Source organism: Globicephala melas, chromosome 21, assembly GCF_963455315.2.
Source record: "Globicephala melas chromosome 21, mGloMel1.2, whole genome shotgun sequence".
Taxonomy (NCBI): domain Eukaryota; kingdom Metazoa; phylum Chordata; class Mammalia; order Artiodactyla; family Delphinidae; genus Globicephala; species Globicephala melas.
This window is the reverse complement of record NC_083334.1, coordinates 6,292,168-6,436,346: the sequence shown is the minus strand read 5'-3', so window position 1 is coordinate 6,436,346 and position 144,179 is coordinate 6,292,168. Positions and strand designations below refer to the sequence as shown.

General features: G+C 43.6%; 1 protein-coding gene and 1 pseudogene across 3 annotated transcripts; one reads left to right on the top strand and one right to left on the bottom strand.

Annotated features, from left to right (window-relative positions):
* The first annotated feature begins 40,867 nt into the window (after positions 1-40,867).
* Positions 40,868-103,424, top strand: AGPAT5 (1-acylglycerol-3-phosphate O-acyltransferase 5). Of its 3 annotated transcripts, XM_030830140.2 has the most exons (8): positions 40,868-41,448; positions 58,777-58,846; positions 64,244-64,359; positions 67,530-67,619; positions 77,759-77,849; positions 91,953-92,114; positions 98,370-98,493; positions 100,890-103,424. In XM_030830140.2, the coding sequence occupies exons 1-8, from the start codon at positions 41,230-41,232 to the stop codon at positions 101,113-101,115; spliced, it is 1,098 nt and encodes a 365-aa protein (XP_030686000.1). In that variant the 5' UTR covers positions 40,868-41,229; the 3' UTR covers positions 101,116-103,424. The 3 variants fall into 3 exon arrangements, with proteins under 3 accessions (XP_030686000.1, XP_060147510.1, XP_060147511.1); XM_060291527.1 differs by lacking the exon at positions 67,530-67,619; XM_060291528.1 differs by lacking the exon at positions 91,953-92,114.
* Positions 73,172-75,272, bottom strand: LOC115841162 (protein SEC13 homolog pseudogene; annotated as a pseudogene).
* Positions 103,425-144,179: the final 40,755 nt, after the last annotated feature.

Here is a 144,179-nt window from a genome sequence, read left to right as displayed (position 1 = left end):
CTAAACTATATTACAAGGCTACAGTAGTTAAAAGAGTAGGTATTAGTAGTCATATAGTTATATAGTAGTTATATATAGTAGTAGTAGGTATTAGTAGTTATATAGTAGTTAAAAGAGTAGCCCAGAAATCAACTCACACATATATGGTCAATTAATTTATGACAAAGGAGCCAGGAATACACAACAGGAAAAGAACAGTCTCTTCAGAAAATGACGTTGAGAAAACTGGTCAGCCACATGCAAAAGAATGAACTTTAACCACTATCTTACATTAGACACAAAAATGAACTCAAAATTGATAAAAGACTGAATGTAAGACCTAAAACCATAAAACTCCTAGAAGAAAACATGGATGATAAGCTCCTTGCCATAGATCTTGGTTATGATTTTTCAAATCTGGCAACAAAAGCAAGTAAACAACTGAGACTACATTTTTCAATTTAAAAAGCTTCTGCACAGAAATGAAAACCATTAACAAAATGAAATGGCAACCTACTTAATTGGATAAAATATTTGCAAATCATATATCTGACTAGGGGCTAAGATACAAAATATATAAAGAACTGATAGAACTTAATAGCAAAAAACAGACAATGATTTAAAAATGAGCAGAGGATCTGAATAGACATTTTTCCAAAGAAGATCTAAAGATGGCCAACAGGTACATGAAAAGATGCTCAATAGGGCTTCCCTGGTGGCACAGTGGTTGAGAGTCCGCCTGCCGATGCAGGGGACGTGGGTTCGTGCCCCGGTCTGGGAAGATCCCACATGCCACGGAGCGGCTGGGCCCGTGAGCCATGGACGCTGAGCCTGCGTGTCCAGAGCCTATGCTCTGCAACAGGAGAGGCCACAACAGTGAGAGGCACGCGTACCACAAAAAAAAAAAAAAAAAGTAAAGATGCTCAATATCACTAATTATCAAGGAAATACAAATTAAAACCACAATGAGGTATCATCTCACACCTCTCAGAATGCCCATTATGAAAAAGACAAAAATAACAAGTGTTGGTGAGGGTGTGGAGGAAAGGGAGCCCTTGCGCCCTCTACTGGTGGGCGTGTATATTGGTGCAGCCACTATGGAAAACAGTATGGAAGGGCCTCAAAAAATTAAAATTAAAACTACCGTATGATCCAGCCATTTACTTCTGGATATTTATCCAAAGAAAATGAAAATACTAACTCAAAAATATATATGGACCCCCATGTTCACTGCAGCATTATTTACAATAGCCAGATCTGGAAACAAAGTGTCCATCAACAGATAGATGGATAAAAGAGATGTGGTATACATACACACAATGGAATATTGTTCAGCCATAAAAAAGAATGAAATCTTGCCATTTGCAACAATATGGATAGACCTCGAGGGCATTATGCTAAGTGATATAGACTCAGGGAAAGGCAAATACAGAAAGAGCTCTCTCACATGTGAAGTCTTAAAAAATAAAATAAAATAAAGCTCACAGATACCGAGAACAGATTGGTAGTTGCTAGAGGTGGGGATGGCAGAAATGTTTTCTTTTTTTAGTTTAAATAAGTTGAAAAAATAACTTTAAAAAGCTAATCTAGAATGTTAGAAGTTAGGATAGTGGTTATTGGGTGGAGGCAGTGAATAAGAGGGGCTGGGTGCTGCTAATTCTGCCTTGTTATCTGGGTACTGATTACATGGAATAGGTTAGTTTATAAAAACTTTCCAGCTGTATGTTTATGATATGTGTACTTTTCTGTATGCATATTATAACTCAATAAAAAACTTTAATGCTGAAAAACTAGCAAGATCTTTTGGGTGGTGCCCCTAGAAAGGAAGTGCTAGCTCCACACTCCTTCCCCCATACCTGGTTTCATTCATCGCTTCCTTATGGGTGCCCCTGAGTTGTATCCTTTGCATTAAGCTCATCCTCTAGCCCAGCTAGAAATACAGTAAGTTCAAGACGTTGCAGTCTAGGCTACCTCCCCTGCCAGGGCAGCACGGATGCTCAGATACAATCACGGGGCCATGAGGGACCCCATCAGCGCTGGGGGTGCAGAGCCAACGTGAAGCACGGTGACAAAGAAAAAAAATTCTCTTTCTCAAAAGCACAGTTTAAATGCTCTTTGCTGGCAAAGGCAATACTCTTCCTAGAATCTTCTCCCCAATTCTGGTGCCACTGCAAAGGGAAGTTAAAGAGCTTCAAAATTACCTAGTAGAGGTTTGATGATCCACATGTTTACTAGAAAAAAAAAAAAGAAGAAGACGACGACGACTGGTTGTGGAGTTGGGAGACAAACCTGTCTGCATCTGCAGCCTCATGGCGGTGGCCGTGAAGCACCACTGTCAGGTACAAACTTGGACCTGAATGGCATCACCCAGTATCCAGGGAAACATTTTTGGTTCAAGATGGCAATGTAGGGGGATTCTGAACCCCACTCCTCCCACAAACACACTGAACCTACAGCTACATATGGAACAATTTTTTCTGTTAAAAAAAAACCCCTAGAAAGTAGCTGAGCGATGACTACACATTAAACAAATGAAAAGAAAACCACAATGAAACTAGTAGGAGGGACACAGTTACCACAAACCCACCAGGCCGGGCCACCACCAACTGGGAAGGAACTCACAACCCTGAGCTTCTCCTTGTGGAACAGAGGGTTTCATCCTCACATCAAGCGTCCCAACTTTTAAGACCTGCTCCCGAGAAATAAGCCCCCGAATATCCAGCTTTGAAAACCAAAGGGGCTCCCGTGCCCGAGACCCACAGGCTATGGCAGTCTGAGAAACGGCCCTCACCCACTCCGCCTCACCTGCCAAAGGGCTCGGCACAGAAGCAGCTAATCACACCCAGACTTCACGTGAAAGAGGCTCATTGGCTAGTCTTTTTTTTTTTTTTTTTTTTTTTTTGCGGTACGCGGGCCTCTCCCTGTTGTGGCCTCTCCCGTTGCGGAGCACAGGCTCCGGACACGCAGGCTCAGCGGTCATGGCTCACGGGCCCAGCCTCTCCGCAGCACGTGGGATCTTCCCGGACCGGGACACGAACCCGCGTCCCCTGCGTCGGCAGGCGGACTCTCATCCACTGCGCCACCAGGGAAGCCCTCATTGGCTAGTCTTAAAGCACCGGCCCGAGTGGCAGGCTTCCAACTTAACATATACCTAGAGGCCTGCAGGGATACTCACAGGGGACAGAGGCTGCTAGGGACCACCTACCCCTGCCATCTGTTTTTCCCCCCAAACCAGGCCTTCTCCCCACACCTAATGTTCCCCTCTGCCAAGCTCCAGCATGCTTTTTTTTTTTTTTTAATTCCAGGCCTTTGTTTTTGCTTCCCCCGCACTGGCACCAAGCATCAACACCCCCTCCACCTGGCCTGAGGCATCAGGCACCACCTGCTCCCTTCTCCCTGTGCAGCGCTCCAGAGCACAGGTATGTCCCCAGGGGTGGGGGGTGGGGGACTGTCACCCACATCTGTGGCCCTGATTTTCACGTCTGGTGCTACAGCTTCTGTGGCTGCCACTAAGGAGAAGCGCCTCGACTACCTGGCTAGGGAGGTCAGGGGGCCTCACGTTCCTGGCACCCAGTGGACTGTGACAGTCAGGGAGACAGTTCTTGGCAGACTACCGCCCCCAAGGGCACTGCACGGGCGGCAGACGGAAACGCACCCCTCGTCTTTCTGAGAAAGAGGCCTATTTGTTCGTCTAGGAGCTTTGGGCTGGGGGCAGGATTCTGGTTAGGCACACATTTCGGGGCCTGTGGAGTTGCTCTTGGGAAATGGGGCCAGTGATGCAATCTTCACGCTCTCCCCTCTGCCTCGCTCCAACTTTCCGCATCTCCCTGAAAGGAGCACGATTTCTGTAGCTACCACCAGGGGACACCTGGACATCACCTGGCCCCTGTGGCCAAGGGGCTCGTGCCTGCAGGTCCCACAGGGCGTAACTGATGGGGAAAGAGTTCTTAAACAGCTACCAGGCTCAGGGCACAGCAAGAGGACACAGACCCAGGAGTTCAATCTTTCTGTGAAAGGGACCAATTAGTTTACCATCGTAGCTGCAGCCTGAGGTGCTGGCTTCTAATTAAACACACATCTAAGGCTGACTGTGACCCTTTCAAGAGACCTCAGGCGGTGGCACTGTCTTCTCACTCTCTCTCTACCATGCTTCAGAGCACCAGTATCTCTCAAAGGGGAGCTATTACAGGTTTCTGATGCCCCAGTTTCTGCAGCTGCCCCCTAGGGGATGTCCCTCGATCGTCTGGTCCTGGTGGCCAGGGAGGTTTGCTCCCGGCTCCCGTGAGACTGTAACAGTTGGAGAGACAGTTCTGGGCTGGTGGCCACCCTGAGGGCAAGGCACAGACAGCAGCAGACTGAAACACACTCCCAAGCTTTCTGTGAAAGAGGCTTATTCGCTTATTCTGGAGCTTCGGACAAAGGGCAGGCTTTAGCTTTAACACACGTGCAGGGCCCTACGAGGCGCTCTCAGGGACCACAGGCTGGTGGACGTCACCTTTGAGCTCCTCCTCTGCTTTGCTGCAGCCCACCGCTATGTCCTAGAATGGAGCTTATGCACACCTCTGGAGCCCTGATTTTGTGACTCCAAGGGACACCTCCAGATCACCTGGGTCTGGGGACCAACAGCACACACACTTGCAGCCCCACAGGACTGTGGATATCTGCCCACTTGAAAAGCCACTGCCTGGGGGCCTGGCTTCCCATCAGCCTGAACCTAAGTGCTGACTGCGATCTTCCCCTCTGGGACATGGACAGGTCTTTGCACACCCTCAACACGTGGGAGCTATTACAAATAAAAGAGACCACTTCAACAATAAATAAGGTCTGAGAGACAACCAAGAGGTAGAACACGGTTGAACAAGAGGGTTCCTCTCCTACGTGAGGACACTCTTTCAAAACTGGGAGAGGTGTCTTTCATCGAATGCATAGAAACAAGCACAGAGCGTCAAGCAAAATGAAGAAAGAGAAGAGTACGTTCCAAACAAAAGAACATAAAACCATGAAGAAAAAAAAACACTCAAGGAAATGGAGATAAGTAATTTCCTTGATAAAGAGTTCAATGTCCTGGTCATAAAGGTGCTCAGTAAACTTGGGAGAAGACTGGATGAAGAGAGTGAGAACTTCGACAGAGAGAAAATATAAGAATGTACAAAACAGAAGTCACAGAGATGTAAAATACAATAAATGGGGCGTCCCTGGTGGCGCAGTGTTTGACAGTCTGCCTGCAGGGGACATGGGTTCGAGCCCTGGTCCGGGAAGATCCCACGTGCCGCGGAGCAACTAGGCCCGTGAGCCACAACTACTGAGCCTGCGCGTCTGGAGCCTGTGCTCCACAACAAGAGAGGCCGCGATAGTGAGAGGTCCGCGCACCGCGATGAAGAGTGGCCCCCGCTCGCCACAACTAGAGAAAGCCCTCGCACAGAAATGAAGACGCAACACAGCCAAAAATAAATAAATAAATAAAATACAATAAATGAACTGAAAAAATGCCTTAGAGGGGTTTAACAGCAAACTAGATGAAGCAGAAAAAACAATCAGTCAACTTGAGGACAAGGCAGTGGAGCTCACCCAATCAGAGCAGGAAAAAGAAGGAAAAAGAGTGAAGATACGGCACAGCATCAAGCTTAATAACATTCCTATTACGGGGGTCCCAGTAGAAGAAGAGAGGAAGAGGGGCAGAAATCTGTTTTGAAAAAGTAATGGCTGAAAACTTGTCTAACCTGGGGAAGGGGATAGACATCCGTAACCAGTAAGTCTAGAGAGTGGCAGTTGAGAGGAACCTGAGGAGACCCACACAAAGACACATCGTAATTAAAATGTCACAAGTTAAAGACAAAGAGAGAATATTAAAAGTAGTAAGAGAAGAAAAACTTGTTATGCACAAGGAAGTGCCCATAGGACTATAAGCTGATTTTTCAAAAGAAACTTTGAATATATTCACTCCCTTATGGCCTGCAAAGTGCTGAAAGAAAAAAACTTCCAATCAAGAATAGTCTCTCCAGCAAAGGAATCACACATAATTGAAGGTGAGATAACGGGTTTTCCTCACAAGCAAAAGTTAAGAGTTGAAAATCACTGGATTGGCCTTATAAGAAATGTCAAAGGACTTCTTTAAGCCCAAAAGAAAGGGCATTAAAGAGTAACAAGAAAACACATGAATGTATAAATCTCATTGGTAATTGTAAGTACATAAAGAGGTAGTGGGTTAATCACTTGTAAGGTTAGTCCAAAGATTAAAAGACAAAAGCAGAAAAATAATTTGTTATTGGGGTACACAAGATAAAAACGTAAAATGTGACATCAAAAACAAAATGGGAGGGGTATAAATATAGAAGTATAGAATACATTTAAACGCATGTTGTTATTAACTTAAAATAGGCTCTTAAAAATGTAAGTTGTAAGCCTCATTATAACCACAGCAAAAACCTATAGTAGATACACAAAAGATAATAAGTATCAATGCATACCACTAAAGAAGGTCATCAAACCACAAAGGACGAGAGCAAAAGCAAGGAATTACAAAACAGACAGGAAAGAATCAAAATGCTGATAAAGTACCTATCAATAATTACTTTAAATGTAAATGGAGTAAATTCTTAGAAGAGTAGCTAAATGGTTAAAAAACAAGACCCATCTATATGCTGCCATCAAGAGGTTTACTTTAGTTTTAAGTGTGTACACAGAGAGAGAGAGAGAGAGAAGGGATGGGGAAAGGTATTTCATGCAAAGGGAAACCAAAAGAGAGCTGAGTAGCTTTACATATATCAGACAAAACAGACACTGAGACAGACAATAAGAGACACAGAAGAGCACTGCATAATGATAAAGGGATCAACCCAACAAGGGGATATAACATTTGTAAATATTTAGGCAGTCAAGAGAGGAGCACCTACATATATAAAGCAAATATTAACAGAAATAGGGAGAGAAATAGCAATACAATAATAGTCAGGAACTTTAATATTCCACATAACGTTAATGGATAGATTTTTCCAGAGAGAAAATCAATAAGAAAGCACTGGCCTTAAATGCTATGTTAGACCAGACACTTAAACAAAAATATACAGAACATTTCATCCAAAATCAACAGAATACACATTCTTCAAGTGCACATAGAACATTCCCCAGAATAGATCACATGTTCAGCCACAAGACAAGTCTTAACAAATTTAAGTAGACTGAAATCATATCAGATATTTTTCTGACCACAACAGTATAAAACTAGAAATTACAATAAGAAAATTGGACAATTCACAAATATGTGGAGATTACACATCTTATAAACAACCAATGGGTCAATGGAGAAACAAAGGAGAAGTTGAAACCTACCTTGAGACAAATGAAAACGGAAATAAATCATATTAAAACTGATGGGATGATGCTGAACCAGTTTTAAGAGGAAGTTTATAGCAGTAAATGCTTATATCTAAAAACAAGAAATCTCAAATAAATGACTTAACTTTACAACTCAAAGATCTAGAAGAAGAATAACAAAGAAAGCCCAAAATTAGGAGAAGGGAGGAAATAAAGAGCATAAATCAATTTTTAAAAGACAATAGAAAAGATCAATGAAACTAAGAACTTATTCTTTGAAAAGATAAACAAAATTGACAAATCTGTAGCAAGGTTCACCAAGAGAAGGGACTCAAAATCAGACATGAAAGAGGAAACGTTATAACTAATACCAAAGAAATGGAAAGGATTGTAAGAGACTACTATGAACCATTAAATGCCAATAAACCAGACTACCTAGAATAAATGCATAAATTCCTAGAAACATGAAGAAATTATGTGAATTTGGAGAAAAAATAAAATTATGAATTATGAAGAATAGAAAATCTGAACAGACCAAATTACAAGTTAGGAGATTCAATCAGTAACGAAAAAACTGCCCCAAAACAAAAGTCAAGGCCCAAACGGCTTCACTGGTGAATTCTAACATTTAAAGAGGAATTAACACCAATCTTTCTCAGTCTCTTCTGAAATATTTAGGAGGAGGGAATGCTTCCAAACTCATTTTATGAGGCCAGCATTACCTTGATACCAAAACCAGATGAGACACCACTAGGAAAGAAAATTAAGGCCAATATTCCTGACAAACATAGACACAAAAATCAACAAAATATTATCAAACTGAATTAACATTAAAAGGATCACACACAATGATCAAGTGGGATTTCTTCCAGGGATTCAAGATGGTTCAACATCTACAAAAATCAATCAATATGAGATGCCATGTATGACAAAGCCACTGTATCATACTGAACAATGAAAAGCTGAAAGCTTTCCCTCTAAGACCAGGAACAAGTTGGGATGTCCACCCTTACCACTTTTATTCAACATAGTTGGAAGTCCTAGCAAGAAAAAATAGGTAAGAAAAGGAAATAAAGTCATTCAAATTGGAAAGAAGCCAAATTGTCACTAATTGTGGGTGACCTGATGCTGTGTATATAAAACTCTAAAGACTCTACCAAGTAACTGTTAGAATAAACAAATTCAGTACAACTGCAGAATACAAAATCAATATACAAATCTGTTGCATTTCAATACACTAAATAACTATCAGAAAAGAAGAAAACAATTCCATTTATAATTGCATCAAATAAAATGCCTAGGAATAAATTTAACCAAGGCTGTGAAAGACCTGTACACTGATAAATAAGATATTAATGAAAGAAACTGAAGACACAGATCAATGGAAAGATATTCCTTAATCAGGGATTGGAAGAATATTGTTAGAATATCCATACTACTCAAAACAATAAACAGATATAATGCTATATCCCTATCAAAATTACAAAGGCACTTCACAGAAATGAAACAAACAATTCTAAAATTTGTATAGAACCACAAAAGACCCCGAACAGCCAAAGCAATCTTGAGAAAGGAGAACAAAAAGGAATCACACTTCCTGGTTCCAAACTATATTACAAAGCTAGGGACATGGTATTGGCATAAAAATAGACACATAGATCAATGGAACAGAATGTAGAGTCCAGAAATAAACCCATGCATCTGTGGTCAATTAATTTAAGACAAAGGAGCCAAGAATATACAATGAGGAAAGGACAGTCTGTTCAATAATAGTAATGGGAAAACTGGACAGCCACATGCAAAAGAATGAAACTCAATAGTAATTTAAACAAACTTTAAACACAAAAATTAACTCAAGGACTTTCCTGGTGGCACAGTGGTTAAGAATCCTCCTGCCAACACAGGGGACACGGGTTCGAGCCCTGGTCCGGGAAGGTCCCAAATGCCGCGGAGCAACTAAGCCCGTGCACCACAACTACTGAGCCTGTGCTCTAGAGCCTGTGAGCCACAACTACTGAAGCCCGTGTGCCACAACTACTGAAGCCCTCGCGCCTAGAGCCCGTGCTCCACAACAAGAGAAGCCACCAGAATGTAAGCCTGCACGCCGCAATGAAGGGTAGCCCCTGCTCGCTGCAACTAGAGAAGCCCACGCGCAGCAAAGATCCAAAGCAGCCGAAAATAAATGAATAAATAAATGATAATAAAAAAGATTAACTCAAAATGGATTAATGACTTGAATGTAAGACTTGAAACCATAAAACTTGTAGAAGAAAACATAGGGATAAGTTTCTTGATGTCAGTCTTGCAATAATTCTTTTTTAATTGACACCTAAAGCAAAGGCAACAAAAGCAAAAATAAACAAGAGGGACCACCTCAAACTAAAAAGCTTCTTCACAGCAAAAGAAGACAAAGAAAACAAATATAAACAAAAAGAATAGGCAGTCCAAAGAATGGGAGAAAATATTTTCCAATTATATAGCTAATAAGATTAATATCTAAGGTTAATATCTAAGGTATATTAAGAACTCATACAACTCAATAGCAAATAAAAACCCTATTACTATCGTGTTTTTGTTTTGTTTTTTTTTTGCGGTACGCGGCCCTCTCACTGTTGTGGCCTCTCCCGTTGTGGAGCACAGGCTCCGGACGCGCAGGCTCAGCGGCCATGGCTCACGGGCCCAGCCGCTCCGCGGCATGTGGGATCCTCCCGGACCGGGGCACGAACCCGCGTCCCCTGCAGCAGCAGGCAGACTCTCAACCACTGCGCCACCAGCGAAGCCCTATTTTTTAATATATTTAAAAAATGGGCCGAGCCTCATTTTTCTTATAGATGTACTGATGGCCAAAACGTAAATGAAAAGATCTTAAACATCATAATCATCAGGGAAATCCAAATCAAAACCACCATAAGATATCGTCTGACATCTGTTAGAATGTCTATCATCCAAGAGACAGGAGATAACAAGTGTCGACAAGGAAGTGGAGAAAGGGGACCACTTGTGAGCTCTTAGTGGGAAGGTAAGTTGGTGCAGCCGCTGTGGAGAACAGCATGAAAGATCCTCAAAAAATTAAAAATTGAAGCTACCATATGATCCAGCAACTCTGGGTATTTATCGGAAGAAAACATCACTAACTGGAAAAGATATATGCACCCCGACACTCATTGTAGCATTATTTATAACAGCAAAGATATGGAAACAATCTAAGTGTCCACTGACGGATGAATGAATAAAAAAAAGTCATATATATACATACATACACACACACACACAAAATGGAGTGTTATTCAGCCATAAAAAAGAATTAAATCTTGCCATTTGCAACAATACGGATGGACTTTGAGGGCATTATGCGCTAAGTGAAATAAATCAGGCAAATACCATATGATCTCACTGACTGTGGGCAAAAGCACTGAACTCAGAGACAGAACATAGATTGGTGGTTGCCAGAGGTGGGCGTAAGGCTGGGGGTTGGGAGAAATGGGTGAAGGTAGTCAAAAGGTACAAGCTTACAGTTAATAAACAAGTCATAGGGATGCAATATACAGCAAGGTGACTATTGTTAATAATAATGTATATCTGAAAGTTGCTGAGAGTGGCTCTTAAAAGTTCTCATCGGGCTTCCCTGGCGGCGCAGTGGTTGAGAGTCCACCTGCCGATGCAGGGGACACAGGTTCGTGCCCCGGTCCGGGAAGATCCCACATGCCGCGGAGTGGCTGGGCCCGTGAGCCATGGCCGCTGAGCCTGCGCGTCCGGAGCCTGTGCTCCGCAATGGGAGAGGCCACAACAGTGAGAGGCCCGCGTAACGCAAAAAAAAAAAAAATGTTCTCAGCAAAAAAAAAAATTTGTAACTGTATGGTGACAGGTGTTAACTAGACTTATCATGGTGATCATTTTGCAATATATACAAATATCAAATCATTACATTGTACACCTGAAACTAGTATAAGGTTTTATGACAATTACACCTGAATGAAAAATAAAAGGGTGACTCCAGATTTCCTCTGTGGTGTGTCTCCAGGATGACCCGAGGACCAATGAATCTAGTGCCTTTTATATGTATCCCATCTTTTATTCCCTACTATTTCTTTTTTCAGGTAATCGTTTGTACACTGGTGACTATGTTTTGTTGTTGTTGTTAAAGATTTTTCCCTTGAAAAAAATGCATTCTTCATTCTAATTACATTTACAGCTTGTGCATATCCTCCCACCTTCAGCCCACACAGGTCCGAAGACATTCTCCACAGGCACGTAAAGTCCTACTTTAAACATCTGTTAGGAAGTCAGAGCAATAAGTAGAATAAGTCTCTGTGATTGATTTTAAGCGGAATGATTTAATTTTGAGCTTTATTAACCTATAATGAACACTTTATTAACCTATAATGAAATCTAAACCATGAATTTTGCCGATGTCCATCTTATAACTGAGCTGCATTCTCTCCTGCGGGGGGTAAATGTTTGCTTTATGTTGTGTTTTTCTGGTGATTTTATGGTATGTGGCAGAAAATCAATTTCCACCAGTGTACTTTGGGGCAAAGGTATTTATCTACATTGGGGGAGGGGAGGGAGACAAGGAATGATCCTTCAGTCCTGCCTTATTTTGAGTCAAGTCCAAAGGCAAAAGGTTTTAAAAGGAATGTCAGGTGACTCTCCAGGTAGTAAATAATCTATAAATAATGACAAATGGGAGAATGAAAGGAAAACCTTTCTGTGTAATCTGAGCCATCCACTGCAGAAGAATATATCATGACTTAATATTAAATATTTTAATTTGTCAGTGAATTCAAAGTATAGAAAACATCTTCTATCCAGAAAGCGATAACTGATTTGTATGTGTCACAGGATACATTGTCACTTAGACTGACAGTCACCCAAGCCCAGGTACAGACCAGGGAATCAGAGAATCTCATTATCACTGTCCTGATATAACATTAACCCATGGCTGTTAGGCACGCATATTTGAAAGCAATGCCATTACGTATTAAGTGGTAATTGAAAGTTAAAATTATAGATGCTCATTTTTCTAACTGTGATTTAGAGCTACTTGGTGTGTGTGTGTGTGTGTGTGTGTGTGTGTGTGTGTGTTTCTGTTGGAATTACTTGAGCCTTTTATCCACGCTATAAAGCCCAATTTGTTTCTAGAATCAAGGATTCCAAATAAATGGGAAATTTTTCTTCTAAAAAAATAGCAAGGTGGTAGACTAAACATTCCAATTAAAAGGGAATTGTCAGAGGGAATTTTTTTTAAAGACTCAACTATGTACTATTTATAAGAGACATACATACTCTAAATATAAGGACAGATTGAAATGAAAAGGTAAGAAAATCAGCAAACATGAAGCAAAAGAAAACTGCTGGGTCTTCATGAATATCAGGTGAAGTATCAATATTTCTAGAGATAGAGAGATGTCCCAGTAATTAGAGGAGTAAATTCAATGGGAAGATGAAACAGTTTGACTGCAACCAATACTATAGCTTTAAGAGATATAAAGCAAAAAGTAATAGAATAAAAAAAGAAATAGATACATCAGCAACAATAATTGGAGATTTTAAGACACATCTCTTAGTAAATCATGAATTGAGGAAACAAAAGAATCAGTACGGATATAGAATATTTGACCCGATACCCTAGTTAACCTAATTGACATATACAGAACATGATACCCAACAACCAAAGAAAACACGTTATTTTTGCCATTACTTGGAACATTTATCTAAATAGATTACGTGTTGCACCACAAAGCAAATCATGACAAATTCAAAAGATCACTATCATACAGAATAATTTACATGACAGTAAGTTTGAAATCAAGAAAAGAAAATAGCTAGAAATTTTCTGAATGTATGGAAATTAAGTAATGCAATTCTAAATTATCCTTGGTGATGAGTGACGTCACTAAGATGGCAGAGTAGGAGACCCCCATCTCTGTCCTCCCACAGCAAACTACAATTAGATGCTCTCCACAAATGAACATCGCTCGGGGAGAGCTCAGGGATTCACTTAAGAAGCTTCACCAATACAGTGGAGCAAAAACCCTGAGAATAATGGCACAAAAAGGGTAAGAGGAACAGTTTCTTTAGCCTGCATCATCCCACCCCTCAGGCTGTCACTGCTCAGTGCCACGAGGTAGCTCACTGGCTGGAAAGGCTTCCCCTCTATGGGAAAGGGAGAGCTGGGTCAGGGACCAGCTTCCCCGCCTTTCAGGGCCCCTCATGAAGGACCTGCTTCAGTGTCGCCACCCAGAGACTGGCATAGCTGAGACATCTAGAGATGGCCAGGAACAGGGAAGAAGGGCAGGGGTATCCATTACCAGCCGTGCGGTGTAAGCGATGGAGTCCCCAGTGCAGTGCTGTGCAGAAAACCAAACCCAGTAGCTTTCACCGCGGAGCAGACCAAGGGCCAGCGTAACTGCAGTGGACCCTCTGCAGGGTCCGCTTCTGAGGGCCTCACAGCACTGCACATGTGTAGACTCCAGCTGCCTGAGCTGACCCAGCTCGCACCACGGGGGGCACCCTGGGTGCGAGGCTCCAATCCAGCAGGCAGCCCCGGCCTCTGGCGGAGTGCATGCTTCACAGCAGTCTAGTCCCCTGTGGCCGCCTCACAGCGGTGCACGCACTGTAACTGCACGAGCGCACACCAACAGCGCAGGCTCCCACCGCTGCTACGGCACCCAGACTCCGCCCGCACCACCACTGGCAAGTGAACAGGGCGAAGCCCTGCAGTCGCCCGTTTGTAAGCAGCCGCCCTGGCGTCTGGCACAGATACCCACAGCTAGCCCTGCAGCTGCTCAAGTGAACACTGGCACAGCCTGCGTCCCAGCAGCTGCCTGTGTACCTGAATCCAGCCCCAGTGGCAATCCTGTCACTGGCCTACCCTGCCACGTGGGCCCAGTTGAGCCTTGCGTCTTTGTGCCTGCGTGCAGCAAGCCCCGATTCCCGTCACCACATCTCACCGTCACGCACACTCCTACACCGAGCTCCTCCCGCTGTGTGAGCGCACACTCACAGCCCGGCCCCTGCAGCTGCTTTCACATCCCCAGCTGGCCCCAGGCCTCACCGCCGGACCTGGCCCTCACCACAGCCTGTGTGCCAGCAGCCCTTGCCATGACAAGTCACCTGCCCTGATCCCACACCACTGATCCGGAGGCATCACTGAAAACCCCAACTGAAGTCGTGGACCCTGATGGCCTGAGCCAGCGCGACACCACGCCCACCCCCAACTCAGCGCTGTCGCGTGCCCTCACGGTTGGTGCCCTGCACCGCTCGACACAGGGCCACAGTACGCTAAAGCACGTCCCCACCCGCAGAAGAAGGTCTTTCCTCACTAAACTCAGCCCATGAAGTCTGGAAGAGGTGACTGCTTCTTCAAATGCGCAGATACCCATGGAGGGCTACAGGCTCCTAGGAGTCGCGGAAACACACCTCCAAAGAAACACAATAAACTACCAGTGACTGACCGTCCCCCCAAAATGGAGTTGCACAAGTGCCTGATAAAGAGTTCAAAACAATTCATCGAACGAAGCTCAGACAGCTACAGATAAACCGTCTAAATTTTAGAAATACAAGAACAAAATAAGTTTGACAGAGAGATAGGGGAAAAAACGACACAAATTCTGGAGACCAAGAAGGCTCATATTAGAAGGGTAAGAAGAGCAGCTACATTCGGACCACGACGCCCCTCCTCCAGGCCGTTGCAGCACTGCCCCGAGAGGGCATCCCTGGGCCTACAGGTTCCCCAGTGGGAAAAAGAAAGCCCAAGTTGGACACCCAGGAAGTGTTGCTTCCCAGGAAGCCCGTTCACGCCCACCTCTCAAGGGGAGTTCTTTGAGGCCTGGTGACTGCAGATCGGATTGTGGCAGAAGGAGATGGGGCTTTACGGCCACCGGCTCTCAGATCCTGACAGAATGAGTACCTACGCACTGTGCCCAAGCAGTCGTGTGTACCAGCAGCTCCGCACATCTACACAGCCCAAGTAGGGCCTCAGTCTGACCAGGGAACTTCAGTCCTGCCTGGTTTAGGACCCCAAATGGCTAGCCTTGCCAGCCTTGGAGGCTGTTCCGCTGACTTTCCCAGGTAGGGAAACTTAATTCATAGCCCCATCTACCGCTAACTATACACTCCCTGTCCCCCACGACCAGGAAGCCTGGGTGGAGCACCTGAGAAGCTACGTAACCCAGCGCACTCAAGCTGAGAGCCCGGCCAGCTGCTCTGCAGGGCAGCAAAGCCAAGATGGTGGCCCTGGCTGGCAAGGGAACTCAGCGCACGGTTCTGCCTCATTTGAGACTTTAAACGATGAGCATGGCCAGCCCTGGAGCATGTTCATTGCCACTGCCGTCTTGGGGCCTGTTCTGCCGGCCCGCCCCAGGCAGGAAAACTCATTCATAGCCCAACTTATTGCTTGCTGCTGTCCCCAGACCTGCCTGATAAGGAAACCTAGCCAGTGCACCCAGGAAGCTGAGTCGCCCATCCTTCAGCCCCACTTAAAGTGGCAAATGAGCAAAGACCAGCCAGCAGCTCTGTCTGTCTGCAGAGCAAAGTCGGCAGCCCCATCTGGCCAGGCAGCTCAGTGTGCCGTTCTGCCGGATCTGAGTCCCCAGACAATGAGCCATGCTGGCCTTGGGGCCCTTTCTACCACCCTCCCCCAAACAGTGACGCTAATTCACACCCACCCAACTAGGAAGCCTGACCAGAGAATCCAGACAACTGCAGGGCCCATCCACACCCTGTGTGTGGGCAGGGAACCAAGCCAGCAGTGCTATCTACCGGTGCTCAGTCAGCCCCACCCACCCCGGCCCCCAGACCTCAGAGCTCAGGCAGCAGCTTCACCTAAAAATAGGTCCCAACAGCCAATGCCATGTGCCCGAGGATGCTACCAGCTGCCCCGTTCAAAAACCCAAGCAGAGTGGACTGGAGAAGAACTGTCTCTGCCCAAGTGAACCTGTGAAGTCTGGAAGAGGAGACTGCTTACTCAGATGCTTAGATACCAATGTAAGGAATCAGGAATCACACACATACAATATCAGGTAAAGATGACACCCCCAAATGAAACTAACAAAGCGCCCGTAACTGACCCTGAAGAAACTGAGATCTATGAACTGCCTAAGAACTCAAAATAATCTTCCTACTTTAGTAAAATACAGGAACACAGAGACACACAAATAAAAGAAATTAAACAATGCATGAACAAAATGAGAATTTCAACAATGTAACAGAAACAAAATCAGAAATTATAGAGATGAAGAATTCAATGACTGAACTGAAGAATTCAACAGAGAGCTTCAAAGGAAGATTCAACCACGTAGAGAAAAGAATCAAACTCAAATATTGAATGTATGTCATGTAAAATTATTCAGTCAGAAGAGCAAAAAGAAAAAAAGAGTGAAGAAAGCCTATGGAACTTTCTGGACACCACACACAAACTATATACATATAGCGCCAGCATGCTGAACTGCAAAAAGCCAAAGTAAACAAATAATTCCTTAATGAAGAAAAGTGTTTGCTACATCAAACGTGAAGGCAAAGGTACTATTTCATCAAACATTTTGAAACATCATGGTATTATGGCATCATAAAAAGAAAATAATTCTACAGCAACTGAACTCAAAGGCACAGAACGTTGAGATCTAGCAGATGTTCAAAATAGCTATCATAAAGAAATGCAACAAGCTACAAGAAACTCAGAAATGCAATTCAATGAACTCAAAAATAAATGTACAGAAGGAGTTCTTTACCAAAGACATTAAAATTATAAAAATAAACCAACAAATCCTGGAGCCGAAGAAATCAACGAATGAGAAGAAGAATTCATTAGACAGCATAGGTAAGAGTGCAGATCAGATGGAAAAAAGAATGAGAGACTCAGAGGATGTGAAGTTAGAAATGATTCAGTTAAAAGAGAAAAGAGAACTAAGATTTTTTTTAAAGTGAAGAAACCCTTTGAGAGTGACGGGATTCAATCAGAAAAGCAAATCTAAGAATAATTGATGTACCAGAAGGAGAAGAGGGCAGAGAGTTTATTTAAAGAAATAATAGCTGAGAACTTCCCAAACCTGGGGAAGGAGTTGGACATTCAAATCCACAAAGCTGGTAGAACATCTTATTATCTCCATGTAAAAAAGATCATCTGGACAGTTCCATTTCAAGATGGTGACGTAAGAGGATTCTGAACTCACCCCCTCTCACAAACACACAAAATCTATGGCTACCTATTGAACAACTTCCTCTGAAAAAGCCTAACACCTGGCTGAGTGACTCCTACACACTGCACAAATGAGACAGCCCACCCTGAAGCAGGTGAGAGGGGCTGGGACACGATCTCGCCATAAAGCCCTACCTCCAGAGCCGAAACCCCCGGTCAGGAGGGAACTCAGCAACCCCTGAGGAGTGAAGGGTTTAAACCCCACATCAGGACTCCAACTTTTAAGACCTGCCCCCGAGAGGCAAGCCCCCAAACCATCTAGCTTTCAAAACCAATGGGGCTTGTGTCCCCAACAAGGCTATAGACAACCTGAGAAACAGCTCTTAAAGGGCATACACACCTGGACTCATGTGCCCTAGGGCCCAGCGTGGAAGTGGCTGATCGAGGGGTGCCCAGACTTTGTGTTGGGGAGACCCATCTGCTTGTCTGGGAGCATCAGCCCAGGGCCGGCTTCTGATCTGACGTACACCTGGGGGCTGCCTGGGGACAGAGGACTCTTGGGCGCCGTCTCTGGCTCTCCCTCTGCCTTGCTATAGCTGTGGGTGCTATTGTCTTTTAACTCTAGGCTTTTCTTTCCTGGGGGCACCATCTCTATACTCTTTCTTTGACTTCCTCCAGCCAGTGGGCACCATCTTCACAATCACCCTGCCTCGTGCACTAGCTGGAGGCCTCTTTTCTTTTTTTCATTTCTGTTTCCCAGCAGATGCCATCGTGTTGCTCACCCTCTGCTCCACCCAGTGGTATCATCTTTGCACTCCAGAGCACCAGTTACTCCCAGAGGGGACCTTTTACGTGAACCTAGTGGGCTGGTTTTATGCCTGGTGCCTAGTTTTTGCAGCTGCCACCATGGGACATCTCTATTTTGCCTGGCTCTGATTTGTCAACGGGGCTTACACTCAGGGGTCCCACAGAACTGTAACCAACAGAGAAAGGATTCTTTAAAGGCTACCACTTCTGTGGCACGGCAGGAGTGAACAGACCCAGGAGCTCAGTCTTTCTGTGAAAGATTATTAGCTTATCATCATAGATGCATTAATTAGATTAATTAAACACACATCTAACTATAATCCTTCCCAGAGACCAGGTGCTATCTTCACACTCTCTCTGTTGTGCTGCAGAATACCGATATCTCCTAAAAAGAAGCATTTACACTAATATGGTGCCCTGGCTTTTACATCTGGTGCCTCAGTCTTTGCAGCTGCTACCCGAGGATGCCCCAGCATCTTTTGGCACTGGTGGCCAGGGAACCTTGTGATCCTGGGTCCCATGGGACTGTAACAACCTGAAAGATAGTTCTTGGCATGCTACCACCACCAGGGCGCTGTATAAAAACAAGACTGAAACACATCCTTGGTCTCTCTTTAAAAGAGGCCTATTTGCTTATCTTGGAGCTTCTGAATACAGGGCAGGCTTCCAGTTCAGCACACATCCAGGGGACTGCAGATGTGTTTTCAGGGGATGTAGACCAGTACATGCCATCTGTGCACTCCCTCTCACTACAGCTCATTGGTACCCCCAGACCAGAGCCCTGACTTTTGTGACTGCTGCCCAGGGGACACTTCTAGTTCATCTGGCACTGGTGGCCAGAGTTGTGGTCCCACAGGACTGTATATATTGTATATTTAAAGAACTGCTGCTAGAGGGTCTGGCTTACAATCAGCCTGAATCTAGGTGCTGACTGAGATCCTGGGACACTGACAGGTCTTGGCATAGCCTCAAATGAAAATAAAACAGAGTGAACCATCAGAAATAAAAGAATGTTGGACACTCAAAAGGTTTGAGAGACAACCAAGTGTGAGGGTAGTGTTGAACGATAAGGTGTATCTCTATATGAAGCCACTCCTGCAAGACTGGGAAAGGGAGCTGTTTTATCTAATGCACAGAAACCAAAACAGAGTCAAGAAAAAAATGAAGAAACACAGGGTGTGTTCCAAGCAAAAGAACATAATAAAATCTCACTAAAAAAAAAACAAAACCTTTATGAAATGGAGAGATGTAATTTACCTGATAAAGAGTTCAAAGTAATGGTCACAGAGGTGCTCACCAAACTCAGGAGAAGAGTGGATGAACACCATGAGAACTTCAGCAAAGAGAGAGAAAATATAAGCAAGTACCAAATAGATGTCAAAGAGCTAAAGAACACAATGACTGCACTGAAAAATACACTAGAGGGGTTTAAGAGCAAACTACATGAGGCAGAAAAAATGATCGGTGAACTCAAAGAGCAGTGGAACTCAGAGCAGCAAAAAGAAGAATGAAAAAAAGTGATTAAAAAATATTAAAAATTTAATTTAAAAATTTAATTAAAAATTTTAAAAAATGATTAAAAATAAAAAACAAGACTCTATGCTGCCTACAAGAGACTCACTTCAGATGTAAGAACACACACAAACTGAAAGTGAAGGGACAGAAAAAGACATTCCTTTCAAATGGAAACCAAAAGAAAGCTGGAGTAGCTATACTTATATCAGACAAAATAGACTTTCAAATAAAGACTGTAATAAGATACAAAAAAGGGCATTACAAAATAATACAAGGGTCAATCCAACAAGAGGATATAACTGTAAATACTTAGGCACCCAGCAGAGCAGCATCTAAATATATAAAGCAAACATTAACAGACCAGAAGGGAGAAACAGACAGCAACACAATAATAGTAGGTGAGTTTAATGCCCCACTTTCATCAGTGGAGAATAGGTAAACATTAGCCTTAACTGACACAATAGACTAGACTTAACACATAGATACAGAACAGTCCATCCAAAAGCAGCATACACATTCTTCTCAAGCGTACATGGAACATTCTCCAGGATAGATCATATGTTTGGAGACCAGCCAGTCTTAATACATTTAAGAAGACATGTCATATCAAGCATCTTGTCTAACTACAATGGTATAAAACTAGAAATCAATTACAGAAAGAAACAGGAAAATTCACGATATGTGATTATACAACAAGCTCCTTGAAAAATCAGTGGGTCTAAGAAGAAATCAAAAGAATAAAAAAAATACCTTGGGACAAATGAAATTAGAAATACAGCATTTCGAAACTTTTGTGATGCAACAAAACAAGTTCTAAGATGGAAGTTCATAGCAAAAATACCTATGTCAGGAAACAATTTGAAATTAACTTTATACCTCAGGAACAAGGCAAAAAGAAGATTAAACAAAGGCCAAAGTTATAAGGGAGGAAATAACAAAGATCAGAGAGGAAATAAATAAAACAGTGTTCTAAAAGACGATAGAAAACATCAATGAAACTGAAAACTGGTTCCTTGAAAAGATAAAATTGACAAATGAGTAGCTGTACTCACCAAGAAAAATAGAGAGGACTTAAATGAAAAAAACAGACCTGAGAGGAGATGTTACTATTGATAACATTAAAATGCAAAAGATTAAGAGACTACTATAAAAAGCGTTATATGCCAACAAGTTTGATATTTAGAAGAAATTGGAGAATTCCTAGAAACATATGACTTACGAAGACTGAATTAGAAAGAAATATAAAGTATGAACAAGAATATTACTGGTAAGGAGAATTGAATCAGTAACAAAACCTCCAAACAAAGTTCAGTCTTTACTGGCAAATTCTACCAAACATTAAAAGGAGGATTAATACCAATCAATCCTCTAAAATTCATCCAAAAAATGGAAGAGGAGGGAACACTTCTAAGTTCATCTTCAAGGCCAGCATCACCCTGATACCAAAACCAGACAAGGATGACACTAGCAAATTACAGGCCAATATCCCTGATAAACATAGTTGGTAAAATCCTCAACAAAATATTACCAAACTCAACATTAAAAGGATCATACACCATTGTCAGTGTAATTTACTCAAGGGATACAATGATGGTTCAATATCTGTGAAATCACGGTGATATACAACTTCATTAAAAAAAATGAAGGATAAAAGTTATATGATCAATATGATTTACAAAATTAATGTAAAATTGGTGCAGTCACTATGGAAAACAGTAGGGAGGCTCCTTAAAAAATTAAAAATAGAACTACTATATGATCCAGCAATTCCACTTCTGGGTATTTTTCTGAAAAAAAAAAAAACGCAGACACTAATTTGAAAAGGTACCTGCACCGTTAGGCTCATTGCAGCATTATTTACGATAGCCCAGATACGGAAACAATCTGAAGTGTCCATCAGCAGATGAATGGATAAAGAAGATGTGATATATATATTTATGTATATACAATGGGATATTACTCAGCCATAAAAAGCCATTGGCAACAACATGACTGGATCTCGATGGTATTATGTTAAGTGAAATAAGTCAGAGACAGAAAGACAAATACTGTATGATTTCACTTACAAGTGGAATCTAAAAACACAAGTAAACAAACACAACAAAACAGAAACAGACTCATAGATACATAGAACAGGCGGTTGCCAGAGGGGAGATGAAAGAAATAAGTGAGGGAGATTAGAGATACAAAATAAACGAGTCATGGGGGTGTAATGTACAGCTGTAGGATACAGTCAATGATAATGTAATATGTCTGTGTGGTGACAGATGGTAACTAGATTTATTGTGGCGATGATTTTGTAATGTATAGAGATACCAAATCACTGTTGTGCACCAGAAAAAAAATCATATGATCATTTTAATAGATGCTGAAAATCAATTGACAAAATTCAACATATGTTTATAATAACAAGTCTCAACAAGTGGGTATTGACGGAATGTACCTCGACATAATAAAACCATACATGACAACCCATAGCTAACACCATACTCAATGGAAAGCCGAAAGCCTTTCCCCTAAGATCAGGAACACGACAATGATGCTCACCCCTACCACTGCTGTTCCTCATAGTACCGAAAGTCCTAACCAGAGTAATGAGGTTAAAAAAAAAGAATAAAAGGGTTTCCCTGGTGGCGCAGTGGTTGAGAGTCTGCCTGCCATTGCAGGGGACACGGGTTCGTGCCCCGGTCCGGGAAGATCCCACATGCCGCGGAGCGGCTGGGCCCGTGAGCCATGGCTGCTGAGCCTGCGCATCCGGAGCCTGTGCTCCGCAACGGAAGAGGCCACAACAGTGAGAGGCCCTCGTACCACAAGAAAAAAAAAAAAGAATAATGAAAGGCATAAGAATTGGAAAGAAATAATTTAAGTTTTCTATATTTGATAACATAATTTTATATACATATGCATATATATATTCATATTCCTAAAGTCTCCAAATCAAAACCAGAATGAGACATCACCTTCGACCTGCTGAATGACTATATTTTTTGTTTTCATTTTTGGCTTCACCACACGGCATGCAGGATCTCAGTTTCCCAACCAGGAATCCAACCTGTGCCCCTGCAGTGGAAGCGCAGAGTGCTAACCACTGGACCGCCAGGGAATTTCCATGAGTGACTATCTTTAAAAAGATAAAACGTAAGAAATGCTAGTAAGGATGTGGAGAAAAGGGAACCCTCATGCACTGTTTTGGGGGATGTAAATTGGTACAGCCGCTATGAAAGACAATATGGAGTTTCCTTGAAAAATTAAACGTAGGTGGATTCTGGTTCAAGATGGTCACGTAGGAGACTCCTGAACTCACTCTCTCCCGGGGACACACTGAATCTACAGCTACAAATGAAAAGAATTCCCTCTGAAAGAAGTCCAGAAATGCCCTTGCACAGTGACATACATTCAGGAGGAACTCACAACTCCCAGCTCCTTTCTGAAAAGTGAAGGGCTCTGAGAGGGACGGAGTAAAGGGACAAAGTAGGTGATTAAATACTTAATCCCATGAGGGGATCATAAGTAGAGAGGGAACTTTGGGAGACCCCTGTAAGTTAATGATCACTCAAGAAAGCAGGCTTGCTTAACAACAAAACTAACAAAACTGTAAATCAAGGCAATGACACCTGCACCCTGCTGGTTGAGGTCACTCTATGCACACTAAAAATAAAAATACAGGGGAAAGGTGACATTATACTGAAACCTGAGATGATTTACCATATTTTAGTATATGTTACCACCTTTTGCTTATTTCCATAGCACCATGACTGTCCCGGTCGGGCCATATAGGGTCAAAAACTCCCCAGCCCAAAGTGTAGGAGGAGTTAATGATGGAAGACTCAAAGAACAAGGAAGAAGGTGGTCTTTTCCCCCTCCCCACTTTTCCTTCGGTTCTAAAACTGTAGCCCACTAAGTTCTCAGGACGGTACCCTCTTGCCTGCCCACTTGTATCTCTCACAAGCATCCTATACTAATAAATGACTTCTGTTGCCTGTCAATTTGCCTCTTGGTGAATTCTTTCTGCACTGAGACAGAAGAACCTGGACTTCATTAAGTCCTGAGTTGAGTTCTGCGGTTTCAGACCAGGTGAATGGTTTTAATTAAAAGACAGTGGTTTTGAGTCCCCTCCTAAGTCAGGGATGGTGGGTTCAAGTCCCATCCAAGGAGGAGTGTGGGTTCAGTCTGAACTCAAAATTTCGCAGCCCAGCTTTTAAATTTCCACCCAAGGGACAAGCCCCCAAATACCTAGCTCTGAAGGCCAACGGGGCTTGCATGCACGAGACCCACAACGTATGGGAAACCAATGGGCTCGCAGGACTCAGTGGTGAACCCCCAAGTCTCAGCACAGAGGCCGCAGACTGGCACGTCCATCTCGCGGTCCTTCCGTGAGCTAGGCCTATTTATGTATCCTAAAAGCCGCAGTCTGACGGTCAGGCTTCTATTTAACACACATGTAGGGGCTGAATGGGCCCTTCTCTGCAGACCAGCAAGGCTGACGGCACCATCTTGCCACTCCCCTTCTCCCGAATCCAGGTCACCAGTGTCTCCCTGAAAGGAGCTTGTGCACATGTCTGATGCGCTGGCTTCTGCAGCTACCACCCTGGGGTCACGCCCCCTGGCTGTGGTGGCCAAGAGAGCTTACTGTTCACCGGTCCCACAGGACTGTAACAAACGACAAAGCAGTTCTTAACCGGGTATTCCCCAGGGCTCAGTCCAGAGGGAGGAGACGGAAAGGCCCACTTCCCGGTCTTTCCCTTAAAGAGGTCTATCTGCATTCTTTAAAAGCTGCTGCCTGAGGGGCTGGCTTCTCCTTTGGGACGCTTACAGTTCTTCAAAAACCCTCAACTACTGGGAGCCAGAAACAACAAACAACACCCTCTCCCCCCATGCCCCCAAACACAAAGAAGAAAGCTTGGTCACTCACACAGGTATGAAGGAATCAAGAGGTGGGGTTGGGAGGAAGGATAAGTTTCATTTCTTACACAAGACCACTCCCTCAAGACTGAGAGAGGTGGCTGTTTATCTAATGCACAGAAACTAAAACAGATGGTCAAGAAGGATGAAGAAACAGAGGACTATGTTCCAAACAAAAAGATAAAACTCCAGCACAGACCTTCATGAAACAGATAAGTCATTTACCTGGTAAACAGTTCAAAATTGTCCTCACCGAGGTCAGGAGGGAAAAAAATGCATGAACAAAGTGAGAATTTCAACAAAGAGATAGAAAATACAAGAAAGTACCAAACAGAAATCACAGAATTGAAGAATTCAATAACTGAACTGAAAAAGTCCACAGAGGGGTTCAATAGCCGAATAGATGAAGCAAAGGAAGAATCAGTCAGCAAACTCCAAGAAAGGGCAGTAGAATTTGTCCAAAGAGCAAAAAGAAAAGAAAAGAAAAACAATGAAGACAGCTTACAGGACTTCACCAAGGGCACCCACATTTGCATTGCAGAGATATCAGAAGCGAAGAGAGAAAGGAATAGAAAGATTATTCAGAGAAATAATGGCTGAAAACTTCTCTAAACTGGGAAGAGAAACAGACATCTACATCCAGGAATTCTAGAGTTCCAAAGAAGATGAATCCAAAGAGACTCATACTGAGACACGTTATAATTAAAATGTCAAAAGTTAAAGACAAGGAGAGAAATCTTAAAAGCAGGAAAACAACGTGTTACATATAAGGGGACCTCCGTAAGACCACCAGCAGAGTTTTCAGGAGAAACTTTGCAGGCCAGAAGTGAGTAGCATGATGTATGTAAAGTGCTGAAAGAAAAATACTGCCAATCAAGAATACTCCACCTGGCAAAACTGTCCTTCAGAAATGGAGAGATAAAGTGTTTTCCAGAAAAGCAAAAGCTGAAGGAGTTCATTACCATTAGACCTGCCTTACAAGAAATGGTAAATGGACTTCTTCAAGCTGCAATTAAAGGTGCCAATTACTATGAAAGTATAAATCTCACAGGTAAAGGCAAATGTATAGTTAAATTCAGAATACTCTAATGTTTTAATGGTAGTGGGTAAATTACTCAAAGTGAGAATAAAAGTTAAAAGACAAAAATGTCTTAAAAATAACTATAAACAACTTGTTAAGGGACACACAATAAAATAAGATGTAAATTGGGATATCAAAAAGAAAATGGATTAGAGTAAAAATGTAGAGCTTTAGTATGTGTTCAAATTTAGATTGTTAGCTGAAAATAAACGATTATAGATATACGATATTTTATATAAACCTCATGGTAACCACAAAACAAAAATCCATAATAGATACACAAAAGCTGAACAGAAAGGAACCTAAGCATACCACTACAGAAAATCATCACATCACAAAGAAAGAGAGCAAGAGAAGAAAGGAACAAAGGAATTATAGAACAGCCAGAAAACAGTGAACAAAATGGTATTGTATACGTCCACCAGAGGGCAAGTATAAGACTGTTCAACTGTATTCATGACAGTTCAGATCTGGACACAATACAAATGCCCATCCACACAATAGGTAAATAAATTGTACTCTATGCATATAATAAATTACTACACCACAATTAAAATGAAAGAAGTACTGATCCATAGAATGAGAATGTCCCCACCAGGAGAGCAACAACATCTGTGTGAAGGGTACTTACTCTGGCCTCTCTCCATCTAATAGTTCTGAGGATGCAGAGAGCGGTTCTCCCCTAGATGTGTGACACCATCTCTCAGGAACCAAAAGACCTCTGATTTAGCCCAAACTTTTATAAAGTCTCTCACTAAAAAGGTTCTTTTAGCTTCTGAGAGAATTCTAAGTTTGAGGACTCAACTTCCTCCAAGGTGCCAGGTGGGAAACATGTCAAATCATCCCCCTCCACTGACCGTAATCTTTCACAGTCACCCACTGGGGGCCATGGACTCCAGCTTCCAAACAACATCCCCCTTTTCTCAGTTAAGATTAGCTTTAGCTATAATTCTCATACACACTCACACTCAGCAATGGCCCTAAAAGCTCCAAGATCCCAGCTCTTTCTATCTTACTCCTCTGCCACATGGCCCAAAGTAGCTCTTCAAGCTCCAGCCATCACTTTTTCATTCCACCACCCAGAAGAGATAAGTGGGAGAGAAGGAAAACACCCCTTTTTCTCTAAGACCATTTCCCAGTGGTGTCACAACAACTATGCTTGTGTCTCATTGACCGAAATGTAGTCAACGTGGCCACACTTGGCTACAAGTGGAAGTTAGGAAAGGCAGTCATCTAGCTGCATGGCAATCTTCCTAGACTGACTCTGGATTCGTTCTATAAAGAAAAGGAGAACTGATATCAGGGCTCTCCGCTACTACCTCTAACCCAAAAATAATGTTTCCAAGCCCATCAGTAGATGCCAGCAATTGTTATACTGCAGCTGCTTGTGTGTGTGCGTGTGTGTGTGTGTTTCCTCTTCCTGGGAGTGGGAGAAGAAAAATGGTTGTCTACTTTATCGATGTGTAAATCACAGTTCAGCTGGCCCAGATGCCTAGTTACAAGTCCCCTACATACAAACGAGTTCCGTTCTGAGAGGGTGTTCGTAAGTCCAATTTGTTTATAAGTCCCACAACGTTAACCTAGGTACCCAACTAACACAATTGGCTACATAATACGGTACTGTGATAGGTTTATAATACTTTTCACACAAATACATACATAAAAAACAAACAAAAAATAAAGAAAACACTTTTAATCTAACAGTACAGTACCTTGAAAAGTACAGTAGTACAGTACAACAGCTGATATACAGGGACTAGCACGCACGTTTGCATCTTTGAAAGTTTGCAACTTGAAGGTTCGCCTGTAGGGGACTTACTGTACACCTGGATTTGGCAAGACCATTAAAAAGCCTTCTACTCAGTCACCACCCTGTGCTGTGCATGGTGACCATAAACTCTGTATATCAAGGGCTATTGTTGCTGTGTTACTTGTTACAAATTTATTATTATCATTCTCTAGTGTTAAACGTAAAAACGACTTGTACTTCTCTGTACTCTTGGCTCCAAAAGCTGAGAGCCTACTTCAGGATAAAGCTGTCGTCTCATCACGAAGAGGTCTGCAGGGCGCCAACCTCATCTTGCTATCAGGTACCCACCTCTCCTCAGTGTTCTCATTTTATTACTTGTTCTGTTCTACAGACATCATTGTAAGCTGCCGCATAGTTTATTTGTAACAGACTGAAATGTACACACAACTAATGAAAAGTTATCACCATATGTCAAGTTTAAATATTTCACTAACAGACAAAATTAGAAAAGTCACGACTGCAGCGTCCCGCCAAAAGCATGAGTCATATCTGAAACAGGGTCCAGGAGAAACAGGTGGCCGGACGTTAGCGTCTGCAGAAGGGTTGCTGCTAGCAGGGCAGCTGGAAGGTGGCTGTAAGTCAGGCCAGCGCTTGGGTGTAGAGCCAGCGACTTACATGGTGCTTGGTACAGCTGCAGAGCAGGCGGGGCCAGACTGCGAAAGGCCTAGGAGCCCATGAAGAGTGTGATTTTAAGCTTAGAAAAGAGGAGTCACTGAAGGTTTTCCAGAGGGGGAAGAGTGAGATCAGACTGTTTTAGCGAGGTGGCACTGGCAGCAGCGTGGGGAGGATTTGAAGTAGGGCGGCAGCACAGCGGTCCAGATGAGAGGAGGTCAAGGGCTCAGCAAAGTCCCTGCTACCAGAAGACAGGAGAAGTCAAAAGGCATCTCCTAAAAAAGGAACTGGGATAAAGGAAGCCCGCCAGCCAGCTGGATAATATATAGGGTAGGGTGTGCACGGATGAAGCTGAGGGAAGATGGAAGGGTGACGTCAAGTCTTTTAGCAGCAAACTGAGAGGATTCAGGGAAAAGAGAGGGGTGGTGGTGGTGGAGATACTTTCTGCTAAGAACATTTAAAATTCTTGTAGAATTTTTAGGCTCGGATGTCGAGAAAGCAGATTTTTAAAAAATTTTATTTTTGGCTGCGTTGGGTCTGTGTTGCTGCGTGTCGGTTTTCTCTAGTTGCGGCGAGCGGGGGCTTCTCTTCATTGCGGTGCATGGCCTTCTCCTTGCGGTGGCTTCTCTCGTTGCAGAGCACGGGTTCTAGGTGCGCGGGTTCAGTAGTTGTGGCACATGGGCTCAGTAGTTGTGGCTCGCAGGCTCTAGAGCACAGGCTCAGTAGTTGGGGCGCATGGGTTTAGTCGCTCTGTGGCATGTGGGATCTTCCCGGACCAGGGCTCGAACCCGTGTCTCCTACATTGGCAGACGGATTCTTAACCACTGGGCTACCAGGGAAGTCCAAGAAAGCAGATTTTTAAAAAAATGATTGTAGCTCGGGAGAAGTAATCTGTGGATTTGGGGGCCATTAGCAAAGAGTGGATGAGCCAAATGCATAGATGGAAACTCAAGGACGTCTGGGGAACTAGAGTGGTTGAGTGCGGAGAGGCATTTTCAGTAGGCAAAAGCTGATCACAGACAGGCTTCAAAAGGTTGAGTGAAGGACTGAGCATCTGACACGGGGACAAGGGTCTGGGCGGAGGCCACAAAGAGGAGGAAGAGATGGTGTCAAAAGCACCTTCTCGGGTAAGAGAAGCACCAATGGGTATTTCAACAAATTGCAATAACTTAGGGTAAGTTCTGTAATAGAGGCACCTTCAAGGGAGTGTTGAAGGTCAAGGGGCATTTACTACGGTCTGGGGGCTCTTTCAGCAGAAAGAAAACTTGAGCTAGGTCCGGATGGGTAAATTAGAGAGGAAGAACATTCCAGCAGAAACAATGGTGCTTACAAAAATGCTAAGATACCAAACAGTATGGCTGTTTTAAACCATGAAAGGGGTCTGTGGGAATGCAGCTTAGTTTAGAAGGCGGCAAGCAATGGTAAACATTGGCAGAAAGGCAGGTCTGGACCAGACTGGGAAGAGCTTTACAGGTGTCCTTAAGAGCACGTACCCCAAAGAGACGTAAGAAGTCTTAGCAGGATTGATCCTAAACAACGAACGCAAACCTACTCAGAGTGGATTAGGTGAAAGGGAATTTATCACGAAGAATCAAGGAACTTGCATGAAGCCAGGTGCTGGAAGTCAGCTGGAGATCATAGGAGAGTCCGTGGGCAGCTTGCCTTCCTTCTCTCCCCTTCTTTCAGGGCACAGGAGCTGCGTGCAACTTGCACTCATATCTCTGCACGTTCATTTGTTCTTCTCCCAAAGCATCAACACGTGTGTTTGGGGTTTCCATAGCACCAATTATGACTGCAATTCCTCAGGACTCCTATGCTCTAGTGTTTAGTCCTGTCTGGCTCATAATCTGTACCTGATGGTCTGTAACTTCATGACCTAGGATCCAACACTGGAGGCTGGAGAGAGGGATTCCCTTGTACAAACCTGATCTTATAGATCTGTCTCACTTAGTCTTGCCTCTGGGGAGCACTGCAAAGAAGGGGGCATAGAGTAGGAAAGCACCCCCCATGTTTCTACGTAGCAGGAGTGTGCTGGGGGTATTCAGTAAATCCTAGAGAAAACACACGGCACGTCTTCCTGGAGTGCAGATTTCCTGTTTAATTCATCAGCTTTTGATTATTTCTATAGCCTGATCAATGCCTAGCGAATAAAGTAAAAACACAAAGTCCTACCTCTCCAGGAGCCTACCTTATTACAGCAAGGGGGACACAGGTAATGCATACTGTGTCACATAGAAATAAATGTAATACAACATCAAGCGGAGTAAGAGGGATTACATTAGGATCAGATTTGCTGCAAATAACAAAAACCTAAAACAAGCTTAAACAAGTTAAAAGGTTTTTGTAGTTTTGGTTTTTTTGCTTTCAAGAAGTCTGGAGGTAATAAACTCAATGCTGGTATGAGGCGCCATAGTGTCAGGAATTCAAGCTATTTTCATATGGTTGTTCTGCCATGTGTGCCTGCCAACGTGGCTGACGCTCCAGCCATTACACCCGATTTTACTCAGTAAGAAAAAAGAGTACACAGCGCATCTTATACCACACACACACCACTTCCTTTTACCTTTCATTGTATAGTCAAACCATCTAGGAGGAAGAAAAGCTGGGAAACAGTCTTTATTTTAGGCAGCCATGTACCTAGGTAAAAATGAGGGATCTAATGATTATAAAATGGGAGGTGGGTATTGGGGAAAAACTAGCAATGTCTGTTGCAAGGTAAACAAGTAATAACAAAAGGGCACACGTGGTTAAGAGTTTCTTTGATGACATTTAACCGAGACTGGCAGAGAGACGACAAGCATGTCCATATATGGGGAGGAAAATTCCAGGTTCTGGGAAGGCCTGTCCTGCTCGATGCACAGGAAAGACAACAAGAGGTCAGGGTGGCTGACGCTTTAGAATGACCAGGGTAACTCACGGATCAACTGAAACCAGTTCCTTACTGCAGTAAAGAATGTCACCCAGATGGGAGAAGAGAGAGCATTTATGGGTTTGGGGGGGTCTGGGTTTGAGGAGGGCTCCGTCCTGACGGCCACTGCGCAGCTGAAGCTGGGAGTCCCAGGCACAGCTGTGGTGCACACAGTGGGGAGGGTGTTCCCGGTAAGGCCTGGAGTCGGGGAAGCATCATAGGCAGGGCTTAATTTGGATTTGACTCCGAGATGCGAGTGCAGTTGACCCTTGAACAGCACAGGTTTGAACTGCAAGGGTCCACTTGTTCTTGGACTTTTTTCAATGGTAAACACTACAGTACTGGAGGAACCACCTTTACGTTACACTCGAATTTTTGATGGTGTGGAGCCCCAAAGCCCCCAGCCCCAAGTGGTTTAAGGTCAACCACCTTGAGCAGAGAATTAACAGAAAGATGGCCTTGGCTGCCGTTTTTGTTCGCTCAGTTTGCTCTAAAAAAGCCCCACAGACCGAGGGCTTAAACAGAAATTGTCCCTCAGTTCTGGGGGCTAGAAATCCAAAAGCAAGATGTTGGCAGGGTTGGGTCCCCCTGAGAGCTGTGAGGAAGGATCTGCCCCAGGCCTCTCTCCTGGGCTTGGAGATGGCCGTCTCCTCCCTGTGTTCCTTCCCATCATCTTCCCTTTGTGTGTCTGTGTCCCAGTTTCCCCTTCTTCCAAGGATGCCAGTCATGCTGGATTAAAGCCCACCCTCAGGACCTCATCTTACCCCACCCGCCACTTTTAAGACCTTATCTCCAAATACAGTCACATCCCGAGGTGGGGGGCGGCTAGGACTTCGCCACATGGATTTTCAAGGGGACAAAGTTCACCCACAACAGCTGCTTGCAGAAGATACAGTGACTGGGAAGGGGGAGGGGGCTCGAGGATGGAAATAGGGAGGCTACATTCGTACAGGTGAGACATGACAGCACCTGGATGAGATGGGGGGGGGTCTGGGTGACTGTGATGGTCAAACTAATAGTTTACTGAGGGATTGGATGTGGGGTGGATAGAGCAGAGTTAAGAATGACTAAGGGGACTTCCCTGGTGGCACGGTGGTTAAGAATCTGCCTGCCAATGCCAGAGACACTGGTTCGGTCCCTGGTCTGGGAAGATCCCACATGTCACGGAGCAACTAAGCCTGTGTGCCACAACTACTGAGCCTACGCTCTAGAGCCTGCGAGTCACAACTACTGAAGCCCGCATGCCTAGAGCCCATGTTCCGCAACAAGAGAAGCCACCGCAATGAGAAGCCCCTCTCGCTGCAACTACAGAAAGCCTGCACACAGCGAGGAAGACGCAACGCAGCCAAAAAAAAAAAAAAGAATGACTGAGGATTTTAGCCACCAGTAGACTAGAACTGCTGCTTACTGAGCTCCTTCCTTCCTGCCTCAGGACCTTTGCACTTGTTCCCTCAGCCTGAAATGCTCTCATCTTCCTTCTGCTCATCATTCCAGTTTTAACTTAAATGTCTCCCCCGCACAGAGGCATTTCCTGACCTTATGATTTAAAGGAACTACTTCACAACTCTCTCTCACACCTCCCTATTTTAATTCACTGCTTGCCCTTGTAACTGGATCCATCTCTCACTGCTGACATTGAGACAGGGACCTTATCTGCCTATATGACCAGGTCCTAGACCAGGGCCTGGTACATAACAAGCACTCAATAATTGATTGAATGAGTGAGCAAATGAATGAATGACCTAGTGCCAATGGGTGTAGCAGGAGAGGAGCAGGGAAACAGAATAACCTCTAGGTTTCCAGCAGGGAGGACTGAGCAGATGAGAGACGAAACCCACCTCAACCTGGGTTTAATAGAGGCTTCTTTGTTCGTTAACTAGAACGCTGAGAGATGGGCTGTTGAATCAGATCAGCTGTGAAACACACCCTAAGGATTTCAAAGCCTTCATGTCCTATTTCTTAGCTCTGCCTTCAGGTTGAAGCCGACTTCCTGGCTGTGGAGTGCCAAGTTTCACCCTAATATTAATTCATCAGCTCAAAGAGAGGAAGGAACATTTCTGGTAGCATCTTTGGCAGAATCAACAAGCTTCATTTCCAGGACCCACAATAACCTCCACTTGAGTCTCAGAAGCCCTAAGGGGGTTAAGTTCATCCCTAAACAATTTTTGTGTGGAAACAGAAGTAGGGCTGCTTTGATTGTCCTAGAGGAGTGGTTCAGGAACCCATTACCCGTTTTTTACCTTGTTTTTTTAAACCCAGGTTATACTTACTGCTATTTACTATACTGGAAATTGAAGTGGAAAGTTTAAAATATTTAGTAAGTCCTTTTAGAGAACAGTAAAGTCCATTGTATGTTAATATTTATGGAAAAATTCAAAACAAAGAATTTAGAGGAGTGGCATTGTTTTACATTTTTTGTTAAATCTCTTTAATGTCTGGCTTAATTGAATACAGCTGGATTCTCTGCATTCCATCTGCTGCCATGATTTTTTGGTTGAGGCACCTGAAGAAAATCCAGCCTCAATCAGATATGTGATTAGAAAAGGGAAGGAGTTTTAATAGCCTTCAGATAATGTGAATATTATTTCGTATTATACTAAAACTCAGGAACTGGTCATTTCTTAAAGGTTGTTAGCAATGTGGAATTTGACATATCGAATTTTTGTACCCTGTTACATTAAAATCCATTGGTCTGTCTTGCACTTTGAAATAACCATTTACCCACACGTGATTTTTAGAGTCCAAGCACTGATTTATAAAATATTGGTTCACTGAGTTATGCAGATCTTCTAAATGTTGACATACAATACTGAAAGCACAATAAGTAATATCACCACAGAACTAAAGAAGTCCAGCTACGGAGAACATGCCAAGTTCATGAGAGCAAATCTAGGTTTTCCAAAATTCTAATGTGCATTGAAAAGCTCGAGGTTATTATCAGCAATACTATCAGTTGTTTTTCTCTGAAGTGACAGAGACGGTTTATTCATTTTTGATATAATATCTACCAGAATAACCATAGCTTATCTGTTATTCAAGTAAAATTATGTTCTATGAAAACACTAGCTAGTTGAGCTCACAAATCCATGTTTTTCCTCTAGAGAACTACTATACATTAATCAGGGTGCAAACATGCTTCACACATACTTACCTTTTACTCACACATGTTAAAAGGATGTGTACTCAAGGGTCAGGATTTAATAGAATTCATGTTTATTGTTTTGTCAAGGGTATTCTTAAGTGAAATGAGTGGTTTTTCACCGAGAGTCCATGGCGATGAATGCGTGGCCACCATGCACTTTGGTATCACTGCCTTGATGCCAAGGTGCTAGCAGGTTTACCCACCAACATTACTCCAAATTCAATGCAAATAATGTTTCAGCGTCATTGTAAATATACTTTTGACTTTGGACCACCTGTAAAGGTCTTCAGGAGCTTCAAGGGATCAATGTCCAGACTTCAAAATGAAAACAAGAAAACCCACAAGAAACCACTGCCTTACATGGATCATGGCCTCTCCTGAGACAGTGGATGGAATCAACTTTCCCCAAAGCACATGAGTTCTGTTGGGGAGCGGTGGATATCTGATCCAAATGGAAATCTTAGGGCTCAAGAGCGGAACAGGGCAGGGCACGCACAAACATTCACTGACGGAAGCACAAGAAAATAACTAGAAAGTTATGTTTATTACAACCATAACCTCTAGGTGTTCATTACAACCATAACCTCTAGGTGAGTAAGTCGGATTCGAGACAGCAGCAAGAACTTCATTCAATATTCAAAACAGTGTTTAAATCTTTTAGAACAAGAATGCCTTCTCTTGAGCTTCCCTGGTGGCGCAGTGGTTGAGAGTCCGCCTGCTGATGCAGGGGACACGGGTTCGTGCCCTGGTCCGGGAAGATCCCACATGCCGCGGAGCGGCTGGGCCCGTGAGCCATGGCCGCTGAGCCTGCGCGTCCGGAGCCTGTGCTCCGCAACAGGAGAGGCCACAACACTGAGGGGCCCGCGTACCGCAAAAAAAAAAAAAAAAAAAAGAATGCCTTTTCGTTTTAGTTTTACAGATAAAAGTAAATGAAAGCTCGAATGGAGGCTGAACAAACACAGGCAGTGCTGGGCTACATTCTAAGTTGTTAGTGAAGAGAAGGTACTCTTGTGCCCTTCCTTCACACCGAGACAAGCTTCCCTTTGCTTCTACATTCAGATAGCACCCTTCTGTTCCCACTTAACGGTAGTCAGTTTACAGTACAGCTGATCATGTTACAGCTTTCTTTAATTACATTCCACACCTGCGTTCAGGTAGGATCAATTTGGGTGTTCCAAGGCCCTCACACACACTAAGACCTCACAGCATTCAGGGTGAACGTTCGTGGTTTTTCAGAGACACAAGTTTATTCAATTCTGCTGTCAGATTGCTCCGTGGAGACGCCAAGATCACATGAGACTCAATACTTTGTCTTAGTATCATGCCAAGTAAAATCTCCTCCTCGTGAAGTTTATAAAATGATTACCCTGTATCTTTTCTAGTATTTTTTTAGTTTCAAAACTTATTTATTTATTTTTGGCTGCGTTGGGTCTTCGTTGCTGCGTGAGGGCTTTCTCTAGTTGCTGCGAGCGGGGGCTACTCTTCGTTGCGGTGCGTGGGCTTCTCATTGCGGTGGCTTCTCTTGTTGCGGAGCACGGGCTTTAGGCGTGTGGGCTTCAGTAACTGTGGCTTGTGGGCTCTAGAGCGCAGGCTCAGTAGCTGTGGCGCACGGGCTTAGCTGCTCCGCGGCATATGGGATCTTCCCGGACCAGGGCTCGAACTCGTGTCCCCTGCACTGGCAGGCAGATTCTTAACTACTGCACCACCAGGGAAGCCTGTTTTTAACTTTTTAGATGAAGTTTTATGTTTAAATCCTCCCGTCTGGCTTTCATTTGGGTGTAGGTTGTCGAGTTTGTTTATATAACATTTTCCCCAAATGTACAGAGGTACTAGCATTTTTTGACTAATTCATTCTTTTCCCTCAGATTTTAAACGCCACTTTCATGAGACACAATACAAAACACACATACACAGCAGCACCTGTGTCTCTAGACTCTTCCCTTTGCCCCGCTGAGCCGTCCGCTTCCACACTAGCAAGACACTGTTATTGTAGCGTTACACTATGTGTCGGTACCTGCCGGAAAAATCCCTCCCTCCGTGGACCCGCTTCCTATTGTTGCTATCAAAAATCACCACCTACTTAGAAACTTAAATAAAACCAACGTATCTTACGGTTTTGAGGTCAGAAGCTCAAAGCAGGTGTCACTGGAGTCGGCAAGGTACCGAGCAGGGCTGTGTCCTCCTGGGGCTCCGGGGGACAGTCCGCGCCCGCGTCCCTTCCAGGCTCTGGAGCCTGCCTTCCCTCGCCGGCCCCCTTCCTCCGTCTAGGAAGCCAGCGAGGGCGAGCGAGCGAGCCCTGCCCCCAGCACGTCGCTCTCAGCTCCTTAACTGCCCCCTCCCACTTTTAAGGCCCCTCGTGACTACATTGGGCCCACCTGGAAAACCGGGCATTCGCTCCGTAAGGTCATGCATTGGCAATCCTAAATCCACCTGTGCCCTAAATTCTCCTTTGCCAAGCAAATTAACGTATTCATGGGTTCCAGAAATTACAGGGATGTCTTCGGATGGCCGTCACTCCGACTGCCATGCTCGGTAGCCCTCCTCTTCAAAAATTTTTGAGTTGTTTCCCTACATGAATTTTACAATGCGTTTGTCAAGTTCCCTCTCCTTCGCACCTCCCCCTCTTCACGAAATAAACCTAGTTTTACTGAAAATGTACTAAAGTCATAGTGTGCGGTTGAATATCATGCATCCTGACAATGAATGATAAAAACCAAGTTTACATTTATCATGCTAGAAAGGCAATTACTTTTCTGTAGAGAAAATGCAAAATGGTTTTCACGTCAAAAAAAAGGTATATTTTATCACTGATCTATGATAGTTACATAATAAAAGTTATTTTTCTGAATATTTTATTTTTGTGATGTCAGCTTGTAAAAATTTATATACTTAAAAATTATTTTTCTCATTCTAAATAAATATCCATGTTCAAATCCAATTTTTTATTTGTAAACTTGTGTTCTTTTCCTTGAAGTGCTCTCTGCCGCACAGGCTGATTGGAAGCTCTGTGCTCCGCAGAACCTGTTTCCACTCCTCGTAGATGAAAGCAAATGCCACCCGGTTACTCAAGCCTGCAACTGGGGAGGCATTCTTCACCCTCCCTGCCCCTCCTTATCACCAAGGTCAAGACTCCCGTGGATCCCACCTTCTAGTTATCTCCTGCAAAAGTCATCTCTTATTTTTCTCCTTTATTTTTATTTGCCTCTGAAATAAATTAATCCCACTGCCCCACCCCAGACCGCAAGGGTCATGACCTCAGGGCCTTTATCTGTTCTCTCTCTTTACCTGACACCCATCATGAAGTGGGATATGGAAAACTGGATACATATTTGTTGAATCAATATTTCTTTGTAAAAACTTGAAACAATACAGGAAGTCCAGCTGAACTTCATCTAATCTTACTTCCCCTCCCCTGAGAAGGCCGCCGTCATCGGTTTTTAGACATTTGCATCTAGAAATATATTGTTTTATTTTTTACAGAAATGAGGTAATAGTGCATGTATTATCCAGCAACTTGCTTTTTTCACCTAACGTGCAGATCATTTGGGTAAATTTAGGTACATTTGGGTCTACTTGGTCTTTTTCTAACTGCTGCGTAACATTTCATGTGTCATCTTTGTGTATTCGTGTAACCACTCTGCTACTGACTGTTCATTTAAGTAGATTTCTTGATTCCAAAGTATCTGTCCATTTGACATGCCTGAGAAGATTCATGGAGTACAGACCGCCTTGCATGTCACAACCGTCCTGCCCACTTGCTCCCCAGCCCCCAACCTTACCACACTGTTCTGCAGTGAGGTGGGAAAGGTGTAATAACTTTAGGACACCAGAGGATAATTCGCCAATTTCTTTTAATTAAGGTACCATTAAGACTAGCATTTCCAATCAAACTTTACCTTTATTTACAATAATTATCAGATTTTGTGATATACATTGATTAAATTGTATATTGCTAACAAGAGTCATAGCTCAATCCAGAAGAAATTTTAACTCTTAGGACCCTGATGACATAGTCTGATCAATAAAAGACTTGGAAGCATAAAATATATTCCATTAAGATAAAATTATGTGGCAGAAGTGGAATGAAAATGTTTTCAAGGAGACAAAGGATCAATGTAAAATTCTAATTGGTAAAAATCTTTTTTACATGGAGAATGTTGGTATTAAATCACTATGGTATTTATAACCCATGGGGTCCACTTAAAAGATTTCTGTAATTTTAACTATTTTTTAATTCTGTAATTAATTTTAAAATTTCACTTATAACTCATCATAACTTATTTCTTTTGTAACTAATTAAACTTATGATAAAATAATTTTAGCTATTAACTTACAAATGTGTGAGGGAAATACACAGCACACTTCTAGGGGGCATCCGAATAAAAAACAGAGAAGAGCGGCTCATTACCATGCTGCACACAGGTCTCTTCAGCCTTGAGAACCTGTGGGCTCTTAGCTTCAGTCCTTGAGACTCGCTGCTCTCACTTGGAAGGCTCGTTCACCTTCCTTACCTTCTCTAGCTCTCATCTAACTCCACCCTCAAACTTCATCTCAAATCTCTCTCTACCTGAGAAGCCTTCTATGTGCCCCGACTAAATGAGATCTCGTTGGTATACGTCCCCAGTGTATCCTAAATATCCCCCTTTACGTAAAGCTCACCCCACACCTAAGTCCCTGCTAAATGCAATCAGTCTTTTCACTGTTATATCCCAGAGCCACTGTATGCAGACTGGGTTAGACGCGCTCTTTACAAGGAACCGTTTCAGTAGAGTGGTGGAAAAGGAAGTCAGACTGCAAGGGGTTAAAAAATGTACACCGTAAGGAAGTAGAGGCAGAGGGTGCATGCTGAGTACAGCTTGAGAGAGGGGAAGGCAGAAAGGAGGGTAAATCTGTGACCAGCAGGGAGAGAGGAGGCTGAAGAGCACAGGGGATAAGTGAGTGTGTCGGGCTGGGTTTGGATATAAACAGGGGACGAGGGAGGCTCACGTTCTCAGTGTCCCCATGTCAGAACCTGGCACAAAACTCTACAACCAGGTGACTAACAGTAATATGGGGGCAATTCACAGGAAGTAACATACTTACATATCACAACATTTACTGACTGCACGTGTACAGATTGTAACATTTAACACTGAACCAGCTTTATCTCTTCATACATTTTCCTAATTGTAGGGATGTCTGGTCTCAAGTTAGTTAAAGGAAGCGTGATTAGCATTGGCTGTGCACAGTATCCATACCTGACTTTTTCCCTCCGGAATGAGTCTAGCTCTCACAGGGCATTACTTTCCACAGAAAGAGGGGAAACCGCGTTGAGAATCTTTTGAGTGTTTAATGCTTCCTGGTGGCAATATACCTGTCCAAATAATTGTTCCTTGAGCAATCTCTATCCACCTGGACTTGTCCCTCAAGGTCACCATTTACCAATCACGTTACATGATGTCAATCATGTAGAGACAGTCAAATCAAGCAGCCACCGTCCTGGCCCTGATTAGAATTTTCCGCTAAAATGTCTTCCTGCATAAAGCTACGCACAGGCTTGCATTCAGGCAAAAAAAAAATATTTTTTTTTCCACTTAAATCATTCGGCATTCTTCTGAAGTGCAAATATCCCTGGAAAGGATTACACAGTAAACCACACTCACTGTAGCCAAAGGGCAGTAGAAGGATTCAGAAGGCCTCAGAGTCTGTTTTGACATCAATAAAACGGCTGCCCTGATTTCCCAGATTTTTGTGAAGGTCACAGAAGTATGTTAGTACTTTATCCCACATGTGCACTCAAGTACCTTCAAGAATTACTCAAAAACTGAGGCTCATCATAAACTATCAGAAGTTAAAGCGCCAGGCCTGGGGAGGTGAAGCAAGAGTGAATTTGATATAAGGCCTGATAAAACCAACCAGTGTGTCAAGAACCTTGTAAACAGGCTGTCCAGCTGTGCGTAAACTTGTAGCGATGGGAAGGCAGGGGCCTGACTCAGAAACATGCAGGTGGGCGAGTGAAGGGCAGGAGAGGAGATTCTGTGCACCCGGCTGGGAGAAGAGGAGGAAGCCAGGAAGGCGGAGGGGGTGAGAGCCACCGTGGAGAGGAAGGTGAGCCTGGCCCGATAACCCAGGGCTGACGCCTTGACAGCGCTTATCGCACTGCTGTCACTGCGGGCCTTCCCACAGCAGGCCTGACCAGTCTCCGTTGCCACCAGGAGTCCTCTTAGCCGCCCGAAGCCAAGGTCTGCAGCACCTGCGAGGTACCGCTGGTCACCGGTGCGCCCCTCGGAAGGGGACATCTCGGCTTAAGGGTCCATCCCGGGGTCCAGGGGCCCTCAGGTGTGCAAGCAGGAAGTGGGGCGTTCCCTCAAGCCAATCTGCGCCCAGAGCCGGACCAAGGGGTACAAGGCCGCCCGGGCCCCTCCTCGGCCGACACCCACCTTCAACCCGCTCCGCCCGGAAGTCGCCGCTTCCCTTTGGGGAGGGGCCGGGGGGAGGGCAAGCTTTGGAGCATGCGCAGTAGCCAGAGCGGGCAGTCCACGCGTCCGGGCGGCAGTTGCGTGTCGACTGTCAGCACGACTCGACCAATCGGGAGACGAGTTCTTGCCGCTGAGCCCCGCCCGCGGAGGGGGACTATGGTAACGGGCGGCCAATCAGGAGTCGTGTTGTTGGCGCGGAGCCCCGCCCCCGGTAGGGGCATAGAGTGACGGGCGAGGGTCATGGGGTGTGAGTGATCCTGAGCTCTCGACCCCCCGAGGGCCGCGTCTTCCTCTTGCCCCGTGGCCTGGAGCAGCGCGCCGGGCCCCTCATTCGCCAGCCCGCCCACCGTCCAGCGGCGGCGCGGCCCATGCGGCTGGGGGCGGAGGCCGGATCCGGCGCGGGCTGGGCGTCTCAGGGGCGGCCGGCGGCCCGGCGAGGTGAGGGGGCGGCGGCGGGGCCCGGCCCAGCCCGGTGATTGGCCGCCGACTGAGGGCCGCCGGGCGGCCGGCGGCGGCGGTGCGGGGAAGAGCCGGCGGAGCTTTCCTCGTGCGGAGCCGGGAAGATGCTGCTGTCCCTGGTGCTCCACATGTACTCGATGTGCTGCGTGCTGCCGGCCGCCGTGCTCCTGGGCACGGCTCCCACCTACGTGCTGGCCTGGGGGGCCTGGCGGCTGCTCTCCGCGTTCCTGCCCTCGCGCTTCTACCAGGCGGTGGACGACCGGCTCTACTGCATCTATCAGAGCATGGTGCTCTTCTTCTTCGAGAACTGCACCGGCGTGCAGGTGAGGCCCCGCCCGCCGCACCTGCAGCCCCTCCCTGCGTTTGGGGCCCTGGGGGGTCGCAGGCGCATCCCCCAGCTGCCACCCACCCAGCGTCCGTCCAGCTAGTGTAGGCTCGCCCCGCCGTGGCGGGCAGATCCGGCCCCGGGAACACGTGCCATTACGCCGTCCTCCCACCGTGGGGGCAGCTTCACGTTCTCGCTTAGGGTTTGGCCAGGTGCTTCCTTGCGGGTACTCCAGGATTACTAGGTAGCTGCGGTAACGCTGCTCTGCGGCCCCAAGCGGGATCCACCGCCCGCCCTCCCCCTCTCTTGCAACTGCCTGTCTTGATGCTGGGAGAAGTAGGTGCAGATTAACGTTTAAATAGGGCAAGCAGTTGACAGCTTCTGGCGTTTGGTCTAAGAAGATGGTAATGGTTGAACTCAACAGTGCGCTTTTAAAAATCGGAGACCTTTTCTTGAAACAGATTGGTGTTACTGTTTGGGCGAGAAGTACAACTTTGTTTTGCATTCGTCCGCAGTACAAGTGAAAGCTGGGCAAGGAAATTAATCCATTTGTTACTGTAGAAGCCTTACCGGAGATAAAATTCTTGCCAACTTTGACTAGGCTTACATGTGTGGCTAATCTTTTGTCTGCTTACTTTCTGTTATTTTCTTTCTCTGTAGAGATTGGATTTGTAGATTAAATTTGTAAAACAAACAAAAGTAGAAGGCCCTTTTAACTCTATTTAATTATTTGAAGTCTCTTACACAGGAATAACAGTTGTGTTTTTCTTCTGTTCCCCAATTTGGAAAAAAAAAAAAAGAGAGCTTAATTCTTGGTTTTCCTTATATTCAGTTAGTCCTCTTCTTTTCTTTTCTTGGTGGAGATGGGTTGGAGTGAATGGGGTGGCATTATTTTGTCTTTTTGTCTTTTTTTTCCCCCTAGAGCAGCTGTTTTCACCCTTTTGTCCACCAGCTACCATTTTGAATTTATAGTTGCATTGCTGTTGATTCCTGATGACTCTGTGCGTTTGCCCCAGTTGGAGGTTTGGGGGAAGGGAACTAGAAGCCAGGGACTGTGTTTAAATCAGTATCTATAAGTGTTTCCTAGGAAAGAAAGAAAGATCGCTTTTCCAGATACTGGTTTCCTGATAATTGACTTTTTCAATGGGCCACATTTAAAATTTTCACTAATTCAGACCAGTCATTTCCCCACTCTGTTCTTACCTCACCACGTTTGTCTAAATGTATGGTTTTATCATGATAAGTATTCAGTTTCACATCATATGACAACTGGCCTGGGCTAGGATACAGGATCAGAATATACGACATTTACCTCTTAGAAAAGTAATTCTACCTATGGCGGGTTTTAAAATTTTCGTTAAAAGCATATAATATGTCCCATGCAATGTAACATATACCATTGAAGTAATTTGTGTTTAGCGAGTTTCTTATTTTAAAAAAATGACTGTAAAATTTCACAGTATTTCTCAAGTTGTATATCTTACCTTATATTTGTTCCGTATAGACCTCCAATTTATTGTTTGAGTTCTCAGCACATGGTTTTTAAAAAGTTTAATCTGATTGATCAACGGACACTCAGTTCTAGGATTCCTAACAAACTTCATCAGGGAACCTGCGTGAAATAAAATTTTGAATTATAATTGAGGGCCATCAGACATCCTTTTATAAATACATGAAGAACCAGTATTCAGTTATAATCTTCTAAATGTCAGAATTCATTTTTCTTTATTAAAAAATATTTTGTTGTTGCTCTTTCCCCTCCTTCTACTGGAATACACCAAAAACTGATCATTGATATTTGCAGGCCAAAATATCTAGTGATATTTATTTCTAGGCATATGCAACATGCCTCGTCATTAACACCCTCTAAATATTTTAGTCACCATTTTCTTCCTGCTGAAATCAGTACTTTTTACACTAATGGCTCTGTCTGCTAATCCCCACTTCCCCAAATGCTAACATGATACATTATAACAATCAAAAGTAAAATTTGATATAAAATAAATTTAGTTTTTCAGCTGACCTGCTTCAAGTATAAATTAGTTCAAATAACACTGGAAGAAAAACATAGAATTTAAGTCTAAGATTTTAACGTTTTATATATATAATGTGTTCAGTTAGAATACCCTTAACTTCTCTAATAATTTATACATTTACTTGAAAGATTGTTTCAGTTTCCTCAGAAACCCTCAAGGCCTGCATGTCTAGAGGCCATTTATAACTAGTTCTTTCTTTTGGTAGCACTGTGTCCTCAAAAATAGTCCTAAACTCTTAATGAATTAAATTTGTATTCTGTATCTTGTTGAAAAAGCAGCTAAACTGTTGTATTTGAATGAAACATGTTTATTTAGAATCAGAGAAGGGACCTCACAAGTCCAACACCTTTTTTTTTCAAGTCTGGATTCTTTCTGCATTTCTGCTAAAATGTTGCCCAGATTCTTCTCAAATATCAGTAGTTCTAGATAGAATATAAATTGTTGCTTGTGTCCTTAATTTTTTTTTCTCTGCTTATTTATCATTCATGTTAAGACCTTTAAAGACCTTCCTACAGTTTACCTGGGAGTAACAGAGCCAGGGAGATCTGGATGTGCTTCTGGGTTTGCTTAAGTAGAATGACACAAACCTTTAAGAGGAAATTAAACATTTCTCAATCAAATGTGATTCCAGTCTAACACAATTTAAGTCTGGCCAGGGAATAGACTTATAAGAAACTCTTAGAGAAATGTAATTAGAACCTTGTTTCTATACTTTCTATAAACATAAATCCTGGACTGCGCAAGACAGTTATTTTACTTTGTATTTGTGCAAGATTTTTTAAAATACCTTGTTTTTCTGTTATGAGTCACAGGTACAATAAAATATTCAAACACTGCAAAAATATATTGAGAAAGTTAAAGTTCCCCTTACCTACACACACCTTTCCTAGGCCTGCAACAGTTTGGTGTGTAACTTTGGATTTCTGCCAAGAGCTTTTATATAAATGTATGAATCTTGTGGGAAGACTCCTTCTCCATTAAATTAACTTCTTGGATGGGTTTTATAGTAACACTAAATATACCATAACCTATGGGGACACCTCTGTGCCATTGTTATGGAAAGCAAAAGAAAATATGACTCTCTATACACAATTTACTTTCCCTCTTTCGTAAATTTGTCTAATTTTGTAGAACTGAATACACTGAGAGTGGGCTCTTCTTAAATGGAATTATAAGTTAATTTTTCCTTTGATATTTTCTCATTTTATTATGGTTTTTTAAACAGAGGTTAATATTAGTAGTTAGACGATCCAAAACTAAGTAGTAACGTCTCAGAACCCGCTCTTTATTCATTCATCTGATATTGGAGTGTGCCCTGAATTCCAGGTCCTGTGCTGGACTATATGGGATGGAATGAAGAAAAACATAGACAAGGTCCCTGCCCTCATGGAACTCACATTCTAGTGGGACACGAAATATAAGAAGAAAGTTAAAATGCACTGTATTCTGTGACTTTGTTAACCTAGTGGGTAGAGGTTGGGGGTTTGGGGAAATGTCCCTGAGCAAGTAACATATGCATTGAGCTCTGAAAAGGGCCAGTTTGGGAAGTATTGTAGTAATGTAGGTGCGAGATTATGGTCAGAGTCGTGGAAAGAGTGGGCACGGAGAGAATGGAAAAAATCCCAGAAGTATTTTAAGGTAGCTGATGGGGCTTTGTAATTGGATACGGAGTGGAAAGGAGAGGATTGTGTTAGCAACACACCTAGCGTTTAGTGAGCGCTGACTGTGTGCCAGGTACTGTTGTCTTATGTGAGTCATCTCATCCTTACCAGATAGGTGCTGTTTTTCCCATTTTACAGATTAGACAACTAAGGCACCCGGAGTTCACACTTATAATGGTCAAGCCAGGATTTAGTCCAAGGCAGTCTAGCTTCAGGGTCCATTTTCCAAAGATGCTTTGCTAGGTGGTGTGGTTATATTTGTTGAGAGAACAGCCCCACTCTCAAGGTGTGCCTTCTAGGAGTGCCTTCTACTGTAACTGGCAAACAGTTACAGTAGAGGATAATACTGAAAGTAGAGTTTTTGTGTTTATTAGCTTTGTGCTGCAAAGGGAATGTGACTCTGCTGGGTTATTCAAGAAGCCATATCAATTGTTATGAACCTCTGTGAGTTTTTACTTCAAGCAGGAGTAGCATGGTGTGTTAAGGGAAAAGAGATTCTCAACTGATAACTGAATGAAGATGAATACTCCTAAGCATGGCATTCAAGGCTGTCTGAATTCTTCCCTGGCCAGCTTTCCCATTCACTGATTTCACTGTAGCCCAACTACTGCTTCCTCACCAGTCCCTCCCCTAAATTACCAGTGCATTCTCAAGAATGTGCTTTTGGACTCCTCTGTACACTTCCTTCCAACTCGGGCAGCTTTTCCTCATCTGTCATGATCTCACCCCATCTCCATGTCAGGATCACTTATATGTCATATTAACATAGCATTAGCTTATTTTAATATATATGTTATCCCCTTTACAAGATTGTAGCCCCACGGAGGTGGCAATAAAGTGGAGAGTGACTTGCCTTGATTGTTCCCTTTTAACAAAAGGGCAGAGCACTCTGCAGGGAACAGTGGTCTGTGTTTCTGTGGAAATGTGGAAGAGAATCTCACTTTTAAGGCATGGGGGCTCTTGAATGGCCCTCTAGTTGACAAGTTTTGATCTAACAGGGTCAACAGGTGGACTGAGTCAATTTGCTTTCTTTACTTAATAGATGGGGGGAGAAAACATGCACTCCACCCACAGAAGTAAGACTGAGAATAAGGTCAGAGAGCTTATAAAAGAGGGGATTCTGGAACAGCTAGCAATGCAGAGAAGGCTTTGTTTACTTGTCAGTAAAAACCTGTACTTTTTGCAAGTTTTAAAGGTAAGCAATTCTGTAAGCTTTGTTTCCTCTGCTTCTTTGCATGGTCTAGCAGTGAAAACCCCAAATAAGCAGTGTTGCATGGGGATTTAGAGGGCTGTATGTGTGTGTAAGTGTAAGTGATAGTTGGAGGCAGAAAGAAATGAGGCGGGTGGTACCTGGAAAGGGGAGTTATGTTAAGTGCTAACCACATGTGAGGCACTAGCATTTACATTGATAAATTAGTCTCTACGCTCAGCGCACAGTTTAGCAGTTAGAAAGAGGTCAGTTTTTAAAAATATATATATTTATTTATTTATTTGGTTGTGCCAGGTCTTAGTTGCAGCTCGTGGGCTCCTTTAGTTGTGGCTCGCGGGCTCCTTAGTTGCGGCATGCATGTGAGATCTAGTTCCCTAGCCAGGGATCGAACCCGGGCCCCCTGCATTGGGAGCGCTGAGTCTTAACCATTGCACCACCAGGGAAGTACCCTTTTTTTTTTTAACTGAAGGTATAATGAGATGTTACGAAATGACAAAATGAGCAAAGAGCTGAGGAAATACAGGAGTACTACAACTGAATGCAAGTGGTTGCTTAACTGAGGGGAGGTGTGTGAATATAAGGAAATGATTCTTCCACGTTAGATGCGATGCACTGAATGCCAGCTCTTCGTGTGCTTACGTGTTGCTTTGCTCTCATTCTTAATTTGTATTTTTCTGTAGGAAAGTATTTTATGTCAGTTTTTCTTGAGTTTCTTATCTCCTTGTGGTTAATGTTCAAAGTGAAAGAATTGCATAAGCTTCTAATTTATGGGAAGCCTCATTTGACATTTTTTATTTGGAATTTTTGCAGATAATAATTTTGTTGTAGTCAAAAGATTTTTGGATCTGGGGTGAGAAACCTGGGTGTAATTCCTAGTTCTTTGCTATTCTCTGTCAGCTTGAATAAATCAACTTTTCAACTCAGCATTCTCATTCTTAAATGGAATACTTATTGTCATGTTATTTTGTGAAGACTAAATGAGATAATATGTGAAACTGCTGAGCTCAGTGACATCATAGATGCTCAGGAAAAACACGCCCTGTAAATGAGGACAATACAGAGAGACAGATATGACGAATGTATAAAAGGAAGTTTGTGATTTGTATGGTTCCATTTAAATGTTGCATAATAATTATTTTTGTGTACTGATTATTAGACAAATGACTATGTTTATATTTTAACATTGTTTCGGAGGGGCGTCATACTTTTCCTATTCAGGGAAAGGTTTCAAATTGGGCAGAAAAAGACCATAGTTTTGTGTGTATTACGGTAGAAGTCTTGTACTTGATCTTGAAATGATGTATTTCATTGGCACAGAAATACATTTAAAAATCATTTCAAATAATTATAAACGTCATAGAGTGTAAGTTATATCTGCAAACTTATTTATGCTGCATTTCTTTATGGCTGCATTTGTATGTAATCAGAGACCTTTTTTTAAGGAAGAGAAATTATATAGATGTTTCTCCTATCCATTCATCATTTAACATGATTTTGAGTAAACAATCTGACTTTGTTGGATAATAATAAGAGCAACAGCTAACATTTTGAGGGACAGTTCCTATGATCCAGGAGTTGTGGCAGGTAGCTTACATGGTCTTGTTTACCTCACCACACCTGTGGTGAGTAGTTACCATTATTACATTCACTCTACAGGTAAGGAAAAATAGGCATGGGGAGGTTAGGGACTTCTGCTGCAGTTCACGTAGTTGGTGAGGGGATGGGCTAGTGCTCAGGTCCGAGGCTCAGTTTAAACCCAGGGTTTCTGCCCGGGCCCTTAGTGACTGGTGTGCTGTGCATAGAGGAGATAGAGCTGTCTGTAGCTGGGCCCGCAGATCAAACTGACAAGGCCAGATCCGCAGGAGAAGAGGCACACAGATTTAACGGGCGTTGATACTTTACGTGTAGTTTAATATTTTACACGCTAGGGTTTTTACTGGCCCCTCTCAGAAAAGAAGGGGAAACTAAAAGAGGCGGTTAGAGTCAGCGCAAGGCAGTAACCTGTGGAGGCACAGCTAGGTGCAGGAAAGGTGGGTTTGGGCTCCTAGGGCTGGTGCATTGTGGGAAGGTCCCTAGGAAATGTATGGTAGATAAGGACTGCTAAGTAAGGCTTGCTGACGCATCTCCGTGCTGCCTCTGATCTTCCTGGTCCTCTAGGAAGGAAAAGCTTTACGAGTGTTTTTGATGTCACTGTTACAAAGTGAAGTTTAGGCCTCCTTTAGGCGGAAAAGGGGAGGGCAGAGAGCTGTGTGTGCTGCTTCTCAGTTGCCCTCAGCTCAAAATAATCCTCATGTCAAAGTGGCATGTTTTGGGGCGGCGTGTTCTGATCCCCTTCTACAGCATCATCTGTATCTAAGGACAGTGAAAGAAGTTTTTTTAAAAAAATTTCAATGTGCATGTGGAAAGGAAATGAATATTATTGAGATAAATAATATCTCAATTTTTTTTTCCTTTTTTGAAGAGGAAGAATGCTGTGCCTTATGTGCCCAAGGCGGTGTTGCTTAGATATTCCACCGCGTTAGACACGTGGTTACTGCAGAGTCCATTTTACCACCTCTTCAGGATACAAAAGCGGGAGTTTATCAGATCATGGGAGCAAATCAAAAACAAGGTGAAGAGGCGAGCCCCGTGAGAGGAGAGTGTCTGCATTTAAATCCAAGTCTTCTGAAAGGCGCTTTGTCCAAGATAAACAAGCTTGTTTGACTAAAGCAGCATTGTAACTAGTGTGTCAGTCGCAATGAAGATAATCATTCAAAGAGCATTTTTACTGAATTAATAAAATGAAGAGAGAACATTGTTATTTTTCTCTAGAGGGACTTTACATGAGTGTTTTAAAAATGGAGGACCCCCAACTTGAACAATTATGATGACTTAAAATTACTTAGAGAATGAGGAAGAACCAAAAAGCCGTGTTTTTCACACGGCTTGTTCGAAGGAACAAATTACCTGCCAGAAAGTGATTGTAATTTGAAATACATGTACTAGAAGATTCACAGAATGGTGCCTTTAAAACATCACTGGTGCATTTAAAGTATTTGTTTATTCCCCACCTCTTTACTGTTGAAAATGAGGTTTAGCTTATCCACTTGTGAAAAATAAACGTGCAGCTTCTTGATTCAGTGAACATCTGTTGAAAAGCATTTGAGTGCTGGGCTCTGGGTCGAACAAGGATGCAGTCCTTGCCCCTGAGGAGGCTGTGGGCCTTGAGGGGGATGTGATGTGAGTTGGAAATAAGGATGCACAGCGTGACCGGGTTCGTTGTAATGCAAAAGGGGGAGAGATTAATTCTGAGGTCTGGGTTAGAAGGCAGGGGGGCTTCGTGAGGAGGTAAACAAGCGGAAAAGCTGATCTAAGATGACTACAATGAGAGAGCGCAGGGGGCTTTTAGGTAATCAGAGAGTCATTTAAGAATTTATTTGTAGGGGCATTTTGTAAGTTATTATTAAATTTCAAATTCAGAAAACACTACAGTTATCTTATTAATTATATACTTGTTAGTAAGATAGTAGTAACTGTATTATTAAGTATTTTGAGAATCTGTACTCTTAAATGAAAACTTTTACTTGCCCTCCATGTTAGTAAATTTAAAAGCTTTTCACTTCAATGAACAGAAGAAGTTTGATAATTTTAAGTTGGAGTGAAATGCTTTTTCATTGAAGCCTCGGAAATAAATTAAGTGAAGGGCCTTAAAAACTGCATATATGTGGTACATAAACATTGTAACCATGCATTCCTTTCTTTGGATAATCAACATTTATTTGACGTACTTAATAATTTGCGTCTATTGCAATAAGATTTGCAGTTCATCATTTCATTTACTTTGCTTTTAGAGCTTGTAAATTTTTAAATCTGAAGGGCTATTCTTTGTAACTTTTTATTTCTGTTGAATTCCAAACAAGTGATAATGACAAATAAAAAAGAAACAAGAGGCAGTCAATCCAAATATCTACTTTGAGATCCTAAATTATGTTATGTCAGAGGCTTACCGTCTTCTTTTGCATCTTAATTGGAAATAGCTTTTATTTCAGTGAGATGCATACTGAAAAATAAACTTTAGTAAGTATGAACTATGTATTTATTATTTTCCCTTCAATGGCTAGGAATTAAGATTTTGTTCCTTTCACATTTCGCCCATCTGTTTTGCCCACCAGAATTCATTACTTATCTTACTTTCTCTAGATAACCACTGAAGATCTATTTTTAAACACTGGGCATGTTTAACTTTGTTACTGAGATAAGCTAAATATAGAAAATGTCGATTGTTTGGAAGCCATTTAGGGATGGGGAAAATTAGTGAGTTTTACAGGGATTGCAGAGATGGCTTTCCTGCAAAGCTTTTCAGTTCATGTTTGTGTCTGTAAACAAAGTGGAAAACTGTGGCATTTTAAGGCCAGCTTGGTATATAGTATATGGACTAAGCCCAAGTAGTGGAGGTGTGGCATCTTAAACTGGTGGTGCCCATTAACTGATCATGGGTCACTGAACAAGGCAACTTGGGGGTTCTGTGCCTCAGCCCGCTAAAGCGTGAAATCAGAGAGCTGGACCAGATAGCGGCCAGACGTTGTTCTGGTGGCAATGCATGTACTGACTATATTCACTGTTGGGAATTGTTTGTCATGACATTAGATGACTGTGCTTATTTTTGTGGTTTCCTTTTCACCCTCAACATGCTTGTTTTATTTTAAAGTGGGATATATTGGGTTTTATAGGAGATAAAGTTTGCAGTGCTATGTTTTCTGTATGATTGACACTGTAAATCTTGTGAGACATGCCCATTATTTAAATTTTTTAAAAAATAGATCTTTATTGGAGTATAATTGCTTCACAGTACTGTGTTGGTTTCTGTTGCACAGCAAAGCGAATCACCCATATGCACACACATGTCCCCATATCCCCTCCCTCTTGAGCCTCCCTCCCATTCTCCGTTTCCCACCCGCGTAGGTCATCACAAAGCACCGAGCTGATCTCCCTGAGCTATGCTGCTGCTTCCCACCAGCCAACTATTTTACATTCGGTAGTGTATATATGTCCATGCTACTCTCGCTTCTCCCCAGCTTCGCCCTCCCTCCCCGTGTCCTCAAGTCCATTCTCTATGTCTACCTCTTTATTCCTGCCCTGCAACTAGGTTCATCAATACCATCTTTTTTTAGATTCCATATATATGTGTTAGCATATGGTATTTGTTTTCTCTTTCTGACTTACTTCACTCTGTATGACAGACTCGAGGTCCATCCACCTCACTACAAATAACTCAATTTCGTTTCTTTTTATGGCTGAGTAATATTCCCTTGTATATATGTGCCATATCTTCTTTATCCATTCATCTGTCAATGGACACTTAGGTTGGTTCCATGTCCGGGCTATTGTAAATAGTGCTGCAGTGAACATTGTGGTACATGACTCTTTTTGGATTACGGTTTTCTCAGGGTGTATGCCCAGTAGTGGGATTGCTGGGTCATATGGTAATTCTATTTTTAGTTTTTTAAGGAACCTCCATACTGTTCTCCATAGTGGCTGTATCAGTTTACATTCCCACCAACAGTGCAGGAGGGTTCCCTTTTCACCACACCCTTTCCGTCATTTATTGTTTCTAGATTTTTTGACAGTGGCCATTCTGACTGATGTGAGGTGATACCTCATTGTAGTTTTGACTTGCATTTCTCTAATAATTAGTGATGTTGATCTTCCGCCCATTTTTTAACTGGATTGTTTGTTTTTTTGATATTGAGCTCCATGAGCTGTTTGTATATTTTGGAGATTAATCCTTTGTTGTTTCATTTGCAAATGTTTTCTCCCATTCTGAAGGTTGTCTTTTTGTCTTGTTTATGGTTTCCTTTGCTGTACAAGAGCTTTTAAGTTTAATTAAGTCCCATTTGTTTATTTTTGTTTTTATTTCCTACTCTAGGAGGTGGGTCAAAGAAGATCTTGCTGTGGTTTATGTCACAGAGTGTTTTCCTCTAAAAGTTTTATAGTGTCTGGTCTTACATTTAAGTCTTTAATCCATTTGGAGTTTATGTTTGTGTATGGTGTTAGGTAGTGTTCTAATTTCATTCTTTGACATGTAACTGTCCAGTTTTCCCAGCACCACTTATTGAAGAGGCTGTCTTTTCTCCACTGTATGTTCTTGCCTCCTTTGTCGTAAATTAGGTGCCCATATGTGCGTGGGTTTATCTCTGGCCATTCTATCCTGTACACTGATCTGTATTTCTGTTTTTGTGCTAGTACTGTACTGTCTTGATTGCTGTAGCTTTCTGGTATAGTTTGAAGTTGGGGAACCTGATTCCTCTAGCTCCCTTTTTCTTTCTCAAAATTGCTTTGGCTATTCGGGGTCTTTTGTGTTTCCATACGAATTGTTAAATTTTTTGTTCTAATTCTGTGAAGAATGCCATTGATAGTTTGATGGGGATTGCATTGAACCTGTATATTGCTTTGGTTAGTATAGTCATTTTCACGATATTGATTCTTCCAATCCAAGAGCATGATAAATTTTTCCATCTGTTTATGTCATCTTTGATTTCTTTCATCAGTGTTTTATAGTTTTCTGAGTACAAGTCTTTCGCCTCCTTAGGCAGGTTTATTCCTAGGTATTTTATTCTTTTTGTTGCAGTGGTAAATGGGAGTGTTTCCTTAATTTCTCCTTCTGATTTTTCGTTGTTGGTGTATAGGAATGCTAGAGATTTCTGTGCATTAATTTGGTATCCTGCAGCCTTACCAAATTCATTGATTAGTTCTAGTAGTTTTCTGGTGGTATCTTTAGGATTCGCTATGTATAGTATCATGTCATAGGCAAACAGTACAGTTTTACTTCTTCTTTTACAATTTGTATTCCTTTTATTTCTTTTTCTTCTCTGATTGCTGTGGTTAGGACTTCCAAAACTATGTTGAATAAGAGTGGTGAGAGTGGACATCCTTGTCTTGTTCCTGATCTTAGTGGAAATGCTTTCAGTTTTTCACCATTGAGTATGATGCTTCCTGTGGGTTTGTCATATATGGCCTTTATTATGTTGAGGTAGTTTCCCTCTATGCCCATTTTCTGGAGAGTTTGTTTCATAAATGGGTGTTGAATTTTGTCAGAAGTTTTTTCTGCATCTATTGAGATGATCATATGGTTTTTATTCCTTAATTTGTTAATATGGTGTATCACATTGATTGATTTGCATATATTGAAGAATCCTTGCATCCCTGGGATAAATCCCACTTGATCATGGTGTATGATCCTTACAGTGTGCTGTTGGATTCTGTTTGCTAGTATTTTGTTCAGGATTTTTGCATCTATGTTCATCAGTGATATTGGTCTATAATTTTCTTTTTTTGTGATATCTTTTTCTGGTTTTGGTAGCAGGGTGATGGTGGCTTCATAGAATGAATTTGGGAGTGTTTCTCCCTTTGCAATTTTTTGGGAGAGTTTGAGAAGGATAGGTGTTAGCTCTTCTCTAAGTGTTTGATAGAATTCACCTGTGAAGCCATCTGGTCCGGGACTTCTGTTTGTTGGAAGATTTTTAATTACGGTTTCAATTTCATTACTTGTGATAGGTCTGTTTATATTTTCTAATTCTTCCTGGTTCAGTCTTGGAAAGTTGTGCCTTTCCAAGAATTTGTGCATTTCTTCATGGTTGTCCATTTTATTGGTATATAGTTGTTTGTAGCAGTCTCGTATAATCCTTTGTATTTCTGCAGTGTCAAGTGTGATTTCTCCGTTTTCATTTCTAATTTGATTGATTTGCGTCGTCTCCCTTTTTTCTTGATGAGTCTGGCTTTATCTTCTCAAATAACCAGCTTTTATTGATCTTTGCTATTGTTTTCTTCATTTCTATTTCATTTATTTCTGCTCTGATCTTTATGATTTCTTTCCTTCTATTGACTTTGGGTTTTCTTTGTTCTTTTTCTAGTTGTTTTAAATGTAGGGTTAGATTGTTTCTTTGAGACTTTTCTTGTGTCTTGAGGTGAGATTGTATTGCTATAAACTTCCCTCTTAGAACTGCTTTTGCTGTGTCCCATCAGTTTTGGGTTGTTGTGGTTTTGTTGTCATTTGTTTCTATGTATTTTTTAATTTCTTCTTTGATTTCTTCAGTGATCTCCTGGTTATTTAGTAGTGCACTGTTTAGCCTCCGTGTATTTGTGGTTTTTTACGGTTTTTTTCCTGTAAACTGATTTCCAGTCTCATAGCATTGTGGTCAGAAAAGATGCTTGATATGATTTCAATTTTCTTAAATTTTCTAAGGCTTGATTTATGACCCAGGATGTGATCTGTCCTGGAGAATGTTCCATGTGCACTTGAGAAGAAAGTGTATTCTGCCACTTTTGGGTGGAATGTTCTATAAATATCAATTAGATCTATCTGGTCTATTGTGTCATTTAAAGCTTGTGTTTCTTTATTTATTTTCTGTTTGGATGATCTGTCCGTTGGTGTAAGTGGGGTGTTAAAGCCCCCTACTATTATTGTGTTACTGTCGATTTCTTCTTTCATGGTTGTTAGCATTTGCCTTATGTATTGAGGTGCTCGTATGTTGGGTGCATAAACATTTATAATTGTTATATCTTCTTCTTGGGTTGATCCTTTGATCATTATATAGTGTCCCTCCTTACCTCTTTTAACAGTCTTTATTTTAAAGTCTGTTTTATCTGATATGACTATTGCTATTCCAGTTTTCTTTTGATTTCCATTTACATGGAATATCTTTTTCCATCCCCTCACTTTCAGTCTGTATGAGTCCCTAGGTCTGAAGTGGGTCTCTTGTACACAGCATACAGATGGGTCTTGTTTTCGTAACCATTCAGCCAGTCTGTGTCTTTTGGTTGGGGCATTTAGTCCAGTTACATTCAAGGTTATTATCGATATGTGTGTTCCTATTACCATTTTCTTAGTTGTTTTGGGTTTGTTTTTGTGGGTCTTTTTCTTCTCTTGTGTTTCCTGGCTTAGAAAAGTTTCTTTAGCATTTCTTGTAAAGCTGGTTTGGTGGTGCTGAATTCTCTTAGTTTTTGCTTGTCTGAAAAGCTTTTGACTCCTCCATCGAATATGAATGAGATCCTTGCTGGGTAGAGTAATCTTGGTTGTAGGTTTTTCTCTTTCATCACCTAAAGTGTATCCTGCCACTCCCTTCTGGCCTGCAGAGTTTCCACTGAAAAATCAGCTGATAACCTTATGGGGATTCCTTTGTATGGTATTTTTTGTCTTTCCCTTGCTGCTTTTAATATTTTTTCTTGGAATTTAATTTTTGTTATTTTGATTAATATGTGTCTTGGTGTGTTTTTCCTAGAGTTTATCCTGTATGGGACTCTCTGTGCTTTCTGGCCTTGGGTGACTGTTTCCTTTCCCACGTTAGGGACGTTTTCAACTATAATCTCTTCAAATATTTTCTCAGATCCTTTCTTTTTCTCTTCTTCTTCTGGGACCCCTATAATTCGAATGCTGGCACATTTAGTGTTGTCCCATGGGTCTCTGAGACTGTCCTCAATTCTTTTCATTCTTTTTTCTTTATTCTGCTCCTCGGCAGTTATTTCCACCATTCTGTCTTCCAGCTCGCTTATTTGTCTTCTGTTTCAGTTATTCTGTTATTGATTCTTTCTAGTTTATTTTTCATTTCAGTTACTGTGTTCTTCATATCTGTCTTTTTGTTCTTTAGTTCTTCTAGATCTTTGTTAAACATTTCTTGTATTTTCTCAATCTGTGCCTCCATTCTGTTTCAGAGATTCTGGATCATCTTTACTATCATTACTCTGAATTCTTTTTTGTAGATTGCCTATTTCCTCTTCATTTATTTGGTCTTGTAGGTTTTTACCCTGCTCCTTCATTTGTGACATATTTTTTTTGCCATCTCTCTCTTTTTTTTTTTAATGAGTGGGGCTGTGTTCCTGTCTTACTGGTTGTTTGACCTGAGGTTTCCTACACTGGGGTTTGTAGGCTGTTGGGTAGGGCTGGGTCTTGGTGCTGAGATGAGGACCTCCATGAGACCTCACTCTGATGAATATTCCCTGGCGTCTGAGGTTCTCTGTTAGTCCAGTGGTTCAGACTCGGAGCTCCCACCGCAGGAGCTCTGGTCCGACAAGGGGCTCGTGAACCAAGATCCCGCAAGGCATCTGAGGCAGCAAAAAAACCCAAAAAACAAAAAAAACAATAAAAAAAATAGCAAAGTAAAAAATAAAATTAGACTAGGAAACTAACAGGTATGTTAGGAAGAATATAAAAATAAAAATATAGCTGAATCAACAACTGGAAGGTACATTAGTACCACAATAGTAAAAAAGAGGAGGAGGGAAAAGAAAAAATGGGGGCGGGGGGAGGCCTTGACTGTGGAGGGCGGGGCCTAAGCAGGGGCAAGCTTTGGGTGGTGGGCGGGGTCAATGCTCAGGACCCACAGGGCTGGAAAAGGCCCTGGGGGCTGTGGGCAGTGGGGCTTGAGCTCAAGGAACAAAGGGGCCCAGGCGTGCCCCCCATCCCTGGTCTCAGAGGGCAGGGGACCTCACCCGGGAGCCCAGCAGGCTTCCTGGGCTCCAGTGGGCGGGGCAAACACCCTCCTCTCCTCTCCTGCTCCTGCGGTCTGGGAGGGCCCCTTCCACCTGCCTCTCCTGATCTGCCCGGCCTCCATCCTGTGCCCCCAGGGACCTACGCAGCCTGGAGGGGGCTTTGGAGGGCAGGGGATCGGCCTGGGAGCTCACCCATTGTTTAGATTTTTAGTTTATTTTTCAAAAATATAAAATTACACATATTTAAGGTGTTCAATGTGATGTTTTGATATACGTATGCATTATGAAATGATTACCACAATGAAACTAAAAAAAATGCCTTTTAATAGCTTGTATGCCATTTACCTTAAAAGGCTGTAGTCTCTAAATGAAGCTCAGAGCAAGAAAAGGGAAGGAGAGTCTCCTAGTGGTTCAAGTTCTGTCTTCAGCCTGGGGGCAGGCAGGTCTCCAAAGAGTGGTATTCAGATTGAATCCGTTAAACCACAGCCTTCCATTGTGAATGTCTCATCCACGGAAGTCAAGCCAGAAATACTCTGTCGTGTAGCTGCAGTACTTTAAACCCAGTACGTGCCACCCAATGGTCTCAAAGCAATTCTGGCTCGTTGGTAGGAAGGGGCATTGCTCACACACCAGGACTCCACTTTTAACCCTGCGTGGATCAAGTGATTGATTTCGTCCTTTTGTTTTGGCACTGATAAGCTTTCTTAATGAAAAACTATTGAGGAGAAATCTAAACTCATATTACCTGCATCGCACTGTATAGTTTTCTGGGGAAGATATAAGAAATCTCAGTCTGAGTCCCTGGTCTCCAGAACTTTGTCATCTAACTCCGTTTATCTACAGAGAGGTTGGCTTAATGTCTTTTTCTTTGTTCTGTTGTTAAGATATAAATGAGTAGTGGTGTGATCAAAAGATAATCTCTGTGGCTATCTAAAAAGATAGATCTGTAGCTAATTCATAATCTTGAATAATCTGTGATGACAAGATACAGAAACAAAAACGCCCTGAATAAAAAAATACCACTGTTAGGAGTCATTTCATTTGAAGTCTTTAAAAATGTACTTCCAATTTCTTTAAATAATTTATTATGAAATATTTGAGACAGAGAGAACTACAGAAAGACTCATAAGGAGCACCTGTGTACCCACCACCCAGCTAAAGAAAGGAAGCACGACAGCTGGAGTTGCAGCCTGCTGTGTACACCCCGCCCTGTTGTGCAGCTTCCCCTTCCTAGAAGCCACTGATCCTGAACTCCCTGTGCTCTGTATAGAGATGTAAAGAGTCCCAATCGTGGGACCAAGTTTCCCCATTACTTACAGAATAAAGTTTTCATCTTTAGCTTGGTATTCAGAAGACTGTACGTTCTGGTTCAGATCTCCTCCGGTCCGCCTGCACCCCTCACCGTCTCTAGGTGCAGCCTGGGTGTGCCGGCACCCTGCCAGGTGCACCCTTACTGGCCTCAGATGCTGCTGCTTCCATTCCTTTGTTCCTCTCTTCATGAACCTTCTCTGCTGAAACCACACCTAATGAATGCTACTACTGCCTGCAGTTGACAGTTCTTTAAAATAGACTGTATTTTCATAATATCTGCATTATGTCTCATCACAGTTATTGTATGCACGCCTGTCTCTTCCACTGCACTGTAGACTCTTTGAAGGACGCCGTACCTTATGAACAGTGTTTCAGATGTGAGCAGTCAGTAAAAACTCAGGAGGATACTGATCATTGCTTTACTTTATGACCATTAACCTGCCCTGTGCTCAACTGCTTTATAGACATGTGCTGTTTATGGTCCCTGAGACTCCTAAGAGAAGTCTAATAGTTGTTAATCATGGGTGGGACTATTCATGACATCGCGTATTTGTCAATTTTTTTGACATTGTCATATTTTGTATGTTACAGTAGTACATGTTTAAAAATATCAAAGTAATGTCTCTCTTTATTTTATCTTTTAGATATTGCTGTATGGAGATTTGCCAAAAAACAAAGAAAATATAATATATTTGGCAAATCATCAAAGCACAGGTTTGTATTTCATTTGCATGAAACAGGTTTCTCTACGCACAGTAGGAGAGTAATTCAAAGTAATGTTCTGATATTTTTAAATGGATTTGTTGTTGTTGGTAAAACATGAATTTTCAATGCAGATATTATATGTGACCTCGTATTTTTGTGATGTTAGTTTTTTGGAAAATCAGGAATGTGAAAGCTGTGAATTTTCCTTTTCCCTCTGCTGGGTGTATATAAGCTATTTTCTTTCCTTTTTTTCTCTTTCTTTGAATATTCTTCCTTTTTAAGTTTTGTTCTTGGAAGTGGAATTTGTGGATCATACTGTATAAACATTTTATATTTTTGATTGTTAAGCTGCAGAAAGGTTGTACTGATTTGTGAGTACTCATTTCCTTAAACACAGTATTAATTACTAATGTCTGCAGTTCCTTTTGCTTCTTCAAATGTTTGGGTTTAATTATATCTTGCTCTTCTATCAGAGGAATCACAGAAGACTCTGCTCTCCAGTGTAGCGCAGTATATACGTTAAATTAGCTCAAGGTACTTAAAAAAAACACTTTTTATATTGAAATAATTGTAGATTCACAAGGATTTACAAAAATACTATGTAGAGTCCATTGACTCCACCAAGTTTGTCCCAGTGATGGCATCTTATACAGTAACCAAACTAAGAAATTAACAGTGGTTAAGGTACTTTTCAGTTCTCCAAATAATTCAGTCCAAGAAACATCCCACTTCATATTTTTTCAAAGCTGTAACTGCTTTTGATACACACTTCCTAAATTCTGTTTTTATTACTTTAAAAAATGTAGTACCCAGAAGTTCAAAGCTAAAAACAAGCTGATGAATGATAACACCTGATTGAGAAATTACTAATGGCTGTGGCTGTCCTTTATCTTCCTCCTGTCAGCTGTGTTTCTTCACGGTTACTTTTACTACTACGTATACCTTCTGGAAGGTAAAGAAAGGTAAAGAAGTTGAGGTGCATCTTTCTCAACTTATCTTGTTACTGATTACACTCAGTTTTCTAGGTCAAGAGCTGATGCTCTGAAGGGTGAATAGGAATTTGATGTATCTGTATTTCCCTGGCTTTATTACCATGACTGCTAAGACTATTTGATTTAATTACATTTGACTTTAGCAAAGCAACCAGCCCTGTGGTCAGGGTCTGCTTCTAACTCTGACCTATAAAGCAGCCTGACTTCCTCTTTATTTTGACTGTTTCTCCAGTCATATCGGGCTTTTTACTGCTAACACAGTCTTGCTATTCCTGTTCTGCTGCTGATGGCATATGTCTACCAGGGTTCCAATATCCAAATAAAAAGCATTTGTGGGTCTAGGGCAGGGAGTGGCTCATGATAGCCCAATTTCCTTTATATTGAGCCCCTGGTTAATTTCATTTAGAGTTTTCTTTCTGTTTAAAGAATTCTCTCTGAAAATTCCTTGTTCAGGTTCCATGCCAACTTTCCTTTTTCCAGGTTTCAATGGAAATAGTGTTCTGCTAACAGAGCTTTGGTACTAGCACAAACCTGTGGAATAAGTACTCCCTGAACATTCCTGGAGGTGGGAGTAGTAGCAATAAAAATAATAATACAAAAATTATAGCCACTGCTGTCATTTGTCTGCTTACTATGTGTTGGCCTTTATATCCATTACTTCAGAGTGAGGACTTCTGGGAAAACATTTGGAAGGACACAGAGTTTTCACGATTCTGTGTTTGGACCTGGAAGGGTAAAATGGGAAGTGTGAGCTCCTTAGGCAGCCCACGGCTGATGTGAAAACGTTACCTGTCTCATCACAGAGAACCAGTCTGCATTCCCGTCCTCTCACCCGACCTCTGAGTGCCTGGACTTTTAGTACCGGCCCCATACCAGTCCGTCATTCGGGGTTAAGAAGGTTGCTTTTTGAATGCTTTAAAAAATCCATAATTTAGGAACATAACTAGATAGTGACTTTAAATTACTTTAGAATTATAGGCTTCAGTTAGAATATGATAGAAGATACGTAGCCTTTTCCCAGAAAAATGGGCACATAAAACTTTGCCTAGAGTTTGAGGTTCCAGAGGTCCCTAAAGCTTATCCAGGGACATGGCTCGTTGGCCTGCTATGTCTAGGTACCGCTTTTAAAACCCTTTTGAGGTATTAAAAACCACAACCGAGTAATCTGAAAATGTCAGTAGCAGAAAGAACACGTCAAGGACTGCTGTTCAGCTTAGGCTTCCTTGCTCTCCCTCTGCGAGGCCTGCCAGAATACAAGAGTCTTTCCTTGGCCGGGCAGCCAAAGAATTGGCATTTGAATTCGTCCCTCTGGTCCCGTTTTCACTTGATGTGCCCCTGCTGTCTCTGCATTCTTAGTCTCTGTTAACTTATTTATGTCCAGAGTCAGCGAGGCTGCAGTGACCACTATTCCTTCCTCTCGGCCTTCTTTAGCTCTCTGCTTTGGACACTCTGTACCTTTTTAATCTCACGAAGGTTCCCTTTTCTTGGTTTAGGTGACATTTGTCTTGACTAACAACATGTATGGGGAGGTCTGGGCTGTGGAGTCAGACCCCAATTCATAAGCTATTCTGCAATAGGCTGTGTGACTGTGGGCAAATGACTTAGCCTCTCTGAGCCTTATTGGTGAGGTGTGAGTCATGTCTACTGGTCAAGGCTTTTAGGCAGTTTCCATAGGCTAGCTCGTAATCTCACAGAGAGCCCGGCTCACACGGGCAGCGAACAGTAGGGGTGATGATGATGACAGCTAATCCCGAGGGCACGCCGGATCCGTGTTAGGCGAGTGCTCACATGCAGGATCTCCTTCAGACCGCGCTATGCCCTTATGAGTTGGGAGCTGTTGTCACCTGATAACACAGATGAAAAAGCTGTCATCTTCTCTTGCTGCCTCTCCTCACTGCCCTCCCCTCCTCTCTTCCCAGTTAATGGGAACAACGGCTTGGGCCGGATCACCATAGAAGAATTCTTACGCAGCTGCATTTCTTGATCTCATGCCAGAACACAAAATGTGTGAATAGTTATTATAAAGGTAATACATTAGCATCTCAGCCGTCAGTAACTCAGCTGTAGTCTAGTGTCTCCTATCTGAAACCTAGTTGAGAATTTAAAAAAGTAAAAAAGATAATTGAGTAGCAAAAAATGATGGCACAAAGCTTGTGTCTCTTGACTGCTAAATTAGTTCTTAAAATTTTTCCACTAAATAGTTCAGAAACCTAAGGGTATAGCCAGGACAGTCCGTTACAACATGACATGCTTTGTAAATTTTACACTTTCTCTTAATAGTTATTGGAAGATGTATCCTAGCCTACCATATAGCCATGTGTGTTTTAATATAAAAATGAATTTTCAAATTCTTCCACATTTTAAAAAATGATTGTTTCAGGAAAAGATACCAAATCTTGTTTTTAGCCTTGTATCCCAAATATGTTCCAGAATATACTGTAGCCTGGAAACCATACGCTAAGTTCTCTGAATTTATTCTGAGTCTGTTTACTTTTACATTAGGTATAGTTATAACATTAGCTTGATTATTTAGTTTCCAAGACATGGTTAGAAAGAAATGTGTTTATCAGTGACTGTTTAATTGATCTGAATTACAGGGAAGGGGATAGGGAGAGGGCTTCTATAGGGAGGTACATACTTTAGAGAAAAGTGATAATTGATAGTTCCATAGAGTAGGCGTCACCAACTGGTAGACACCACTGCTGGGGATCATTTACTACAGGGGAAAATCTTTGCATCACTCTATTTAAAGGAGCCATAATAGGAATTATAGATGTAATCATTGTACCTCTTAAATCATCAAGAAAGAGTTAATTATGAATGATAAAAAAGATTGAAAAGAAAGATTTATAATAATTGATAAAACATTTTTGCAAAAGGATAATTTTTAATGTTAACTTGGCTAATATACTTGTTTAGGATATTCTGTCCAGTATGGTGCATTGCCTAAAGAATATCACACAGCTAAGAGTTAATCTTCCTGTAATCCTGTGGAAAACTGTCCCTTTTGGTTGAAATTTTATTGTTACTCCGTTATTTTCTTGGTTTTTATTTCCTACCGAGTTTTTATTAAAAAAAAAAAAAAATTCCTCTCGAATTTGCTCCTTTTGTTTTCATTTCCCTGGCCCTGAATACACTTGTGATCCGATGACTGAATCCTTTCACAGATTCTTATTAATTTTTTTTCCAAGTATCCCATCTTCCAGTTCATCTGTAGATACGAGAAAAGTCTCCCTCACATTTCTTTTTTTTTTTTTTTTGCGGTATGCGGGCCTCTCACTGCTGTGGCCTCTCCCGTTGCGGAGCACAGGCTCCGGACGCACAGGCCCAGCGGCCATGGCTCACGGGCCCAGCCGCTCCACGGCATGTGGGATCTTCCCGGACCGGGGCACGAACCCGTATCCCCTGCATTGGCAGGCGGACTCTCAACCACTTCACCACCAGGGAAGCCCTCACATTTCATTTTTGTCATTTTCATTCTTATGAAGAAATAGGGTAGTTGGCAGCCATTTTTTTTCAAATCCAGATCTCTCTGGTCCTCCAGACCCTTTACCATTTGCTGGCTTAACTTCATTTTATTTCCTCTTGATCTCTTTAAATCATCTCTTCTGTTTGCCATCTTCTGTACAGTTTGCTGGTCTCCGGTTCTTTGCTTTGGCAGGAAGGCTAGTCCCAAGGAAGGGCTACTTCTGTTCAGAATTTGCTCTGCTTGAAAGATCAATTAACAACCTGTCTCTTCCTGTAGGTTTTTTGAGTTCTTTGTTGGCACCTCACTCGTGCCTTCTTATTTTTGTTTTTTTTGAACTTTTAGTCATAACATATCTATGGAATTAGAGTCATTAGCCACCTGGCTACGTGTCCTTTGATTATGTAAAGAACACATATGTGCCCAGCATAGTTGTAAGCTTTGAGAGATCTTTGTTTTGAATTCCATTATAACCTGTTATTGTGTCCTGAAAGTCATTGGTCAAGATAAAATGTCCTTGCCTCTTGTTGAACATATTGGTATATACAGAATATTTACTTGCACATGACAGCTTCATTTAGCCATTTTTTTGCTTATAATTTCATGTTTTCTAGACGTCAAGAATGAGAGAAGCCAAAATATTTTATTTTGTTCATGCTGCTTTTGGATTACTCTGATGGTTTGTGACTTTTGCATTTTATCCCTGAGACGAGAAGCTTTTCAAGAACCGTAAAAACAAAAAAAACAAAAACCAACTAAAAAAACTCCACAGAATTTATATTTTGCAAATGTCTGAGGTTGTTTTAAAGTAATTTAACAATTCCAACCCTAATATTTTTCAAAGCATATCCTCATACAGTCTTGTGAAGAGGCATTTTGTGTTTCTGTGGAGGGGATGCTGGCGTTCAGCCAGGGCCGCTTATGCACTAATTGATTCTGTCTTTGCAGTTGACTGGATCGTTGCTGATATGTTGGCCATCAGGCAGAACGCTCTCGGACACGTGCGCTATGTGCTGAAAGATGGGCTCAAATGGCTTCCATTGTATGGGTGTTATTTTTCTCAGGTAACTTTCCCATGCTTCTTTCTTTACATATATGTAGCTTATGAAAATTTTAGATTTTAAAATTTTACATACATTTAATATGAATGTATGAGTTTTTTTGGTTTATTTTTATGGGTTTAATAGTTTATTCTAAATTAACATGATTTTGTCTGGCATTTTTAATGGTGTGTGTTTATATATATATATGGTTACCCAGATTGTTAAATTAAATAGAAAAAAATGCCAATGTACAAAAACCAAATAAATAGAAAAATTGAAAGACCTAGAACTTGATGGACACTTACCTTAAGAAACTAAAAAGTAATTATCTGTAGGATATAAAAAAATAGTGAGCTATATATGTAAAGTGCCTAGCATGAGTGTCAAGTACATAATAAATATTCAATATATGTTACTTTATGCAAATCCTTTAAAATTACATAATAACCATCAGGTCATGGAACTATATAACAGGCTCTTTGATATTCAGAAGGGGATTACTAGCATTTTTCTATGCCTTTTCTGAATATATTATTTGATATGTAATTTTCTAAATATTAAGAATGAAATTTGTATGGAAGACAGACTTGTTAATAAGACTTTACTAATCGATTAAAGAAGAAAAGCTAAAGTTATGGTGAGCTCTGAAAATATATAAATCTGAAAGTCATCTGTTGGACACAAGACAGTGGTACCACCGATCTGTGCTGCCCCAAGTCCCATGATCAGTGACCCTGTGGTGTTGGAGGTTAGTGTACTTACTGCCCGTCTCCTTTCCTCTTTTCCTGAGTCTTTTAAAGGGAAATAAAATTCATATATATTTTGACAAAAAGTATTTTAAACTATTGGGTGCATGTATAAACGGGAATAGATTAATAAGTAGTGGAATTTATGCCACGAAGTAAAATTTTCTTTTAAAAGGATTTTTTTTTTACAGTTTGTATGAAACAGAAATAATGCTATTCAAAAATAGTTATTTACAAGCAAAATACGAGGAAACAGACTCTCCAGTTTTATATTTCTTATAATTATTATATTTATAAAATATTAAGTATTTTATATGTGTAGAAAAATGCATATTAATATATAGACATTCAGAAAACTAAATATTTCCAAACTGCCAACTTGTGAGCATTATAAGATGCAGATTAACTGTAGCATTCAGAACAGAGATCTCTTTGCTCCCTCATCCCAACCAAAAGCAGGTGTTTTGGGAACCTTACTGTTGGGTTAAATTAAAAAATAAATAAATAAAAAGGGCAATAGCGAGCTTTTGCTCATTTAAGCCCTGTGAGTATAACTAGAGATATGTATGACAGCTGTGATTGACCCCCACTCTCTTTCCTCCACTCTGCTTTCGTTTCTGGCTATCTTTATTATAACACTTATCAATTCTCTTTATATCACACACGTATACATATTTTGCTTCCTCACTAATCAGGGAGTTCCTAAGGAAAGATACCTGGTCTTCACTTCTGTGGCTTCCATATACCTGGGAAAGAACTCAGATGTTTTTTAATTAAAATAGACTTTAAGGGACTTCCCTGGTGGCGCAGTGGTTGGGAATCCGCCTGCCAGTGCAGGGGACATGGGTTTGATCTCTGGTCTGGGAAGATCCCACATGCTGCGGAGCAACTAAGCCCGTGCGCCACAACTGCTGAGCCCACGAGCCACAACTACTGAAGCCTGTGCACCTAGAGCCTGTGCTCTGCAACAAGAGAAGGCACTGCAATGAGAAGCCTGCGCACCGCAGTGAAGAGTAGCCCCCGCTCACCGCAACTAGAGAAAGCCTGCGTGCAGCAATGAAGACCCAACACAGCCAAAAATAAATAAATAAATATGTATATTAAAAAAAAGAACAAAAGATGCTCCTAGTTCTCTAAAAAAAAAACTTCAATAAGCAAATTAAATGACTGGGAAGAAATAGTATGTGAAGAATAGACGTCATGGCATTGAAAGCTTGGGAAAGTTTCACACTGCAATGTATGCATTCTTTGGCTTTAATTCTAAAGAGTTAGTGAAGAATGAATTTATTCTCATCAGTCCTCTTAGTTTGGGTAAATAGTGACATACATTCTGTAGAGCATTTTGAGTTTCTTCTCCGTACTCAGGCAAGCCAGTTCACATGTGGAAGGAACCATGACCAGAATCTAAGACCACCTTTCCTCTCCTCTTTATCCTATCCCCTCCTTGCTTCTCTTTATTTCCTTTGACTCATATTCTTGATTAAGACAAAATCAAATTCATCCAGTCGGTTAATTTTACAGATGCGTTCAAATTAGTAGAAAGGAGTACAAAAAAATAGCTGACCTGATGCAAAGTTTCAGTGAAGTGCACTTATGAGGTTTAATTAAGGCTACCTTAATTTTTGTGAAGGTGCCTGTATTAGCCTGCTAGGGCTCTCATAATAAAGTATCACACTGTGTGGCTTAAACAACAGGAATTCATTTGCTCACAGTTCTGGAGGCTGGAAGTCCAAGATCAAGTCCTGGTGTCAGTGGGGTTGGTTTCTCTTGAGGTCTCTTTCTTTGGCTTGTAGACAGCTGCCTTCTCCCTGTGTCTCTCCTTTGCATGCACTTGTCTGTGTCCTAATCTCTCCTTATAAGGCTCCATTTCTGTTGGATCAGGGCCCACTCTTACGACCTCATTTATTTTCCTAAAAGCCCCATCTCCAAATACAGTCACATTGGGGGTTAGGGCTTCAACATAAGAATCTCGGGGGGGAGAACAGAATTCGGTCAATGACAGTACGACATAAATATGTAGCAGGGTCGGTTTCTAAAATTTCGAAGATAGTATTTGTTGAAAGGAGAATTTTTAGTTATTCCATAATAAGTCATTGGAGAAATTGAGCTAAGATCCATCTGATTGAATTTTTGATTTTAAAAAAATGTATTTTTAAGAAAGAAAGCATTTTTAACTGCCAACAGACCTAAATATTCATGTGTTTTCCAGTAAAATGTCGCACACAGTTTTATTTGAATTGTATTAAAAACGTAGGAGAATTTTCAGCTAGTGTTCTCTAGATGCTAACAGATGAATGTATTAAATATAATTTAATTCCTAAAATGTAATTTTATTCTTCACTCTTTGGGAATAAAGTTAACCCTTTTGATGACTGGCCGTTGGATATTTTAATAGTAAATACGTTTTTCCCCTCTTTTTTCCTTTTTTTCTTTTTTATGTGGCAGCATGGAGGGATCTATGTAAAGAGAAGTGCCAAATTCAGTGAAAAGGAGATGAGAAAAAAGCTGCAGAGCTACATCAATGCAGGAGCTCCAGTAAGATTACGCTCATTTTCATTAATTTTCTTACCATCTCTCATTCTTTAACTTAAACATTAAATTAGCATTTAAGAATTGTTTTGAAAATATAGTATCCCGTGTGTAATAAATAATTCAGAGTTTTCGAGGCAACAAAAACCCTCTAAATATAGGTAAGCAGTTATTTTTGGCCACCCGAAAGATTGCGGCAGGCGATTGGATCCTTTGCTGGTAGTTGTCAGTATTGACCTTAAAGAGGAGTAACAAGAACATTTGCTGTCTTCAGTCTATAAATAGAAAACAGAACTGCGCTTGTAACCTTAGCTTCAGCCACTTCAGAGCTCCTCCAACTCCGCTTCTTCAGTCACATGGAGTTTTAGAACAGCTGTTTTCTGTCGGTATAAATTTGGATTTCTTGTATCTGTTGAGTTATTTGAAAAGTCAGGAAAAGTATGAACATCTACAAATGAAGAATCATTGAGTGTAAATGTTACTTATAAAACCTTGCTCCGTCCAGAAGGAATCTCAACATTCTTTGAAGAATGCCGATTGCTGCCCTATAGCTTTTCCCCCGCGCTCTCCGAGGACAGAGCACCATGACTGCAGTGACCTCCTGAGCTTTATTCCCCAGTGCATGGCATGCTTTTCTGTCCTGGTGCTCAGGGGCTTAGCTCCCAGTTACCAGTTCTTTTCTTCTTTCTTCTTTCCTTCCTGCTCTCCTGCTCCCCGCCCAGTTGCCCCCTCTCTCCACCTTCCGCGTCTTCTCTTCTTGCTCATGGTGCCTTCTTTCCTTGTGTGCTTGGTGATCTTTGTCTGCTCCTGATTGTACCTGGAAAATTATTTGCAGAAATCAGCTCAAGCGTAAGATGAAACTGCCTTCCCCCAGAGAACAGTGGCATTTGTTTTAGCTGGGCCCCTCAAGGTGCCTCTCGTCCGGGCCCTCCCAAACCAAATGCTGAGCTTGAGGCTGACTGGACCACCCAGGCGACGCAACCAAGGTGGCAAGTGCACGTGAGGCCTGGATTGCCTGCATTACTTTTGCACCAGGAGTGAAGCCTGTGGCGCTCTCTCCGCTTCTGGTTCACTCTCACTGTTTCCAACAGGAGGTCTGTGGCCTTCGATTTCCGTTCCCCTCACCTTTTGAATATCTTAGAACGAAAGTTCTTTTCTGGGCTTACTTCTGCCTTACTGTGTTTGCTTTAATCTTGGTCTTACCATCTTGTCAGCTCTTGGATACTTTTAAGATGATGTTATATCCAGCTTTTTAAGTTGTTTTCAGTAGGAAAATCAGTTCAAATAACCTAATCTTGGGCTACCGGAGAACGTTTCTGTTTTTCAAGGGCAAGAGTCTAGTGTTTTGATGTTCATGCAGTGATGCTGAATGGCAGGCTCGTGAGGCAGTGCTGTGAGCCGCTGTCACTTCAGGTCACTACAGGTCTGAGGCCGGTTTCTTAGAGTCTGGATGAATCGTCTTTTTTTTTTTTATTTTTGCGGTACGCGGGCCTCTCACTGTTGTGGCCTCTCCTGTTGTGGAGCACAGGCACCGGACGCACAGGCTCAGAGGCCATGGCTCACGGGCCCAGCCGCTCCGTGGTATGTGGGATCTTCCCGGACCAGGGCACGAACCTGTGTCCCCTGCATCGGCAGGCGGACTCTCAACCACTGCGCCACCAGGGAAGCCCTTCATTTTTTAATATTAAAGGCTATGAAACATACATAATCTCAGACTCTTCATTATGCTCTTTTGTTTCTGAAAGTTAATCACATAATTGACAGGGTGGAATATATTTATCAAGTCAACTTCCATATGGCTTAATTTTCCTCACAGAAATCTATGGTTAATTATTAAATCAGCTCTTATTATTCACTACTAGTATTATTTGAGAGACTGCAGAATTTTGTTTCCAAAAATATGTCTGAATTATCAATTACTAAGAAATACATCTTCTCAATAAATATTGCTGAGACAATATTTTTATAAGGTACTTATCAGTTGGGGGTGCAAATGAAACATTTATGACAAAAATAACTACTTCATCTATAGAAGTCACTTAGTCAGCATTGGAGCCATGCAGTTTACAGCACAAATATGGAATCTTTTGCTTTGTTTCTTCCCAAATTTAACTCAAGTTCCTTTTCAAATGTGAGGCAACCTAGTGCATAAGAGTATTGGCTTTGACATCAGATTTGAGTTTAAATTCCAGATCTGCCATTTAAACTTTGTTACTTTGTACATCACTTCACTTCTCTAAGCTTTAGTTTCCTTATATGGTAAATTTGTTAATATTTACTTAATTTGGTAGATAGGATTAAATAACATGTTTGAAAATTATGCTTATTGTATTTTCCTATTGCTGCTGTAACAAAGTACCACAAACTTACCAGCTTAAAATAACACAGACATTGGATGTAGCAGCAAAAGCACAGGTAACAAAGATAAACAAATGGGACTACATCAAACTAAAAAGTTTCTGCACAGCAAAGGAAATAATCAACAAAATGAAAAAGCAGCCTACAGAATGGGAGAGAATACTTGCAAACCACATATCCTATCCAATAAGGTGTTAATTTCCAAAATATTTGAGGAACTCATGCAACTCACTAGCAAAAAAACAAATAACTCAATTGAAGATGGGCAAGGGACTTGAAAAGACATTTCTCCAAAGAAGACATACAAATAGCCAACAGGTGCATGAAAGGTGCTCAGCATCGCTTATCATCAGGAAAATGCCAGTCACAACCACAGTGAGTTATCACCTCACACCTGTTAGGATGGCTGTTATCACAAAGTCAGAAGATGGAAGTGTTTGTAAGGATATAGAAAAGTTAGCCGATGTTGGTGGGAATATAAGAATTCCATAGTGGTACAGCCATTATGGAAAACAGAATGGAGGTACCTCAAAAGATTAAAAAAAGAACTACCGTATGATCGAGCAATTCCACTCCTGGGTATATATCCAAAAAAATAAAATTACTATCTTGAGGAGACATCTGCATTCCCATGTTCATTCACAGCAGCCAAGATATGGAAACAACCTAAGTGTGCGTTGACAGGTGAATAGGTAAAGAAAATGTGGTGTACACAGACACACACACACAAAATGGAATTTTTTCAGCCTTAAAAAAGAAGGAAATCCTGTTCTTTGCAACAACATGGATGAACCTCAAGGGCATTATGCTAAGTGAAATACGCTTGACACAGAAAGACAAACACTGCATGGTCTCACTTATATGTGGAATCTAAAAAGGCTGAACTCATAGAACCAGAGGGTAGAATGGTAGTTCCCAGGGCTGGGAGTTGGGGGAAATGGGGAGATTCAGTTACAAGATGAATAAATTCTGGAGATGTAGTGTACAGTATGGTGACTATACTTAATAATAACATATTGCATACTTGAAATTTGCTGGAAGAGTATGGTGTACACGTATAGTAAGGCATCGCATTGTACACCTTAAATATATACAGTTTTTATTTGTCAATCATACCTCAATAAAGCCAGAAAACAAAATAATACTAATTTATTATCTAAATCATTCTGGAGGCCAGCAGTTCAAAATGGGTCTCACTGGACTAAAGTCAAGGTGGCAGTGCACTGAGGTCCTTAGGGAGATTCCGAGGGAGAATCCATTCTCTTGCCTTTTCCAGTTTCTGGAGGTTTACTGCCCTCCTAGCTCACGACTTCTTTCTGTCTGCAAGGCCAGCAGTGGCCGGTCTGTCTCCTTCGTGCTGGCCGTGTCTGTGGTTCTGACTCTTCTGCCTCCCTCTTTCCTGTCCTTATGATCACGTGATCGCATTGCCCCCACCCCCCCACCTGGCGTTCTACGATCAGCCCTTACCCTGAGGTCCAGTGGCCGGTAGTCTTAAATCCCCCTTTGCCGTAACCTGCCCTATTCACAGGTTCCGAGCATTAGGAGCTGGACGTTTGGGGGAGGGGCCGTTATTCTGCCTGCCACGCCCGTGTTCATCTGTGTGATTTTATCACTGTTTTCTGATCATACATAGGGCACTTGCATAATTAAATAATATACTCTTTGAGGAAAGAGATACTTTGTATCTTCCACATTTTTGTATTCTTTCCTCTGTAAATGTGCAATGGAATTTTTAATGGGTTGCATGTTTCTGATTATAAATGTAGAAAACTTTGTAAAGAAGTTATCCTGTGCTAGATTGGTTTAATTTGGGAGACAGAAGGCAGAGAGGAACCATCTTATTTATATTCTGTGCATCTCAGTATGAAATAGCTTTTTATTTAAAGAGAAAGCAAGTAATTAAAAGATGTCTAGCTAATCAAAACTTATTACGTTCTGAGATATTATTTCTGTATAAATGCGCCTGCTTTGGAACTCTTCAGTAAGCTAGTAGAATTTTTAAAAACCAGCGGGAGAGGAAACAATATGTTTGAAGAGCTGCCACACAGGGCTTGATATTCTCACATATTTCCTTTAATCCTCACAGCAACCCTGAGTCTTCATTTGGGAGTGAGAAACTGAGGTTCACTTAAAAAGTAAATTAACTTTTCCTAAGCATGGAGAAAAGGCTGTTTTTAGTAGAAAATCATCAGTTCAATAGTTGGTTACAATTTGAATATATTTTAAACTCTTAAATAGCTCTTTTCTTTTCGAGTAGACTGTTAATGTGAAGTATAGCCTGCTAATTTTCCGGTAGGGGCCAAAGTGCGTGTGTTTAAAGTGGTATGTCACATCTTGAATATAGATTTTTCTTATGTGGAAGGTCATCACTAAAGAAAAACAGACTCTGGTTCCTTCCAAATGAAAATTTAGCAGAATAAAAGAGTTATATGAACAGTAGCAAAAATCTTTTGCATAATTTGATTGGTTTGTGACAGTTTGTCAGTTTTTTCCTGTCCTCCTCATTGCTTCCCTGTCCTTGAGCAGGGATTTCACTTATATTTTCCTTAATTGAGAAGCAGGTCCAGAAATGTCGGTCCCTGTGGCCATTCTTCTCTTGCCCTAGTGCTCTACTTTTAGTCCCTCCACTTCCTCTGCTGTCACCTTCTCTATTTCCAGGGGAACTAAAGAAGGGAGCAGCCTTTTGGTCAGCAATTTGAAAGCCGTAGCAAGGAAGTTATCAGATGAGAACACCTCTGTTGTCCTGGGCTCTCATTCCTGAGAGAAGCAGAACTGCTTTGTCTCATGGCCTTTGGAGGGAGTTATTGAGAAGGCAACACACGAAGCTGGTGGCAGGGAAGGCAGGTCCCCTCGGTCAGGGTGATTAGCTACTCATGTCACGTTGTTCTTCTTCCCGCCAGATGCCCCATCGCAGATTTCTAAAGCAGATCTGTTTTCACTGTAACAGCAAATTGCAACGTTATTTTGCACCAGGCACCGTACTGAGTAGACTATATGACTTACCACCTTTTTTTTTTTTTTTCTTAAGAAGCGATATGAGTTTAATTACTCTGGAAACAGTCACCCCCCAAATGATGCCTGAACCTGAAAGGTACATAAAAATGACCAAAAATATCTTAAAATAATAGAGCTGAAGGTTAATTGTCGTTTTTCCCTCAGAGCAAGTGTGTGTTCAGCTGGACAGTAAATTACAAACCATGTCAAACCATGTTAAGGCAGATGATAAATCTGGGTGCATTTGTTATGACTCCCGGGCAAGTGACCTTGTGGGAGCGGGGCGTTCTTCCTCCCAGCTGTGTGGTCAGTCGGCCCAGGACGGGGCAGCCCTGGAGGCAGCAGGTGGAGACCAGGCCCTGCCTGTCTGGCCACTGCTCGTCCTGCTGACCGTCTGTGACTGAAGTGGACACAGCGCCCTGGCCCTTGTTGACATCACTGATGCACACCCACTGCCCGTCGACCGACTCCTTCCACAGGGTCACCCTGTTGTCTCCCCTTGAGGCGGCCAGGATGTTGGCTGTGATGGGCTGGCTCCCGTGCCATACAACATCAGTGAACTTGTGCAGCAGTTTGGGCGACCACGCACTGCCCGAGGCACCATCACAGGCCCAGATGAACACTGGACCATCCTGGGAGCAGCTGGCAATGGTGCTGGTGGGCAGGCCGATGGAGGGGGCCCAGGCCACATCTCAAACCCAGTCAGTGTGCGCTTCCAACTTCTGCCCTTCCTTCCACTGCCGCCCTCCTCCTCCGTCCACGGTTTGATGAGGTTGTCACAGCCAGCTAATGCAAACTTCTTGATGTAGTTGGGCTTCTGCCCAGATGGCTGGTCTGTGAGGCTTCCAGGTCCGACAGCAGGGGCCCAGCTGACGGCATTGCAGCCAATAGTGTGAGCACTGTTGGTCTTCTTCACTTCCCACCGGCCCAACCTGGTGTAAGTCAGCAGAGAAATGGCCCCATCCGAGCTCCCACAGGCTAGGATCGGGCCGTAGTCATGGGGGGCCCAGCACACAGAGTTTACTGAGGAGTCGTGTCCCGTGAGCTCATGCGTCTTCTCCCAGGTGCCATTTTCCTCTTTCCGGTCGTAGGAGCAGGATGCCAGGACATTGCCATGCATGGGGTGGGCCCAGGCCACTCGCCACACAGGACCCTCATGACGCCTGAGGTCGGCGACGAGGATCTTTCCTCCGCTGAGCACGTCGAAGGTCTTGACGGGCCTGTCGTCAGATGAGCAGGTTGCCCGGCGGGTGCCGCGGTGGTCCGCCTGGGCATCTCGCTGCAGAGGGAGGGCTGCTCCGGAAGCCTGCGGAAATCACGCCCTCATGGGGCGTGTCCGCAGTGGTAATGACTGACGCCACGGTCACGGCAGCTCCAGGCCTTGGACATGGCAGGTCCCGGCGGCGCGTCGACTTACCACCTTCTGTCGTTGTAACATCCCAGTGAGGCGTAGGTGCCACTGTTGCTTCATTTTATAGATGAGGAAACTTAGGTGCAGAGAGGAGGAGGTCATCCAGGGCCACAGGGCCTGTGAGGGGAGAGTCGGGATTGAAGTCAGTTATTCATACTGCTCTGTGCTTTCTCTAGTGACAGTCTTTGTAAATACAATTTCCCATAGAAGACCACCTACTCTGTGGCGTAATGGCCATAAAATAGCTTTATTTATTGTTTAGCCAGTGACCTTAATAATTTAATAATAATTCATTGTGTGACTGTTATATTTTACTTTATTAATGTAACTTTTATTCTGTGTAATGATTAGTTTCTTTTAAAGTTTGGAACCCATTCGCTGACTTGTGGAAGATAGTAATGGGCTTTGGCCTGTTTATTTGTTTATTGAGATGTAATTCACATACTGTGAAATTCACCATCCTAAAGCATGTCATTCAGTGGTTTTCCACGTATTGGCCAAGTTGTGCAGCCGTCACCACTATGTAATTCCAGAACATCTTCATCACCCCAAGGAGCCTGTGCCTCTTAGCAGTCGCTCCCTGCTTGCTCCTCTTCCCATCCTGCGCCTAGAAAATCTGTACAACTTGTGTGGTCTGATTTTGCTTCATGCCATTCTTCCACTTCCACATTGAGTTACATTGGCTTTTTCTTAGTCCTGCAGCGCCCCAGCTCTTCCCCACCTGAGAGTCTGCACACAGTGCGTCTTCTGTCTGGTGGCTCCCTCGCTCTCTTTTACTGAAGTACTGTTGGTGAGGTGTGATTGACGTGCAGTAGGCTGCAGACGGTTACTGTGCAGAATTTGATGAGTTTTGGTGTCTGTATACAAACCATTGCCACAGTCGAGATACTGCCCATATCCACAAGCTCCAAAGGTGTCCTTGTGCCTCTTTGTGCCTGCTCCGTCTCAAGGCAGTCACTGAGCTGCTTTCTGTCACTGTGGATTAGTTTGTACTTTTTAGAATTTTATATAAATGGAATCATACAGTTTGTACTCTTTGTTTGGGAGTGAGTTTGGCTTCTTCCACTTAGCATAATCATTTTGAGATTCCTCCAGTCATTGTATGTATCAATAGCTTGTTTCTTTTTACCGCTGCTGAGCAGCCTTGAATAGAACTGGTGAGGGTGGGCGTCCTTGCCTTGTTCCTTGTCTGCTGGGGAAAGCACCTGTTCTTTTATCATTCTTTAGGCCTTAGACCCATCATCCATTCTAGTTTCCCTCGTGTCATTTTCTTTCATATCACCTTGTTCTTTTTCTTCGTAGTCACATAGTGTGTAATTATATATTTGTATTTGTTTAGTGTACTTTTTTCTCACTTGTCTCCAAAGACCATATTGTTTTGTTACTCTGTATATAGCACCTGGCACATAATAGGTGTACAAGAAATATTTCTTGAATGAACCCTGCATGAATAGTTCTTTCTTACTTTCTTGCTAACCGTCAGTGTTTTGTTGTTTTTTTTTTTTTGCGGTACGCGGGCCTCTCACTGCTGTGGCCTGTCCTGCTGCGGAGCACAGGCTCCAGACGCGCAGCCTCAGCGGCCATGGCTCACGGGCCCAGCCGCTCCACGGCATGTGGGATCTTCCCGGACCGGGGCACGAACCCGTGTCCCCTGCATCAGCAGGCGGACTCTCAACCACTGCGCCACCAGGGAAGCCCCCGTCAGTGTTTTTTAAGTAAAACATCTGAGAGACAGAAAATAATACCACATGAGTTATTAACCATTCCAATCATGAATTGTTTTATTTATAAATGATTGAGTGAAAAGCTAATAACCTTCACTAATTGCTTTCATGGCTTTGAATACAAACTTCACTAATTTAAAATGTTTTCTCGTGAGAATGAATTTGTGGTTTTGGGAACTAATTTTAGTATTTTTCTTCTGGTTCCTGGAACATCATAAGGAATTCTTAATTAAAAAAATTTTTTTACCCAGTTTTCTACATTTTTTGACCACTCTGAGAAGATAACCAAACACAACCTATTAGTTTCTAAGTTAGGCAAAGATAGTAGCTTCTAAAAATTATATATGCAGATGGATAAAAAGCTTCTGCATTTGCATGGAAGTTGAAAACACAAAATTGCAGAGCCACCATTATACCAGCTTTTCAGGTTAAACTTTGGAAGAGAATGATCATATGTTTATCTAATGAAAAAATTCAGATTTTCACATAGGTTCATTTATATCTATGTGAAAATCATAGATCATTCAGATAAAAGAATATTTCTGTGCTGGACATCTAGGTAGATGGTCTTACCTGGGATCTGGTAAGGATGGATAAAATGAGCATACTTTTTTCTCATGAGCTCCTTAAGTTTAGACTAATTGATTACTTAGTAAACATCCAGCTTGATTTATAACTCATTTATAATTGCATTGTTTTAATTTATGAGGCCACTTGTAAATTGAGTCATTTAAATGCATTAAGGGAGTCTTATAAAATAAGAATACTGTGTGAATCTTTTGAAATATGAACATCTATTACCTTTTATATTGTGGAAATTTATATAGTTATGTATATAACTATATATCTCATCCCTCAAATGAGATGTACTTAGGGACCCTGATGTCTAAAATTTACACGTTTTCTTTTTATTTATTTATTCATTTTATTTATTTATTTTGGCTGCTCTGGGTCTTCGTTGCCACGTGTGGGCTTTTCTCTAGTTGCGGCGAGCAGGGGCTACTCTTCGTTGCGGTGTGCAAGCTTCTCATCGCGGTGGCTTCTCTTGTTGCAGAGCACGGGCTCTAGGCACATGGGCTTCAGTAGTTGTGGCGCATGGGCTCAGTAGTTGTTGCTCGTGGGCTCTAGAGCGCAGGCTCAGTAGTTGTGGCGCACGGGCTTAGTTGCTCCGCAGCATGTGGGATCTTCCTGGACCAGGGCTTGAACCCATGTCCCATGCATTGGCAGGCGGATTCTTAACCACTGCGCCACCAGGGAAGCCCTAAAATGTACACCTTTTCAAAAGTCATTTTGCAGAATCTTAGGGGGAAGAAAACCTCTTTCGTTGATGAATTGAGGCTTTGTATGAGTTATTTATGGCCAGTTTTTAAATTAGTGAATATTTGCATGTAATTAGAAATGTTGGATTCTTAATGACTGACCTACAAATGAATGTAGGACTGTATTTCACATATAGTCTATGTTAATATTAAGACTTAATTGAATTTGTGCATTTTGGTTGTTCTGCTTGAAATGAAGGTCATAGGTAATTGAATATACTTTTTTTTTCCCCACCATGGGAAATACTCTTAGAATTAATAGGGTTAGCATTGATAAGTTAACAGCAACAATAAAAACACTCACATAAAACAAACCAAATTTTCTTTATGGCTTCACAGATGTATCTTGTGATTTTTCCAGAGGGAACAAGGTATAATCCAGAACTAACAAAGGTCATTTCAGCTAGTCAGACGTTTGCTGCTCAAGAAGGTAAGTAAAACATTACCTGTATTTGAAAATAAAAATTTTAAAGATAATGACATTTTAAATTTTTGTTCCTAGAGAAGATATTTATGTTTTACGACAGATGAAATGAATGAATGTTTTTATTCCTTGAATGAATGTCTGTATTATTTCTTAGGAAATGAAGTTTCTTCTCATTAATTCATATGTATGTTATTCCATATGTCTGAGAGATTAAATTCAAGTGCTTCCTACAGTACGTATTTTGGTGCCGTGGATTTAGGCAAAATCTATCTGGGCACGTGATTATTTAGATGGAACCTTTTTCTGCAGTCTGGGTTCTGTGTGATGGACAGAGTTTCTATTTTGTAGATTGACAGACCTAGATTGGAATCCAGATTCTGACATTTATTAGCAGTGTGGCTGCAAGCTGCCTGATGTGACTGAGCATGAGTTTGCTCGTCTCTTAAAAAAGATCTGTGGATTCTGCATCCATGGATTCAATCAACCACAGATGGAAAATATCTGAAATACATTTTTTTCAGGAAGTTCCAAAAAGCAAAACTTGAAATTGCCATGCTGGCAACTATTTACAAAGCATTTACGTTGCACTTACAACTATTTACGTAGCATTTGTGTTGTATCGGTTTATTAGAAGAAATCCAGAGCTGATTTAAAGCATACAGGAGGATATGTGCAAATACTAGGCCGTTTTATAGAAGGGGCTTGAGCATCTGTGGATTTTGGTATCCAAGTGGTGGAGTTGGGATTGGGGCTAGTCTTAGAAGCAATCCCCTGTGGATACCAAGGGGTATGCCTCAGTCTGTGTAAGAATTAAAGTAGAAGATACGTGAAGTTCCTACTGGAGAATATTACACACAGTTAGTTCACAGTCTTAAAAGCTATTAATGTCCCCAATAATGAGAATGTTCTTAACATCATATTTTAGAAAACTGGATAACTGATACACCAATAAGCTATACAATTTAACCAAATTGGCTGTGTTCTCAAAGGTGTCTCTAAAGATTGACCGTGGATTAGCATGTGGTCTGCCTACTTTGATCAGCAGCGCTACCTGAACAGATGCCTTGTTGCAGCGCTCTGCCAGGGCCTCTGAGGTTATGAGAGCCTGCTGCAAGGGTGGTACTGTTCTGTGTCTGCTCTGACCCATGTGGTAGTGATCATTCGAAATGTGGCTGGTGCATCAGAGGAAATGCATGTTTAATTCTAGCTGGTTTGAGTCAATTCATCATGATCTGAGACGGAATTCTCCCCCTAGACTTCCATCTGGCTAGTCTCCATTTTCCTCCTGCCCTCTGGTGCTTCCCGCTTAGTCTCCTTTCTAGCCTCCTCTTCTGCTTCATGCTGTCCTGTTTCATGTGCTCTCTGGAGTCTGACTTTGGTCTTTTGCATTTATCTCACTTTCTGTGTTTTCGTGGTGGCCTTCATCTCAAGTCCAGAGCTGTCGCCACCATTTATTTCACTGCGGATGACTCACAAAAAGCTTTCTCCCATCCGCACCTCTCTGCCTGACTCAAGACCTGTATTCACAGTGGCCCAGTGGACAGCTTCACCTGATTGACTCAAAGGCATGTCCCAAACTTGGTGTGTCAGATACAGTATTTACCTTTCCACTCATACGCTCTGTCAGCTGGGCCTCTCTCTTCAAGGTTCCTTCCGCTTTTCTTTACAGAATATACACGTATCCCTCTTGGACTAGTATTTAGTCTTAGATGAACATTACCACTAGTTTTGGGCTGCATTCCCAAGCACATATTAATTCATATAACCTTAGGCAGGTTACTTGATTTTTTTTGGTCTATTTCCTTATTTGTAAATCAGGAATCATAATATCTCCTTCATAGGGCTTTTGTGAGATTCAGTGACATAATGTTTATAGAAAGCCTGGTATGTAATATATATTTACTAAGTCATTACTGCTAACTTAGAAAATGGAGGAGAGGTACCACCACAGGTAAATCTATTAATAATGGCAAAAATTGATAGCCGATCCTGAGGGATAAAACAGAAGGGCTAATAAAATTGGATGTAAGAACTCCAGTCATTACCATTTGGAGCTATTATGTAAAAGGCAAGCAAGGCTATGTCTTGTAACCACATTCCTTTAAGAAATATTTATTACAAAGCAGATATGAGTCATTATCCAATCGAGGATAGATAAGAACACACGTATATGATGTACAAAGAGATGAGATGTGAGAAGTACAGATAACACTCCGTGGGAGTTGAAGGAAAAGAGAACTAGTGACACACAGGGTGTCTGGACGACTGCCAAGAGGAGGTGACGTCGGAAATGTAGAATTAGGGCCGACACGTATGGGGAAGGGAGGGAATTCTAGATATAAGAAATAACAATAGCAAAGACATGGAGTTAAGAGCAAAGAGTTTGATGTCTTCAAGCAAAAGATGAGTGAAGGAGAGCTGTGTGAGTTCAGTGCATCAGGCTGGCGTGAGTATCAGTCATGGAAGGCGGCGAATTTTAGGCTTCGTGGTCTGGACGTCACTGCAGAGTTGAATGGAAGTCATTGAACAGTATTCTTTGTAATTAGTTCATTATGTTTTCTTTAAGAAATCACAGTCTTAATTCCATTTTTCTAAAAGCATGTTCTATAACTGAGCCCACAAGATATTTTGGGGAAAAAAAGGGTTTCATGTCCAAACGGGTTTAGAAAATGTTGCATTTTATATCCTTTCCTTAGGGAGTTATAGTTCACGTTTGTGTATTAGTCTCAGAAAAGTACTGTTGTGAAAATGTCTTATTTTGTTTAAGGAACCGTTTTCTAGATTTGTATAAGAAAACAATGATCTAAAATGGTTACACAAAATTTGGGGTTTTCATGAAGTAAATTTTTATGGTTTCAGAAAATTGCGGCTCTCCTGAATTATTCCTTCTCTAATGATTCTAGGTTGCTGAGCCCTGACTTTAACAAAATATATATTTTACTCTTTGAAGCTTAAAATAGTTTATAGATGAATTAGTTTGAGACTCTTCATAAAAACTTGAGTTATGAAGGCTATAAACTATATAATTTTCAGTTACACTTGTGTGTCACCTCTTATATCCACTTTAATTCTGTTTAGGAATTACAATTTTATGTTAGATGAGATGAAAGGGAAACAATAAACTTAATATTTGGGGATTTTTTCCCTGTTACTTTTCATGTGTCTTGTAAAATCTGATGCATTTTGTTGTCATTAAATAATCAACTACATCTTGGAACACGTGTTTTCAATGAGTAGAACAGCGAGCTGAACTCTGGAGAAGTTGACCTAGAGTGCTTTAAGTCCTCACAGACTGTGCTGATTTCATTTTTGATTTCTAACATGTAACACATTCTGCTAAGGTGGTACAACTAGCCATAATGTCTTCTAGGAGTTTATAATTTAATAGGAGAGAAAAACATGATTGTATTTGTTATCTATTGAGGTGTAACATATTATTCCGTACCTTAATGGCTTAAAATGACAAACATTTATTATCTCACGGTCTCTGTGGGTCAGATGTGTTTAGCTGGTGGCTTCGCGCTCAGGGTCGGTCTGAGGCTGCAGTCAAGGTGTCCGCCGGGGCCGTGGTCACATCCTGGCTTCCCTGGGGAGGAGCTGCCCCCGCGCTCATCACACGGCTGTCAACAGGCCTCGGGTCCTCTGTGGCTGTTGGCTGCAGAGTCCGTTTCTTGACACTTGAGCCTCTTCACAGAGCTCCTCACAACAGGACAGCTTGCTCCTCTAGAGCGATGGATCAGGGAGGGGCGGGGACAGGAAGAGGGAGAGGTAGTGACAGTGGGAGCATAGGGGAGGGTGAGCGAGACAAGCATGGTCTTCTCAGAACCTAACCTCAGAAGTGACACCCCGTCGCTTTTGCCATATTCTCTTCGTTAGAAACAGTTCACTGGGTCCAGCCCACACCCCAGGGGAGACTGTACAGGGGTGTGACTACAAAAAGGGCCGTGCTAGAGGCTGCCGACCCCAGTGGTGCTCAAGTAGGAGTTTTGCGTAAATAGTGACATCGCGCTACACTGTGATGAGACACCGATGAGCAGAGTGCACTTGAGGTTAACTCAGTTCCAGATGCGGGTTCGGTGAGGCTTCCTGGGAGAGGAAGCATCTGGGCGGCTGTAAAGAGCCTTGCTGGAAGAGGCGTTGGTCGTGGGGAGGCTGCCTTTCAGTAGGAAAGGGTGGCACGAGCCCAGGAGCGCTGAGAGCTCTCTGCTGTCTCAAAGCACAGTCAGTGTGTGGGGCGTAGGGCAGAGTGAGAGCCTGGGGGGTTCCCGCTACTGGCAGGAAGGCCTGAGCGCGGCTCCGCAGGGGCAGTTGAGGTCCTCACAGTAGTAACCAGATGTCCAGAAACTAGTACGCTGTTTTCAACACCTTCGCCTCTTACAACCCTTTTATAATGTGTGATGGACTAATTCATTAAATATATTAAGCAAGTCAGAATTAGCCCTGGACATTTTATTGTATCTTGTCATCGGGTCAGATCACTAGTTGTTGTTGAGGTATAATAAGTTTGCATGATGGAATGAGTATAATCCCAGATTACTGTCTGTGTGGAGAATAACATAGAATTATTGTGTGTTTTGGCTTTGAAGGACTAATGATTTCTTTTGTACAATGTGTGTGTGTGTGTGTGTGTGTGTGTCCTGCTATTTAAATATTGGTGTACTTTTTTCAGTTGGGTAAGACAAATGGTTATTTGCAAATAGATTTATTTACTGGGTTATGTTTACGCAGATTTGTCGTTTCAGTCCAGGTTTTAGGGCCTGTGTTAGTCACCTCGGGCTGCCGTAACAAGCCACCACAGACTGAGTGGCTTAAACAGCAGGCATTTATTTTCTCCCAGTTCTGGAGGCTGGATGTCCAAGACCAAGGTACCAGCAGGGTTGGTTTCTCTTGAGGCCTCTCTTCCTGGCTTGTAGGCAACCACCTTCTTGCTGTGTCCTCACATGACCTTTCCTCTGTGGGCTCGCTCACAGAGCGAGGTCTCAGGCATCCCTTCCTCTTTTTATAAGGACATCAGTCCTGTTGGACTAGAGCCCCACCTTTATGACCTCATTTAACCTGAATTACCTCCCTAAAGACCCTTTGGGGTTAGGGCTTCAAAATGAATTAGTGGGGCAGGGGTGGGGTGGGGACAGGGACAGACACTTCAGTCCATAACAGGGCCTTAAATTATTTTTCTATATGTAATTACATTTAATACTAATATTTCTTAATTTATCATTTTAAAAACAATGTATATAAATACATTATATAAATATTATTACCTTTTAAATTTAATAGCTTATATATAGCTACTAAAAGTTACTTATTTTTTAAAATGCACACTAATTTTGTAATGCTAAAACAAGTACTTTTTTTTTTTTTTTTTTTTTTTTGCTGTATGCGGGCCTCTCACTGTTGTGGCCTCTCCCGTTGCGGAGCACAGGCTCCGGATGCGCAGGCTCAGCGGCCATGGCCATGGCTCACGGGCCCAGCCACTCCACGGCATGTGGGATCCTCCCGGACCAGGGCATAAACCCATGTCCCCTGCATCGGCAGGCGGACTCTCAACCGCTGTGCCACCAGGGAAGCCCTAAAACAAGTACTTTTAAGTAATTCTTAAAATAGCATAATAATGATATATACTGTAGGTTTTTAAATCTAATAGTACCCTAGTCACCAGTAACTGACCATTATTGGTCTGTCATTTTTCTATGAGTTGTAGATCTTTCTCAAAGTTACCAAAAGGGGAAAAAGAATGAATAATTTGTCTCATGGATATAATTTTTAACTGCTAAGTATTCTTTCTTTAAATTCTGTAACTGGGAAAACTTGCTATCTATTAGAAATATATTTTCTTGTAACTATAAAGGTAATTATTTCCCACCACACATAAAGGAAATTGATTTGTGAACAGTATAGGCAGAAAAAGTGTTTCCTGTTTTCTTTCCTCTTAGGTCACAACTAAATGACATTGCTTGAAAATAAAAACAAATGAACTTGTTTATCCAGCTGCTAAGCTAATTTTTCTTCAGGAAAATTGAAACTTAGTAGGACTTGTTAGTCTGTGATATGTTTTGCTTCAAAACATTATTAATTTTGCTCCTAAAGTACACCTTCATTTGAATCTGACTTGATAAAAAAATAGAAAAACAAACCAAAATGAACCTTTTTAATTTAGATTTTTAAAATTTGATACTTGTTTACATGTTAAGTCATTATACCATATACCATTGACGGTGATGGCCGGTTCAAGAGGGAGGAGTGGTGGGTGTGGGTGTGTCTGTTTGTCTGTCTTATAAACCCTAAATATTTCAAGCCCCTGGATAACACTATTTCCTAGAAGTATATGTTGCTTCAAAAAAATATTAACCACAAAATATGTTCATTTATTATTAGAGTTGTTGTTTAAGGTACGTCTGTGTTAGAGCGTCATGAATTCTTAATATTGTCCACTTCAAAGGTTGTCAGATTAATGATCTCTAAATTCCATTCTCACTTGAAACTAAATGTTAGTCATTCCTTTAAAAAAGACTTACTCATATTTCCAAATAAATTAGTCAAGATTTTGTTTAACTACAACCAACCTCTCCAGGACAAACATTAAGATTTTGAGAAGTTTGAAATATCGGTAGAGTCTTCAAGAAACTACTAAGCAAGGTATATATTGAAGGCTGCTCAATTTTGGGAATTGAGCAATCCCTCAATCCCCTACATTTAGGGAAAAGAGAGTTGTTTTTTCAGAAATGCTAACGTAGAACTTGTCATTTCAGAAAACTATGGTAAAACATTTAGTAAGGAAAGCTTCAACATAATATGTAAATATAATAGAATTATATGGTATAACAGTATTATAGAAATGTAAATAAAATAGTATAAAAGAGTACTATACAGTATAATAGTATTAAATAAATATAAAGAAAATAATATGGCAGGTAAAAATGATCTTTTTGTGTTTCTAAATTGTTTATTTTGTTAAGTAACCAATTAGATTATTTTAATTTAAATCCAACAGCCTATCACACAGTGACCTCTTCCTCTTCTGACGTCCCGAGGAAGTTCATTTTCGGCCCGTTGTTGAGCGTTATTGCTGTTTTGTGTCGTTGCGCGTCTGTTAATCTTTGCAGCGATTTGTAGAATGCTCTTGTTCCTAGAAAGGCCACAAAGTAAATCTCATGGATCTCAATTACTGTTGAGTCAGAGATCATAGATGGTTCGGGATATACAAACAGAAAAGAATTATATTGGAAAACCACACTCGAACCTTATATTCCCAGTCTAGAATGTTTTGTTCTTGTATGCTGGTCATTTTTGAAAAAGAACAGGAGTGAACAAAGGGAGTTGAGAAGGCTTTCAAATTATATTTGTAGTGATATAGTCACCATCCTCCTCCACCGTCTAAATCGCAGCCGTAGTTATTTCACTTCTCGATCCTCTGGCCTCTTGCTTCCTTTTTCTGTAGCGTGGCTCCCGCTGGCACCGCTCAGGTCGCAGTCTCAGGGGAACGGCGGCAGCAGGGAGCAGTGCTTGTAGATCTGGAAGAACTCGGTGGGGGAGACCAGGTCACCTGTCACAACATTCCTGTGGGGCTTTGGACATCGCAAACATTCAGGGATTTTGAGAGCTTTGGTTTGCCTCTTTGAGGTCATTTCCATACCATTTACTTAAAAAAATTTTTTTTTTTTTTTTTTTTGCGATACGCGGGCCTCTCACTGTTGTGGCCTCTCCCATTGCGGAGCACAGGCTCCGGACGCGCAGGCTCAGCGGCCATGGCTCATGGGCCCAGCTGCTCCATGGCACGTGGGATCTTCCTGGACTGGGGCACGAACCCGTGTCCCCTGCATCGGCAGGCGGACTCTCAACCACTGCGCCACCAGGGAAGCCCTACTTAAAAATTTTACCAGAATAAATACTGCTGTTTACTCCTCCTGCCTTTTCACAGTCCTTTCAGCTGCCCTTTTGCGAATTCTTGATCCACTCAAGCCTGGTCTGAACTCTCAGTCAGCAGTTCCCAGATTGGTGCCGGAACCAGCAACATCAGCATTGTCCAGAAACTGGCATGAAATCCAGATTCTCAGGATCCACCCCAGACCCACTGCCTCAGAAGCTCTGGGGCTGAGGCTCAGCCTTGCAGATGACCCTGAGGCATCCCAAAGTTTTAGAACCACTGGTCCAAGCGAGATTAGTTGTGTGCTCAACAGGCTAGTTGGGTCAGATTCTGGTGTTTTAACTAGAACATGTGGATCTATTATTTATTGGTAAACTTTCATTTTATTCTTGTTTCATTAAGAAAAAGAAAAAAAATAATAGCAGTTACTTACCCATTGTAGGGAACAGACATGGGGAATAGGGAAGGGGCTTTCCATCTGGGTCCTGTAAACTTCAGGTACTGCTTTCCTAATTTAAATCTTTCTCAGTTATGTGAGGTGTTTCATTTGAACTCATTTTCCTTAGAAGCGTTTTAGATATTTGGCTAGGAAAATTGGCATCTTATGTATCTTAATCTTCCCCCTGCAGCTATTAAAGTGAGCTCAGAAGTGGTTTTTACCACAGCAGCCAGCAGGATGATAGACATAAACTTTTAGAACTCTAGTAGTAGAAGACAGAAATTTTAGTGACACACCTATAATGGCAAAACGGATACCTAGAATTTTCATGTTATTGAGCAAGTTATATTATTGATCAAGATCTTTGTAGTTTTAAAACTCTTTAGGATTTGTGGAATTCAGCTTTCATCCTTTGAATAACACTGCCTATTGTATAGGTTTAAGGGTCCTTTCAAAACATAAAAGCAAAAGGATTTTTTTTGGTAGACTTCACTCAGTAGAAGTTATTAGTATGTCTGGAACATCATATAAACAAATTTAAGTGGCAAATGGCAAGCTAATATTTGTAATATAAGGCATATTAATAAACTTAGTATAGAAAGAGATCTTGCTAATTAGTAAGAAAAAGACAAATGAAATAATGGGGAAAAGGACATGAATAGGAAATTTAAGAGATATGAATGATCCACACCAGTGAACAAATGTCCTTCCTCCCTAATAATCAAGGTAATACAAATTAAATGCGCATTGTGAGACCAGCTTTTGAAGGCCAACCTGGCAAACATTAAAAAGGAAAGTTACTGCCCAGTATTGGCCCAGGTTTGGTGGAAAAGACACACTTCTCTTTCTACTGGGCGCTAAGACGACATGCTTGTTTCCCGTGGTGCTGTGACAGATTGCCACAGATGTGTCCTCTTACAGTGCCGGCAGCCGGGAGTGTGAAATGGTCTCACGGGCTGAAATCAGTGTGGGCATAACTAGTTCTGTTCGTAGGCTCTCAGTGAAAGTCCGTTTTCTTGCACAGGATCCAGTGATGGTTTAATGCTCTGCGTTTATAGTCTTGAAATTGCACTGGGTCCTGCAGATTATGTAGCTGGTTCTGCCTCTACCTCTTCCTTGCTGTTCCTTCCTCTGAAGCTTTTTCTTTTTTGGCTTAATTCTGACCTGTCTTTCCTTGGCCCTGCTGTAACTCTGAAGGCCTTCGGGAGCTCTCCTGTGTCTCCTGGCCCTGCACTCTGCTCCCCCCACCTTGCACTTCCCGTCCCCTGGCCTTTTGACAGTCCTTAGCTGTCAGTAACCCGGCTTTTTCTACCTTCTCAGCAACTGGGAACGTGATAAAAATCCATGCTGATTGCCGTCTGCAACCAATCCACACCATCAAATCTCAGCTGAGCCAATTACGCTGTGTTTAGCGATTCTTTATTTTTCTCTTTTTGACTATCTGTTCTGTTTTTCAGATTTCCCCCCTCACATCTCAAGGTTTCTCTGCCTTGAAGAAGTTATGTTTCTCTGACAAGATTGTATCATACAATCATATTTATCTCTGTTTCAAAATCTTAATGTTGCTGCTTCAGCAGTTGCCTTTTGCTCGCATTACCTCCACACTGTTCCCCCGGTTCACAAGCACAGCCTGTTTCTCACATGGATGGATCGTGTGTGTGTGTGAGAGTGTGCACGTATACCCCACCTAAGGCTTTGCTGTTGTCTCTGTCCTTTTCTTTGGCGCTAGAGAAGTGTGGGCCCCGTGCGTGCTCACATTTACTCCACCCAGCCTCCAGAAGCTAATCCCAGTGAGCTCTGACTCAACGGAGTGTCACGTCACTTTGGTCACTTGTCGTATTTGTCAATGTGCACGTAACATACAAAGTCATTACTTATGCTCGCCTTGTCACCTCTCCCTTTAGTATTCTCAGTCGCTGCCGTTACTTCAGTTGTCATGTCTAGTCAGATGATTCCCAAATGTTTACTTCTGCCACTTTATAGACCATATTTTCAACTACTTGTAGAGGGTTCTCTCCAACTTCAGCTTCAGCGCCCCAACTGGACTCACCTTTTCCTTGTTAGCTGCCTCGTGTTCTGCCACTTGTGCTCTTTCTGCACGATGGGTATCCGCACACACGCTGACACGCACACACCCTCCGCCGCGCTTCCTCATGCCCATCTCTTCCTATGGATGGCCCAGCCTCGTCCATGTCTGCTAGGGCAGAAGCCTCGTTACTTTTTACTCCGTTTTTTTTTTTTAACTGCCACATTTAATTTTTGCTGAATCGATGTATATTTGGCTTTTTGAACATCACTTGACTACATTTTCTCGTTCCAGTTGCACTACTTCAGTCCTAATTCAGGACCTCATTGCCTATGACCTGATGTCCTAAACTATTTCTGAAACCTAAACCGTGCTTCTTAGCACCTAGATATTATTTCTCCTTTGGCCTAAAATCCATGGAGTCCCACAGACCAACATAAGTACATCCGCCCATCGTTCTAAAGCCTTCAGCAGTGTCGCCCGGTGCACTTAGCAGTCTTAACTCCTTACTGGCTCTGGACATGTGCTCCACAGACCTTCCACATCCTGCCTCTCTTCCTTCATTCATCCGCTAGGCTTTCCCCCACTTTCTACCCTACTAGCCTCCATCCTGGCCTCACTCCAACGTGCTGTTTTTCCTGAAGCCTTTACCAGTAAGTTATGAGTGAGTGACAGTATCTTTAAGTGTGAATAATATTTTTATATTCTGAGGATATTTTTAATCTCTTAAGACATTCTACCGTGTACTATAGCTATTTATTTTATTGTCTCATTAACCTCTAACCTACATGTTTATAATTTTAGAGTAGTATCTTGTTAATAATTACTGAATTAGAAAGTACTGAACAAGACATTATAAAGTCTTGTGAGCTGTGTGACTTTGAGCAAATGATTTTATCCCTCTGAACCTTGGTTACTTAATTTTTGGCAGTAAAGTGAGATGATAATACGTATGTGTGTGTGCATGTACATATATATTATATATATAGAGATATATATATATAAAATGTAGAATCCCCTGCATGGATCAATAAAGATTTTCTGTCCAATGAGTATCATTCATTTATGTTTCCAATATATAATACTAACAACACAATTTCAGTTATACCAAGCATCACTATAATGGCCCTCGGGGAGAAGCTTGGTCAAAAGGTAAGGTAGAGTATCGTTAGTACCAACTAGAAGTTCAGGAGATCTAGAGATGGAAACAAGGCACAGCAGATACTAGAACAGGCTAGATATTGACCAGAAGCAATTTAATTAGCTACCATTTTCCTATTTAGGGCTCAGGGGTTTTCTCTTCCGTAGAGGCAGAGGCAGTCCTCAGTATGGTGAGCTCGAGCTCAAGCAGTTAATTATAAATGCCTGTTATCTGGCTCTCTCTGTACTGAAACTCTGATTGGTCTCTATAGTGTTATTATGAAATTGGTTTTATTTTTTATTTTATATTTATTTATTTTTGGTCGCGTTGGGTCTTCACTGCTATGCGCGGATTTTCTCTAGCTGTGGTGAGCGGGGGCTACCCTTCGTTGCGGTGTGCGGGCTTCTCACTGCGGTGGCTTCTCTTGCTGCGGAGCACAGGCTCTAGGCACGTGGGCTTCAGTAGTTGTGGCATGCGGGCTTAGTAGTTGTGGCTCACATGCTCTAGAGCGCAGGCTCAGTAGTTGTGGCGCACGGGCTTAGTTGCTCTGCGGCATGTGGGATCTTCCCAGACCAGGGCTGGAACCCGTGTCCCCTGCATTGGCAGGCTGATTCTTAACCACTGCACCACCAGGGAAGTCCCTATGAAATTGGTTTTATAATAATGAGCCAAGGTTTGGAGCAGCCCCTAGTACATTCCTCAGTGAGAAGGCTTTGCCTTCACTTTGTCTACATACTAGTGATAGGTATTTCTTATTCATCTGCCACAAAGTTGATTTTTCCAAACCTTCACTATAACTCATTTTTAGGGAAGTATTACTTTTCTGTCTTCTTATCTTCTTACTGATTTAACTTAGATTCTAATAATTGTTCTTACTGCATACCACAGTGTGATTCTGTAGAACTATGGACGTAATAAAACTGGGTGAGTTCCAATAGCAAAGAAGGAAGTATTAACTAATTTAATTGACAAACCAGTGTTTCCCAGCCTGGTATACTATTCAGATTTTTGTTATAAGTTTGTGAATAAATTAAACTGTTTCTGCCCTAGGGACTCAAGTCAGACATGTGGTTGTGGGAATCTTTGTCTTTCCCACACCACTCTGCATTTTAAAAATTCTTCTGCGGGAAGATCCCGACATACTATAGCTGTTCTTTCTTATGCAGCTAATTTTCCCTGGAGAGAAGCCATAGAAAATCCAAATCAAGTTTTTTTCTAGTCTATTTTCATGTCACTTCTTCGGAGAGCTACACTTTTCTGTTAAATTGTCAATAAATATTCTAATCCAGGAAAAGGGGGACAGTAGGAAATAGGACGGGGAAAGGAACAAATTCTTAGCATTAGCAGGCACACTAATGAATGTGTGATGAATTATTCTATATAAATTGCAATATTGTCTCACTTAAAGAAGCTTTTGAAAGTATAGGTGTGGTATATAACTGATTCAGTTTGCTGTACCCCTGAAACTAACACAACATTGTGAATCAACTATAGTCCAATAAAAATTTAAAAAAATAAAAGTATATGTGTGTGTATATATATAAATAATATACTCAAGAGAATTGAAATCGTATGTTCATACCAAGACTTGTCCACGTGCAGCATTCATATGCATTTTATATGAATGTTCATAGCTGCGTTGCTCACAATAGCCAGAGGGTGAAAACAACCCACATGTCTGTCAGCTGGTCAGTGGATTTACAAAATGTGGCATATCCATACGATGGAACATTATGCAGCCAGAAAAAGTAATGAAGTACTGATGTATGTGCCGGACACAAACGTCCACATGCTGTGATTTCATTTACGTGAAATGTTCATAATCGGGAAATCCATAGAGACTGAGAGTAGATTTGTGGTAGTGGGGTGGGTGTGTGCCGGGAGGATAGTGTGCAGTGTCTGCCGTGGCTGAAAGGTGTCTTTGGAGTGGTGAAAATGGTCTGGGATTTGTTAGTGGTGAGGGTTGTAAAGCTCTTTGAATAAACTAAAACCATTGAATTGTATGCTTTACAATGGTGAATTTTATGGTATGTGAATTAGAGTTCAGATTTTTTAAAAAGTTTACCGAGGAATTAGATTCTTTGGTTACCCTAAAAGTCAGGCCAGTATTTCATGTTATATAGACCACATCAGCTCTTAGTTCAAATATTGTACACAGTGGGGGTCATTTAGGTTCCCACCGCATCTCTATTTGAGTAGAAATAGAACTGAAAGCATCAGGGACTTGGAGTCAGAAATTAGGGAATTGTTCCTGAGTCTTGAGTGACCATGGGCAAGGTGCTACCACCTTTATTCTGTTGCCAGAAATGAGGATCATATGTTTACTCTTGTCAGAGTTTTCCAAATCAAAGGGTTTCTGAGAGGCCATAAGCTTCTTGAGGGCAGGTTTCCAACAGCTTCCCACCGGGTCTTATACATGTAGATATTTAATAAATGTGTATTAAATGACTGTTGATTTAAATTGAGGAGGTCATGGGAGAGCTTTCTAAACTTCCAGCGCCCTGTAGGTATGCGGTTTAACCGAAAGTGTATACTGGTCTATTCGTGGAAACTTAAAACCAGTGTAGATGTTATGTTCTATTTCGAGGGTGTTCTGTGACTAACGTATGGCCACACTGAATCAACTTCTTTTCTAGGCCTTCCAGTATTAAAACATGTGCTGACACCAAGAATAAAGGCAACTCATGTTGCTTTTGATTCTATGAAGAATTACTTAGATGCAATTTATGATGTTACAGTGGCTTTTGAGGGGACTGTGGATGATAAAGGGCAGCGGAAAGAAGCGCCGTCCATGGCTGGTAAGTTGGTTTCGAGCGAGTCGTGTATGTTCACCCAGGTAGAGTTTATCTTGTAAAAAGGTAGGTGTGTTCTACTACATTACATTGATATGGTTTCCAAGTATATATACTTGTATTTCTCACGTATTTTTTATTAATCTGTAACAGTTGAAATTTCATTAGTCCTGCTAAGTTTGGTACTTCTTGGCTGTCCTGTTAGTCCTTGAACTTGCCCAATACCATTAACTCAGCCTCTTTCCTCCCAAGGTTTACACCAAGAAATGGAAAAGTTACATAAATCTAAGGAAGGAGTGAGGCAGGAGAGTGGAACCTAGCGGCGCCGAGGTGAATCTAAGGAAGGAGTGAGGCAGGAGAGTGCAACCTAGCAGCGCTGAGGTGTGCACTGATGCTCAGTGTCTATCTTTGTATGTGTTTTTCATATAACATCGGTGACATCTAGTGTCACTGACAGTTACGTGACTTTTTCTTTTTTTCAGCCATGTGCTAGGTATTGGGGACCTTTGAGCTACTGTTTATGTCAGAATAACCAGAAAAAACTAGAATTGTAAGCAAGCAGAATGTTTTAGTTAGACATACCCACAGGCACTCGTGATTGCTGTCGCCGTTGGGACGTGGGGTGGGCACAGGACGCGTGTGGAGCCGCCGTCCCCTCCTCGGGGTGTCAGGCTGGGGCCTCACGCTTCGCCTTGGCAGCTGGCGGCCGTGCGACTAGCTTGCTTGTCAGGTGCTTCTCTCCGTAGCAGCTCTTGAAGGCGGCTGTTCAGAAAGTGTTCAGGGGCACAGAGGGTAGCTCCCGGACGTTGGGAGAGAGGACAGACGGCTGAGGCAGGAAGGGACTAAAAGGTGGCAAATTTGATGGTGGCGGGAGGAGGTCAGACCTGGGGCGGCTGCACCTAAAGCAAGACCGACCGACCACTCTCGTGACCGCCTTCAACTCCGAGGAAAGCCGGAAGCTCACGCTTTTTAAATTTTATTTTAAGTGTAATTCTTTGGCCTATATTATACATCATACAGTTTAAAAATCAAAAGTATATAAAGTGTACAGTGAAACGGCCTGTTTCCACCCTGTCCCCATCCACCTGGTCTCCCCCTTCCCCTCCGCAGTGGTAACCACTTTTCTTCCTTTCTTGTGTATCGTGTGTACAAATTTACTGTCCATCCCTCTTACAGAAAAGGCAACGTATAATACTTTTTTTTCTTTTTTAACCGTGGAAGGAGTCATTCACCCAGTTCTCCATTTGAGGACAGTGCATTTAGTTATTCAGCAGTATTGCCACCCGTTTATCAAACATTGTTCAAAAAGTAAGATTAAACACATTTTTATTGTTTATGAAGACCAGATCTAATTCCCATAATAACCTTTTAAAAATGCTGCTTTATCATGTCACCATCCAGTCCTAGGAACTCGTGGGCTGGGCCGCGCCCACGGGATCAGCGCTGGCGTCCCGGGACTCAGCATCCTGGTCCCTAAGCCCCTCCTTCACATCGTTTCCTCCTACTCTGTGCTGCTCGCTGGGTGGGACCGCTTTCCTCGCTGTCACTGAAACCCTCCTGCACCTCCATGCGGGCTCTGACCGAGGGCCGTGTGTAGGCCAGGCCACCTTCCCCTCTGTTGCTCTCATCCAAGTCTGCAACCTTGTCCCCATGAAGGCTTCCCTCGCTCCTCTGCTTGCTAGCTCACGAAGCTTCCTCTTGCTCTCCACTCCCGTGGCACAAAGTGCACGTAAGGTTAGCACTTGGCATGTGGCTAATCTGCCCCCGCCCAGGTAGATCAGAAGTGCCTTTGGAGGCAAACCGTTTTCAGCTGTGTCTCCCGGGCTCCAGACCCAGCGCCCCATCTCGTTGCTCCACTTGCTCTGCACCGTAGCCGACGGGGCTTTGTGTATTCATGACGGAGGGTCTCTGTTTTTGAAAAGGCTGGCTTTCCTAGCTGTCACACTCAGAAGCCATGTGGAAAACAAAATGTGTCATTTCGTCAATTAAGAGTAAATATTTCCGCAAGGAAGACTACAGCAGAGTAAAAGCAAAAGACAAGCGGAGGCTTGCAGAGCAAAAGGCTGATTTCCTTAATGTACAAAGTGTTCCTATAAATTGATATGATCAGTAGTAACTCAGTAGAAAAATGGGTAAAGGGCAAGAACAGTTCACAGAAAAAAATTGTTCAACCTCATTCATAATAAGAAAAATTCAAATTAAAACGTATAATGAGATACCATTTTTTTACTATCAGACTGGCAAAAATCCCCATTAACAGGTTAGATAACAGGCCCTGTGGGTGAGATTAAAGTATGTCAGAGACTTTCATACTTTGCTGATAGGAGTGCAATACAGTACAACCTCTGTAGAAGTTGGCCAGACAATGTCTATCAAAGTTACAAAAGCATTTACATTCCCACTGCTGAGACATTATTCTACAAATATACCTGTGCACGTAAGAGATGACATCTGTTGTGTGTTGATTTTGATTGTGAGTTGAGACCTGTAGCTTGAAAAACTCTCATTATTACATAAACTGATTGATACGCTGCTCTACTTAGTCTAGTATAAATTAAGATTCACTTTAAATTTAGATGTAAGTAGGGTTAAGTATAAAATTCCATAACTTGGAATATTGTAGGTACCTTGTGGCTGAGTTGAATAAGTATTAAATGTTATCTCCATACACAGTGGGCTGTTATTTAATATTCATATTTGGTAGCCCAATTAAAAATTTTTTTCCATAAAGTTGCTAGATTGTTCATAGATATGCCGTAGACTGGTGTTTCTCAAAGCCCTGTAGGAGGATCGAGGTTCCATCAGAGTTACCTGGGTGGCCTCAGCTGCACTGCAGACTGCTGACGGGCTCGCTGCAGCGGGGCTGAAGCTGCGTGCTGGTGGCCCTGCAGGGGTCCTTGCGGTGGCCAGCGTCTAGTAGCGTGGGTCTCAGGAGGCCTCGTGTCAGAGAGGGCGACTGCAGGTAGTGAACCGTGTCCTTCCCGTTTCGTGGTCTGTTTCATTAGAATGTGGGTATGGCTCAGAGCCATCTGGGCGTCCTCTTGTGGTTCATCTGGTCTTTTCAGCAAAGTCTGAACGCTTTCGTGGACAGCGTCCATTGGGCAGAGGTGAGACAGGGCAGTTTGATTGTAATTGATTTATAAATCCTGTTTTTAAAATGGGTGGTGTACCAGAAGAAATTGTGAGCTAAAGGGCAACAATTGATATTCGGTTTAAGCGTTTTATATGGTTCTAGGTAACTTTTTTGTCTTAATATTTTCTTATACGAAAAGAAAACATATTCAGAGGGAAAGAAGGGAAAAAACTCTACAAACTCACCTGTCCAGATGCAGCCCCAGACAACAGTTCAGATGTTTCCCTCGAAGTCTTCTTTTCTGTAATGTCTGTATGTTGGCGTGATGTGCCTTTATGTATTTTTTTAAATGAGATTTTATATATGTATATATATCTTCATATCCTGCTTTTTTCCCCCTTAATAGTGTGTCATGAACATCTTTACATGTCAGTATATACACTTATGTAATTTTTGTATAAGGCTACGTAGTGTTCATTGGTGTGAATATACAACAATGTATCTATCCAGTTTTTGTTGGATTTAGGTCACATTGGTTTTTTGTTTTTGTTTTCAGAGGGAGGGGGGCAGGTTGTAAGGCGGACGGTAAGCAGTATGGGCACCACCTGCGGGCCCGGCGTGCAGAGGCGCACAGCTCAGCCCGCACACATCCTGGGCCCCGCTGTCTGTGCTCTGCCTTTCTCGCTAGGTTCCCCAGGCACAGAGCACTCGGTCTCTGAGAGACTAGACCTTGTGACATGTGTGGATACTTGGAAGACTTTCTGTTTGGCCCTAGCGTATCAATATACTCTAGGGACCTGCTGGAAAAGCTGTAGTTAGAAAACAATTACACCTTAATTTGAGTACTTTCCTACATTCCCTAAATATTATGGATAATTGTTGCTCATGCCCTATGAAATGTGCCCCAACTAAAAGTGTTTTTACTAATATAGACACAAAAGCTTTATTGACTATCGAGGGAAGTATTCGTTACTCATTTCTTATCTTTGGTGGGAGAACCTCCTGGGTGCGCTGAGAGTTGATCTGGTGCTTGTATGGTCTGTATCTGGACGCCTGACCACAGGGACTGGGCCAGCCTGTCTCCACTGCTGACGACACTGGGCCTTGGTTCGTTCATCCCCACGGGGAGACAGCAGTCCTTGCCTAGAGAGGTGCACGAAGGTCCAATGAAGTGACGTGCACGAAAGCGTGGTGTAAATACCACAGTACCGTGTACATTTTAGGTGGGAAAACCTAAAAGCACCCATGCGAACTTCAGGGCCCTTTCCTCACGCCAGCATCTTACTAGAGGCCTTGCTGACACGTCCCAAACACTTGAGTTCACAAGCATTCGTTCCTGACGCTGGAAGTGCAGTCGGTTTCGTTTCCTTGCGGACTCTGTACGTCTGTGCACGGGACTTGGAATATCAAGGATAAACGCAGTGTCAGTTGGATGACCACTTAATTAACAGAAGTGTTGAGGGGCAGGCGTAGGTAATTAAGTGAAGGTAGGAAAGTTGGTGTCGGCATCCGTGTTTTTATGTATCAGAAATAGAAATAGGAAGGTGAGGTGAGAAGTCACGTGCAGCCAACAGATTCTGGTCAGTCACCTGCAGCGCACGCATGTGTGGGGTCCTGTCCCACGTGCTCCCAACACCCTCACGTTGCAAAGAGGAATCAGAGGAGGTGGCTTTCGGTGGTCGGCTACGTCTTGTTTCCCTTCATAATAGCGTAGCTCATGACAACCTCTCAGGCAGGGGCTGCTGCTGTCACCTCCCTCGTACGGACGTGGAAAGAGGCACAGAGAGGCTGACAGGTATGCGCAGGGCTGACAGGTATGCGCAGGGCTGGTGAGGGCTCAGAACCCAGGCCGCTGGCTCACTGGCTGTGCTCTTGGCCCATGCCCAGTTCAGCTCCTGAAAGCACTTCTTAAGCCAGTCTTTGATTTAAAGGGAAATGGAACTTGAGGAAAATTAAGAGAAAAATATTGAAAAAGTAAAATCTTCCCTGGGGCAGTGTTTTTGCACATTTATCATCAAAGCCAATTCATTCCTAAAAGTGTAGAAAAAATGAGAATTTTTGATGACCTAAGTGCAGCATGTTACTCAGAGCAGTTGTAGCGAGCACTTAGCAGAAAGAGGTGTGTGTGGTCCAGAGGCGGAACCCTCTTTAAGGGTTAGCTTAAAGTCTTCCGCAAACTCTGCAGCACACTAGTCACCGCTTCTCAGAACACGTCTTTGGACGCATATCGGCTTGAGATAAAAGGGCTCGGCCTCCTACTTGCGTACCCACCCAGGGAACATAGTCTTCTCTTAAATCTCGTAGCAATATTTCCTTGTTCTCCAGGAATTTAAGTATGTTAATATGCTCATGTCTCCACAGAAAGCCACCTGCAGAAAAGGGTATTTCCGGACTCAAAGTTCTGTCTTATCTTGGAATAAATCCTGACCTTGTCCCTTGTGCCATGTGGGCTGCAAAAAGGACCATCTGCTTTTTTTCAAATTAGCATGTTTTGGGAGCTGTAGTTATTGAAGGGCTCATAGCTATTCCACGGAAAGAAATTTGGTTCCCGAACCACGTAGAATACGCTAAAATACAGCAAGGATCAGGAAAGCAAGGAGTACCAGTGAGTAGAAACCACTGGCAGGTCACAGAGGAGCGGGGAGGACTGTGGAGCCGTGGAGGCAGGGCCCGGGCTGGCCCAGCACTAGGACCGAGGGGTTAAATGCCCCTGTGCGCCCAGTGCTGCCAGCGACACCCATCCCTGCCCTGTGGGGCTCACCGCCCAGTGGGAGCAGCGGGGACGCGCGACAAGCCCTAAGCTTGGGACTGGAGGCTGGTGGCCCCGTGAAGGGGATTGGTGGGTCTGATGGTGGTTGGCATCTGGGGATCCCTTCGGAGGGTGGGTCCGTGCTTCTAGTAGAGGCCAGCCTCCTGACCCTAAAGGTTGTTGTATGGAAAGTCACATTTGGTTGATTTAACTCGTGACCTAGTTAACTGTGGAAGACTTGGAAGTTATTACTACTTCAGCTTGAAACCCAAAACCACCAGTTTATGATCTTTGTTTTCTTCTTCTTTTTTTTTTTTTTTTGGCTAAAGAAAAAATCTGGTCTTCATTGTTTTTAAACTTTTTTAAAGCTCATTTTTATCGTTTTATGTAACTGTGAATTCTAAAATAATAAAAATGAAATATTTTTGTTTCTTGTTAGAATTTCTCTGCAAAGAATGTCCAAAAATTCATATTCACATCGATCGTATAGACAAAAAAGATGTCCCAGAAGAACAAGTATACATGAAAAGATGGCTTCATGAACGTTTTGAAATAAAAGATAAGTGAGTAACGACAGTTCTAGCCCTTCAGAAACAGTGGCTCAACAGTCACTATAGTAAACAGCATGAGACGAATGTAAACAGTTTTATTATCTTAAAAAAGCCTTTTATGAACTCAAGTCAGATCTCATTCCATGCCTCCTCTGTCCATGTTTTAAACTTGACTGTTACAGGTCACTGTGAAAGATCTTGTTATGGGGGCTGTCCTTTGTTATTTACTGCATTTCAGTAATTTGTGTATAAAGATATAAAATTTTTTAAAGAAGAGAGAGACACACAGAAAGCTTCGTACTGTTGAGCCGCCCCAGGCCCGCCCTCCCGGGTCCAGGGGAGTGTGTGTGTGCTGAGGGCAGGCCGGCAGGCCAGCGGTGTGTAGAGAATCGGGCTGTGGGGTGGAGGATGGTGTCTCACATGTATGTGGAACTGACTCCAGTGTATTTGTTGGAAGAAGAAGGGGCGGTTGACATTTTCACGAAAAAAGTGTCCTTTTGCTTTTAGTATTTTGGGGCCTAAACCGTTTCTGGGGTTGGCCTTGTGTTTCTCCCACCAATAACATGACTTGGGAGCTAGTGCAGTGTTGGCCCCTGGCTGAGAGTTGCTGTGAGTTAAGTTCCAGGCGGGGCCTCTGGATGCCTCTGGCAAAGGCGGAGCTCGAGGTCAGATGAGGGTGCGCCTGTTAGTCTCCCTGTGATTTACACAGATTTCTAAAGGTAGAAATTTTAGAATTTTCTTCTCTTTTCAGGAAGATAAAAACTGGGTTCTTAGGTTTAGACGTAATACTTAGAAATTGAATTTCCGTGGATGAAAATTTCAGCATATATTATTTATTTACTATTCGTTTTGTTTTCAGTGGAAATTTTATCCTTTTTGTTTTTTGAAAGATGTGTTTTAAACATCTATACTTTTTTTCCTCTTCTGAAAAAAATGGCTCTGTGAGTTATAGGATGCACCATTTAAATTTATTAAGACCACATTGAAAAGAATGGTTTTTAAAGGCTTTAGAAAATACTTCCAGGGCTTCCCTGGTGGCGCAGTGGTTAAGAATCCGCCTGCTAATGCAGGGGACTCGGGTTTGAGCCCTGTTCTGAGAAGATCCCACATGCCGCGGAGCAACTAAGCCCATGCGCCACAACTACTGAGCCTGCGCTCTAGATCCTGCAAGCCACAACTACTGAGCCCACGAGCCACAGCTACTGAAGCCCACGCACCTAGAGCCCATGCTCCCCAACAAGAGAAGCCACCGCAATGAGAAGCCCATGCATCGCAACAAAGAGTAGCCCCCGCTCGCTGCAACTAGAGAAAGCCCGCGTGCAGCTACAAAGACCCAATGCAGCCGCAAGAAAAAAATACTTCCAAAATTCTGTTTATGTTCAGAAATTTTACCTGTGTTTTAGTCTCCTAAAATGCTTCTTCTCAGGAAACTGCCATTGTTTCTCCTCTCCTTGTTGTATGGCAGTAAAATATTTCCTAATTAACCCTCCTAGATTAACTTTAACAAGTGAAAGCTATTAAAAATGTACTGTGTTGAAAATGAAACTATATGAAGTTTATAAACAAATTTCTGTATTTCATTGACTCTCAATTGTGCATGACAATGTGTTAAACCAATTAATCAGCGCTACCCACTTTGGATATGGAAGAAATTTTAAAAGTACGATTTATGTGTTTTGACATGAAAATCTGTTATCAGAAAAAAAAACCCTGAACAATATGATTAATATCCTATGTATTTTGTGTTATAGGTGTTTATATGTATATTTAGAATGAGTCTGGACGTTTTAAAACAGTGATTTTCTCTAGGGAATGTGAGTTGAAAGGCAACAGAAAGACTTTCCCTTTTTGTACTTTGTGTTTCAGATTTTTATGTTGAGTGTATTCTGCTATTATAACTTTACATTTTTAAAATAAGGAAACTGCATTAGCTATGCTACTTTTCCTTCTTTTACCTGCTGTTGTAATTCCATGCGAATAGGGGCGCTGGGGGGTAACTCTCCATCTATAAGAGCTGCTGGTCTTTTCTCTAACTTGTGGTAGAATAGGAGCTGCGCTGAGGAGTGTCTGGAGGGGTAAAGACGGGGGAGGCAGAGAAAAAGCCCGTGTGCGTGTCAGGTCCCTGTGAAGTTTTAAAGATCTAAAGTTTAAAAAACATCCCCATAAAGTTACTTGAAACCATCTGTCTTTACATATTACATATAATTCCTATACATTAATCATAGAGCATATTAAAGATATTTTTAGTGTCTAGAAACTCCAATTAAACCAACTCTCTGGGTGTTTCCTATAAGGACCTATAACTTCTCCAGCATATAATAGGCAGCCAATAAATATTTGTTGAATTACAATATTGAAATGGCTAAACCTGAAAGTTAACACTTCTTTTTTTTTCATTCTGGCCATAGATTGCTTATAGAATTCTATGATTCACTGGATCCAGAAAGAAGAAACAAATTTCCCGGAGAAAGTGTTAATTCTAAACTAAGTCTCAAGAAGACCTTACCATCATTCTTGATCTTAAGTGGTTTGACTGCTGGAATGCTTATGACCGAGGCTGGAAGGAAACTATATGTAAAAACGTGGATTTATGGAACCTTAATTGGCTGCTTGTGGGTTAGTATTAAAGCGTAAACGCATAGCTGTCTCCAGGCAGTGGGATGTGCTACGTTGTTTATTACTGGCGGCTGCACATTACATCCGATTGTTCCTGAATTTAATAAGAAGTGTAAATAAAGCCTTGTTGATTGAACATTGGATGAAACAGAATTTCTGACTAAAGCCGATATGCAGTTGGTCTTGGGCAAACATACATGGTTTTACAACTTTAGTCCAGAAGCTGCTGGAAAGGGAAAAGATAAACAGAGTTTATGTTATAGTTGGCATTTCCTATGAACTAATGTCAACTCCAGAAGACTGTTAGGATTATCTATTTTGTTACTGTTTTGTAATTCCGATAGCTGCATTCATGAACGTTAATTTGCAGTACATGTCACTGTATTTGTTATCTTCAGTTTTTTACAACTTGACTGGTCCAAACTCTTATCACTGAAATATTTAGTGTCTTGCAGCTGTGTAATATTCTGCCTTGTGTTTAATTTCTCCAAGTCGATGAAAGAAATTGTAGTTAAGTATGGAGAAGGACACGAGGAGAGGCTGAGGAATGCTGGTGAGGGGAGCTCTGGTTAGCGAGGACTTGTATTGTATTGTGTTGTTAGCCGAGTTCACTTTATGTTGGCAAAGTGATTAGCATCTCTGGTATTTACTGAAACAGCTTCATTTGCACACCCTGTACTCTATACAAAAGAATAATGTATAAAAATACGAGAATTAAGTTTAAGTTAAAATTGTGATCCTGATTCATTGTAGCAGAACTTTAAATTGCTCAGCTTTTTGAAGATTTAAGCTAAGCTCCTAGCACTTCATGACATTTGTGCCATAAGTACTTGAAAACCTTAAGATTTCCTGTTATTTTTTATATCGAAATAATCAGTGTGAACCTTTGTTGGACCTGAGTCCATAGATATTTGAGATGGTGGGAGCTCTCAAACACCTGACTAGGTTTATTAGCATGTGCCTTTTGCCTGTTACTCTTGGGTTTAGCAAACTGTTTAATCCCCAAATCATTTTGTTTATGTCATCGTGGTCGGTTTCCACTGTATTCGTGTTCTTTTCCTTTGGATCACTGGCAGGGGTGCTGCTCAGGGCTGGCCCAGGGGCTCACGGGAAAGCGCTGTGTCGCCAGCCAGCGTTGGTCCTGATGCGGAGTTGAGCCTTGTAAGCTCTCGTGAGCAGCCCACCATCCACAGCAAAGGCATTTTGCGTTCGTCTTATGTCAAGAAATCACCTTCCTCAAGCCAGTGAAGTACAGGCTTAATCCATCAGGACGGAGTGAATTTGTTTCATTCCCATTGGTATTAATGGGGCCACACAATTCATCTGTATCACCTGAAAAGAAGAGCTTTGTTTCAGGAACCAAATCACACAATTTTCAGTCATGGAACGATAAATCCCCTAGAAGAGGACCTTTTTTAAAGTGTGATCTGCTCTATTTTTAATGTTACAATTCAAGCTTGATTGCCTGCTGGTCATTTAAGATACCAGTTCTGCTTCCGAGTAATGGATTTTTATCACCATTTAAATCATGATAAACAAAATGGAAACACAAATTAAGGGAAATTTGGTCTGATTTTCCAGAACCAGAGTAAGCCATTTCAAGTAACCCCTCTGAAGAGTTGGGTGGTGTGAATTGGTTTGTGTATGTTAGTATGTGTGTATGTATTGATACACACATTCCCACAGGACACAGTTGGCTTCATTATGAATGGGGGTGCAGGTAAAACTTGTTCTCATGCCAAACTGCAATTTTCTCTTACCCTGTAAAGTGCAATTTAGATCAACCCCATGTCTTCGTTAAATACTCTTTTTAACAGTCCTAAACTTAGAAACTATTTCTAATTAGATCACAATAAATGTAAGTTGTGTAACTTACTTTGAATGTCATGGATATGTTCTCAATTTAAATTTTAAGAAGCAATACCATTGGAATCATGCTGATTATAACTGATTTGAAGAAGGCCAGGTGACCTGCATAAGATCACTTGAACAGCATGTTTCTTGTAACTATCCTTATATTCTCACAAAAGGTCTATAAAATATTTGTTTAAAATTTTTTTTGTATCAAAATATTTGGAAAATTAGAAGCTTCTTTTTAACATGTATTGATATGACTTGAATTATTTTATGAAATTAAGAGCCCTGTATACCTGTAAATCTTTTCACATGATGTCATTTAAGCTTCTGTTTGTGCTACTGTTGATTTACAGCTTAGTTGGTACTTGGTTTATCTTTAAAAGAATGCAATCAATGTGCATGCTTTTATGTTTTTCGCAGAAGGGTGTGTTGGGATGAAAGTAAAAGAAAAAATAAAATCTTTCACTGTCTCTAATGTCTGTGCTATTTTGTGACCCAAAAATTCACCAACAGTCTCTTATTCCATAAAATAGGCTTCATGGCTGGCCTTGTGTTCTGAATATATAAAACTATAATAATTTTTCTTAAGTATTGGGCAAGTGTTTTTTTAATACATTAAAATCTTCAAAATTGTGAAGCAGTATATTTGGTTAACTCATCCATATACTTTATAAGATGTATGGCAAATATTAATTACTTAACAATTCGGTAATAATTAGGATACCTCACAGAAACATGTCAGATGCCTAGAATTAGCCAGGTTGGTGAGTCCAGTGTGAACCTGACTAATCCTTACATCACACATACCAGTGATTTCTTTCATATGTATCATTTCCGTGTGATTTTCTTTCTCATTTAGAATGGTACAGTTCTCCTTTATAGCCAGATTATGTAAACTTTATCGTTTCCTTAGTAATATTATGTGGTTTATACTTAGTGTTCACTGAATAGGTCCATGTCAATAAAATGATCTGAATAAATTGACCATTAAAACAAAGAAATAATATAAAAAATTTGCCCATCAAGTAAAATTAAACTGTAACCTTAATCATATTTGTTCTTGAAGCGTCAGGTGGGGAAGAGGTTTCCTTGGCCCCTGTTCCAGATGTCGTCTTTGCTTATAAGTAGGTTTTCTTTTTTGGGTAGGGACGTGTTTTTATTATGAATTACACATATTTTTAGATTGAAGATTAGCTAACTTGGAATATTATGTTACCATTTGGCATAACTGGCATTATAAACACACTAACTTAACCTAACACCCAAGCATTAGACTGAAAATTGGTACTTGGCCAAACTGATAATTGGAAATATTCAGATAATTGATGTTATATAGGTAAAATCTGCATTGACGGAATCTAAAACTTTTCATTCAGATATTTTGGAGCGCCATGTTTGCAGTCACTAATTTATGTCAGTTTAGAGTAGTTATGATTTGACATTATCCCTAAGATTTCATTGACACCTTTTCCAATTTGTGGATGATAAAGTAAATCCATTACTTCTACCAACGGGGGGGTCATTTTTGACCTCATTCATGCCTGAGGTCAAAGAGACAGATTCCTGGTTTTTATCCTGAGTAGAAAGAAAAAAAAAACAAAAAACTTTTTCAGAAGGACACTGTAAATGGAAAGCTCGGTACCTTCTACCGTGTGGGAGAAAATCTGATGTGGGCGGCAAACTCTCAATAAATGTTTACTGATGAGGACGAGACGGGTCAGTCATTCATCCAAATTAGTGACAATTCATGATCTTATGTGTGAATATGTAAGAGAGACATGTTCTCAAATTTTAGTTTTATGAATCTTTACATCTGAAAAAAAAGTGGAAGAAGTTGCTGTGGATGTTCTCCGCGTGTCCAGCAGGAGAGAATATTTACTAACAGCCTTGTCTCCTTACGGTATGTTCAGAATAAATTCTGACTTATATTCTTGGGCTTATTGGTGTTTCCTTATTTCAACAAAAAGGGAAATATAAATCTCAAAAGTTATCTGGTGATATATGGGATGGTAAAGGATATATTTGGTTACCGTTACTTCATGTATATGTGATACGTAAGTATGTTTCATTGACACCTGTAGCGATAGAATACTGTATATTGCTTTAAAAGCTCATTTTGCTTTTATACTTGCCAAGACTTGTTGAGTGCTTACTGTGCGTTGGGCGCTGTGCTTACCCACAGGCGTGATCTCTAATCCTCATAATAGATCCCGAGCAGTGGGGATCTGTTGGCCTTTGAGGGTAACAAGTCTGTAGGCGGACTGCCGGGTTTTGGGTCCTGGTTTTACCACTTGATATCTGACCTTGGGCAAGTTAAAGTTTCTGTGACCCGATTTTTTCATCTGTAAAACAGCGATACTAATCGTGTTTACCTCAAAGAGTTGCTGAGGACTCAGTAAGTCAGTGCATCTGAAGCACGATATGTAGTGCATGGAATGTAGCCGGTGCTGAATAAGTCTTGTTCTTGGAAGGTTCCTCCTGCCTCCGGTTTTACAGATGAGGAAACTGAAGCTCAGAGTTTGAATAAAATAATACAAAGTCACATAACTAATAATTCGGGCAGAAAAAAGCTCTCCCATTCTTTTCTGCTTAGTGACGATGTAACACAGTACTTCAAGCTACTTAAGTGCCTTTAAAGGTGGACGATCGTAACTACAATCATAGTTATTTAAAGATAACAGGTTTTGTTTTAAATCTAGATCAAATAATCCAGAGATCATAAAAGGAAAGATTCTCCATATTTTCATAGGAAAGTCTCATGGTCTCTCCAAACTGACTCCACGTTGGTCCTGAGAGCCAAGGAGGTGCCTGTCCTTCAGGTTGGTAGCACAGCATCCTTCCCACGTTGGTAAAGGGGAGGTGTAACAGCAGGTTCAGAGGGCTTTCCTTAACAGTGGCACAGAGGAGCGTAATGTTTGAAATTATCCCACCTAAGTCCCCTTACTAAGGGAAATCACAAACTGTACAATAATCTGGGCTTTATCACTACATGTTTATAATGTTAGAAAAATTACCTTCCCTGTTCGAGCCCTCCTTTATCTATAAAATGAAGAGAATACTTACTTACCTCACAGAGTTTAGTAAGAGTCAAATGGGATAATAGTTGTAAAAATGCATCCTTACAGGGACTTCCCTGGCGGTTCAGTGGTTAAGACTGTGCTTCCACTACAGGGAGCCCGGGTTCAATCCCTGGTCAGGGAGCTAAGATCCCACATGCTGCACAGCGCGGCCAAAAAAAAATACATTCTTACATAAAGTTCATGAGTGAGATGATTACAATTCTTCCTAAATTACTTCAGCTTTACCTGCTGTATAATGTGTGACTAAATAATGATTTTCTGAAGCACATAGGAATATTTATCACTAAACAGTTTTGAGTCATTCAGGATCCTGTTTATGTTGTGTTCTGTCCATGCATCCTGGAGTTACTTTCCATCTGCATCACAGGACGATTAGCCAGTTTTCATGTGTTCACGACTGTCTCCATCTTTTACGAGGTCTTTGGAAGTTCGTTTCGGGGAAGGTGCCAGAGCAAGTTGTGTTTTTCCCACTCCCCACCCCGTCCCAGTGTCTTATCGCTGCTCAGAATGGGAAATACCAGTAAGCACATTTGGAGATCATTTCTTGCTGTGTATAATGGAGACCAGGATGAAGGAAGAACGAACCCAACTTAGAAGAAAGAGCAGTTTCAAATTGAGGACCCGCTGAAGAGAACCAGAAGTAAAGGAGCATTTCCCTGTCGAGCTGCTGTGTATGGGGTGTGGGGAGCTGACGGAGAACATTCTGGAACCCTGGAAGGTGTCTGAAGAATATCTACGGGGCTTTGTCCCGTGCCTGCTTTGGCTGATTTGATTTTATTCTTGGTGGTGGTGGTTACAGTTTGACCTTCTAGCTGAAAGGCGATCTCAAGAGCTAGCAGCACAGTTACTGTCACTTAAAGATTTCGGGGGTGTGATTGTTGTTCCCCAGATCTTCTACAGCTGCAGCCAGCATTGCACATTCACCTCACAAAATATCACGGAGCACCTGCGAGGGCTGAGCTGACACAGCTCTTTCCAAAGGAGCCTACTTAGGGTGCAAGGAGAGATGGTGAAGAATCCGGCAAAGCCAAAGACATCTTAGGAAGTAGGGGATACTACTGGACACGGCCACCCTGCCACGTCCCTCGTTCAGGTTTTCGCAGAGCTTGATGATGCTTCGAGGACCTACACGGATGACAGCTGTTGGTGACGCCATCCATTGCTGGCATGTTCTTCCGAGAGGCAACTCACCTGGAACCAGGAAGAGTAAAAGCAGTCGCTGCGGGCTTCCCTGGTGGCGCAGTGGTTGAGAGTCCGCCTGCCGATGCAGGGGACGCGGGTTCGTGCCCCGGTCCGGGAGGATCCCGCATGCCACGGAGCGGCTGGGCCCGTGAGCCATAGCCGCTGCGCCTGCGCATCCGGAGCCTGCGCTCCGTTGCTGCTCTGACCTCGAGGATCTTGAGGATGCTGGCACCTCGGGGGGGTCACAGCACCCAGCGCTGTCAGTTACACACTTCGTGTCTCTTCAGAGAGTGGCTTCGTGTAGCTCTTTATCATCCATTCTGTCTTTTAATGCTTTTTGTTTGGGGAGATTTGGGGAGGAGTGGGGGTGGGGGGGAGTGAGTGGAGAGGCCGGCGTAAGAGCATGGACTCCGGAGCCAGGCCTCTGGGGTTTGAACCCTCCAGCTCCGCACCAGCTGGGCGACCTTGGTTCGCTGCCTAGTGTCTGTGCCCCCATTTCCTCACTTATAAAATGGCTATGATGAGAATGGTCCCTACCTCATAGAGTGGTTGTGAGGATTAATGAATAATTAATGATTAATGAAGTTCCTGGATGATAAAGTACGCCTGTCATGTTCTAAGCGCTCGATGTTAGCTGTTGTTATTACTAGTGTTCTGAAAATTCAGAGCCATGAGGTTGGCAGCCACCCTTCCACCCAGGAATCCCAGTATTAAATTGGTAGCTAAACTACATACAAGTCTGGTGTACCTGTGCCTTTTATTGTAAACTACCTCGAATTCTTTGTCCATATATATGTCCATAACTGGCTCTGCCTTATACTAGAACTAATAGCATTCTTGTTTCAGGTTTTTGGTATGTTGGTCTAATTTGGCCTGTGACAGACACAAACTTCACATTGTGAAATGAAATAAAGGATATCGAAAAGGTCAGCCCAAAAGTGTATCCCTCTCTTCTTGTGCACTAATGTCTTTATTCTTTTTTTTTTTTTTTTTTTTTGGTCTCTGTATTCCTTCCCCATTCTCTTTCTAGAAGTTGAGATAAATAAAGGATTTTAGATCCGAAATAAATCCAGTACAGAGCATCCCTCCATGTGTCCTTTTCTCGGGTACCTCCTGGCTCTGAGGTTGTCTTTGACACTCTTCTTCCTGCGCTCACTCTGGTTACCTGCTGGTCCTCTAACTTTATCAATTGTGGAACTTTTTTCCAGATATATTTTATTACTGACTGCCGGCCTCACTCTAACGTGCGTATGTGTCTGGCGTTGGTTTCTTTTGGACAGACTGGTCTACAAGATGACAGAGGCCGGGGCTTGTGGGTCCTGAGACCCCACCCCAGTTCCCAGCACGTTAGGTACCCAGCAAGGTTTGCTAAACTCACTCAATAGGTACACATCCGAGGCTCGACAGTTTACGGTTAATCATCGTGACATCAGATTGAATATCAACTGAAGGTTTTTTAAAGCAATTGTGTCTTAATTTTATAGTCTGAAGTCAACAAATTCTTTTTTAAAAGTAAATGGTATAACCAACATTCAATAAGTGATAGGGGGTTTCCCTGGTGGTGCAGTGGTTGAGAGTCCGTCTGCCGATGCAGGGGACACGGGTTCGTGCCCCGGTCCGGGAAGATCCCACGTGCCGCGGAGCGGCTGGGCCCGTGAGCCATGGCCGCTGAGCCTGCGCGTCCGGAGCCTGTGCTCCGCAACGGGAGAGGCCACAACAGTGAGAGGCCCGCGTACCGCCAAAAAAAATAAATAAATAAGAAGAAAAAAAAAAAAAGTGATAGGGAAGTTACTATTTGGAAGGACCATCCAGGAATTGATGTTCAAGACAGTAAAGCACAACCAAGGAACAACAATCTGAGGCAAATAGGACAATGTTGAAATGTGTTCATTATGGGTTGGGCTTAGAGCGGACGCTACATCAAACCATTTTCTGTGCAGGGAGAGGGGGATTTTTTTTTTTAATCTATAAGTTTTTCCAAATTAAAAAATGTTAAATTTTATCAATACTAGGCACATAGGTTATTTTGTTTAGCAATGTTATCTGAACATGATTCCATATGGTATCATGATGACTAGTTAAATGTCAACACTTTTTCATCATTACTAATCAGTAAAGTCTTAAAATCTGCAGAGATTGAAAAATCCTCTATCTGGTGGATCTAAATGAATGTCATCGGTTAATGTTATGTGGTACAGCGTTTCCAAGTAGTTATTGGAAATAGGTGTGTGCTGTTGCGTCGGCTTCTAATGAAGAGCTAAAATCTTGTCACTTCTGTCTGCTCCTTTCATTCTTCCCAGAGGGAATTACTTGGGATAAATTGTGTTGAAAGGCAGTGTGTTTATAATGGCCTCAGAAGACACATTAAAAATGCTGACAGCAAAAGAATGAGACTTTTTAAGAAGGTTGCAGTTAATTTCCAGCAGTGTATAGGAAACAAGATCATTCCCCCTGAGTTGTTAGAACAATCTTGTAATCTCCTGAATAATGTTCCACTGTAGGTTAAGACTAATAGTTCCAGTATCAGATCAGTTTCTAAATAGCTCAAGGCAGTGATACAATAGGGAAGCTTGAGTTGGAAAAACCAAGGAGAGAGAGAGAGTCAAGCACTCTGGCTCACTTTCCAGAAATGACTGTGATGACCAAGGAAGCATGGGGACTGGATTCAGATCTCACAGGCAGAGGGGCGAGTGGTGATGCCAACCAGAGCCAGTTTGAACTGTAATCATCAATGTTGGTGGGACTTTATTAGGAGTATAATATGTTCAAAAGAATGGATAGGATGTAGAAACCTGAGTTCATATTAATGAGATGTATGTGTGTATATATGTGCACATGTATAAAAAAATATGATTTACAATTGATGGTCAGGATTCTCAGGCAATACTGAATTACCTCTCTTCACATCTTTAATGTTGAATCCAGAATCTTGGGGACCTTCTCTGAAGAGTCCTTTCACACTTTTTGAGCTGGTGACCTCCTATTCAATGGCATAATAAACTGTTTAACCAACCTCTGTCCTGAAGCCTCCTAGTTAATTTGGAGACAGCTGACTTTGGTTTTTTTTTTTACATCTTTATTGGAGCATAATTGCTTTACAATGGTGTGTTAGTCTCTGCTATATAACAAAGTGAATCAGCTATACATATACATATATCCCCATATCCCCTCGCTCTTGCGTCTCCCTCCCACCCTCCCTATCCCACCCCTCCAGGCGATCACAAAGCACCGAGCTGATCTCCCTGTGCTATGCGGCTGCTTCCCACTAGCTATCTATTTTACACATGGTAGTGTATATATGTCCATGCCACTCTCTCACTTCGTCCCAGAGACGGCTGACTTTGATACATGACTTCTTGTGTTCTCTGATATCCATCCATGCCCTGTTACTGTCTCTCTTACCTCGTAGAAATCTTTCTTTCCTAAAACATACTACATTTATATGTATAGTCATGCCATGTGTATCTGTCTTCGCTAAACTAGGGCAAAAATGTTTAATCAATAAAGGGTTTCACAGCTGACAAAATTCTGAAATTATTAGCCACACCCAGATTCAAATAAAAGCTCCATTCATAATAATTAGAATAGCTCCGTTATTTACTATCTGATAGACAACGTGCTAAGTGCTTTTCATACATTCTACTTAAATTCTCACAGTAACCTTGGGAAGTAGATAGGGGTCCCTAAAATGTCCTAGTCATAAGAATGAGTATTTATTGCCTTTGAAAAATCTCATCCAAAAGCAGAGCTGGGTCCTAAGAGATGCCTGACATTTGCTCTTATGTCCATAGAGGATGAAACAGGTCTGCAGAGACAAGGCCAGCTGGAAAAACACCTCCCCTGCCTCTGGGAGGGCAGGGGTTTACAGGGTAAAAGAAGTCACCAATAATTTCTTTTGGAACCGTGAACATGTAAGAAAAGAAATGGCCTAGTTCATAGACAGTATTGCACAATAGCTTAGATTTTCACGATACAAGTTACTTTGAAGCCTACTTCCAGATACCCTGTGGGTAGTGGTGGGTTCCTCTAGGTTCACGGACTTTGGGGTAAAAGGCGGGCATCAAGTGTAGACAGGGTGAGCAGGAACCCGCCCTCGGGCCTTTGTATTCCAGCCCCTTTTCCATGACTGTTCGACCCCCACCTTGGTGGCCACTTGCCGGCAGGAGCCTCGGGGGAGGCATTTGCCTCATCCTCATTCACGCTGACGTCGGGGCAGGAATGGCGGCGGCCCCGTGCCTTGGTCGGGGTGCCTTGGACAGCACCTGGGGTCCTGTTAGGATAGGGGTGATCTCCTGCGGCCAGTGGATAGACTCGGCCACCAAGGCTTCGGGGACCCCGCGGGGCCGCCTCCGAGCCGGGCAGACGGAGTGGAGGTGCCTCTCAGGTGAGAGCCGGAGGCCACGTGGGTGAGACCCTTCCCCGGCTCACCTCCTCCGGGGGCCCTGGACCCCGCGTCCCTGACTGTCCTGCGCCCCGTGTGCCACGGGGATGGTGACGAGGGCACAGAGGCCTCAGCCTGGCCGGCAGGGGCCCGCGATCAGGTCTCCCTAGATGCCGCAGCGGCCGAGGGACAGCCATCCCGGGGCAGTGGTCCTCCTGGACCCAGGTGGCAGGGTGAGGGGCACAGCGAGGGCGTCCCAGCACGACCCCCACCTGTGGCCCTGCTCGGGCCTGGGCCGGGGGCACCCTCGGGCTCCGTCTGCCGGCTCCGGGCCCCTCGGCGTGGGGCGCCGCCGTCGCCTTGGCCCTGGGCCGCCCTGGCCGGCAGCCGCTCAGCCCGAGGGTCCTGGACGCCAGGGTGGCAGCAGGGCCGGCCCGCTGTCCTCGGCGGCCCCGGCGGGCGGCGGGTGAGGTCCTGTGTTCCCGGCGGGAGGGCTCGGCCCCCAGGAGCGATGGGGAACGTTCGGGCGCTGAGCCCAAAGCCCGGCCCTTCCCGCGCTCGCGCCTCGGTCCCCGCTTTGCATCGAGCGACCAGAGGCGTGGAACCCCCCGGGGCGCCTCGCTCCGCGGCAGGACCCCGGGCCCCTGGCCCGAGGCTGTGGCCCCGCCTCCGTCTCCATGGGGAGAGAGCAAGGGGGGAGACGGTGCGTTCTGCCTAATTCTCCGCGGCCCTCAGCCTGGACCTCGCCCGCGTCCCCCCACCCCCCCGAGGGAGGACCTCAGGCAAGACTCCTGCCAGTTTGCAGCTGAACAGGTGTCAGGCACGTTCCTGAATAACAGGAGGGACAGGGTGGTGGCCCCTCACGAGACTTCAATCTCACTGGAAGGGACAGTGACGCCTCTGGTGACACTGCTGGAGAATGGGCTGGCGGCCGGTGGCCGCGACAGCTCAGCAGTGAGGGTCACACTCGGTCCTCCCGGGTCCCGCTGGGCCACCTCTGGCCCACGGGTGCCATCACCACACAGCCCGGGGGTGACACATGACCAGCCCTGGGAATGACCCGAGACCTGTGAGGCGTCAAGTGTCTCTCATTTCCAGGGGGCACTTAGGCCTGGCAGAGCAGCCGGGTCTTGAGCTAAACGCGAGGAATTACAGCAAAAACGACTCGCGTCTGTCGTATCTCAAGTGCCAGCCGCACGTCTGTTGTTTGACATGTTTCATCCTCACCGTTTTATAAAGCAGGCATCACTGTTCCCACTTTACAGATGAGAAAACTAAGTCTCAGAGCCGGGAAGGGACACGCCCGAGGCTGTAGACCTGGTCATAGATGAAAAGCCCTAGGAGGCAGAGAGGTGGAAAGGGAAGGTCGTTTCCAGCAAGGAGAGCACGTGAGGTCGGGCCCGGGCCTGCCGGTGGGGACAGCATGTGTAGCGGTGACACCACATGGGGCTGTGGGGACGGAGAGGATGTACGGCTCACGCCTGGGACACAGCGGTGCCGCGCTGGGGACTTAATTGTGCACTGTCCCACTCATTCCTTACAAAACCCCAGTGACACAGAAGTTTGTCCTGTTTTAACAGCTGAGGCAAGTGAAGCTCACACAGATTAAATAACTTATGCAAAGTTCCTGAAAGAGTCAGGGGCTGAGCCAGGTCCAAATCGGTGTGTCTGACCCCAACACCAGGGCTTCCCCCCACCCCCAAAGCCTCTGATGAAGCTCCGTTGTGAGGCCTCCAGAACCATCACCGGCTGGAAATGAGGAGAAGCAGCTCTGCTGTGGCCCTGGCCTTTGCTCTGCTTGGCCCGGCACCCGTGGCTCTGGGCTGTTTCCCTCGTCCATGGGAAAGTTGGTGGCTTGAGATCATCCGCAAGGTCACTTTCACTTTAGACTCTGGAAAAGGTCAGTTTTCTAGAAAAGTCATCCCAACCGATGCCTAATTGAGAAGCTCTTCGGCTGTGGACTGCACTCTGCCCATAGCGCGAGCCTGGGCAGGTGACCTGAGTCATAGCCCGCGTGCTATTGTGGAGCAGTTTTGTCTTTTTGGTTTTTTTATTTATTTTTCACTGCGTTGGGTCTTCATTGCTGCGTGCGGGCTTTCTCTAGTTACGGCGAGCAGGGGCTGCTCTTTGTTGCTGTGCACGGGCTTCTCATCGCGCTGGCTTCTCTTGTTGCGGAGCACGGGCTCTAGGTGCGTGGGCTTCAGTAGTTGTGGCTCGCGAGCTCAGTAGCTGTGGCTCGTGGGCTCTAGAGTGCAGGCTTAGTAGTTGTGGCGCACGGGCTTAGCCGCTCCGCGGCATGTGGGATCTTCCTGGACCAGGGCTCGAACCCGGCTGCTGGGGCCGGAATACTCTCTCAGATGGGTCAAGAATACACAGAAACTGTCTAGACAGAAGTGAACTGAGATGCCCTTGAGGCTTTTCCGTCTCCCTTCCATCCTAAAATTGCTGAGATCTATAAACTTCTTATTGTTGACATTCTAAAAGCAACTCAGCAACTCTCAGTCTTGAGATCTCTTAAGGTCCATTATAGGGGAACAGTCAGTCTGGAGGTTCTCCAAGGACTGACTTCTGTGCTGGTCTCTGAGGGACACCCATAGGAGCTGAGGCAAATGCTTTTTGGAGGAGTGATTTATTGGATGGATTTGTTCATTGTTTCACTCTTTGAACAATTGAGAGAGATTGATACTACTTACACCCTTGGATGGGATCCCCTGTCCCCTGGTCTGTAATGTCCCTGGCAAACACCTACACGTCTCTCAAAACCCAACTCAGGGGTTTGTCTCCCCCAAGTTGAGTTGACTAGTACCTTCTTAAAACTATCCCTCCTTGTTAAACCTCTTAAAACTATCCCTCCTTGTTAAATCAGGTCCGGGTTGCTCTGGACTGAATGTTTGTGTCCCCCCCAAAATTCATATGTTAAACCCCTACCCCCCGAAATGTGATGGTATTTGGAGGTGGGGCCTTTGGGAGGTAATTAGGTTAGATGAGGTCAAGAGGGTGGGCTCTCAAAATGGAATTAGTGCCTTTAAAGGAAGAGACCGGAGCAGGCGCGCTCTCTACCATGTGAGGGTACAGCGAGAAGGCGGCCGTCTGTGAACCAGGAAGCAGGGCCTCACCAGACACCTGATCTCAGACTTCCATCCTCCAGAACCCAGAGAAACAAGCATGCGTTGTTGCATTTTGTTACAGCAGCCCAGGCTGACTGAGATGGTCTACGGGGACCCCTGGGGGGAAGCAGTTTTCCTCTCTGCATGGGGCACAGGCCTTGGAAGGATTTCCATTAACACGAAGTGAATTAATGAGTCACCAGGACTAGGGATCCCGCCCGTGAGCCTGGAGCAACTTAGGAGGTGATGTTATATAAACTTAGGGCCTCATTGTTTCTGTTCATTTTACTTCAGAGGCAGAAGCAAACAAACTGGTGATGTTTTAGGAGGCGAGGAAAAGCCTCTATCCCCTCCGTGATAAGAAGACCACTCTCAAAGGTGATCAAGGTGAAGTTCAGGGAAGCTGGGAATGTTGCTTCTTCAGACCTCTGCCCAGGCCTTCCTGTTTCTCCTGGGACGGCAGCATCCTGCGGGCGCTGACGGCACCGGATGCAGGAGTCACAGCTGCCTGAGCCAGTTCCCCTGCCGCCTGCCGCTCCCAAGGGCCCTACTCAAAAGTCACGGCCCGGAAAGGCAGTTTCCACAGGACGGGCCACAAAGGTGGTCGCTTTCTGCTCATCAGGGGATGAGCCTGCCCTAGGTGCTAAGGGATTCGCAACCAGCCTGGCGAACACTGGAGGCCGGAGCCTGTCCTGTGGACGCAGAGGCACCGACAGCTCGGGTTTCCTGCGGGGGATGGAGCGGCTAGAAGGACCAGGCTGATGGGAAAACAAAACCAACCGCCTGCTTCCGAGCGGAGCCCGGGAGAACGCAACTGCGGTGGAGACAGGGAGTCAGGGAGGCCCGTGGGCGGCCCCGCGGCTTCCTGGCGGTGGGGGGCCCCCGTTTCATGTAAGATTTTCACCTTTGGGGGCCTGAGACGATGCTTCCCATGGAGAGAGCATCCCGGCCTCTGTGACCCAGGAATTATTTTGGCTCCATACTCTTTCCCAGACGGGCTCCCAGATGCAGCACATTTGCCTTTGTCTCTTTTTTTCCTGGATGCTTTCGAAATTCTCTCCTGGATTTCACTCCCCTGCCCGTTTCTCTCCTCTAACCTGCCTTCCCAGCCAGGGTGGGCGCTGGCCCGCAGCTCCCGGCCGGCGAGGGGCAGAGACCGGGGTGGGGCGCCATCTAGTGGCGAGCGGAGAGACGACTGTTCAGCCCCTCGAGGCGGAAGGTCTGCCCGAATCCAAGTCGTGAGGTAAATACGAAGATGCAGAGGACAAAACAACAGCAGTGACAACAAGAGGCCATCCTGTTAACACGGAGCGACCCTGTAGCCGCCCCAGGTCTTGGGTTCTCTCCTGGGCCCTCGCTTGCCCCAAGGGTGACCTGGTCCTTTCGCCGTCTCCCTCCTGCCTCCCAGTTGCTGGGAGGACAGAACTGACCTTCTGGCAGGACAGCTCCCCAGCCCTTAGCAGTCACCCCTGCCTCGCAGTGTGGGGAGAGGTGGGGTGGGACCCGGGAGGTCTGGTCCTTAAGCTCCCAGGCCCATCCTCCAGAGACGGGGTCAGCAGGTCTGAGATAAGCCCAGAAATTCACTCTGATCACCACCTGTCGGGCGATTCTGACACAGGTGGCCTTTGGATGTAGGAATGCGGCCCGTGGAGGAGGGGAAATGGCTCATATGATAAACGCCGAGGACAGAAGTTCCCCTGTGTACTGTGGACCACATACCTTGGGCCGGAACCTCCCACTTTCACAGTCTCACACACCAGTAACGCGGGCCCCGCACTTCAGTTAGGATACAACCCCACCTTTGGGTGGCTGGGGGCTTCCTTCTCCCAGGAGGAGAGCTGCTGTTGCTGGTAAGTGGTGGAGGCCCAGCTAACACGTGCTGGGGAGACTGGTTTTCCTTCTGTGCAGAATACCTATAAGTAGGGATATCTGTGCTTTCTCTTTGGACACCAGAGGAAAGATATTCACTGCAAACATAGAGCAAGGGGACAGCTTCCAAGAGCTGCAGAGAGGGGAATCACAGAGAGCCTGGCCTCAGAGGCCTGCGGTGCTCGGGGATTTCAGAGGCCAGGAGACACAGAGGAAACACCCCTCGGTAATTCCCCTTCCACAGACTAGTGGAAAATCCTGCCCCTAAATGCACACGGCAAGGTCTGAAGAAGGTCTTGGGAAGAAATGCATTGTGGAATGTTATTAAAATACTTAGGGCCCCATGTCTAATCTGCAACAGATCCTAATTCTTGGGGTTACTATTGAAATGCGTTCCTTTCCAGATTGAATGAAGCTGGCGTAGACAGGAGGGTCATGAAGTGCGGGCTTTTGCTCCCATGTCTAGTGTCCGGTGGTCATATAAGCCTGGGCCCCCTGCCCTTACTGAGTGGCTCCGGGGAAGAGTCTCTCTGAGGCCTGGTTTCCTCATTTGCAACCGCAGAAGGTAACAGTTCCTTCCCCGTTGGATTGTTGGGAGAATCAGATGAAACGGTGCATCAGGGCTGGCATATAAGTGCTTGATAAATGTTTGCAATTATGACCTGAAGACAGTATAACATTAAAAGAAGTTCATGGAAATCAAAGTAAATTTTAAGCTGGTGTGTTTTTCGGTGACTGGGAAGCTATCATCTTTAGGCTAAAAAAAACAACCGTGTTATTTTTCTTTTTTGGTTTGGTTTTTCATGAAAAAAAAGTAAAAAAAAAGCTCTCCCCAAACTTAAATGAGCCAATGAACTGAAGGAAATTTACAACTGCATGAGCCATTAAATTTCAGGCCCTCCCTGGGGGCCGGGGAGAAGCCATTGCTCCATTGCTCCAGCTCATGGAATCATTGGAGAATGCCCTTCCCGGGACTGGACAGAATGATGCAGGCCAATTTTCCATCTGCAGTGCTGTGAGGACAGTTCCCACCGGCCACTGACCAGGCCTGTGACTAGGTGATGGCTTTCCTTCCGCATGGAAAAACCGCATTTAATGGGAGAGATCACATCACGGTCGCGGAATCCTTTGCACCTCACAATGGACAGAAGCATTTCCTAGCTCATTTCCCTGGAGTCCGACTGCCAGAAGGCATTGACCCCATTGCAGACACGAAAGTCCACCTGATATAACGAGAGTTTTCCCCAAGCCACAGCCATCTGCCTCAAGTTGGGAAGCGTCCTTAACGTTATTCCTACAGGGGCTGCTGCCCAGGGTATGAACAGGAATGGCCTTCGCACAGGCCGCTCGTTGAAAGAGGGCTGGATCCAGCGAATCCAGTCTTAAATCCTAACGGTTACTTACAAACTGTATGATCTTGAGAAATTCTTCTTTTTCAGCTCCCGTGTATTCATCGGTAAAGGAGGTGATTAAACCATCTAACAGAATAAAACCGAGGGAAGTGACATTTTGTTATACAATGCTCGATGCATAGATATTAGTTGAATATGAGTATGTGGGAGGGGAAGGGCTCAGGTTAAGAGGGTTGTGGAAACCGTAAGAGCAAAAGCTTGTAGAACGTTCATAACTAGAGGTCAAAGGCGTATAGTCATTTTTCCAGTAAGACAGGTCAGCACCAGACAACATGGTCCGTATGGGTCCAGGAGGAGGAAGTCTGTTTCCTGGAGACTTCCAGAAAAGTCTCTGCAACATTAGATGCGTGTTATATATGAAAAATATGTAAGTCCTAATTGTATTTCACGTACATAATGATAAACACGTGCAGCAGGAGGGTGAAGTGAAGACAGACAGGAGACACACACGATCCTCCACGTGAAGCCGGAGGGTTGGAGACTGGCATCCACAAGCCAAGGGACGCCAGAGCTCACCAGCAAACCATCAGGAGGGGTTTCAGAGGGGGCGTGGCCCTGCTGACACCTTGAGTTTGGATGTCCAGCCTCCAGAGCTGAGAGACACTACATTTCTCCTGGTTAAGCCCCCAGTCTGTGGTTCTTGGTTATGGGAGCCCTAGGAAATGCATACAGGTTTGGGGTGGGAGGTTTAACTGATTTAATGAGGAATTCTAACTCAGAATAAAATTAGGTGGAGAAGTTGAGGTTCCCTTGGGTCTGATCAACCATTCTTATACGTAGCAAAGTTGTTGGACCAAAGAAAAAACCTACTGCCAAACACAGTTAACCCTACTTGCAGGTGAAGTTTCCAAACGCAGATAAACATGCAAGCTGGCTGGGCAGACCAATATCTATGAGGGGACAGGATTCGAACATACATAGTTTTCTAGATGAAGTGAAACTGATAAATTAGAAAATTATTGTTTGCTTTCAAAATACTAGCCAGCCCGCTTAAAAGATATAAAGGATGCCTTTAGACATAAGTTTGCTAAAGAATCAATATTACCTTGTTACAAATAGTATTTTATCTTTATACAATATTTGGGTTGCATGTCTAGTATATTTTTTTAACATCTTTATTGGAGTATAATTGCTTTACAACGTTGTGTTAGTCTCTGCTGTATAACAAAGTGAATCAGCTATACATATACATATATCTCCATATCCCCTCCCTCTTGCGTCTCCCTCCCACCCTCCCTATCCCACCCCTCTAGGTGGTCACAAAGCACTGAGCTGATCTCCCTGTGCTATGCGGCTGCTTCCCACTAGCTATTGATTTTACGTTTGGTAGTGTGTATATGTCCATGCCACTCTCTCACTTCGTCCCAGCTTACCCTTTCCCCTCCCCATACACTTGAGTGTCCTCGAGTCCATTCTCTACGTCTGCATCTTTATTCCTGTCCTGCCCTTAGGTTCTTCAGAACCTGTTTTTTTTCTTGGTTTTTTAGATTCCATATATATGTGTTAGCATACGGTATTTGTTTTTCTCTTTCTAACTTAACCTCACTCTGTATGACAGACTCTAGGTCCATCTACCTCATTACAAATAACTCAATTTCGTTCCTTTTTATGGCTGAGTAATATCCCACTGTATATATGTGCCACATCTTCTTTATCCATTCAGCTGTCGATGGGCACTTAGGTTGCTTCCATGTCCTGGCTATTGTAAATAGAGCTGCAATGGACATTGTGGTACATGTCTAGTATATTAAGTGCTGGATATCAGTGATTCAGTGCAGCAGGGATCTGTTGTAGCCCTCAAATGTGTCTGGGGACTCTTCCACCTGCTCTCATCTAGAGAAAAAAGCAGAATTCACTCAATATGGTAACTCTAAATTTTTCTGTATCTATTAAGTGTTTATCTCAGGAAACATGTAATTGTGCCAGTTATTACGAGTACCAATAATCATAAAACTTCATTTTTAAAAGCATTTGATACAGCCTGAGAAGAAATTACATTAGGACAGGCAGTAGAACTGCTTGAACTTCCAGCTGGCGTGTTGAATCCTTTCCTATAAATCGCAGAGAACAGAACGCTTTATCACCCAGTTATGACTTTTTCTGTGAACACAGGATCCTTGTGCTAGACCAGAATTTGCCAACGTGTAGCATGAAACCCCTTGGAAGTAGCCCCCCCCCGCCCCCAGATCGCAAGCGTGCTTTGTACAGGCTGTGAAGTGGTTCCATACCTGGAGACAAAAGTGATCACGATGCGTCCATTTCTTTTTCGTCGTCTAAAGCAAACTGAGGAGACTCAGCCTTGCCTGTTCTTATCTGTGTCCATGTGGAGAGAAAAGTTGAAAGAGAAGATTCTGAAGCCAGATGTCTGCTCTTTCCACCTGCGTCATGTGCTGATAACTGAGCAAACACTAGGAGAGGATTTGGGGTGGAAAGCCGTACTGTCTCTGCTTTGGGAAGTTGCTAATGATGTGAGTCTATTGATATGTTCACCTGACATTCATCCACTCATCCAATCATTCATCCATCCATCTATCCATTCACTCATCCATCCATCCATCCATCCATCCATCCATTCATCCATCCAGTTGGCATTTCTTAAGCAATTTCTCTATTGTGCCTGGTACTTTCTTACCATCAGATGATTTCTTTCTCTTCGTCAGCACGGAGGAAGTCCTTGCTGGGCACCTGTGGACAAGAGTGAACTGTCTTTTGGCCACTGAGTTGCCTGCCCACTCTGGACCAGCCAGCTTCAGCAGAGATGTTTTTTCCTCAAGTTCTCCACTCACCACCTTAAATAATTCTGTCTGGATGAAGAAAAATGGAACCCCTTACGGGGTCCCCCAAAGGTGTCTGGCAAGGTTCTCTAAGTGTCGGAAGAGGCTTGTCAAACTGCTTCCAGACTACTTGTCTCCCAAGGAAGGCACCAAAGGCCACAACATTTTTTATGAGGCGGCTCAGGAGGAGATGCAACTGTTATGGAAAGATGGTCTAGAGGAAGATCAGAGAGATAGTGCCATCCTGGAGGGTGACAGGAGTGTTGCTCCGTGCAGGAAACTTTCTCAGAGAGAAGCTGATGGAAGCTGAGACAAGGCTGGGGTCCAGCTCTCTTGGAAGCAGGTCTCCTGGTGTCTTGAGTGCTATAGAGACCCTGCCATGTTGCTTCCAGGACCATCTTGATGTGCCTTTTGATGCTGCTGTTTTGACCCAAAGGAGATCATATTTTCTTATGATATAAGCCAGTGTACAGAGGATAGACTGGACTTCACACAACAGCAGAAAGTTTTTTAAAAACTCATTTCTTTAGCGCTCCCCGCAAGTGGTATAAGTTATCTCATTCAATTATCTTAGTATTTGCTACTCTTTCCCCCATCGTTTTTATTTTATTACTTTATTGTTAAATAACTTTATTGACATGTCATTTACATATAAAAATTGTGAATATTTAAGGTGTACAACTTGATGTTTTGACATATGTATGAATTTTGAAAACGTTCGAAATTGGCTAAATAATTTATCCATCACCTCTGCATAGTTACCGTGTGTGTGTGCGCGTGAGGAGAGATGATGTAAGGTCCATCCTAACCATTGTCACCATGCTGGAGGATCTCAAGAACTCCTTCCCCCTGCATAACTCCTTCCCCCTGCATAACTGAAACTTTGTACCCCTTGGCCAGCACCTCATTTCCCCCTCCCCCCATTGTTTTAAGTAAATGACATCAGAGAAGCTGTGAGAGATTAAAGACCTTGCACAGAATCACACTGTTACCAACTCTTGGAGCTGCCAAAGCCCTTTGCATTTTAGTGTAAAGGGAGGATAACAGGTGAAACAATTTCCCAGTTTTTACCCCAACTCACATCCAACCATATACCTAAAAGCATTTGTCCGGAGAGGGTGGTAGAAAGGACTCAGAAACCACTGCTGCACAGACCTCAGGCAGCGGTGTGCAGAGCCGGCTGGCATCTAGTGCATACCCTGAATAAAGCTTCCAGTGTCCCCCTCTTTGCTCCGTTTCCCGGGGCGGGGAGGAATGGCTCAGTAGGGAGGAAGGGGGTTGGGAGGGGAGGGACCACAGGGCATACACCCGCCCGGGGGAGGCGTGGTACCCAGAGCCAGGTAGAGGGTGGTGTGAGGTGAGCTGGGGCTGGTACCACTTTGAACTTTGCACAGCCTTCCGCCTGTGGTACCTGCTCTGGGAATGGGAGGAGGCCTTCCCCAAAGACCAGTAACCATGTACCTTTCTTTCCTTACTTACTTGAAAGAAATTATGGTAAGACATACATAACATAAGATTCACTCTTTTAACCATTTCTAAGTGTACAGCTCAGTGGCATCAGTTAGATTCACATTGTTGTGCGACCATCACCACCACCATCCCTCTCCAGAACTTTTTCATCTTCCCGAACAGAATCTCTGTCCCCATGAAACACGAACTGCCCTCCCCCTCCCCCAGCCCCTGGCCCCCACCACTCTGCTTCCTGTCCCTGTGCATCTGATTCCTCTCGGGACCTCTCGTAAGTAGCATCATACAGTATTTGTCCTTTTCTGTCTGGCTTATTTCATTTAGCTTAATGCCCTCGAGGTTCATCCGTGTTGTAGCGTGGGTGAGAATCTTCTTCCTCTTTAAGGCTCATTAATATTGCAGTGTATGGATAGACCATATTCGTTCATCTGCCCATCGTTTGGTGGACGCTTGAGTTGTTTCCACCTCTTGGCTGTGGTGTATCTTCCTTAAAGACCTCACTCACCCCAGGACCAAGGGCTCTAGGGTATGTCATCCTTTTCACAAATCATCACGTATAGTTACTAGTCAACTTGCCATTTATAAACAATGCTTTTTCCTTAGAAATGACTTTAGCTCGTGAAACTAGAAACAGATGCAAAGCAAGAGAATGATAAACCCAGCATTTGTGAGTGGAGTCCTGTGTGGGTGGGGGGCAGTGGGATGGGTGTTAGTGGGTAGTGATGACCTAGTTCTCAGGTGAAGCAGTGGTCTCCCCACGATCGCTATTATGTGCACACCCTTGTCTTCGCTATCAAACACAAAAGCAGTAATACAGGAAATTTTTCTCCAGCCTAGTAATTTTCCACATTGGCTCTGAGGTGAGATGTAAATGGTACAAATGACTGACGGACTTGGCTGAAGTTCACCTAGTTTTGCTTCGGGAAGGGGCCACCCCGAGTTCAGTGGCAGGTGGGTGGAGCAGGGAGGTCTGTGGGGTCTCTTCCCTCCCAGCTGTCTCTCCCCTGGGGACCGTTGAGCCTCCAGGACCCGTGTGGCCAGGTTCAGGTTCAGTCGCAGGCTGGAGTCCTCCGGAAGGTCAGCTCCAGTCTCTGTTGGCTCCGGAGGGTGGCCTCTGGGGTCACCAGCGCCCACCTCATGAGCGTCCGCACGGCCCCGGCATCCCTCAGTCCCATCCCTCTCACCCTGTGTTCTTGGCCTCAGGAGACAACCGGGACCGCCACGGCCCTGGGTAGTGCTGGGATGAGCACATGGTCTCCAGCCCTGTCTTCCTCTGCAGCTCACGTGCCGGCCAGTGGGCAGGTGTGATGCTGGCAGGAAGTTTTCTCCTTGAGGACACTCTTTACTCCTGCTTCCAGCTCCTTGTACAGTGATGCCTCCTGCTTGCTATACCTTTCCCATATCTGTGGGCTGTTAGCACATGCCCTGCCCCCTCAGTCCCAGTGTAGTGAAATTCTGCAGATCTAGTCACTCCGTCTTCCTTCAAAAACCAGTCCCTCCTTAGATTGGGATTGACACATACACACTACTATATACAAAATAGATAACTAATAAGGACCTGCTGCATAGCACAGGGAACTCTACTCAATACTCTGTAATGACCTATATGGGAAAAGAATCTAAAAAAGAGCAGATATATGTTTATGTATAACTGATTCATTTTGCTGTATACCTGAAACTAACACAACATTGTAAATCAACTCTATTCCAATACATTTTAAAAAATAAAAAAAAAATCAGTCCCTCCTTGTTAGTTATGTAGCACAGGGGACTCTGCTCAATATTCTGTAATAACGTAAATGGCAAACGAATCTGAAAAAGAATAGATACATGTATATGTATAACTGAATCACTTTGCTATACACCTGAAACTAACACAACATTGTTAATCACCTCTATCCCAATATAAAATAAAAGTTAAAAAAAAATCAGTCCCTCCTTGTTGGTTATGTAGCACAGGGGACTCTGCTCAATATTCTGTAATAACCTAAATGGCAAACGAATCTGAAAAAGAATAGATACATGTATATGTATAACTGAATCACTTTGCTATACACCTGAAACTAACACAACATTGTTAATCACCTCTATCCCAATATAAAATAAAAGTTAAAAAAAAAATCAGTCCCTCCTCTTCACTCATCGTTGGGCTGTGCTTTGGACTATCTCCGCCATGCACACTCACACACACACACACACTCTCATGCACACACTAACATGTACACACACAGACACACTCCCAGTCACTCTCACACGCACTAACCATTACCTCATTTCTTCACACACTCTTCTCTCCCTGTTTCAGAGTCAACACATGTCCCTCACCTGCCGGGAAAACTGTGATTTGCCAATCCCGCTAGAACTCTTCTCGTCAAACAGATTTTTAAAACCACAATTCAGTCTGATGCCTTAACTCCTTTATTCTCACAGATGCTGTCATCATTAGGACGAAATAGTTATTCCTAGTGACTAATTGGTGATGCCGGGGGTCATAAGAGGTTATCGGACAGCTTATCATTCGCCTGGGAAAAGACTACAGTTCAAAATACGAGGCGCGGTTTGTGCTCAATACCTATGGCTATTGCATCATCGTAAAGTCAAAACCTTTTAAGTAGAGTTGGGTACCATCTCTGTACATATCTATAGATAGAAGGATAGATACGTTTCTTCCTCCATTCATCCACTGACGGACCCTTAGGTTGTTTCCACGTCTTGAATGTTGCAATGAACATGGGGGTGCGTGTATCTTTTCAAGGTCGTGTTTTCCTTTCCTTGGGAGAAATACCCAGAAGTGGGATTGCTGGTACGTATGGTGCTGTATTTAGTTTTTTGAGGGAACTCCGTACCATTCTCCATAGTGGACGCACCAATTTCCATTTCCAGCAACAGCGTACAAGGTTCGCTTTTCTACACATCCTCACCAATGCTTGTTCTCCCTTGTCTCTTTGATGATCCCCATTCTGACAGGTGTGAGGTTATATCGTTGTGAATTTGATTTGCGTTTCCCTGATGATTAGTGATATTGAGCACCTTTTTTACACCTGTTGGATATCTGTATGTCTTCATTGGAAAAATGTCTATTCAGGTCCTCTGCCCATTTTAAAAATCAGATTGTCTGGTTTTTTTGCTATTGAGTTGTATGAGTTCCCTCTCAAACATTTTAAGGGTACAGTTCAGTGGCATTAAATACATTCACGTTGTTCTACTTCAATGACCACCATCCATCTCCAGCCTTTCTTCCCCTTTTAAATAGACTTTATATTTTAGAGCAGCTTTAGATTCACAGCGAAATTGAGGGGAAGGTGCAGAGGGTTTCCATACATCCCCTGCCCCTGGACTCAGCGAGTTCCGAGCGGCTGCTTCCTCACTTCTCCTGCCGTAAGGTTTTTTTTCTTAAACATCTTTATTGGAGTATAATTGCTTTACAACGTTGTGTTAGTTTCTGCTATATAACAAAGTGAATCAGCTATACGTATACATATATCCTTATATCCCCTCTTTCTTGCGTCTCCCTCCAACCCTCCCTATCGCACCCCTCTAGGTGGACACAAAGCACGGAGTCAATCTCCCTGTGCTATGCGGCTGCTTCCCACTAGCTATCTATTTTACATTTGGTAGTGTATATATGTCCATGCCACTCTCTCACTTCGTCCCAGCTTACCCTTCCCCCACCCCGTGTCCTCAAGTCCATTCTCTACGTCTGTGCCTTTATTCCTGTCCTGCCCCTGGGTTCATCAGAGCCATTTTTTTTTTAGATTCCATATATATGTGTTAGCATACGGTATTTGTTTTTCTCTTTCTAATTTACTTCACTCTGTATGACAGACTCTAGGTCCATCCACCTCACTACAAATAACTCAATTTCATTCCTTTTTATGGCTGAGTAATACTCCATTGTATATATGTGCCACATCTTCTTTATCCATTCATCTGTCGATGAACACTTTGGTTGCTTCCATGTCCTGGCTATTGTAAATAGAGCTGCAATGAACATTGTGGTACATGACTCTTTTTGAATTATGGTTTTCTCAGTGTATATGCCCAGTAGTGGGATTGCTGGGTCATGTGGTAGTTCTATTTTTAGTTTTTTAAGGGACCTCTATACACTTCTCCATAGTGTTTGTATCAATTTACATTCCCACCAGCAGTGCAAGAGGGTTCCCTTTTCTCCACACCCTCTCCAGCATTTCTTGTTTGTAGATTTTTTGGTGATGGCCATTCTGACTGGTGTGAGGTGATACCTCATTGTAGTTTTGATTTGCATTTCTCTAATGATTAGTGACATTGAGCACCCTTTCATGTGTTTGTTGGCAATCTATATATCTTCTTTGGAGAAATGTCTATTTAGGTCTTCTGCCCGTCTTTGGATTGGGTTGTTTGTTTGTTTGTTTTTGATATTGAGCTGCATGAGCTGCTTATAAATTTTGGAGATTAATCCTTTGTCAGTTGCTTCATTTGCAAATATTTTCTCCCATTCTGAGTGTTGTTTTTCATTTTGTTTATGGTTTCCTTTGCTGTGCAAAAGCTTTTAAGTTTCATTAGGTCCCATTTGTTTATTTTTGTTTTTATTTCCCTTTCTCTAGGAGGTGGGTCAAAAAAGATCTTGCTGTGATTTATGTCATTAAGTGATCTGCCTATGTTTTCCTCTAAGAGTTTTATAGTGTCTAGCCTTACATTTAGGTCTTTAATCCATTTTGAGTTTATTTTGTGTATAGTGTTAGGAAATGTTCTAATTTCATTCTTTTACATGTAGCTGTCCAGTTTTCCCAGCACCACTTATTGAAGAGGCTGTCTTTTCACCATTGTATACTCTTACCTCCTTTATCAAAGATAGGGTGACCATATGTGCATGGGTTTATCTCTGGGATTTTTATCCTGTTCCATTGATCTATATTTCTGTTTTTGTGCCAGTACCATACTGTCTTGATTACTGTAGCTTTGTTGTGTACTCTGAAGTCAGGGAGCCTGATTCCTCCAGCTCTGTTTTTCTTTCTCAAGACTGCTTTGGCTATTTGGGGTCTTTTGTGTTTCCATACAAATTGTGAAATTTTTTGTTCTAGTTCTGTGAAAAATGCCATTGGTAGTTTCATAGGGATTGCATTGAATCTGTAGATTGCTTTGGGTAGTATAGTCATTTTCACAATGTTGATTCTTCCAATCCAAGAACACGGTATATCTCTCTGTATCATCTTTAATTTCTTTCATCAGTGTCTTATAGTTTTCTGCATACAGGTCTTTTGCCTCCTTAGGTAGGTTTATTCCTAGGTATTGTATTCTTTTTGTTGCAATGGTAAATGGGAGTGTTTCCTTAATTTCCCTTTCAGATTTTTTATCATAAGTGTATAGGAATGCAAGAGATTTCTGTGCATTAATTTTGTATCCTGCTACTCTACCAAATTCACTGATTAGCTCTAGTAGTTTTCTGATAGCATCTTTAGGATTCTCTATGTATAGTATCATGTCATCTGCAAACAGTGACCGTTTTACTTCTTTTCAGATTTGGATTCCTTTTATTTCTTTTTCTTCTCTGATTGCCATAGCAAAAACTTCCAAAACTATGTTAAATAATAGTGGTGAGAGTGAGCAACCTTGTCTCGTTCCTGATCTTAGAGGAAATGGTTTCGGTTTTTCACCATTGAGGACGATGTTGGCTGTGGGTTTGTTATATATGGCCTTTATTATGTTGAGGTAGTTTCCCTCTATGCCTACTTTAGGATTCTGCAGTATATCTCGATCAATCAATGCGATACACCATACTAACAAATTGAAGGATAAAAAACCATACGATAATCTCAGTAGATGCAGAAAAAGCTTTTGACAAAATTCAACCCCCATTTATGATAAAAACTGCTGTAAGGTTTTAATGCAGGCAACGCGACGGCCCCTCCAGCTGATGCCATTCTTTCTAGAAGCTGCCATGTTCCCAGCTCATGCAGGGCTGTGCTCCAGCAGACACACAGACCCCCACCAGCAGGAATTTTTGGTTAGGTTTTGTGAGGCGAATTCGAAGGCCTGTCTGTGTGGTTCTCTGGCAAAGATCCCAGGCCCCAGGGAGGCCTTTTAAACTGGGGACTTGGCGGGAAATGAAGCACTGAAAGCAATTACCTACTGGCAGAGAGTGAGACCAATTGATTAGAGAACGAAACATACAAATCCATTTACACCTGGTCTTGATGCTGACCAGGTGGGGCTGCAGCAGTCAGGGCCGCTGGGGCGGGCATCACTGTGGAAGCTGTGTTTTGCAGCAAGCGTCTGGCTGGGGTGAAGGACAAGCTAAAACCCAACCAGACAGGGCAGACTTTCCTGCCGTGTAGGACGGGGCGACGGGAGCTGGTGGCGGTGAGCGCGGGGGACATGGAACCAAGTTAAGGGCTGACAATCCAGAGAGAGGAAGAAACTAACCTCGCGGAGGTTTACGCTACAGTATTTCAATTTAGGTTCTCTCTTGCTTCCTTTTTTTGGTAATTAGTATGTATTGAGAGCCTCACATGCCAAACACCACGGTAGGCCCATTCCTTGTGTGACCTCAAAACGGCTTACAACCTCCCTGCAAAACAGGCACTAGCGTTCAGCCCACTTCCTGGAGGAGCAGACTGAGGCAGGAGGCAGGGACCCCGGCTGAGGTCACGGCAGGCCCGCTTGACACAGAGCCGAGCACTGCCCTCTGCATTTGCCTGCCCCTCCTGGAGGTCCAGGTCTTGCTGCTCAATGATGCATTTATTTTCCACCCTGAGTTTATAGATGTTGTGTACATTTTCAGATAAAAATAGAATCTTTCTGGGAGATGGCCAAAGCATGATGAGAAAGTATCTTGAAAATTGCCAAGTGTTACAAAGAAGGTATTTTAAACAACCTCATTATACATTTCTGCACAAAGTGTTATTGTTTCTATTATTAGGGTGCAGTGGACAAGTTCTAGAATTCTTCTTTCTTTTTTTTTTCAGCAGGACTGTCTTGGGGATATGTGGGGAGGGAAAGAAAAAAATAAAACAAACATTTCCCTGATTAGCTCTCTAAACAGAGGATGTCTAAGTCTCATGCAGCAGGTACAGTGGTACTGCATCCAGCATATCTTCTACCGGACAAACGTACGGTGGTGCTTTAACTCAGGACTTGAGACAGATGCGAAAAGAATTTGTTGAGGATGTAAATCTGCCCTCTGGAAAGGGAACTATGTTCTGTTTAAAGGAAATTATGAAAATATTCACACTTAACAAACTGATCATTGGATAGTAAATTATTTTAAAATGTCTTTTGCCTCAACCCTTTTCCCCACTGTTCAAGGAACACGGGCTCTGTCTGTGTACACTGTCTTCATCATTATTGCAGAAACGCAATGAGATGGGAGAGACTCCCCACCTCAAGAGCAGAGCCTGGAGAAGTAAATGCAGAGAATTGGTTCCCTGTGTTAAATCACAGGAGGAGAGGAGTGCTGGCATCAGGATGAAGTGTAGGGTTGGAAGGGCTGGCTAAGGGGGAGCTAGGAGGTTAGGGAAGAGTTAGTGTCCAGATGGCAGCATCTGTGGGCCAGTGGGGGAGGGGCGGGCGGGGGAGGGAACCAGCCCAAGCAGGAGCCTTCGGAGAGGCAGGAAGAGAAGCCGGTGAGCTGTGGAGTGGGAAGTCTGCTGTGCTGAGATGTGCGCGGTCCCGGGATGCGGAGCTGAGTCAGAGTGGAGAGCGCTCCGAACGGAAAAGGGGAGGTCAGGGTCCAGCTCCTGAGTCCACCTTAACTCCTGCGACTCTGGGCCAGTAACGTCACCTCTGTTGTCTTTCAGCCTTGAAAGGAGAGGGTCAGGTTCGATGGCCCCTGAGGCTTCTTCGAGACCAAATACTTTCTCTGTGTCAGCTGGAGGCCATGCATCGGGTTAGGGTTAGGGTTAGGGTTAGGGTTAGGGTTAGAGTTAGGGTTAGGGTTAGCCTCAGGGAGATCCCGAGGATGGGAGCTACGGTTAGGTTTAGGGTTAGGGTTAGGGTTAGGGTTAGGGTTAGAGTTAGGGTTAGGGTTAGGGTTAGGGTTAAGGTTAGGGTTAGGTTTAGAGTTAGGGTTAGGGTTAGGGTTAGAGTTAGGGTTAGGGTTAGGGTTAGCCTCAGGGAGGTACCGAGGATGGGGGCTAGGGTTAGGGTTAGGGTTAGGTTTAGAGTTAGGGTTAGGGTTAGGGATAGGGTTAGAGTTAGGGTTAGGGTTAGGGTTAGGGTTAGGGTTAGGGTTAAGGTTAGGGTTAGGTTTAGAGTTAGGGTTAGGGTTAGGGTTAGAGTTAGGGTTAGGGTTAGGGTTAGCCTCAGGGAGGTACCGAGGATGGGGGCTAGGGTTAGGGTTAGGGTTAGGTTTAGAGTTAGGGTTAGGGTTAGGGTTAGGGTTAGGGTTAGGTTTAGAGTTAGGGTTAGGGTTAGGGATAGGGTTAGGGTTAGGGTTAGGGTTAGGGTTAGTGTTAGAGTTAGGGTTAGGGTTAGGGTTAGGGTTAGGGTTAGTGTTAGAGTTAGGGTTAGGGTTAGGGTTAGGGTTAGGGTTAGCCTCAGGGAGAGCCCGAGGATGGGTTAGGGTTAGGGTTAGGGTTAGGGTTAGGGTTAGGGTTAGCCTCAGGGAGAGCCTGAGGATGGGGGCAGCCTCAGGGGCTGAGCTGGACTTGGAGACACAGCAGGGAAGGGAGAGAAGGTGGCCTGAGGAGGCGGCAGGGCCGGGGAAGGGTTAGAAGCAGTATTTCTTTGTGTGGACACTCAGGTGTGTTTTGAGTCTTAGCAGAAGCATCTAGAGAGAGAGGTGGTGAGGATAACTCATGGAGGGAGGTCGGGGGAAGCAGGAAGGGATGGAGGTGCCAGGGTGGGAGACGGGATCCTATAAGGAAGAGGACAGGAGATAGAAGAGAGGGTGCGTGAAACTCCCAACCACTTTCCAGGGGAAAATATGCGAAGTTAAGAGCCTCCCCTGATGGGGTCCATCTTCCCAGCTCGGTTAGATTGAGGCACAGGGGAGGGTGTCAGTGTCAGTGCCGTGGGTGACGTCGCAGGGGAGAAGGGGAGGTGGGTCACGCATTTCCGAAGAAGAAGCACAAAGAGCCCCCCTCAGAGTGAAGAGGGGGGATTTACAGTGAAGCTGGTTTCCTGCTTTGCGGGTTTCCTCCCAGAGCCTGGGTAACGGCTATCAGTGTTGGAGGGTGAGTTAAAGTTGCCATCAAACCTCTCGAACTTCTGGGCGACGGTCCGGCCTGTGGGGACCAAGGGGAGGTGGGGAGGGGCTCGGGGCCCTCAGCAGCTGCACACGCATCCTCTGGAGAGGGGAGCACAGGGGCCCCTCAACAGCTGCTGATGAGGGCCTTGTCTCCTCAGGCTCTGGAGATGCCCCTCACTCCAGACTCACCACGCCAAAGAGGACCAGCTAGGGTCTCCTTGCTATTTCACTGCACAGACAAAGACATCAAAAAGTCATTTATTCAATAAATGCATATTGAGTACTTAAGGTATTAGAGCCAGGCAGGGTTCTAAGCCCCGGGGTGCAGTGCTGGGCGAAGCCACCCCGGGCCGACGTCTGATGGGAGCGATCAGAGGCCACGGTCACCACCTGTGCAGGGAAACAGCTCACAGGAAGGAGAACCTCCAGCGGATCTCCTTCACCCGCCGCGCCCCCCGGCCCTGCACTGAGAGCTGGTTACCGTTCCGTGTGCAGGAGGAACAGATTCCAGGAGGCCAGCAGGTCCCTCGCTCAGCAGCTGGGCTCTGGCCAGGCTCTGCTCTCACCCCAGGCGAAGCTGTTTCCCGGCGGGTGGGGCTCCCGAACGTGCAGGTGCAGCGGCTTTGCCCTGCGTCCTGCTTTGAGCTCAGCCTTGTAGGTGAGGACGACAGGCAGGTGGTGGGTCACAGCTGTTGGCACAGACACGCCACCGGGGGTGTCCACGCCTTCCCTTGAAGAAAGGGGACCATTGCCCGGCCTCAGTGCCTTTGCTTCGGGCGCAGAGCCTCTCCAAATGCTGGGGAACTCTCTGGAGGAGGAAAGAAAGGAAGACACCAGGCACCCTCATCACCATAACCCCTGACAGGGCAATTGGTTAAAAGCAGGAGACAGTGGACAGGGGGTCACCTTCCCGCCCAGACTGGAGCAGGGCCTTGGGGACGGGCCGCAGAGAGAGCCCCGGTGGAAGCCGGTTTGGAATCTCAACTGTGATGCCCGAGACCCCTTTGTCTGGGCAGCAGCAGTGCCAGCCAAGCTGGGAGCGGGGACACGGGGTAGGCTGCAGCCCCAGCCGGGGCCACTTGGACTTATCATGTTTTCCTCTAACCCCGCTGTGGTCCCCACCCCTGGAAGCCTGTAATCTGCAGGCTGTGCTCTCTGGAGCAGCTCCCAGGAGACCGAGCTTTCTCCCAGGGCTGGAAGACTTTCCTCTGTGTGTGATGCTGGAAACATCCCAACTGAGGCGGGAGGAGTCCCCCCCCAGGGCCCGTTTGTCCTCCCTTGCAGACCCGTGGAGAGTGTGGTCCCTCGATACCTGCCACCCAGGCCCTCAGGCCTCTGAGGAAGGAGGGAGGAGAGACCATCTGCAGTGCTGGCTGAGAACAAAGCGTTTCCTGTGCACTTTGCTGGGCATGTTCTGTGAGACTGGTTTGTATTCAGTGGGTATTTTCCTTGGCTCGTCTCCAAAACACAGCTTGCCTGGAGGTGGAAGAAACCAATTTGTTAACAATTCTCAGAAAAAAAGAGGCCAGGGCAGATAGCAGAGGAATCTCAAGGCAAAATCCCAGGGCAAAGACCACAGCCAGATGAGTGAGAGGCCCTGGTCCAGGCCTGGCTTTTCCCTCCTATCCAGCCATGGGCCCTCACGCCCTGCAAGGCCTCCTCCACCAGGAAGGCTTCCTGCCTGTCTCCATCTTGTGACCAACACTCTTTGCCCTGCCGGACGCGTCCTCCACAGCAATGAGCCGGATTGCTCATTTTGATGTACTTTGATGCTTGTTAAGATGGTGAAACCCTGCTTCAGGGTGCCTGCTCTCAGGCCACTGGGGTCACCGTTCCCTGAGTCCAGGGCATTTGATCATTTGTTTTCTTTTTCTTAATAGTCTTTATTTTTTGAGAGCAGTTTTAAGTTCACAGCAAAATTGAGTGGAAGGTGCAGAGATTCCCCCCAGATCCCCTGCCCCAACCACACACAGCCTTTCTCACCAGCTACACCCTGAGCCACGTGCTACCCTTGTTTCAATCAATGAGCCTCCACTGACAGATAGATCACCATGACCCAGAGTCCATAGTTTACATTAGGCTTCACTCTTGGGGTTGTACATCCTATAGGTTCGGACAAATAGATGACGCTGCGTTTCCACCACCATAGCATCCTACAGAGTGTTTTCATCACCCTAAAACCCTCTATGTTTCACCCCTTCATCCTTTCCAACCCCCAACCTGTGAGGATCTTTACCATCTCTATAGTTTGGCCTTTTCCAGAATGTCACAGAGGTGGAACCAGACGGTATGAACCCTTTTCAGATTGGCTTCTTTCACTCTGTCCTATGCATTTAAGGTTCCCCATGCCTTTTCATGGCTTGACGGCTCATTTCTTTTTATCACTAAATAATATCCCGTTGTCTGGATGGACCACGGTTTATGTATCCATTCACATACTGAGAGACATCTCGGTTGCTTCCAAGTTTGGGCAACTATGAACAAGCTGATATAAACATCTACGTGCAGATTTTTGGGTGGATGTAAGTTTTCAACTCCTTTGGGTAGATACCAAGGAGTGTGACTGCTGGATCACAAGGTAAGAGTGTGTTTAATTTGTAAGAAAGAAATGTTGCATTCCCACCGGCAATGAATGAGAGTTCCTGCCGCTTCGCATCCCCGTCAGCATGTGGTGATGCCAGTGTCTGGATCCGGCCATTTTCATGGGTGTGTGGGGTCTCTCGCTGCTGTTTTAACTTGCACTTCCCATATGATGTGCAGAGCATCTTCTTTCATGTGCTTATTTGCCATCAGAGCTTCGTTTCTCCCACACAATGACAGCATCGTACTGGGCAGTCACTGGGATCTGAGCACTGGCCTTGGTCTCATGTTCCTTGTTCCTGAAATTAGGAAGAGAGCTGACTGAGGGCAGAGTCTACGTCTCCTAGGTCGGAGCTTGGTCCCGAAGAGTCTAGGCACCTCAGGGCAAGTAAGAGCATGTCTGCTTGTGTGATCACAGAGAAGCTACTTCACCCACCTGAGCCTGAGAGAAGCCTAGGACCTTCTTTTTTTTCCTTTTTTTTTGCTGCGCGTGGGCTTTCTCTAGTTGCGGTGAGTGGGGGCTACTCTTCGTTGCGGTGCGCGGGCTTCTCATTGCAGCGGCTTCTCTTGTTGCAGAGCATGGGCTCTAGGCACACGGGCTTCAGTAGTTGTGGCACACGGGCTTCAGTAGTTGTGGCTCGCGCGCTCTAGAGCGCAATCTCAGTAGTTGTGGCGCACGGGCTTAGTTGCTCCACGGCATGTGGGATATTCCCAGATCAGGGCTCGAACCTGTGCCCCCTGCATTGGCAGGCAGATTCTGAACCACTGCGCCACCAGGGAAACCCCTAGGACCTTCTTTAGAGGGTTGTTTCCAGTGGTAAACCTGCTGATGTACGTAGCGTAGCTCGGAGCCTGGCACATGGGCGACCCTAGGAAAGATCAGTGGACGGTGATGAGGATTGTTCAGTTTGCATTTTGGAGGAATGACCGGATTCCATTAGTCCAAATAATAGCTGAGCTGCGATAAGGGAGCTGAAATCATTTTCCAGGAAATCTGAAGCCAGAAACCAGGGTGTCTTCTTGTGTTGTTTCATTATGAATATTTTGTTCTAAAATGTGTGCCTAGGAGTTTGGGGGTGATGAGTAGATAGAAAAGGTTAAGACAAAGCATAGTTATGCCGTGGCCACAGCTCAGTAAACTCCAACTCCTGAAGCACATATTTGGATGGAAAAACACAGTTATGACTTGAGAATGAAAGCTAGAGATTAAGAGAAAATACCTATTGGGGACTTCACCCAGGAGTCAAGCTCAGATATCAGTAAAGGGGCTAATAGAAGGGGTTAATAGCTGGTTAATAGAAGACTAGTTCCCGCATCCCTCGCTCACTTTCTCGACTCCAGCCAAGGCCAGTCCTGGCCTGGCGTCTTTCCTCACACCATCAACACACAATTAATGAAATGCTGGAACAGGCCCAGACAAAAACTTGTTTAGAACACTTCCTCCCCACTTCACCAGTACAAACATCTATTCTGGGTATGGGCTATTTTCCAAGTTAGGTTACATGATAATAAACAAGTTTTTTTTTTTTTTTTGGTGAGTGAAACTTTAACTGGGTACTTTGCAAAACACAATTTAAAAAATTATTTGGAGAAACTATGAAGTGGAAAAGTTCGAGACGTAAAGAATTGCATGCAGTTATAAAAATGTTTTTCTCTAAGCTCTGTTTATTTCTTGGCGTCTGGAAAGACCTGCTTGGACATACTTCTGACCAGGAATATGTGTTTCCCATAGATGCTGGGACTTTCTTATATAGGCTATCAATAATTACCTATCTTATTTTAAGGATAAAAATGGGAATTGAAAAGTTCAAGAAATCAACGAGCTGGCTTAAAGTTGCTGAAAAGTTCAGAATTCATGACTGAAATTTACAAAGTAAATCAACACACTGCAAAGAAGTAAATTAACCCAGAATGACAAAATGAAAGGATGGTTCCCATGTAACCTCATAAATTCCCTGCCTGATGCATTTCAAGTCTCTGATTTCTAATAAAATTCTCATGAGAACATAGTATCGCTCCATAAAAACTCCTGAACTCTCCCCATGAGAACCGGCTGGTTTATAAGGGCACATGGGTTCAAGCCTGTGGTTTATTTATTAAAAATTTCTCAGTAAATATATCATGGTCCACTGGAGAGCACACCACGGTTATGGGGTGGCCGCGTGTCATTTCTGCTGTCCCCAAGTATGAAGAAAAACAAGAAGAAGCACGTCAAAAACTCTGAACCATGAAAAAATTGTAATCTTTCTTTTCCCCCTAAAGAAAGTTCTATGTGAGCTACTCCTGGCCTTTATCTTTGGCCCAAGAGACCTTGTAGGAGTTTCACCTTGGCCTTATGGGAGTCTGAATGGTTGACAGGGAGCCCGCAAGGCACAAGGTGGAGTCTTGGTGTCCTTTCCCTACCATGGGGCATCCCTCGTGGGCCACCCATCCTGGGGCATCCCTCCAGGGCACCCCTCCTGGGAGCACACGGCAGACAAAGTCTGCCAAGTGGATATTGCACATTTCTAGGGATTTCAAACGTCTCAGAGAAAAGATGTAGTTTTAAACGTAGGCAAGAAAATAATGAGTTCGTAGCTTACTCAGCTCTCCCCACATGCCTACCACCTGGGGAAGTAATCTTTAATAACCTTGTGTTTTTCATCTGTGCCAAATACTTGGCCAGAAGCTTGACGGGTCTTACCCCACCCGATTCTACACACGATCCTTTAACACGGGCTGTTACTATCACCCTCGTTTCAGAGCGAGGGAGCGTCACACAGAAAGGTTACGTTGCAGGGATCACACGCTCTCTGGGATGGAGCAGAGACTAGAACCCAGCTAGGCTGACTGCAACGCTGACCGCTAACCACCAGACTGGACTTGGGGGGGATGCCCACCAAGGAGATGGCATGACTCCTGGGACACTTTCCAGGTTTTATCCTACTTGTCCCAAGGTCCTCTTTAAACAAACCGGCAGGTTTTCAGATCTAACAGTTGCAAAGCATCTGTAATCGGTTAAAAATGTTGCTGACCTATCCACGGGTGGGCTGCGTGTGATGCTCACAGCCTGCAAAGGAGACAAGCCCTCCGCCTTTTTGGTGACCCTCTTCGCCTGACTCCAGTACTCGAGCACTTGGTGGAGGGCCTGGCACATACAGGTACTTGAGGAAACGTTTGGAGAGATAAAAATAGGTTCTGCTTCATGGCTGAGAAGAGAGAATAATTAAGAATTTTTAAAATGTAGACTTGGAGAGATGGACTGGGAGTTTGGGGTCAGCAGATGTGAGCTTTTATATACGGAATGGATAAACGACAAGGTCCTACTGTAGAGCACAGGGCACTATATTCACTATCCTGTGATAAACCATCATGGAAAAGAATGTAAAGAAAGAATGTCTATGTACGTATAACTGAATCACTTTGCTGTGCAGTAGAAATTACTGCAACATTGTAAATCAACTTTTGTAGATAAAAAGTATTAAAACTGAAAAAGATAGACTTCTTTTAAAGAGCAGTTTTAGATTCACAACAAAACTGAGAAGAAGGTATAGAGAGTTTCTATTTAACTCCGGCCCCCACCCATGTACAGCCCCCCGTGTTATCAACATCCCCACCAGATGATACGTTTGTTACAACTACGCGGGCACATTATAATCAGTCAAAGTCTATAGTTTCCATTAGGTTCACTCTTGGTCTTGTACATTCTATGGGTTTGGACAAATGTATAGTGACGTGTATCCATCATCATGATATCATGCAGAATAGTTTCACTGCCCTAAAAATCCTCTGCGCTCCACCTATCCATCCCTTCCTCTGCCCCCCTCCCTTGGCAACCACTGATCTCCATGGTTTTACTGTCTCCGTAGTTTTGCCTTTTCGAGAATGTCACGTAGTTGGAATCACACAGTAGGTACCCTTTTCAGGCTGGCTTCTTTCACTTAGTCATCCGCATTTAAGGTTCCTCCGTGTCTTTTCATGGCTTGATAGCTCATTTCTTTTTAGTGCTGAACAGTATTCCATTGCCTGAGAAAAGCATACTTTTCACTGCATAGAAATGAAATGTCCTTTCTAGGTCCATGGGATTCAGCCTGAACCTGGGAGCTGGGGACACCACAGAACCGATGGCATGCCACAGAACTCACTGTCCCTGAAGAGACACAGAAATGACTTCTTTTTCCTTAATGACCGTAGCAGTGGGAGCCTGACTCATGGGTCCCCATGATAAAAAAACCACCCCTTTGGCCCTGTTATATGAAATGCGGGTAGGGAATTGTGTACGTCTGTCCCATGAATGAACTCCGTGAATAAGTCATTTCGTAAGTGCTGACTTCTAAGTTAAGACCACTTGCTATTGACAATGGACATTTATTGTACTCCTTCTATGGGGAATGGCTCTGCCCTTAACACTCAATTATCTCAATAAACCCTCAGGCCTACAACTTACAAGGGCAGGGCCCCAGCCGGCTGGGAAATGCAAAGGTCCCGCATAGCCTTTCAGAGCTGCTGGTACCATCCAGGCGGGGCGTTTGTGTGCCTGACTGAAAGCAATGGGTTAAAAAATCAACCAACTAACCTTATCCTTAAGGAATGAAAGATGGAGCATTAAACAGAACAGGGTCTCCAGGCCAGGATGCGGGCTGATGGAGGGGCAAGGGCGCCACCTACTGAGCCCAGGCTGCCCTGCAGGTGCGGGGAGCCAGCCTGCAGCTGCAGTTAACATGTCCTCTGTCCGCTGCCCCTTCTACCCAGCGTTGAGGATCATGTGAGATTACAAGAGCGTTCACTCTTAAAACAGAACATGGATGTACAGTATGCTTAAATTCATAACATACACCTATTGAAACAGCCCGGCACAGCACGCGTTCATTGCAAAAGTCGGTAAGATCTATGGCCGCTTAATGCATTAACATGTCATGGGATGTTGATCTCTGCATAGAACGGGCTGCTTGCAACTTAGAATTATGGGTAAGCTTTGTCATGAATTAAGTGAGAGAAGAAGGCAGTTGGCCATTTATTTCAAACCCAAGTCAAAACTAAGCCAAATTAAGCCTTTTAGCTGATAGTTATTTAAAATAAATGACCCAGATCCTGCAAGTTTTTATAACCTTACAAAATGCAACTTGGACCTCTGTCCACCTCACTCCGTTACTCAGATTAATCACATTGCTTCCTGACTGTTGGGGAAAAAAAATATTGACCTCCAAATTCTTCAGACGTTTGAGAAAGGAAGGTAGGGTCTGAATATCTAAGGAAAACTTTTTCACTTTGCCATCGCTGTGATTTAAAGCAAACACAGGATTGGAAGCCAGAATCAATCTCTTTCCCTCCAGTATTCCTAGAAGTTCTGGGGTTATAAGAGGGGAAGGCTGGGACCTAACATTTTGGGAATTCCTGTTTTGTTTGTTAGTCGTTTCCTAAGGGCCATTTTATCATTGGTCCTGACGATAACCCTATGAGCCTACAAGGCCTGAGAAGGGTCTCGGCCCCCAACCAGCAGGACTCTGTGGAGGAAATTTTTGCCCCTTGTGCCTTGCAAGGTCACAAAACCGTGGCAAGATGCCCCGAGATGAGTTTATGGCTTTGGAGCAAGTACTGCAAAACTTTTTAGTAAAAACAAGCTTAAACCTCCATCAGGATCCGGGATGCATTGGCTCTGGGGTAACACAGTATCCCAGGGGTGGTGGTGTCTCCCTCCTTCCACGGTCTGAGGGACAGAGGACCTCCACCCACACAGGGTGACTCAGGCTCCACTCTCTCTGGAGGGTGGCTGGGACACTCGGCTTGGGAAATGGGACAAGCAAACAGAAGGACCCTGTCCCTTGGGTAAGAGAGTTCATCTCCCATTGGCTTTGAGGCCATACACAAGAACTCTGTAAGTTAGCCAGACCAACAGACAGTATCCCCGATTTACAGAAGAGGAAGCTAAGCCTCAGAATGATGAACTGATTTCCGTACAGTCAGAGAGTTAGCTGGAAAGAGAGCCAGGTCTCATGCCCCCACCGCCATCTCCCCAGCTCAATGCTTCCCTCAAAGGCACAGTCGGCCAAAGCGCGTCTCTTCAGCGACTGACCAAACTTCAGGTATAAGAAGAAAAAAAAAAGCAAATCTCTATTCTCTTATCGAATGCTCCATCTTTTAAGGTGAACTAAAGACAAAATGTCACCTTGAAATCCAGAATTTTCAGATCTGGATGACCTCCTCAGTTGACACTGGGTGGTTATTTCCTCGTTGGTCTCTGTTCTCCTAGTTTCAGCTGAAAGGACACACTAAAAACACAAATCCATGTTGCTTATTCTGTTCCTCTCTCTCCCTTCCCCCATCCCCAGCCAATTTGTAAACAAATCAGAAAAATCCCCAATGGGCTGGAAACCTGTCCAAGGTTTGCTCCAGCTAGAAGGCTTTGCGTTCCACCAAGATTTAGACCCCATTTATGATGGAAACCCCGATGGGCAGTGTTGTAAGTATAGTCTTGCCATAATGAAGTGGTCAAAGTCAATGGATTTTTCCACTGGAGATTTCCTTCCTGAGAGATGTTAAATTAAAATCTGGATTAGAGCTTTGACCTCAGAGCAGGACGTCTCCTGGCATTGGTAGAGATTAAAGTTGACCATTATGTTGGCTTTGATACTCATGATGAGCAAGGGGGACAGTAGTCAAATTGATTTTTGCAAGATTGATGGGGGTGTGGGTTAGGGGTTTGGTGCTGGAGGACCTTATTTCAGCAAACTTGCATTGTCGCCCAGATTTTTAACCAGGGAATGTTTTCTCTGCTCTCTGAGTGGCTACATATAATAGAAAAAGTGACTAGGGTGAACAGGTATCAGGGTGACCAGCCATCCTGGTCAGCCTGGGACTATCGGGTTTTAGCCCTAAAATCTCAGATCCCAGGAAACTCCCTGTCTTAGGGAAACAAGGATGGTTGGTCATTTTAAAAAGTATGGAAAATTGAATCAAACTCTGGAGGACAGAAAAGTTAACAGCCTATTTTATTTTTTAACTTTTTTAGTCTTTAGCCGCGCCGCGCAGCATGTGGGACCTTCGTCCTCCAACCAAGGAACGAGCCCGCACCCCCTGCAGCGGAAGGGTGGAGTTTTAACCACTGGACAACCAGGGAAGTCCCTATAGTCTATTTTAAAGAGAACAACCAGACTGAGTTTTAAAGTAAAGTCCTTTCTTGGTGCTTAAAAGAACTTAACCCCTAGAGGGGTGGGATTGGGAGGGTGGGAGGGAGATGCAAGAGGGAGGGGATATGGGGATATATGTATACGTATAGCTGATTCACTTTGTTATACAGCAGAAACTAACACACCATTGCAAATCAATTAGACTCCAATAAAGATGTTTTAAAAAACAAAAGTATAAACCATAAAAAAAAAGAAAACACTTCAGTGTCATCAGCCTTTAGCTTGAGAACTGATTCAGGGCAGTCTCAGAAGGAATGTAGAAATCTCACGCTTGGCATAGCAGAATATAATATGAAAAACCAAAGACACTGCTGCTCTGTCTAGCAATTTCTTACGCTAGTCTATCCTCAGGTCTCTTGAGGCATGAACAGAACAAGGCAGTTCCTGGTGTGCAGGCTTTCCCAGGAGCTGCTGCTGGGGCCCCTCTCCTCTAAGCCTGTCCTGAAGGCCCTCAACTGCTTGGCAAACACCCTTCTCTCTGCTGGAAGACAAAAAAGATGCAGGAGAGGAGCACAGGGGCCAAGATGTGAGCTGGGGTGACAGTGCCCTGCCCCAGAGGGTGGTTTTCTAGGTCTTCTCTTTGGTCACTCTGATGGCCATCAGAGTGGAAACCTCCGACTTTCAGGAACTGGTAGGCTGACTGCGGTAGGAAGAAAGGAATGAGTATGGAATCAAAACTAAGGCAAAAATGGCCAACACAAAACCCCCAAACATTAGACACTTCTGCACAGGGGTGAGGGGAAGTGTGCGTCAAAGCTCTTTTTGGACTTGTAAAAACAGATGTCTCAGGGCACGAATATTAAATCCATCTTTGGAGTTATAAGTGCCAAGACTTCTATGAATAGAAGCTGTTTCTGGATTTATCATTTCAGAGCCTTTGGAAGGTGTGTGTTAACTCTTTCTGCTGTTACAGATTCTGTAGCTATGAGGTCCAGGATCGTGAGATGGAGAAACGGGACAGGAGTGTAGGGAGGGTTTTGACCTACTGGGGAGATGGCTACTCAACCCTCACCCCACAGAACTTGGGTTTGGCCGTGTGGCCTGTGGAGGCCCTGCCCCTCTGGGAGTTCCTGGCCGGTGTGCCCACTGCCCCTCAACCCCAGGATGTGGAGCACACGTGACCTTGACCTGCAGCCTGAAGGGGGGACCCATAGATGACCCACAGACCTGAGTGACAGATAAGTGCTTGTTGTTTTATGCCACTGAGATGTTATGCTGTTTGCTTTGCATCCAAAGCTGACGAATACACCTGCTTTTAAAGGAGGTGTTGCCTCATTACGTCACGTCTGATTCTCTTCCCCTCGGACCAGCCCGTGTGTGTCAGGTCTTCAAAGCTGTCTTCATTCTAGGGTCTCTTCTAATGTCAGAGGTGGCAGGAGATGTAAAGCTTCCATTCTTATTTATCTGCTTCTGTTTTTTTATTGAGGTATAACTGACATATAACGTTATATTCGTTTCAGGTGTACAACATCACGATTCGCTATTTGTACATATCGCCAGCTGACCACCACAGTGATACCCCCCGTCACCACACACAGTTCCACATTTTTCTCTTGCTTTTCCTACTGATTAACAGAAGAACTTGCAATGAACTTTGTCACTGTGCCTGCAAAGGCCGTAGAAAGATATTAACCAGCGATCCAGAGTCTAAGTAAACTAGACATAGAAAAATAAATTGTTTTATTTTCTTTTGCATGAGGAGTGAGGAAAACAGCGAAAAGCAGACGCACATTTAAAATGGCCACGTCACAGCCCGGGGGTGCTGCGTTTAGAGGCAGGTGCTCTACAGCTTGTGAAAGAAGCTGAGGGCATTGCTGTGGGCAACCGGGCGGTTATGGTCGGTCCCCCCCAAGGCTGGCCTCCCTCGCTGCCGGGCTAGGGGCGCCCACTTTTAGAGACTGCACGGAGAGTCCGAGTCCGCTGCCTGCCCGGTGGGTCCGGCTCTGGCAGTGCCAGTGGAGAGTGGGGGCGGGGCCTTCGTCCCTTGGGCCTCCTCCTGCCCGGTCACTGCGGGTTGGCATCGGTCCTCACCCACAGCACAGCAGACCCAGGACCCCACTGCGGCTACAGGTCCCCCCTGGATCTGGTGGCAGCCCCCCTCTCTTGCCCTGAGGGGCAGCGACAGCAAGCTGGGGCGCCCTGCAACCCCTCCTTGGTTCCTGGACCTCCACCCACGATGCTGCCAACAGTCTCCTTGTCACTGTCAATCACCCTGTGAGCGGGACACAGAGGCGCGCAGGTGCTGAGATCTCAGAGACCTCTGCTAAAAAGGCAGGCATGTGCAATTGTCTCACAAAGACCCACTCCCCAAACGGTTATTAAGATGCTCTGCTCATGAGAGGTAAAACCCCTAGTCATTCAGAAACATCCAGAATTGCAATTCCACTTACGCGTCTTCACTGAGAGTTTGCTGTGAGCTGTCCGTCAGCCGGGCCTCGCCAGGCAAACAGCTGAAGAAAATAGGCTGCCGCAAGGGGCGAAAAATCATGATAGAAACGTTCATGGAAACCGACCCTAATGTCCTGCCGGCGCTGGCCAGCCGGCTTTCCCTCTTTTGTGTCAATGGCCTGCAGGCGATGTGCAGACAGTCTGTAGCACTGAAGGATACCAGGAGTCCTTTCGTTGCCTCCTATGTAGCTTCATGGGAGAAGGGAGTGAGGTAGCCGTAAAAAAAATTAAGAAAAGCAGGTGTGACAGCAAATATAAGATAAACGCCCTTAGAGTAAGTACCATGGGGGTAGCAGACACTTTTGAAGTTCTGGGTGAAGGCCACTTACTGAAGCAGTAACATCAATAGCATAGATCTGACATAATGACACTTAGCCTAACAGACAGCTATTCAGCTACTACTAATATTGAGGGAGGAAAGAGCAGCCCCTGACATCTGGGAACTCATCTGATGCTCACAGCTAGGCCATGTGTTCTGTTGGACACAGAGGCTCTCGCAGAATATCCTCAGAAGAGGCCACGCGGAAATGGTGATAGAGACAAAAGCAAGGTCACCTCGCATCCCACACCCGCTTCTACCCAAAGGGGCAATG

What these genes read in the sequence shown, in the direction of transcription:
- AGPAT5 (XM_030830140.2), top strand. Translation starts at nt 41,230, where the DNA reads ATGCTGCTGTCCCTGGTGCTCCACATGTACTCGATGTGCTGCGTGCTG. An exon ending in AGAACTGCACCGGCGTGCAG is followed by an intron (nt 41,449 to 58,776) that starts GTGAGGCCCCGC and finishes TTTATCTTTTAG; the next exon opens with ATATTGCTGTATGGAGATTT. An exon ending in ATGGGTGTTATTTTTCTCAG is followed by an intron (nt 64,360 to 67,529) that starts GTAACTTTCCCA and finishes TTTATGTGGCAG; the next exon opens with CATGGAGGGATCTATGTAAA.